Below are 131,222 nucleotides of genomic sequence, written 5' to 3' on the forward strand. Positions count from 1 at the left end.
GTACCCAGGCTGATGGGCAGCATGTGGGGGCTCGCCCTGGGCACAGAGGGGACCACAGAGCTGGTCTCCTCCTGTGGCTCTCAGGGAGCAGCTGACCCCATCCTGACCCCGGACACCCTTGTGCCGAGAGCCCTGGTATCCTGCCACGGCAGCGGCAGTGTCTGGCAGGTTCCCAGCCCTCTCCTCTGCTCTCCAAGGCCTAATTTACTCTCATCTGCTATAGATTTCTGATTCTAAGGATGCTGTGCTTACAGTGTGGTGTGGTGAGTGTATTCCTGCAGGAAATTCTAGAAGTCAGTCCTCAGGGTGAGGAAGGTGGTAGGCTGGGTACCCCCTGCCTCTTGGTAACTGTGCCTGTACCTGGAGAACCTGACCTCAGTCCTGGACTGCCAGGAGCCAAGATCAACAGTAATTAATACAAATTTGAGAAGCCTGGTCAGAAGGCTGAACGGGGCTTTGATATTCACAGGGCTGGAGAGCTGCATTATATTACCTGCTGCTGACTCAATAGCCGAAGGCAACTCCCCAAACCTGATGATCTCTTTGCTGTTTACCAAACATCACCTTTGATATGTCTGTTTGCATTCCTAAAAGGCAATGGTGTATTCTAGTAAACAAAAAGCAGATGGGAACAAGACTCAGTGGAAGTGAGTGATGAAAAAGCTCTGGAATGAGATCGTAGTGATGGCTGCACACTTGTACCAAGCTCACAACTGGCTTCCCCCATAATTTCCAAATTTATATTTCTTGTCTTGTATATTAATTTGCATGTCTGCCCTTTCTCCAAGTCTTTGAACCCGAGGCCACACAGGCCGTGGCTTCACACTGGACACCTAGTACGAGAGGCTTTGGGGTACCAGGTTAGGGGGCATGAGAGCTGGGAGCCCAGGACCATGGTTCATCCCCTCATCTTCCAAGAAAGAACCGAAGGCGAGAGGCAGGAACCTGGCCAGATCCTCGGGGCTGGGCAGTCGGCCTTGAATCCAAGCCCCTAGCTCCCGCTCCTGGGAAATTGTACAAGAGGACTTCAAATTCCCACGTTTTAAGAATCATCTCTCTGAGAAACCAAGATGGCGGCATAGGTAAGCACCTAAACTGCTGCCTCGCACAACAATTCCAAAACTACAACTAAAAGACAGAACAGACACCATCCAGAACCACAGGAAAGCTGGCTGAGTGAAAATTCTACAACTAGAAGGAAAGAGAAAAGCTCACAGAGAATTGGAGGTACGGCAAAGGGTCTTTGTGTGCGCAGAGAGGAAGGGCGGCTGAGAGCCTGGCTGACTTTCTCTGGCGGAAGGGGGAAGGAAGCCCCCGACCGCACTGAACCCCAGTTCTGACTGCACTGAACCCCAGTTCCAGGCGAGCCCCTGGGGACCCACACTCTTACGGGGGGAGTCTGGACTCTCGGGCGGAGACTCGGGAGCCGGGGAAGGCGGAGGACTGAAAGCGCGCACGCGCCAGTGTGCACAAAGGCTGCAGAGGTTGCCACAGGCTTTCCCTAGTGGAAGGGAGTCAGAGGCTCCTGAATGCACTGAGCCCCAGTTCTGACTGCAGTGAACCCCAGTTCCAGGCGAGCCCCTGGGGACCCACGCTCTTGTGGGGGGAGTCTGGACTCTCGGGCGGAGACTCCGGAGCCGGGGTAGGCAGAGGACTGAAAGCGCGCGCGCGCACGCCAGTGCGCACAAAGGCTGCGGAGGTTGCCACAGGCTTTCCCTACTGGAAGGGAGTCAGAGGTTCCTGACTCCACTGGACCCCAGTTCTGACTGCACTGAACCCCGGTTCCAGGCGAGCCCCTGGCGACCCACGCTCTTGTGGGGGGAGTCTGGACTCTCGGGCGGAGACTCCGGAGCCGGGGTAGGCAGAGGACTGAAAGCGCGCGCGCGCACGCCAGTGCGCACAAAGGCTGCGGAGGTTGCCACAGGCTTTCCCTACTGGAAGGGAGTCAGAGGTTCCTGACTCCACTGGACCCCAGTTCTGACTGCACTGAACCCCGGTTCCAGGCGAGCCCCTGGCGACCCACGCTCTTGTGGGGGGAGTCTGGACTCTCGGGCAGAGACTCAGGAGCCAGGGAAGGTAGAGGTCTGAAGGCGCGCACGTGCGCGCAAGGGTAAGGCTGACAGGAAGCCAAGACTGAGACTCCACCCCATCCAAGCTGAGCACAGAGGCTATTGCAATTTGGCAAGTCTAATCCTATAAGGCTGTCTCCAGCACTGAACTTCTCCCAGCATAGACACAGCTGATCCTTACAGCCAACTGGCCTGGAGGTCAATTCTTCCCAGTGATACCAACAACAATCAAGACTTAATTACAACAAGGCTGTACACACAGTCCACAAAGGGTGCACCAAGAGTGTCCACCTCAGGTTAACTGGGGAGGCAGACCCACTGGGCCATATTGGAAACCTAGCACACAAATCTACCTTACCAACTCAGGGAAGCAATGAAAATGCGGCGTCAAAGAATCAGATCACAAACGTAAGAAATGGAGGAAAACAAACGACTGGATATAGAATTCAAAACCACGGTTATAAGGCTTTTTAAGAATATCCTAGAAAAGGCCGATAAATATAACGAGACCCTCGAAGATATGAAAAAGGACCAACTAGAAATTAAACATACACTGACTGAAATAAAAAATATTATACAGAGATCCAAAAACAGACAAGAGGAACACAAAAATCAAGTCAAAGAATTGAAACACAAAGAAGCAAAAAACACTCAACCGAAAAAGCAAAAAGCAAAAAAAAAAAAAATCCAAAAAGTTGAAGATAGTGTAAGAAGACTCTGGGACAACTTCAAGCGTACCAACATCAGAATTATGGGGGTGCCAGAAGAAGAGAGAGAGCAAGATACTGAAAACCTATTTGAAGAAATAATGACTGAAAACTTCCCCCACCTGGTGAAAGAAATAGACTTACAAGTCCAGGAAGCCCACAGAACCCCAAACAAAAGGAATCCAAAGAGGACCACACCAAGACACATTATAATTAAAATGCCAAGAGCAAAAGACAAAGAGAGAATATTAAAAGCAGCAAGAGAAAAACAGTTAATTACCTACAAGGGAGCACCCATACGACTGTCTGCTGATTTCTCAACAGAAACTATGCAGGCCAGACGGGAGTGGCAAGAAATTTTCAATGTGATGAATAGCAAGAACCTACAACCAAGATTACTCTACCCAGCAAAGCTATCATTCAGAATTGAAGGGAAGATAAAGAGCTTCACAGATAAGAAAAAGCTAAAGGAGTTCATCACCACCAAACCAGTATTATATGAAATGCTGAAAGGTATTCTTAAAGAAGAGGAAGAAGAAAAAAGTAAAGAGAAAAATTATGAACAACAAATACATATCTATCAACAAGTGAACCTAAAAATCAAGTGAATTAAAAACCTGAGGAACAGAATAATCTGGGGAATATAATAGAATCAGGGGCATAGAAAGGGAGTGGACTGATAATTCTCAGGGGGAAAGGGGTATGGGGGGGTTCATGAAGTGACTGGACAAAAATCATACACCTATGGATGAGGACAGTGGGGGGGAGGTAAGGGCAGAAGGTGGGGTGGAAACTGGGTGGAGGGGAGCTATGGGGGGAAAAAGGAGAAATAATTGTAATCTGAATTAAGATTTAAAATTAAAAAAAAAAAGAATCATCTCTCTGACTCTTAAGTATCTGGGCACACAGTTCCTTGGTTGTCTTATCTTCTTTCTGTGTCATGCCTGACTTGCTTGATCTCTATAAATTCTATTCTTTCTGGCATGAACGCAGCCAGGGCAGCCTCCGTAACTCCCCACGTGCCAGCCCTGTCTGCGACCCCTTCCTTTTCCACCTCCGGTCTTGCTGAAGACGTGCCCTGGAAGCTCCCACCTGCCCTGAGGGGCATCTCTTTGGTTGCAGGGGGATGCAGACAGAAGCCTCATCAGGGCCCCTTCCAGGCAGGGCCCCCAGCCGCCTGGTCCCGGCCCTATAAGCGTGGCCCCACCACAGTCTCTTATTCCTCCGCAGTCTCATTTTGTCAACAGGAGGCGATAGCAGAATGGAGGGTAACACCTGTTACCTTGTGTGACCCCACAACAGTGTGATGGGGATGGCCAGAGATCCCACTTGTGGGTGATGAGACAGCCTTGGTGGGCCTGATGGGGCCGGGACACTCGACTGGAGAGGAAAGAGGTTGCTTAAACTTTTGTAATAGCATCTTACTGACCTTGTGTGTTAGTTCTGTTTCTCAGCCAGTTCTCTTGGGCATTTGGAGTTAGCAGGGATCCAGCCTGCAGCAATGACTCATCCCTCATTTGTCCTGGCTGGTGGCATCACTGCAACTCCTGGCCTATGTCTGACCCGGACGCGCTCCGTGGCAGTTTTACTGTTGGCTGTGATGCGGGCCAACGGCTCACGGTGGATTTTCACACTGTCTTAAAGGGTGTCTCTCATGCCTAATTCTCTAAGATTTTTTTTTTTTATACAGAATTAAATTACCAGGACAGGGAGTCTCTTTATTAGGGGATGATCACCAGAACGAGCCCTTTATTTGCACAAATGTGAAATTGGTACCACTGAGTTTTTTGGAGGGAACTGTAAAATCACCCTTGGGCTGACTGTGGGTGTTTTGTGCCAGGGGGCTCACATTCCCAGCACTGCGCCCGCCTGGCCATTCCATGCCCTCAGTGTTGATGCCAGGTGAGCAGGACAGAGGGTCCCCTGCTCTCTGCAGCATTGCAAGAAAGTGGCGAGGCTGCTTGGAGAGAGTGTATTTCTTGGAAAACATCACAGCAAAGATCTGTTTGCTATTGCAGAGTTTGCAAATATCATAGAATAATTGGAGATTATCCTGGCCTGGAAAAAATTTCACACAACTGATCCACTAGCTAAAAAATTTTCGGAGAGAGAAGACAGAGTGAAGTCCAGACCATGTTCGTCCAAAGCTCCCCACACCCCTGAGGAAGATATTGTTTCATTTCCTTCAGTTTGAAAACCCCGGTGCCTCTGGGCCCCAGTGCCTGGCGGAGCCATGGCCCCCATCCTCCTGACCCTGCTGCCTCAATCCCTGAGTCAGTCAAGGTGGGCTGGGTCGCACTCCAACTCGCTCCCTGCCTGCATGGCTGGCCAGGGACGCACGCCAGGCCCCGGTGGCCAGAGCACGACCACCTGACACATGCGGGCAGCAGAAAGAACCAGAAGGAACCGGGGCCCTCATGCCCCTGCCCAGAAGTGACACTTCCGTCCCCTCATTTCATCCACAAAGAGATGCCAGAGACCAGGCGGGTGGGCCACCAGAGACCTCCCAACAGAAGTCTGCTAACACCCCTCTTATGGGCTGAGCTGTGTTCCCCAAAATCCTATGTGGAAACCCTAGGCCCCAGCACCTCAGAACGTGACTATATTTGGACACAGTCTTTACAGAGGTGATTAAGGCAAAATGCGGTCTTTGGGGTGAGACCTGATCCAATCTGACTGGTGTCCTTAGGAGGAGAGATCAGAACACAGACACACACAGAAGGACAACCGCATGAGGACACAGGGAGAAGACGTGCCTACACCCCAGGGAGAGGCCTCAGGGGGAACCAGCCCTGCTGACACCTGGATCTTAGACGTCCAGCCTCCAGACTGGGAGACAATAGCCGTCTGCTGTGAAGACCCAGTCTGCATGCCTGGTCTGTGGTATCTGTTACAGCCACCTGCACCGATGAAGACAGCCTTGAACTCTGGCAAAAGGCAGACAAAAAGAGCCGAGGAGCCCAATTCTCTTCTTTTTTTAAAAATATATTTTATTGATTTTTTACAGAGAGGGAGAGGGAGAGATAGTTAGAAACATCGATGAGAGAGAAACATTGATCAGCTGCCTCTTGCACACCTCCCACTGGGGATGTGCCCACACCAAGGTAAATGCCCTTGACCAGAATCGAATCTGGGACCCTTCAGTCCGCAGGCCGACGCTCTATCCACTGAGCCAAACCAATTAGGGCCCTGATTCTCTTCTTAATAAACAGAAAGAACGCGGGGTTGCTGTATCTTACACCATTTAGCCATCTGGGAATTTGGGGACAGCTGGGCAGCACCACAGACCCTGGCCCGGCTGTGCCATCCTCCGCACACTCAGAGCTCCTACATCACCTTTAGTAGCTCCCGTCGCCTAAGAGAGCCTGTGTGCCCATAAGCCAAAGGCGTCTCCAAGAAGCACCCACTTTCGTACAAAACAGCACTCAAGCTGCTCACCCCATCCCTGTTCCCAAGCCCTCCCCACCGGCAGGAGGGGCCGCCAGCACAGGGAGCCGATGCAGGACCTAGAACCAGGCTTCATGGCGTGGGCCTCCTCTCTCTCTCCAGCTTCCCAGGCCTGGTCTGCTTGGCCCCTCCCTGCAGGCCCAGTGGCCCTGGGTCCCAGGGCACCAGGGTGGTGCACGGCAGAAGCGAGGTGACTGCAGCGAGCAGAGGCCAGCAGTTCCCTGATGGCCCCAGCCCTGTGCAGGGAATGAGGGTGCTGATGGGTCCTGCAGGGAATGAGGGGTCAAATGGCCCTCCACCCCATGGGCTAGGCCAGGCTGAGGGGACTGCCTGTCCTCAGGGAGCAGATGACCCCAGGGTTGCCAGGGGGGTTCCTGGGCTGAGGGGAAGGGCAGGGAGGGGACAGTCAGCACCGGGGGTAGCGCAGGGACAGCTCACTCAGCCGCCTGCAGCAGTGCCGCCTCAGTCCTCACACCCCAGCAAAGCTGCAAGCACAGACTAAAAATAAAGGTGTTTCTCCTGGAGGCGCCACGCTTGCGATGCCGCCCCCACCGTGGCCAGCTGCTGGGCTACACAGGGCCTGTGCCCAAAGGGGCTTCAGGGACCATGTGACCCACAGAGAGGGAACCCAGAGTGCCACTGGAGGCTGAGAGACCGCCACAGGCCCCGGCCCAGCAGCTCTGGCATCGCCCCTTCCGGGCCCACAGTCACCTCCCCCAGGAGTGCGACTTGGGTGCGTTTCCCTCCCCTCCCCTGGCTTAGGAGGCTTCAAATGCAACTGCACGTGAGTCTCACTGGGAAGAGGGGTTCAAATCTGGATTCCAGTCCCCACCCAAGCCCCAGGGGATCAGGACGTCAGGGCCCCGACCACCAGAGCTAGGGCCTTGGACAGAGGCCAGGTGAGTGTGGGACTCAAAGGCCAGGAGGGGGTGGGGGTACAGGCTGATGCCAGCACTGGCACCAGGCAGCAGCCCCTCACTGACTTTCTCCCCGGACACGGAGGTCCTCTCAGCCTGGGGTTCAGTGTAGAGCACAGCGGTTTGCAGGACCTTCCAGGACCCTTCACTCATCCCTCCCCATGGCTGCCACCTGGGCCCACACAGGAGAAGGTCCCGGGAAAGCTGGGCCAGGCTCTGCTTCCATGGCTGGCTTCTAGCTGCCAAGGGCTGCAGCCTCAGCAGACAGACCCGGGGCCAAAGCAGAGCAGGCCTGCTGGTCAGAACTGTGGCTCATGTGCAAAACGAGCAAAGGTCAATGCCGAGAAGAGGCAAAGCTGTGTGTGGGCCGAGCCTCCTGTCTCCCCAGCGGGGCTGAAAGTTAAAAAAAATCCATTTTCCTAAAGAATGTTTGTCCTAGGTGCATCCTGACAGGGCTCAGGCATCATCCTCCTCTGGGAGGCCACCAGCAAGGCAAGGTCCAGGGAGGAGGCCACAGTCCCATCTGAGGAGCAAGGCGCCCTGGCCCTGCAGCCTGGCCCGTGCTGGAGGGACTGTGGAGGCAGAGGCCCCTCTGAGCAGGAGCAGGTCCTGCCTGTCCTCTGGTCTCCATGTGGCCCCAGCTCTGCCCCAGGCCACCTCTTTCCAGATGTCAGCTCGGTTCCTGCTCGTCCTTCCTCTAGCCCCAGGGGACAGGCTGGTGGAGCCGAGAAGGGATCAGGCCTCATACACCTGCTCCTGGCCTGGCCGCAGTTAGGCCCCAGCCCAGGCAGCAGCATTGAGTCTGCCGCTGACGTTCGCAGGGCCTTTGCATGTGCAGAGCTGCCAAGCCCAGGCCCCGGTCACCGAGGCGGCCGCCGGCTGTCCTAGGTGTGGCAGCCGGCAGCTTCTTGTTTACCTTCCTCTTCTGAAAGACGGGCTGTTCCTGCTGCTTCCGGAAATTGTTATTTGGATCCTGGAAACACCATCTGATTCAACAGGCTCAGCCCGGCCTGCCAGTCAGAGGCTGTGGGCGCCCCGGGGCCTGCGGCAGAAGGAGAGGCCACTATGCTCTAACCTCCCTCCCGGCTGAGACAGGGCTGTCGACAGGGAGAGGGAGGAACTGGGGAGTCTCTCAGAGAAAATACCCCCCGGGACTTACCCGCCATCAACCTGCTGCAGACGCTTACTCTGTAGGTCATCCCCCTTAAGCAAATGAGCGCCCAGAGTGCAGGAGTTCAAGTTCAAAAACAAGAGAGGCCTGCCTTGGCCGGGTGGCCCAGTTGGTTGGGATGTCGTCCAGTACATGAAAAGATTGCAGGTTCATACCAAGGTTTCGGGGCGCATACAGGAGGCAACTGATTGATGTTTCTCTCCCCCATCCTCTCTAAAAATAAAAAAACTCACAAAAAACCTGAGTCCCATTTGCACATACTTGCATATATGCACACAGATACACATGTGCATACAAGGGGCATATTTATGCATTGTGTGCACACCCACATGCAAACAGTGCATATGTTGGGACATACATACACATGTATGCATACAGGCATATGCATGTGGGACTGTCTCGGCACTGTAGTGCACTTATAGAAAAACTAGAGTCCCAGTGCACGAATTCGTGCACCAGTGGGGTCTCTCTATCTGGCCTTCGGGATGGGGCCGAAACCGGCTCTCCAACATCTCCTGAGGAGTGCAAGAAGGCACAGGCCAGGTCGAGGGACCCCACTGGTGCACGATTGGGCTGGGGAGGGACTCGGGAGGTTGGCCAGCTGGGGAGGGACCGCAGGAGGGCTCCAGGGCATGTCCGGCCCGTCTCGCTCAGTCCTGATTGGCCAGACCACAGCAGCAAGCTAACCTACTGGTCAGAGCGTCTGCCCCCTGGTGGCCAGTGCACATCATAGTAACTGGTTGACCAGTAGACTGTTTGCTCCCTGGTGGTCAGTGCACATCATAGTGAGCAGTTGAGAGACCTTAGGATATCATTAGCATATTATATTTTGATTGAACAGCCTACCAGTTGACTGGACACTTAGTATATTAGGCTTTTATTATATAAGACTAGAGGCCCTGTGCACAAAATTTGTGCATGGGGTGTGTGTCCCTCAGCCCAGCCTGAACCCTCTCCAATCTGGGACCCCTCGAGGGATGTTCGACTGCCCGTTTAGGCCTGATCCGTAGGGACTATCCAGGACTGCTGGCTCCCAACTGCTCACCTGCCTGCCTTCCTGATTGCCCCTAACCGCTTCTGCCTGCCAGCCTGATCACCCCCTAATCACTCCCCTGCCAGCCTGATTGATGCCAAAATGCTCCCCTGCCAGCCTGTTTGCCCCTAACTACCCTCCCCTGAAGGCCTGGCCCCCCCTAACTGCCCTCCCTTGCAGGCCTGGTCCCTCCCAACTGTCCTCCCCTGCTGGCCTGATCGCCCACAACTGCCCTCCCTTGCAGGCCTGGTCCCTCCCAACTGCCCTCCCCTGCTGGCCATCTTGTGGCAGCCATCTTGTGTCCACATGGCGGCAGTCATCTTTGACCACATGGGGGCAGCCATCTTGTGTGTTGGAGTGGCGGTCAATTTGCATATTATTCTTTTATTAGATAGGATAGAGGCCTGGTGCATGGGTGGGGGCTGGCTGGTTTGCTCTGAAGGTTGGGGGTTCCCTTGGGGCATGGGGTGGCCTGGGCGAGGGGCCTGTGGTGGTTTGCAGGCAGGCCACGCCTCCCCGCTGACCCAAGCGGAGGCCCTGGTATCTGGGATTTATCTTCTATAATTAAAACTTTGTAGCCTTGAGCGGAGACAAGCCTCCTGCTTGCTCCGTGGCCTCAGCCATTTTTGTTGGGATTTATTTATCTTCTATAATTGAAACTTTGTAGCCTTAAGCAGAAGCCAAGGCAGGCCAGGGCTGTCTCCAGCTCCGTGGCTGCCGCCATTTTTGTTGGGATTTATTTATCTTCTGTAATTGAAACTTTGTAGCCTTGAGTGGAGGCCTAGGCCCGCCAGGTGGAAAGCTTGGCTTCCTCCATTGCCGGGGAAACCCAAGCCTCCTGCTCTCTCCGTGGCCGCAGCCATCTTGGTTGGGTTAATTTGCATACTCACTCCTGACTGGCTGGTGGGTGTGGCCTGTGGGTGTAGCAGAGGTACAATCAATTTGCATATTACTCTTTTATTAGATAGGATTGGCTAAACGCCTAATAAATAATTGGGCAGAAATATAACTTGTTAATAAAGCCTCATAAACAGAAATCATGTTTAGAATGCATGGGAATGTAGGCTACATTGGCAAACAACTCCCCCATCACTGACCCACAATGCTTGACAGCTGTCCCCAAACATTCCTTCTCCTCTCCAGGTGCCCCAGCCCCCAACCTACAGCCCACAGCCTCGGGGACACAGGCCAAGACCACAGCCACCTCGCTCAGGCAGGAAGGGCTCCTTGGGAGGGAGCAGGTCTCCCCAGGGCCAGTCATGATCTGGCCAAGGCTCACATAGGACCTGCGTCATTGCTGCATGGGAGGGACTGCACTAGGAGGTGGGGGTAATGGGGCAGGCCACCAGGCTCCCTGTGCCTCAGTTTCCTCATCTATAACATGCAGCAGTAATGACACCCACTCTGTGAGGCCTACAGGGTTCTGAGATAGTCAAGATCCCGGCACCCACTTATCACTCTTATTGACACCGGTTAACGTCCCGGACTGTACTCCACCTCTTCTCAGTCCCACGGTGAGCAGTGACTCCAGTGGCCTTTGGAGCTTGGGGCGCGTGGAGTTAGGTCTTGAATGACAGCAGAGATGCCGTGAGGCTCCTGGAATGTGACACTCACTAGGCTGAGGTCGAGCTCACATTTTTCTAGGTGCGCATAGTGGAAACAGAACCAAAATATTATCACAAGGCTAAGTTGTGTGTTACAGTCATCATTAATACATGACAGTCTTGTTTTAGTTTCATCTAAACACTTTCCCTGCACTCCGGGCAGCTGCTGGTCTCGCCGCTCAAGTCTCTTGAGCTGGACACAGGCAAAGGATGGCGGTGCTCAGGGCCATTTGCTCAGCTAGGAGAGGAGCCACAAGCACAGACACGGGGTTCCCCAACCAATGTTGCCCCAAAAATGCTGGAGAGAGACCCCTGCTTTCTCCTGAGGGGGAGGGGGAGTGGTGCTTACTGAGCAAGTTCTGTTCTTGGTGTTGGGAGGACAGAAGGGGCCTTGCTTCCTTCAGTGTGGGGGTCCCTGTGCTTTTGGAGCTGCTGGGTAGCCTACGGATTCTCGAGATGTCTATTGTCAGCTCTCTTGGACAGAACAGAGAAGATGGGGTCCCAGGACTCACCTTGGCATGGCTGTCTCGGGCACTCTTGGGCACCAGCCCACCCCTCCCCCGCACCTTACCCCCACCCCAGCTGGCCCTGGATGCAGGTGCACAGGGAACCCTCCTGGTCCACAGCCCCACTGCGGCCCCTCAGGCATCCATATGCTCAGACATCAGAGCCTCCGGCTCTCTGCCCACACCACTAGGAGACCACTTGGCCATAAGAAACGACCCCTTTGAGCAGCGTAGGCCCTTGACCCCCACCCCCACCCCGCTTTCTGCCAACCCTTCTCCTTGGTAGAAATGGTGCCCACTGTCTGCCTTCTCCCAGCATCACCGAGTGGAGCAGAGTGCTCCTGGCCAGCGAATCAGTGTCAGGGGAAGGCCTACGACGTTCCTCCCAGCAACACAATGAATGCTGTACGACTAGGAATGACATTTGTAGAACCCGTCACTACCCCCGTGTTCGGGGGCTGGGTGAGGCACAGAGGGGTTGCCTGGCTGCAAGGGACAGACTGGACTGTGGTCCTCCGGCCCCAGGGCTGGTCCCGGCAAAGCAAGGACCACTTTCCTCACAGCCCCCAGACAGAAAAATAAGGTCACAAGATTCCTTGACAGGCAACTCCCAGGGGCCATTAGGTCTTGGCTTGATGGATTCTAAGTTCTACTGTTTTCCTCTTTGCCAAACCAGCCACTTCTCTCATTTTCCACCCACATCTTCCTCCTGCTTCCTTGGGCTGCAGGCTTTATCTCATTTTTCTTCTCCGCAGTCTGGGAGTGAGTGCTTAGCTCATGTACTATTTATGCTCACTTGTACATAGTGAAAACATCTGCGATGTAAGGTCCCTCCTGAAGGCTCACTGGCCAGCGGGTTCTGTACTAGTGTTTCCTGGACGGGCTGTCGCGGTGTTTCCTCCGCTTGGACCACTGTCACCTGGAAGCATGTTCCTCTCCCAAGCTGCCTGCTGGCCTCAGGGAGGCTGGGTGTCACATCCGGCTCCACCAGGAGTGGCAGCGAATCGTCCTTTGTGCAGCGGGGCCGTGTCTGCCCATGCACACGGCTCCTGCAAGCAAGGGCTGTCTCTGAGCTGCCTCCGTAGAGGACAGCAGAGAACAGCATGTGCCAGGCCAGGGTGGGAACCACAGCGGAGGCCTGACTTACTGTTTCTTCCAGAAAGTTCTTGTTTCTCAGTCCTCTGACCTGACTTGCTGATGGCACCTCCCCTGCCCTCAGAATGGATAGAGTGACTATTCCTCCATCTCAGTGGGAACCAGAGGGGATGTGTCTCCATCCCCACGTGCTGGGATGTGCTGCCGTAACAAACACTACCACACGGCTGATGTTGACTTCTCGCTGGCTGAGAGGTGGCTGGCAAGCCAAGCGGTCTGAGCGGTCCTCATACCAGGGCCCAGGGCAGGCCACCGTGTGAAGCATTGCTGGTCACCACACAAGCACGGGGCATCATGTGCTGACTCAGGAAGCTTCCCCAAAGTGTCACATGTCACATACATACACTTGTGTGGGCAGGTCAAGTACAAGGCTGTGCCTGAGTCCAGGTGGAGCAGAGGGCACAGGCCGCCCTGAGCCCAGGAATGCCAAGCCGATTGGCACCACCACTCCCCAGCCCCCGCCTCCCCTGGGCTCAACGTCTCTTCTTAATAAAAGTGCTTTATATTTAGGCTTCATTCCTATTCAGACAGAGCACCCACCTTCCTACTACCTGTTTGGGTTGGCCCCTGAAAACACACACACACGTGCATGAAACACGTGTGCACACAATGGGAGCCTATACAACCACACATGGGTACCCTTAGGTGTGCACATATACACGTACACATACGCACATTCGGGAGCACACACAACCACACCCACGTACCCATGTGTGGTTGCACGTACATACATGCGTGCTCACACACACACACACACACAACAGCTATGTTTCCAGGTTGGTATCACGGAACACAGCCCACTCATCTAAACCAGGGGTCTCTGCATGCAGGAGCAGTGAGGGAGTTGGCTGTATGGCCACAGTGGGGTACCTGATCCCCTCAGGGCAGCCATCAGCTTCTCCACAGGAGCCACCCTTCCCAGGGAGCTGTCTTCCCTCCCCCCGACCCTCCCTCCCTTCCTCCACATTCTCCCTCATTTAATCCCAATACATTCTTTTCCAACATTGCTGATTGGGATTGGGCTGCCCAGGATCCCCGAGGGGCTGGTATAAGGATGTGAGGTTGCCTGGGCACCAGGAGTGGGGACATGGCGCTGGACATTGCAGGGTGTCCAGTACCACTCACCCAAGTCTTGTATCCAACAGTGGTATTTTTTTTTTTCATCTACACAAACCAAGGATCCAGTGCCCAAGCAACTGACCAGGCCCCTCAGATGGGGCATTGGGTGGACCCTGGTTTCTCTGGCCCCCAACCCACAGCCTGCCATCCTTATCCAGTGAGGAGGGTGACCCCAGGCTTCGGAAGCAAACCTAGACACCCTCTATAGGTGCAACAAGAGCTGTTTTCAAATGGGAACTCCCCCAGAATAGGACAAAACCACGATTCCTAACTGTCCAGCACTGCTATTAGAGAGGTTTGCATTACATTTTGTAGGCTCATTATTCTGATACATGCAACACTTTACATAATTATAGAACAAAATTAAATGTTTGAGAAGCAATCCCTAAAAATCAAATGAGACAAAGAAAGCCAGCTGATCGATGGCAGGCGGAGTCAGGTGCTCCGAGGGACTTGAACATGGCGAAGTGACCCCAACAACGGCCAAGCAATGGGACACTCACAAGACGTGGAGGCAGAAGACCGACAATAAGACACTGTTGTTCGTGTTGTCTGGTTTAACACGGGGCCTGTGGTCACTCTTAGGAGCCTGCCTTCTGAGATGCCTGGAAACATTCCAGTGGCTGAGGAATGCCTGGGTCTCCTCGGTGGGGCCTGGGGTTGGACCTGGAGGTTTTACACGCAGGACCGCCTTAAACTCCTCTCTGGTTTCTATGTGCCTAACACCTATACAACAAAGAGCTAAAAGACACCACTCAGACTGTATTTTGAGGAGCAAAGGACTATTTTTGGAAAAGACGTCCATATGGGTAAAGGGCAGGCTTTCTGGGGAGCCTGTGGATCAGGTGCTCTGGGCTCGGTCTAAAGGCTGCCAGGGGGATGCAGAGCTGACCCCACATACTGACCCTCCCCAAACTGGGTAGGGGAGTGGGGAGCAGGGCATACCTCTGTGCTATAGTGTCTTCTCATCAAGCAAAAGACATGAACAGGCAGCACGTGATCCTGGAGCCCCTGAGGCCCGTTAGGAGGCCCAGCTCCGGGCTGACCCTGGCCCCAGGGCTGGGACCCAAAATACACTTGGATAGAACCCGGGTCTCTCTGAATGAATGAGATGGAATTGAAGATGGGTCCTGCCAGGTGACAGGCCAGAAGACGAGGGGCACATTAGCTGGTGGGGAGAGGGGAGGCACCTGCAAGAGGCAGAGGGAAGGCTGCGGCTGGTCCTGAGGGAGCCCGACAGCCAGAGGGCTGATGGGTACTGGGTTCTCTAATTAAACATTGTGATGTAATTAGAATCTGCTCCCCAGCCCAGGAGAGACGCCGAGGTGGGAGTTATCACCGCTGTGCTAGAAGCCCAGGCACGAGCGCAGGGAGGAGGCACTCCTCAGGCACCCCGAGCTCTGTGCTGACCTAAACTGAGGGCAGAGCTCAAGTGTGTAACGGCGGTCAAGGGGCATCAGGAAGCTCTGAGGACGGCGTTGGGAAAAGCACCGAAGCTCCCAGAGCCCGGCCACCACTCAACCTGTCACGGGGGGGAGAGGCCTCCCCCTCTCTGCGCCTCAGTTTCCCCTCTGGAGAGAAGGTCCTAGCCAGTGCCCAGCCCACCTGGCTCCCAGGGCCAGCCCTTGGGTACAGGGTACAAGTAGGGATCAGGCTCCAGGCCTGTCGTGAGGCCCCTCGAAGACTCCATGGTCCAAGGCCTCTGGTACCAGGAAAAACACTTGGGTTCAGAAACACAAGTAATCACTGTTTTTGTACCAAGAATCTTACGAGTAAGATGTCTCCAATCTTAAGAAAAACTTAAGAAACACAGGCCAACATCAGGAATATGCATGTAATTGTCATTTTAACCAACATTATTTGAACATCTTTAGAAGAAAACCGTTTGGCCGAGTCTCTCTGACTTGAAATTAAGAGGCTTCTTTCTTCATGCAGACCTGTTGTCTCAGGTCCAGGAGCAGGGGACCAGCTGCCCTAGGAATACATCAGAGAAAGGCCCGGAAGGCCGGCGTCCTGCTATCTCCGCCAGCCAGCTGGCTCTCCCGATATCCTGGAAGCAGGCACCCTGGAAAACCCGAGTCATCGGGCGAGAACCCATGGAAGCATGGAGGGGCTGGGCCCCACGTCTCAGCACAATGACCTCAGCCCAGACTGCCGGCACCAGCTTTATCGCTGCACAAGGAACATTCCAGAAGCAGCACAGCCGCCGTTTGTACAAGAACTGGCTTCAAGCAGCACAGGACCTTGAGGTGTGCAGTTGCTGGGCCTGACTCACCCCACTGGCTGATGTTACATGGGCTCCATGCACCCTCTCTGTCCAGGACAAACCTGGAGAAAGCCAGTGCGTAGAGCACACATGGGGTCTGAGTCCCTCTGAGGGCTGGCACATGATGCGTCAGGCATGGTGGATGCTGGGAAGGTGGCCACACACAACCCCGAGGCAGCCATCAGTCCAATCATCCAGCCGTCTGAGGGTGGGACCCACACACCAGCCAAGGCTCCGAGGCAATTCCAGCAACCAGTGACCAGGGACCTCGAGCAGAGGACCCAGGGCCCACCCTCCTGAGCCACACATCGTCCACTGCCCCTGAGGTCGTGGTCAGCTGGTCCCCGCACAGCACAAACCCCATCTCATTCCTGAAGGTCTGAGAAAGGTACCCACCCCCTTCCACATCCTCAGATTGAAGGTTTAAGTCAGTGTTTCTACAGCCCAACCTTCAAACCCAGGACTTGTAACAATAACTGTCTTGCTCACGGACAGCCAAGGCACAGAAGGAAGCGCGGTCCCACTGCCCGAGTTCATGCGGCGTTTATTCACCCTCCAGAGGGGGCAGGAGGGTCTGCCCCACCGGCCCTAACAAGAGCCAAGGAGGCTGCCTCCAGGATCCAGGTGATAATGGCGAGGAGTCGGCCCTCTCTGGCACCTCATGTGCATCCTTGGAGCTCACGGAGCACCCCAGGCCAGGTCAGAGCGGGCCACCGCCGTCCAGCTGCAGCTGCCTGGCCAGCTGCTGCCCGATGGTCTGCAGGGGGCTGGCTCTGTAGGCGGGACTGGCCAGTAGGTCCCGGAAGCGGGTCCTTTCTTCCTCACTGAAAAATTGAGGTTGGAGGTCAGCAGACTCCATGCCCCTGGGGCAGTGGGATGAGTATTCAGCACCCAGGACCCACCTCAGCTGGGCCACCCACACCCAGGCACCGCAGGGCAGGCTGAACCCTGGATTAGACAGGCGAGGCCGAATCACCACAGGGGGACGGGGGGTGGGACACGGACACTAGCAAAGGGCTGGGCGCAGGGTGGGGACTAAGGAAGGCAGCCTGAGCTTCTTGAGGGGGCAGGTCAGGCCAAGGGGACTAAGGGCTGAGCAGGGCTTTGGGTAGGAGAGGAGAAGCTGCCCTGGGCCTCCTCGTGGTCACATAGTGACCCTGGAGCCACTGGGCCCACCCATGGGGTTGGGGTGCTAGCATCCCTGCCCCTTCCCCAGGGAGGGGATTCCAGGCTCGTCCCCAACCTTGACAAGCAGCTGCTATTAAAAGAGAAAGGCTGCCAAATGCAGGGAGGCAGCAGCCTGCACACACCATGCGGACACACAGCCTTACATAAGAGGCGCCCTCCCTCCAGCGCTGCCAAAATAGACGCGGCCACTGCAGGAACCAAGGGCCAGGAGTTCTATGTGCCCACAGCCCCAGGCGGCACCGCCGCCTGAGAAGGGAGGTGATCCTCTCCTCCTGCAGGAGCCCTGAGCCTGAGTCCACAGTGCAGGCTGCTTTCCCTACATGCCTGTCTCTGAACCCAGCCGACCACTGGGCGCACGCGCGGTCATGCCGCCTCCTGGAAGCGCTGGGGCAGCTCGAGTTCTGCAGGCCCTGAAGCCCAGCCATGGTCCCTGCTGCCCTGGCTAGGTGTTCCTGGGGGACAACACCTCTACCCCCGAAACAGAGGTGACCCAGCCAGAAACCTCAGGTGGCAGCTCCAGGACAAGTTCACATGGGCCTGCTGTGGTGGGAATGACCTGTGTGTGTGTGTGGCGGGGGGGGGGGGGGGGGGGGGGAGACGGACAGCCTGTGCTCTGCCCTGCATGTGTGACTGTGGGCAAGGCCACACCATGCCAGGCCCCAGCTTTCCTGGTTGTTAACAGGAGAACTTGAACCCCATTGGACAAGTAATTACCTGAGCCAGGTGACAATATCTGGGACACCCTCCCCACCCCAAACCCAGGACTGGGGCCCGAGGGCAGCCCCCAAGAGCCAGCAGCTGCTCCCCTCCCCACTCAGGGGGAGGGGCTTCCTGACCTCCCCCTGGAAACAGGCTACTTCACGCCAACCAAGCTGTGCCTCAGAGGTGGCCGGGCTGAGCTGTCCATGGCACCCAAGGAGACTGAGGTTGGGGGCCCTGGCCAGAGCCTCACTGCGGTGGGGGGCGGTACTCACAGGAGCTGGAGCCTCTGCGCCGCGCTCATCCGGCTGAGCTCCGCTGGCCGGGGCTTGCTGCTTGTTCTGTGGACAGAGAACCGAGTCAGGGCCACGCCCAGTTCACCTGGAATGTCTGCCAGAGCGCATCTCTGAGGCTGCAGCCCACAGAAAGGCTTTGGGATGGTGCTGGGACCAGCTCCCTCCCCTAAGGAAGACTCTGGGAGCACGAGAGGCTTCGCAGAGAAGGACCCAGAAGAGGGGGGAGGGAAAGGAAAAATGCCCAGTCCTGGCTAACTCAGCTCCAGGTCAGAGGCCCTCATCTTTAATTGGGATTTTTTTTTAAGTAGGAATGAAAAAAATTTCTGGCCCACCCAGGGCAGCACCTGTACCACATGCTCCTGTCACCCTGGCTCAGCCCAACTTGGTCCCAACTCTGCCTGTCCAGGATATTGCTCTGCTCTTCCAGCCACTGACCCAGTCCCTGTGTACCCCAGGGTGTGAGTCCCTTGCTGACCACCCACAGCTGTCCCAGGCCTGCATGTGCAGAACTGGGGTCAGGGCTTCCTTCCCCCAGCCAGAGCCCCCAGAAGGTGGCCATGCGCTGGGAGGTCCAGAAAACAGGGTCTAGCATAGCCCTACTGGCCGGAGGCCTACGGCCCTGGATCTCCACCCCCCGTTACTAAGGCAGAATGGGAGGTGGGCTGAGGCCTCCCACAGTTCCTCCCAGCCCCAACGTGGTATAGGCAAATCCAGGAGTCTCGTCAGTGAGAGGCAAGAGGGAGCAGGACCCTCCCCCAGCCTCAGGGCCTGGTAGGCAGCTCCCAAGACAGGCATGACTTCCTCCCCAACGGGCTTCCCATGAGTTAAGGACACTGCAGACAAAGCCAGGCGGGTAAATCCCTCACTCCGTAGCATGGGCAGGGCTTTCACCCACGGTGCCAGCCCCAGTCCTGCCCCGTGGTCCTGTCAGGTCTGGGCTTCGGCCCTTGGACATTTTTCCAGCGGAGAACCCCTGGCTGGGCTAACTCCCTCGAAGCCGAGCCATCGCAGCTTGGAGCTCTCCAGGTAGCAAAGATGGAACTCACCTTCGGGTGTGTGGCCGCCGGGCGCCAGCTTCCAGCTCCAGCAGCTCGGGGAGGGCGTCCCGGAGGGGCTGCAGGTCCCCCACCACCACCGTGGCCCGCCGCCTCCGCTCCGCCTTGAGTTTCTGCTCAGCCAGCTTTATGGCTTCGATTTCTGAGGAAGGGAAACAAGGAGTTAGCGAGGGAGCAGAAGGCTGAGGAGCCCAGCCATATGAGCCCAAGTCTGGGCTGCTCCCTTCCTGCCCACAGCAGGCCCCTAGTTTCTGGCTGGCTGGCACCTCCAAGCCGCCCTGGGAATTGGGGGGGCAATCTGGCTCCGAGCTATTCCTCCCCTAATCAGAGAGGTGTGCTTTTAAATTACAGGGTTGATGATGAGACACGGAGGACTTTTCCTCTTGAAAAGGGACTTGGTCACAGGGCCTAGGCTCTTAGTGGCTGCGGAGAGCCACACAGTCACAGAGAGGTTGGTGGGCGCATCCCATTCTTGCTCGCTCCCCAAGCGCCTCCTGGGGATGCACTTGAAGGGAGAGTCCCCATGGGAAGAGGTGACAGTTTGGGGAGAGGGGAGCCAGCTTCCTAACACTGAAATGGGCGAGGGGCCGAGTGCTGCGGGTCTCACAGCCCTGGGAAGGAGGCAGCGGGACAGAGAAGGTGGCGGGCAGAGCAGAGTATAGAAGAGCTTGAGGAATCTGAACCAAGATGGTGGCATAGGTAAATACCTAAACTGCTGCCTTGCACAACAATTTCAAAACTACAACTAAAAGACAAAACGTCTATCACCCAGAACCATGGGAAAGCTGGCTGAGTGGAAGTTCTACAACTAGAAGGAAAGAGAAAAGAGCATTGAGACGTGCACAAGTGCTGAAAAGCTGAGGTACAGAGGCACGCGATCCAGGCTGGCGGCAGGCGCTGCTTTTTTCAACCCGAAGGGAGACAAGCTCCCGATTACTCTGAACTCCAGTCTCTGGGGAGACGCTGGGGACCCAAACTCCTACGGGGAGAAGCTGGACTGTCTGCCATCGGGTCGGAAAGTGAGGGTGGCTTTCTTGCAGAGGTGCGCAGAGGAATCATTGTTTACTGCGCTGGGGCACGGGACGCGGGGACTTGGAAACACGGAGACACAGAGACGGCTGATGGGCAGCCATCGCTGTTTGCCACGCCCTAGCCGAGTGACTCCCTGAGATCCCGCCCCACACAATCTACAAACCCACCCAAGCTCCACGCAGCGGCTTTTGCATATAAATGGTCTGCCCTATCGCAGCTTAACCTAACAAACTGCAGCTCTGGTCAGACAGCTTCAAAACCTCCAAACCCCAAGCAAAGAGAAAACTGTAGTTCTCGCTGTAGCTCCTGCTGGGTGGCCTCAGACAGTAGCTGACTTGCACCCATTTGGAGATCCAGAAGCTAGTGTATCTAGTGGTCATTGTGAGACGACACCAGATTTCAACTACTCACATCCATAAGTGACACATTCAAGAGGCAGACTCAGTGAGCACCAAAGCCCCACTGAAGCAAGTCCTGCCCCATAAGGGTGTCTCCAGCACAGCAATTCTTCCATTATAGACACAGCGGGTCCTCACAGCCAATTGGCCTGGAGGTCAATTCCTCCCAGTGTACCGACAGCAATCAAGGCTTAACTACACCAAGACTTTGCACTCAGCCCACAAAGGGGTGCACCAAGAGTGTCCACCTCAGGTGATAGGCTGAACCACTGGTCACCTACCACAGAAAACCACTCCATCAACACAGGGAAGCAGCAAAATGCGAAGACAAAGAAACATGTCATGAATGAAAGAAACGGAGGAAAGCAAACTACTGGACATAGAGTTCAAAACCACATTTATAAGGTTACTCAAGAATCTTCTAAAAACCACCGAGAAACTTGATGAGACCTCGGAGGAGCTTAGACCTTCAAGGACCTTAATGAGAATGCCAAAAAAATGGAAAAGGACCAGCCAGAAATTAAGCATACACTGTCTGAAATAAAGAATATACAGAAATTCAACTGTAGATCAAAGGACCCCAAGAATCAAACCAAAGATCTGAAATATGAGGAAACAAAAAACACCCAACCAGAAAAACAAAAGAAAAAAGAATCCAAAAATATGAAGATAGTGTAAGGAGCCTCTGGGACAACTTTAAGCATACCAATATCCAAATTATTGGGGTGCCAGAAGAAGAGAGAGAGCAAAATATTGAAAACCTATTAGAAGAAATAATGACAGAAAACTTTCCCTACCTGGTGAAAGAAATAGACTTAGAAGTCCAGGAAGCGCAGAGAACCCCAAACAAGAGAAATCCAAAGAGGACCACACCAAGACACATCATAATTAAAATGCCAAGAGCAAAAGACAAAGAAAGAATCTTGAAAGCAGCAAGAGAAAAACAGTTAGTTACCTACAAGGGAACACCCATACGACTGTCAGCTGATTTCTCAACAGAAACTATGCAGGTCAGAAGGGAGTGGCAAGAAATATTCAAAGTGATGAATAGCAAGAACCTACAACCAAGATTATTCTACCCAGCAAAGCTATCATTCAGAATTGAAGATCCGATAAAGAGCTTCACAGACAAGAAAAAGAAAGCTAAAGGAGTTCATCACCACCAAACCAGGATTATATGAAATGCTGAAGGGTATTCTTTAAGAAGAGGAAGAAGAAGAAAAAGGTAAAGGTAGAAATTATGAACAACAAAGTGACAACAAATACATACCTACCAACAAGTGAATCTAAAAATCAAGTGAATAAAAAACCTGATGAACAGAATGGACTGATGAATATAATAGAATCAGGGACATAGAAAGGGAGTGGACTGACAATTCTCGGGGGGAAGTGGGTGTGAGGGGTGCAGGAAGAGATTGGACAAAAATCTTACACCTATGGATGAAGACAGTGGCGGGGGGTAAGGGCATGGGGTGGGGTGGGGAATCAGGTGGAGGAGAGCTATGGGGTGGGGGGGAGAGGAACACCTGTAATAATCTGAACAATAAAGATTTATTTAAAAAAATAATAATAATAAATAAATAAGAAGAGCTAGAGGGTGAGGCTGAGGTCAGTGGCATGCAGCGGCCTGTGCCCTAGAAAGAGGTTTGGGCAGGGCTTGAACAGAGCATGGCCTTGCAATTTAATTTCCATTAAAAATATATATTTATTTCAAAATTGTTAATAAAATACATGCTAAAAATTGCTAATAAAAAACATGTGATTTCCAGTGTGGCTTGTGGAGAATGCTGGCTCGCTGGTGGGCATGTGGATCTTGCACAAAGGCCCTCCATTCCCCAGTGATGCAGGGGCCAGGTCCCCCAATTGGCAGCCTAGATGGGCCTGGGGAGGGCCAGAGGCCGCTCTGCTAACTGAACCAGTTCTAACTGATCTTTAACTGGCTCTGCACCAGATTTTATAAAAAAAAAAAAAAAAAAAGGCTCTGCTACTACAAACGCTTGGAAATGAGGACAGTGATGGGCTTGGGGTGAGACCTGAGCTTGACACTCATCTCACCCTGGTTTGTTGGGCTATAAATAACAGGGTGCAGACTCTGAATCACATCTAACTGGGAACTAAAACCCCCTTCCTGACAAAGGACTAGGACAATTCACAGCCAGCTCCTCACAGAGCACAAGGTGCCCCTGGAGGAGAGGCAGCCAGTGCCCAGGGAAGGGACGGCCTGCTCCCCCTGTGCATTCCTGTGACTCCATGGCCAGGGCGTCAGAGCGCTGTGGCCGCCGTCAGCCCCGCAGGGCGGATGCAGGAGGCCTCCGGCAAAACAGTGATGGCCACCAGGTACAGCACAGGGTCCTGGCTGGGAAACCCCATGCATAAGGACAGACTCAGGACAGCCCAAAGATCAGTGCAGAGGAAGTGTGCACGGCACAGGGCCCCCGGCAAGAGTGTGAAAGTGAGGACCCGAACAGGCGTTTTCAAGAGGCGACTTTCCAGAAACTGACACTACTCATCTACCAGGGAGAAGTGCCTGGCAGGCCTCCCAAAGGCCAGCTCCTCTCCCAGCCTGCAGCCGAGGCAGCACTGACCGCCCGAGAGCCCCAGGATGGCCAGAACAAGCTCTGGAAGGCCCACCCTGACCGAGCCCAATCAGGCCCTCCCCGCCCCCCGAAGGGCCCTGTGGAGAGGGTTGTTCTCCTGGCCCCAAATAGCTGAGTCCAGGGGACAGACTATCCACCCTCCCGGGTCCTTGTGCACCAAGCCCCATACCATCCCTCAGAGCCCGGAGTTATTAGGGCTCATGAGGTGACAATTCAGGTGTTCCCATCCTTCCCGGTCAAGGGCAAACTGTTTGCCCAGCACCTTGTCACACCAGATGCCTCTTCCCAGAGAGCTCAAGCACCCTGGGGGCCGGGGGGGGGGAGCATGGGGGGAACCTTAGGGTCTCAGGGTGGTGACCTCAGGCAGGAGAAGGAGATGGGAAGGAGACAGGAGGGGGGTGCCCTGGACCACAGGCAGGGCACCAACGCCAAACCAGGACCAAGCAGAGCCCGTGGCTCTCAGAAGGACGGAAGCAAACACTAAACCAATGAAAGCCAAAGCTTTTTAAATTAATGTGTGGTGCCCAACTGGGGAGTGTCTGAGGCAGGCAAGTCTGACTGGCCTGGGGACAGCTGCCAGGCAGTCCACTGCAGCGGCTGCTTCAGAGGGGAAGGCCATCAGTCACCACGAGAGCCAAAAAGAACCCGGCAGAACTATTGCCACTCATAATGACAATGACAAACCACAGATGAGGAACTGCCTGAATCTGACACAGATGACCTCCCAGACAGGCCGGTAGTAAATATCACCCGTGTTGGCGAAACACTAGCCACACTCATCACGCAGCAGAGCAAGGAAAGGAGACTGTGACTCCGTGCCAGTCCCGGCAGTCGGTGCGGTCCCAGGGAGGGGGTGGACGGCAGGCCTCCGCCTGAGGACACACCAGCTGCCGCGACAGCCTGCAGGGCCAGCTCCGCCGCCCACCAACCCCAAGTCTGACACGTCAGCCAGAGCCCACAGGAGTCTTACCCAACCAGGGACACTAGTTCTACATCTGATTTTTTAAAAAGACCAAATGCATAATAGCCAAAACAGTTTTAGAAAAAAACAAGCAACGACACCAGAGTGGGCCTACTGGATATTACAGCAGATTATGAAAGGACAGAAAGTCAAACAGACCACATGCCAGAGGGCCTGCCAGGGAGACAAGGACTGAAGCAGTGCTTCAGACGACCACTTGACCAGCCCCCTCCTGGCGGAAAAGTGACTCCCTCCCTCCCTTCTGCTGCTCCTGAAAATTAAGTATACAAGAACCAATCATAACAAATCAAAGATAAATCAAAGGCCAAAAACCACAGAAAGAGCGGCTCAACTCCACTTGAAATCAAGGAAAATGATGATGGTGAATGCCATCTGTCACCCGTCAGAGTGGCAGATTTTACAGCCTAACAATACCACAGGAGGGGTCTGGGTACAGTGGGGGGTGGAGCCTAAACACTGGAGAACAACTGGGTAAGGGCAGTCAGGTGAGCATTGTGCACAGCCACCCAGCCTCCCGGACCCACAGGGCACCCCGAGTGCCCTGAGGGTTGGGCTGTCTGAGATCCTGCCTCACTGCTCTGGGTGCTGGGGAAGCATGTGAACAGGAGGAAGGGGACTGGAGGCAGAGAGAGCGGGGTGGGCATTCTGTAGAGTGGAGGACTGGCAGGGACCCCAGCCCTGGGCAGGAGCTGCCTGTGGCAAGGTGCAAGAGGGTAGACCCACGGGCAACAGGCACAGCTTCGACACATGCTGACTAGAAAGGCACAGCGAGGGAAAATACATGCACACGCACACGCACACATACATTTCTAAAGCCCCACGCCCCAGCACAAGTGCACAAGCACTCTGTCCTCAGATGTGGATGTCATTCCATCCCAGCCTGGAAGTTGGGTGCCAAAGGTGGCAAGAACAGTGAATTTAAGGGGTGTCAGTTCCGTCCCTCTCCCTCCTCTGCCCTGTGCCCCAGAGCCACCCCCCTCCGCGGCCCCAACCCCTTTCTGGACAGAGATAGTAGTGGAGGGCAGAAGGAGGGAACACTCAGGCACTTACTGCCCCTGCCCCCCAACTGCCCCCGCCTTCCTGGCTTGGCTGTGTCCTCTGCCAGACCCTGCCAACCCCTCTTCTGGGGAGGGGGACTCCTCCCTTTGGCCTTGCACACCAAGCTGGTACTGGTTTCCCAGGGCCTTGGGGCCTCATCACCTCACTGGCTCCCTCCACACCTCTGTACCTAATCCATGCATAGCCCCTCCATTAATTTCTCTCTAGGAAACCTCTTTGAGGGTGCCGGACTGAACGGACCCATGTGCTGATGTTTGTCCCCCCAGAGCAGGATTTCATGGCCAGCCCACTCGAGAGCAAAGGGGGACAAGAAAAATTCCCTCCTGTCAACTTTGTGGTCTAAAGCAGCAAGATCTGAAGCAATGACAGTTGGGGAGCCTCTGCAGGGGCTTGGCTGGGGGCACGGGAGGCTGTGTCCTGCCCCTACATTCTCTCCCCGAAGACGGTGCAGGAAGGTTCCCACTGACTGACAAAGCTGTTCATCCTAAGAGGTTTAATTTAAAACTAGCTGGAGGTGCAAAGAAGAAAGCTTAACAGGGCCCTGGTCAGTGTGGTTCAGTGGTTAGAGTGTCAGCCCACGCACCGAAGGGTCGCGGATTCGATTCCCGGACAAGGGCTTGAACCTGGGTTGGAGGTTCCATCCCAGGCCCTGGCCAGGGGAGTCAACCAATTGTTGTGTCTTCCATATGTATGTTTCTCTCTGTCTCTCTCTCTTTCTCCCCCTTTTCTCCCTCCCTCCCTTCCACTCTCTCTAAAAATCAATGGAAAAACTACCCTCAGGTAAGGATTAACCAAAAAAAAAAAAGGGGGGGGGAAGCAAACATATGCAAATCAGGTCTCTAAAACCAACCACACTGGCTCTGTTGAACATGGAAAATTTTTATGGGCTGAAACCTGCATTTCGATATGGTGCCCAGGATGGCTGGCACCAGCTCCCTGAAAGCCCAGCCATGCCCATAACAGAATTCCGAAGACAGGCGACAACGTCCCTGTCATTCCTCCTGACTCCCCAGCCCATGTTTGCTAATTTACAAATAACTGAAGGGAAGTTCCATGTAAATAGGGCCTGAAACAAAGCACTTGACTTCAAGTTGCCTCATGCAACACGTGCCTGTGATTCCTCCTCCTGAGCAAAGCAGGCTGGTAGGACACCAGCATGGCCTCAGCCCCTGGCCCCCAAGACCAGGAACAAACCTCACGGCTTTTATCACTGCACCAAAGGTGTGAGTCACTGCAGTCAGGACAAGAAGACTCTGAAACAAAGCTTGGAAGGAAGATATAAAACTGTCTCTATTTTAAGTCACATGAGTATTAGTGTAGGAAATTCTAAAGAAGCTACTACCAGAACTAATATGATTTTAGCAAGGTCAAAGGATACAAGATTAGTATGAAAAAATAGTTTTACGTACTAACCAAAAACTGGAAAATGTAGATTCCATTTATAATAGCTTTAAAATTGTAAAACAGCAAAAAACTTATATTAAAAAACAAAACAAAACATGTGAGATCTTTACCTATATAACACTGATGACAGAAACTAAAGAAAAATCTCAGTAACTGGGGAGATATACCATGTCCATGGACTCAAAGAGTCAATACTGTTATGACAAAAATTCTCCCAAAGTTGACCTATAGATTTAAAGCAATCTCAGTCATAATACCAACTAGATTTTTGTTGGGGATGGTGGTTTTTGAAACTGACTAGCCGATGCTAAGATTTATACGGAAATGCCAAAGACCTGGAGTATTCAAAGCAATCTTAAGACAGAAGGACTTCCATATCTGAGTCCAAGACTTACTCTGAGGTACAGCCGTCCAGATTGCCCAGGACCTGCTAAGTACAAGCAGCAGGAGGCCATTTGGTGTCACAAATACACCAAAGCAATTGAATATCCACATTGGAGGGGGTGAGGGGGGGTGTCAACAACAGACAAACATCCAAGATGGATCAGAAACCTAAATATAAAAGCCAAAATGATGAAGTTTTTCTCACGGTTAGAGAGAAAATTACTTGCAAAACACAGTGACCAAGGACTGGTGTGCAGGACATCAGGATCCTTAGAGCTCAATAATAAAAAGGCAAAGAGCCCCAGGAAACACTCGAGGGAAAAGGATGCACAAACGGGCAGCTAAGACATGAAGAGGCTGGTTCTTGGCAATGAACATGAATCCCACTATGAGCTACCACTCTGTGCTGAGCAGACGCCACCACCACATGCAGGCAAAGCCATGCCACAGCCAGAGCTCCCAACGTCGTTGGTAGAAGTGTAAATGCACAACCACTTTAGAGAAACATCTGGTAGTTGCTTGTAAAACTAAACATACAACTACCCTATGACCCAGCGTTCCATTCCCAAGTATTTACCCAAGAGAAATGAAAACATATGTCCACAAAAAGACTTGTAAAGAATGTTCATAGCAGCCTTAGTCATAGCAGCTAAGAGAGAAAAAAGACCAGGTGTCCATCAACAGGAAAGTGGGCACCGAATACTATGTCCATATAAAGAAACGCTTCTCAGCAACAGACCAGCATGGACCACAGCCACATGCAGCACGGATGAATTTTAAAAACACAGAAAGAGCACATCCTACATGACTCCATTCACAGGAAGTCCGGAGCAGTGAACCTAAACTGCGACCCAGAAAGAGCCGCAGTGGTCACCCCTGGGCAGTCATGGGATTTCATAATGGGGTGGGGAGGTTCTGAAGTGGAAGAGATTATGGCCAAACAGGTGTGTACAATTGTCATAAATCTCTCAATGGCACACTTAAGATCTGCATTTAATTGTATGTAAATTTTATCTAAAAATAAAAAATAACCATAAACAAATACTGAATTCTAGCCAAACTATTTGGGAGAAAGTGTACTGATATCTGTACTTACTTAGGAATGCAAAGATAAAACATGGATTGGAAGATGGATAGGCAGACATGACTGAACAGATGAACAGATACGTGACAAAGAGTTTTAAAAATTACAGCACATACAACTGCGTACAGTACTTAATACCTGATCACGATAACAAACAACTATGTTACTACATTATGCATTTACTACATTATTTTATTGTTTTGTTTTTAATCCTCACCCATGGATATTTTTCCATTGATTTTCAGAGAAAGTGGAAGAGAGAGGGAAAGACAGAGAGAAATACCGATGTGAGAGAAACACATCGATTGGTTGCCTCCTGCATGTGCCCTGACCAGGGCCTGGGCCTGGAAGGAGCCTGCAACCGAGGCACGTGCCCTTGACCGGAATAAAACCCAGGACCCTTTGGTCTGCAGGCCAACACTCTCTCCACCGAGCCAAACCAGCTAGGGCTACTACATTACTTTAGAGTATCCTCTTTCTACTTAAAAAAATAAATAAATGAAAGTGTGTTCAGTGGCTAGAATATCAGCACAGGCACCAGAGGGTCTTGGGTTCAATTTCTGGTTGCAGGTTTGATCCCCGGCCCCAGTTCGGGTGCGTGCAGGAGGCAACCAATCAATCAATGTGTCTCTCTCATATTGATGTTTCTCTTTCTCTCCCTCCCTTCCACTCTCTCTAAAAAAAGATAAATGGAAAAAATTTCCCTGGGTGAAGATTAACAACAACAAGTTTCCTGTAAAGCAGTAGCTGTGTCACACTGCAGCCTCATACATGAGCTGTTTATCTCATCGCTTGACTACGTCATCTCTCCTGTGCTTGATTTAACCTAGTTTTGTACAGTAATCTCCTATACAGGCTTGCAGCCCAGGAGCAAGAGGCTGTACCATACAGCCTAGGTGTGTAGTATAGGCTGCGCCATCAGGTGTGTATAATTGCCTCTGTGATGTTCTCCCTAATGAGGCCTTTCTCTGACCTGTCCCCATCAAGCGGCATGTGACTGTATTTTCAATCAGGGTGGGTTGAATCAAAGGATGCAGAACCCGGATACAGAAAGTCAGCAGAATCACACTAAAAACAGTAAGGAAGAAAATTACAAAACAATCTTCACAAGAAAGTATTTAGAAAAACATTAGCAAATACTCAGCATCGTGAAAAATAACTACTATATTTCCCAAAACAAAATTAGTGGGAAGAGTGGCATTCGACCTGTCACAAGACGTTTAGCCAGCAATGCATGAAGGAAACCCACCATGAGAGACAGGTACTTGGAGAGAAAGGCCCCGCTGACCCCCAGAAGACCCGGGACCCAGGAGTCCTGGGAACACGCAGAACACCCCGCCCAGATGCCCTGAGCGAGTGCGTGCCTGGAGGTCTGAAAGGACACTCGCCAAAGGGACATGACTCCATCTACCACTTTAGACAGTTCTGTGTCCTAAGGACTCACAACCAGCATGTGTCCTTTTGTAATTACAAACTCATCATAGAACCAAAAGCAATCATTTTTACATGCAAGAAGCTGGTGCAGCACCTTCTTGAGACCATTTTCTTAGGGAGAAAAACCAAGGCTTTGCAGAAACTCATACAGAGCCACCTCCTCCGGGGCCATCTGCCTGTCACATCACAGGCCATCGCAGGCATGCTGCCGAGGCCCCAGTCCCCCCACCAGCCACGGTGGGGCCTTGAAAGGGGTTCCAAGCCAGCCGTTGAGCATGAGCCCCAACCCCAGTCCTCGAAAGGTGCAGAGGTCGAGGAAGCCTGTGCCCTCCTGGCTATGAGTGAGCCATGGCACCGCCAGGAGACAGGGGATGCACTTACTCTGCAGCCACCGCTCACGCCTCAGCTTCAGTTTCTCCTTCTTGGGCAAAATCGTCTTCGCCTCGGCACCTGAGGACAGAGCACACGTGCAGTGAGTGGAGCGTCCCCGTTCCCGCAGGACAAAGTCTTAAGGTCCCCACCCACAAAGCCTGGGAACAGAACTGGGCAGGTTCTGACAGTGCCAGGCACACTGCTCCCCCATGGGTCACCGTGCCCACAGCAGCCGGGCTGCACCTAGGGACGAGGCCAGCCCCAGCCTCTCACAGTCCCCAGGGAAAGATGGAGCAGCAGCTCCTGCAGTGCTGGGAACACGACACTGCACGTCAGCACAATGTCAGGAGGGTGCCCTAAGCACAGGGGTCCCTCTGAGGCAACAGCCTGGCACTTACCACGGGGCTGCCCCAGGATGCCAGGCAGGCCTTCACCTACCATCCTTGCCACCCCAAACCCAGGATGACCTTCAGGAGGGCTGCTGCATAAGCATGCTGACAAGAGAGGGCCACACAACTCAAGGAGGAGCCACAGGCTATGGAAAACGGGTGAGCACCTTAGAGCACCAAGGCTCCCCTTCTGCTGAGCCCGGGACCTGAGCACACTGGGCTAGGCTCACAGTCCCCGACTGCTTGGAATTCCTCTGCATAGGTGCTGCCGGAAGCCAAGAGGACGCAGGTGAACCCAGTCTAAGCAAGTGGTGGTCCCACATCTTGTCACTGAATCAACCAGGATAATAAAACCACTCCCTTCAGACGTGCCTTCTCCCAGAGCCCTCTGTCCACTCTCGCCTGCCATGTGGGGATGTCCCCAGCCTCACCTCCAGCATGTGTGGGGTACAACACACACCTTCTCCTTTGTTCCCAGCTCTGTCGTTAAACACTGGCCACCTAGCTGACCCTCCCACTCCCCACCCTACTCCTCTCAGCTCCTGCCCCATCCCCCAGCGCTGTCTGCTCTTACTTTGTCGTGACTTCAAGTGCCCAGGCCTCTCCTTCCTTCATGACCCTGTCCTCACCACCCATGGCTGTCTGCACATCTCTACTGTTATGGGCTGAACTGTGTTCCCCAAATTCCAGTGTGGAAGACCTCATCCCAGTACCCCAGAACATGGCGGGGTTGGGGGAGAGGGTCTTTAATGAGGTAATTAAGTTGAAATGAGGTCACATGGGTGGGCTTCTAATCCAGTAAGACTGGTGTCCCTATAGCAAGAGCAGATTAGAACACAGACATGCACAGAGCGATGACCATGTGTGGACACAGGAAGAAGATGGCTGTCTCTATACACCAAGGAGAGAGGAACCAGCCCTCCTGGTGTGTGAGCCACCTGGGCTACAGTGCTTTGTTATGGCCACCTGAGCTAACTAAGATACCCATCTTCTCTTCAATAACTCGGAGCACTGTGCTTCCTGCATTCAGGCTGGCCCGAGCTTCCCCTCCCCTCCCCTCCCCTCCCCTCCCCTCCCCTCCCCTCCCCTCCCCTCCCCTCCCCTCCCCTCCCCTCCCCTCCCCTCCCCTCCCCTCCCCTCCCTGTAAGCAGCCACCTGTGACCCTCATCTGCCCACTCCCCACGAGAAAATGCAGCAATCAGTTACCAGGCGCCAAGACCCGTCACACTCACTAGCATCTGACATGGCTAACTACCTGGAGAAACCTGATGACCGTTAGGAGCACTGAGCACATTTATGCCAGTGACCCCATGACTAGTCCCATTTTACAGATGAGAAAAGCAAAGCTTAGAGGGGGGCCAGGTCATGGGGAACTGCTGTGGCTCAGGCCTGGAATAGAGTGTGAGGTGGGCCCACAGCCATCAGGCCTCCGCAGCACCATGTCCTTGGCTGGACCCCGCTGAAGCTTCACCAGCACCCCTGGGACCAGGCCACTGGAGGGGTACTGGGGACATGGGATTTGGGGGTTTATTCCCCCAAAGAAACTATGAACCAAGGAGTGTACATAGGTGCAGCTCCTCAGAGCACCCAGATAATGCACATGGCCCCAACTGCAGGACACGGAGTGTCTCGGGTCTGCCTCGCTGGTCCCCAGACTGCCATCTCCTCCCTGGCAGGCAGGGGGTGGGGAGTGAGATACAGAACCCTTTCCCCAACAGGCAAATTCGGGGTGGGAGACCCACCAACATGCAGCACGGTGCCCGCTGCACCGGGTGCGAGCCACTGCCTCATGCTGGCCAGACCTGAGTCCCAGCTGAACAAAGATAGTCAGTGTGTCTGAAGTCGTGGGGCCCAAGAAAGCTCAATAGTGCCAGCTGGCATGTCAGGTGGCACTGGATTCCATTTGGACAGGCTGGAGCACCCAGACAGAGTCTCCCCACCCCCACCCCACCTGGGGGACTGTGCACTAGGGGGAGCGGACGGTGCCAGGCTGGCAGGTGCACCACTCTTGGAGCACAAAGACGATGCAGTCCAACGACTTTCTCCCCGACGTCAGGGCTGTGGCATGAGGGCATGCACATGGAAGGGCGGTAGGTCAGAGACGCTGGACCTACTGACAGCTTCTCTGCTTCCAGCTCTAAAAATGGAGCAAACTCCAGGCTGCTGCACTTCCTTGGCCTTAACTGGGTCCCCAGCGATAAGGTGGCTTAAGCCCAGGACGTTCTATATGAGATGCACGTCCTGACATCTTTACTGCCCGCAGATGTGCTTGGCTGTTACAACAGATCCATGACATCTAAGAAAAAACAACGAAGGAACAAGTTCTGTCGAGAGCCAGGTGGAATCCTGCTCATGAATAAGCCTGGGGCACATGACTTCGCGGGAATTACAGCCCTTTTCCAGGAGTGAGGCTCTACGTGTCAGGCCCCATGCTACCTTCTGGACACGCTCCAAGTCGATACTGGCCACGGGGGAGGAGGAACGAGGCATCAGAATGACGAAGTGAGAGTGACTCCACACTCTGGGGCAGGTCAACCCAGCCTGAGGGCTCAACCTGAACCTGGGCAGGTACCAGGAATGCCTAGTCCAGGACCGGCCTGGCCAACCTGGAGTGTCCATGTGACCCAGTGAGCAGTTTGTTCTTATCTTAAAGATGAGTAACATTCTCCAGAACCTAAGATAAAAACATTTAAAACAATCAACCAAACAAGCTGAGCACAGGCAGGGAGGGTGGGGCTGGCCACCCTGGGCCTCCTGCTCAGCACAGCAGGCTTCTCCCAGTGCCTGAGCCTGCCCTAAGCCCGCCCTGAGGTGCCTCTATGGCCTTTGGGGGCAGCAGTAACCCTGGGTGTGGACCCAAAAGGCACCCAGCAGCCCACAGAGAAGGCCAGGTGCAAACTCAGGCACAGGCTGCTTTCACAAGAAAAGTAGAAGGTAAGACGCTGCTGTAATATAACAAAACAGTGAACTTTGGAGCTTTGATTGTAGAGACACAACTTGGACAGCTATATGAGCCTCAGTCTTCTCATCCAGAAAACGGAAGTGCACCTGCAGCAGTGTTGATGAGGTCAGTAACCCTCTGTTCTGTTCTCATAAAGGAGCCTCGAGGAACAAAACGCAAAGTTCAAGCAAGAAGATGCCCATCTGCCTGCCCCAGTGCCACCCCTGTACCCGGGAGGCCCACCCCTACTCCCAGTCCTTGTCCAGTCACCACAGCTGCCACCAGTGGGGATAGTCAGAGGACAGGATATGGTTTCACAGGTGTTGCATTTCGGGAGGATATGGTTAACGGGATATCACGTGAGTACATTCTAATGGAACAATAAGGAAAATCAGTTTGTAATCAGCCTTTCTATCAACGACATCAACAACGCTGAAAGGACCTGGGCACAGGCAATGAGAGACAACTACAGGTTACAGCTGATGTGACCCAAGTCATAAAATACAAAGGCATCTGTGATACCACGGTCTCCTCACCACAACGGTAAACACAACCTAAGACACAGGTTTGGGAGGAAAATAAAGCAGGAATCATTTACCTCCCTCTGTAAGGTCCCAATAGATTAATATGTAAATAAAAAAATAAAGCCACAAAAGTACTACAAAAAACACAGATTTGGCTACACACGATTTTTTTTTAATATATACGTATTTTTATTGAGTTCAGAGAGGAAAGGAGAGGGAGAGAGAGATTGAAACATCAGTGATAAGAGAGAATCATTGACTGGCTGCCTCCGACAAGCCCCCCACTGGGGATGGAGCCACAACCTGGGCATATAACCAGGAATTGAACCATGACCTCCTGGTTCATAGGTCGATGCTCAATCACTGAGCCACACCACCTGGGTAACCACATGCAAATTTAAAACCTCTGCAGAGAAAAAAAATTATGTGAACAAATTCAAAAAATTATGTGCACTACCAATGAGGTGTGGGGGGGTGGGGAGACAAACATCTGCAGATAACAAACAGGTTTTTCCTATAGCTCTTCCAAACCAGTAAGAAAAGGCCTAGACGAAAACTAGGAAAAGGACATAAATAGACCCTTTACAGAGAAACACAGCTAATGAAAACTCGTACTAGCCCCTAGCCAGTTTAGCTCAGTGGATGAAGCGTCAGCCTATGGACTGAAGGGTCCCGGGTTCAATTCTGGTCAAGGACATGTGCAGGCTCGATCCCTGGCCCTGGCCGGGGCGAGTACAGGAGGCCACCAATTGGTGTGTCTCTCTCACATCGATGTTTCTCCCCATCCCTTCCACTCTCTCTAAAAATCAATGGAAAAATATCCTTGGGTGAGGATTAACAACTCATTCTACCAGTAAGAGCACATTTTACAAAACAGACCCCACTGTCCACCCTTCATATGGCAGAGAACCGAGTGTGGAACTGGCTGGCACAAACCAGTAGCAGACTTGTGAGCACTGGGTAGAAGCTCCATGGGCAGCGCCTTCACAAGGCAAACTGGCACCGACTACTGGCATTTTCAATGGCCACCCATTTGCCTCAGCAATTCCACCCCTATGGTTTTATCTGCAATGTATTCACTTGTGTTGACAGATGTGTGGTCCCGTCATCCAACAAACATCAACACCTGGAAAAGGAACAAGGCCACTGTGTGCTGACCATCGCCAAGCCTATGTATGGGGACATGAGGGTGGGGCCTGCCCGTGTACAGGGAGAGGGGCAGAGACGGAGACGTTTATGGTGGTGAAGGCTGCCCCAAGGCCTTACGCCGAGTTTTCATGCTAATGTGGGCCATATCCCATTTTACTAACAAGAAGGCAGTGGTATGAGTATCAGCTCAGGAGCCATTGGTGGGTGAGCTCCACAGGGAAACCCCGGGGCGAGAGGACGGCCCAGCACCAGGAAGCCAGAGAAGCAGCCGGAACACAGGAGGGCACAGCATTACCTGCTATGGGCATGGCCGGACACAGGTGATCACCAGCAGAGGGTGCAGGTGTACAGACTGTGTTCCCTTCGTTTTTCTGTTTTCCAAGTTGTCTTCATTATTTATACTGCACACTGACCTCCCAAAGCCCTGACGCAGATACGCCAGGATACAGGCCCCCTCCACCACCACGGAGGAGGCAGGGACCCTCAGGCCCAGCCCCACAGCCATTCATCCTGCTCCAACGCCTTCTCTCAAAATGCCCAGGCAGAGTCCTCCCGGGGTTCTTTCCTTGCCCTTGCCCTTTCCTGCTTTCTCTGTGTTAAAAAGAACAGGCTCCATGCAGACCAGGTGAGAGCAACCCAGCAGCAGGGCCCCTCCCTACTTCCCGCTATGCCACTGCAGGGTCAGAGCCACAGCAGGTCCTCGCCTCTGGTCCTGCACTCGGCCAAGCACACAGGCCTTCAGGCCCTGCTGGCCAGGATGGCCTTGGAGACAGTGGATGACCTCCCCAGAGCCTACTCCCCAAAGCAGAAGCCAGAGCCCAGGAGACATGCAAGAGCTCAAAGCCAGCAGCTGCAACCATAGAGGATGTAGCCCTCTCCGACAGCTAGCAGCACAAACATGGCAGGAACAGGCTCCCAAATGCCACCCGCTCGACACCTATCCACTGTCCTCGGGGGACCCACACACGCTACAAACAACACCAGGTGGTCTGTCCAGAAACTGGCTCCTCTGAGGCAGTCATTCCTTCTCCATAGCCCCTCTTTGTTGGTTCCCCTTTTACAGCTGGCGGTGGGGTGGAGGCAAGGAAGGGAAGTGGTCTAAGGGTCTGTACTACCCGATTGCAAGGCTGGAGTAAAGGTAGAAAACTCCTGAACAACCCCTGGAAAGCCTGAGAGTTCCCTGTGCGCTGGGCCGGGCCTTCCCCAGCTCCTCTCCAGGGCAGGGCCAGCCGCTCCAACCTGAGCTTGGCTGTAGAGAGGATGCAGCTTTGCCGCCCTCTGCAGAGCAGCCCTGGGCCTGCATCTGCTTCGGACTCCGGTTTCAGAGAGAACCCCTGCCGTGGGTCAGAGGCACAGCGGGAAGCTCGGCGTGTGCACAGGGAAAATGCAGGCGCAGCACTGTGGTCTGCATGGCCACTGTGGTCTGCATGGCCGTGAGGCCCAGAGCTCTCTCTGATAGGGGACATAGGGATCTCAGCAGCAGTCCTGGAGACACAGAAGGCGGGTGCACACACTCCAGGTGTCCCTGCAACAAGGTCCCTCCACTGTGGCTTCCTTGTCCACTCACCACTGCCACTTCCCCAAGCTCTCCCGCCACAGAGCCCAGCAGACATGCTTCCACCGCCGCCCCTTGGTGGCCTCCAAGTTGTCCAGCGTACTGCCCACCCAGCATGGTGGCAACGCTGAGGCTCTCCTCCCACACTTCTGCTCCTGCCTCCCTAACCAGGCCTATCCTCCTCCAGTCCCACCCCACCCTGCCCACCTCTCTGGGCGTAAGTCTGGGACTAGTGATGCCCAGTTGAGGCCACAGATGGAGTGCTGGCCCAATACCCCAGGTGCTTGTCTGAGAACAGAATGGGCTTATTCTCTGCAACCTTCCAGCATAAATGAATATAGGACTAGAAGAAGACGGGCAGAGCAGCAATCTGTGTTGGGGAGGAACGCACAGCCACACGTCCCCACATAGGAGAGGACACAGAGGAGCGAGGAATCTGCTTCACAATGCGGGTGGTGCATGAGCCCAGGGACCCTGACTCTCAGGGCAAAGCCAAGCTGGCTGGTGGTGGAAGGGGGAGCTGGGTGGTGGTGGAAGGGGGAGCTGGGTGGTGGTGGATGGGGTCCGTCTGCAGGGAGAGCTGGGTGGTGGTGGATGGGGTCATTTGCAGGGGGAGCTGGGTGGGAGACAGCCTCTAGCTTAGTGGTTCCCCCTCAAGAAGTATGGAGCCCCTGCCTGCAAGGGGGATCAAAGGGAAAGTGGGGGCAGACTGGGCTCCAAAGGCCGCAGGGCTCCAAGGGCTCTGTGCAGAAACCCTGGCACAATGCCACCTGCAAAGCAGGTCCACCAGGTCCTAAGGCTGCAGGGAGAGCACATCTGTGAGAGCACATCTGCCAGAAGGAGAGGAACACACACAAGCACATGGGAGCCGCACAACAGACATTCATCCATCAGGGTGATGGACCCATAACCAGGCCAGGCTCCCGAGTGGGCTCAGCCTCTTCCAGTCCATACCGGCTACAAGGCAGTGGCACAGCAGCCGAAACACAGGCATAGTTCTATTTGTGACTCAGCCCAAGGCAAAGATGCAAAGGAAGGGCGCCTCTGAGCTAATCCAGGCAGACAGGTGACCTCACCTTCACAGCCCAGCAGGCCACTGAGCAGCCAGTGTATGAGTCATCGATACCACTTTCCACATGACCTGTCCCAGGCCACCAGCCCAGCTCAGGCCTGGAGTACAAGACCCATTGTTCCCCTGTAGGACCCAGGCACTGGCCAATAAGGAGGAAGCAAGACTGAGAACAACCTAAATCGGAAGAGATGCTGAAGAGGGAGGCTCGGGTGGGGGAGAGGCTGAGATAATCAGTCACCTGCCACCAGGAACCTGGGCATCTTGACTCCTTGGGGGCTCCATCGGGAGCTGCAACAGCTGTGACAATGTCTCACAGAGAACCATCCAGCAGTGCTGGAGGGAGGGCCATCAGGACCCCCATTCCCAGATGGGCTTCAAAGCTCTGAGCTCAGCAAAGGGAAGGGCTGGCACCTACAATGGGGCTTGCCCTACCCCTGTACCGCATCCTTGTCTGTGAAAGGGGACAGAGTGGGCCAGCCCCTCATTGACATGGGAGTACCGCTGGGATGACCCAGCCACCACCAGCCCAGCTGCCCCTGGAGATGACCCCCAGCTACCACCAGTAGTGGGCATGACTGAAGGCCAGTAGGACTTCCAGGCAGGTCCATGAAGCACATTGCCCAGCAGATGCCATGCTCATTTGATGCATGAGGAATGAACAGTCCTGGGAAGCTACACAGATGCCCAAATCCAACGGCCAATGAAGCAGAGCACCGGGACCTCAGCTTGGCTCCTGTGACCAAGCTAATGCTTTGTCCCCTCCACTCCCTCCAAACTGCTCGGGGATACCGGCTGTAGCACAGATGGCTTCTCCTCCAGGGTGTATGCACCACCAACAGGCAGGGCAGCATGCCAACCTGGACCAAGAAGGCAGAGCCCGTTCTATGGACAGAAAGCAAACTTGGCCCCACAACCAAGGAGAGAAAGGTCGCAGAGGTGACAGGCAGAAAGCGCGAGAGTAGCCGCCATAGGGAACTGTCAGAAAACAGCATTTGTCAGCTCTCTAGGGGAATAACTTCCTCAGCAATTTTCAAAATCCTAGAAGAGTTTTTTGTATGAAATGACAAATAGCTAACCTCTATAATAGGTAAAGCACTCACCCAAGGTTAAGAAAGGTGATCAGAACTGCCCCCAAATACACAGACAAGCCGTAAGAGAATCAGTGAACATACAAAACCGTTGATGAAATTGGTCACCAAAGAAATTTCTGAACGGGCTGGAGAGGGTCAATGAGGGGAAAAAAGAGACGTATGTAATACTTTCAACAATAAAGAATTATTTTTTAAAAAAAGAAAGAAAGAAACTTCTGAAAAACGAGGACTACTAGGAATTCCCTCTCGGAGAAAACTTTGTGATTGTAAAGGTGAGGGAAGGTCGCAGCCAAGATGGACCCTCACAAACACCTTCCTCCATTCGTTCCCCCATGATTTACCTTCCCACGGTTTGCGCCCTGCAAGGCTATAAACATACCGTTTGTTGCTAGGATGCTATAGAAGCCAAGTTCTCACCACCCCTTTCAGTTTCTCATCACTCCCGTATCTCCTGGGTGGAGTGTACTGCACACATTAATAAACTGCATTTCTCTTGATCTGTCTTTAGTGAATCTAATTTGCAGGATCCCTAGGAGGGGAGGGGGGAAGTGTTTGCTCCCTGCAGTTTCAATGTACAAAGAATGACAAGGAGAAGAAGGTGTATCTCCCGTGACATAAAAATACCCAGAGCAACGATGCAAACAACATAACCCCACAGAAGATGCTTGATATAAGTCAGACCTGTGAAATAATCACATCTTACAACGCTGAGCTGTTTACAAACTACAGACAGAAACCTGGGAAATGATACTAAAAACCTGGATGCTGCTGAATCCTCCAACAAGAAATAATTAAGAAAAATCTGTACATCAATTCACTAGAAAGCCCCAGGAACACAAAGACTGTTAAAGCAGTAAGACAAAAAGGACAGCTACTTACAACTTTAAAGATGAGAACGTATAGTCAATTAAACCAATGGAAGTCGATGTGCAGGTAAAGTACAGTAGGATTACAGAGACGGAGACCAACAGCCCTGCCCCGGAGGCCTGAGTGCTCTTAACAAGGTCACACGCCTCTCTTATTTCAAATGCTCAGCTGCGTATGTGCAGCTCACACCTACGCAGCATTGAGGTTTCTCTCCAGACACGGTGGTGGTGCACCCACCGGGCCTTGGGAGCTCACTCCACCTCCAGGGCAATGTGACGGGGAGCAGAGCTGCTCTCCTCTTCCAGGGAAGCTCAGCCAAAAAGCTCTGGCCACGAACTGGGCTGGATCAGAGAAACATGGTAAAGACACCAGGAGAAGGCAACCAGCAAAATCCAAAATGGGGGAAGTGCAGTCAGAAAAATGCCCTCATAAAAACATGAGGGAAAAGCTTGGGAGCGGGCTGCAACACAGCAAGGGCACTTGTTTGCACCCTGATCTTTACAAAAAACTTGATGAGGCAATCAAAAAGGGGTGAACACTGCATGTACATTTGATAAGAAATTACTGCTAATTTGTTTAGATGTGATAACGGCACTGTAGGTATGCTATTTAAGGAAGTGCCCTTAGAAATAGATACTATAGAATTCATGAGAGAAACCATTTGCTTCAAAATAATGCAGTATGTGTGTATTGAAGATGGGTGCTGGGCACAGGGAATTTCTTTATACCATTCTTTCTATTATAGTATATTTTAAAGTTTTCCATTAGTAAAAACCTTTTAAAATTATACAGTTAGCCCTAGCCGGTTTGGCTGAGTGGATAGAGCATCGGCCTGCGGACCAAAGGTTCCCGGGTTCGATTCCCGTCAAGGACGTGTACCTTGGTTGCAGGCTCCTCCCTGGCTCAGGCCCTGGTCAGGCTCATGCAGGAGGCAACCAATCGATGTTTTCTCTCACATCGATATTTCTCTCTGTCTTTCCCTCTCTCTTCCACTCTCCCTAAAAATCAATGGAAAAATATCCTCGAGTGAGGATTAAAAAAATGTAGTTAACTGAAATTTGCTCTTCCCTATGCATTTGAACAACTCAAAGCCAGCCAGGCACTGCAAATCGTAAGGTCCGCCTCGCTCCCTCTCACCTCTCCTGATGGAAGCAACACTCCTTGTGTCCAAGTCCAGCTTCTGCACCAAGGCACTGGGGTCTATCTTGGTCCTGGCAAAGATGTCAGTGTTCACAAAAGCCCACTCCTAAGAAGGAAAGAAAGAAGACCATGTAAGACTTGCTCCATGGCTTTGTGGTGAAATGCAAGGCCCGTCACACGGCAGGGAGACCCTTGGGTGAGAGCCTCAAGATGCACTAGGACTGACTATCACGGAGGAGGACCTGGAGAAACCAGCCTCACTCCCCAGCGAGGAAGCCCCAGGACCCCCGGGAGCTCAGACTCCAGAGCCCTACAGCAGCTCCTCCCTGCCCGCCTCGAATCACCAGGTGGACCGTGCTCCTGGTTTAAGAACCATCTTAGACCAGATCCAGGATCTCCTTCCAAACCTCACATCTTCTTACTTGTACAGCCCTCTCCTGTGTCACATCCCCTCCTGCACCTCAGCACTGTCTCTCCTAGGTCCGTTTCTGAACTGCATTCATCCCTACATCGAAGTTTTAAAACCATCCATGTCACTCTACCCACCGCACCGTGCTCACCCAGAACCCACTCCCCGTGCCCATCTGGCTCATTCCAGGGCCAATGTCCAGGACAGGGGCCTCGGGAGGGACCTCAGCATCCACTCCCAGGGGAGTCACACACCAATGGACAGAATGGGGATGATGCAGAAACTCGTCTAAGCGCCAAGAAGGTGTTGGGCTGAGTGCGCCCACCTAACACCTGACAAAGCAGCTCTGGCTGGCTCTTCAGGACCGCCCAGGAGCAGTAAATAAGAGACCTCAGAGAACCCAACAGGGGGCAGTGCTGGAGCATGGGGGACGCAGGGCGGGCGAGGAAGGCCATATCAGCTGACACCTCCCAGCAAAGGGGAGCCCAGGTCACATACATAATCTGTACACATTGATGCTCAACTTCTCTCTACTCTGTCACTTGGACATTTTCTGCAGTGGTAATTTCTCTCATAACTTCACATTTTGGAGCTTAATATAGAAGGTATTGATGACACACTGACTGTTTTCCATGAATAACAATGTCATTATGTGACTAGAAATCAGAATTGTTTGTCTATTCCATGTTAAAGTTCAATGACCATACCCCCTTGCCCTCCACCCCCACCCCACCTTCCAAGAAGGTGAGGGCAGAAAACCAGGACTTCCTTCCCCTGCCCCCCTTATTAATACAAGGTCTATGTATTGCTTTTATTGCTGGTCTTGTTCTCCTTTCTCCTATTTGGTTCCTTTATGTCTTTCCTATTTCAGGCACATCGATTTTGTAGTCTCTAACAATTCCATTTTCTGACTTCACAGCAGTCTGATTTTGATGCTTGCACTGCCTGCTGACTCTCACTTATGGTGGGTCGTTTCCTTATGATGTCAGCTGCAGTCTGAGTCTGGCAGGATTTTATCTGCTGAGGGAATCCCAGCTGACCTGGCCAACACAGGGAATACAAGCTGGGGCTGTAGAGGAACCCATGTAGATAACGACAGAGTGAGGATGTGGCAGACCATCTCCCCAAAAACCATTTAACTGAAGAAAATGTTAAGTCTCATTAATGACAGAAAGAATTTACAGCATATCAGAAACTACCAAAGAAGTTTTATCCCTTCCCCCAGCTCCCAGTCCATGGCTATGGTTTCACCGGGGTCAGGGGAGAGGGGCAGGGAGGCAGGCTGCCAGCAAGTTCCCCCCACCCCCACCCCACCTCACCTTCCAAGAAGGTGAGGGCAGAAAACCAGGACTTCCTTCCCCTGCGCCCCAACCCCTTTTGTTGGGCAGACACTCCACCCTGGGCAGGGTCAAGCATGTCAAACTCAAAGGCTAACACAGGCCAAATGAACAAGGCTTAAGTTTATGTGTGCCGCAAAAAAACAAAAGCTTCAATTTTCATAGGTTTATTTCGATAGAGACATGCTGAATACAAAGGACTGAAATAAATGAGTAATCGTTAACATAAAATAATAGAACATTTTAATAAAAATTAATATTTTTTTCTTGAATGTTAACTTACCAGACACTGAATAACTGCACAAATTAATAAACTTAACGCAAATAAATCTATTTTTCTTGTTCTCTGAAAGCGAAATATTTCCTGTTTGTGCACACCAAACAAGTCAGTTCAAGACTAATGACGTGGCAATCGGCTGCTAACATATTCGCTGCTAGTATTAGTGGAGAGAAATGGTGCGCCTGCGGGTAAGGCACGTGAGGGAAGTGAATGCAACACGATTATAGTAATCAGTCATTAGCGAAAGTTGTAGTTCATTATTAATAATCATGTATAACAGGATATTGTAAAAATTAAGTTACGAAATTTTTATTAAAACGTTTCTTACATGCCATTATATTGGCTGGGCCGCATGCAGCCCGTGGGCAATGAGTTTGACATGCTTGATCTAGAATACTGGGTCCTGACCCAGCTCTGCAGGGTGGAGCTACTTAAAAGCCAAGGAGATTAGGGGCCACCCTCCAGCTGCACTCATGGAGGGGCTGTCACCAGGGAGAAGCTGAATTGTCCCTGCCCCCTTCTCTAGTGTGGGCACAAAGGACCTGCCCAGGGGAGGGACAGGCTCCAAGGAGGACACTGACTCTATCAGGACAGAATGAGAAGCCCATGCCTAAGGGTGTTGTGGGTGTGGGAACCATGCCAGGTCCCGGGATAGTCAAGGCCGGTGGGAGCACAGAGGCCTTGTTATCAGTACACCTAAATGACCAAAGGCCGCTCTGGGCATGTGCCTACACAGAATGTTCAAGGACTCTGAGCCTGGGAATCCTAATCAGGCCAAGATACCATGATGGGTGTAATGGTACACTGTGCCCTTCAGTAGCCAGTATGATTGATGTAACTATTGGCACGAAGCCTTCTTTGTCTGAATAGTGTAAAAGTAGGTTACTGACCAGTCAGCTGAGGCAGGAGTGAGAAGTCTGCTGGAGTATGGAGGAGAGCAGCTAGAATGCAGTGTGTGAAGAAGTCTGCTAGAGAGAGCAGCTGGGCAGGAGAGACAGGAGGAGCTGCTGAGCCGGAGAGCTCAGATACCGCTCTGATGTTAGGCAGTGAGTCTAGGAGGTAGCATGTGGCTGCTCAGGTAGCTGTGGGTACAGAGACTGATGCTGCTTTACGGGAAAGATACATATTCACTAGCCGGGGTCTGGCTGCCTACCTGTATGGACTTTGCTGTGAGGACTGTTCTTGTCTGATAGCTATATGGCCACTGGCTTCAGCAATAAAGACTCATTCTTATATACCCACAACCTCTCATGGCTTCTCCATCTACGACCCGGCGTCCTAAGAGGTCCAGCCCCAGGCAGAGGGGCTCAGACCTAACACCTGTTACTAGTGAGCAGAGGATAAAGGAGGAACTTGGACTAAGTTCCCAATAGTTAGCACAGTGGGCAGGGTTTGAGAAGAACCAGCCCTGGCATAGTTGGGTAGGAGAATTTAGAAGAATACATGGACTCACAGCCACTCAGAACGACGCAGAGCACCGTGCAGGGCTCTGGCTGTGCCCTGACAGTGGGACACTAGGGATCTGTGCAGGCTGTGCAGCTCACAGTGCCACAATACTGGCAGCAACCAGCTACATGTCAGAGAAAGCATAGTGTAACAATGAGAACACCGCAAAGACAGCCAAGAGCCCTCCTGGGATCAGAGTCAACCCTGGGGTCCAGGCTGCACCCCCTCAGGAGCAATCTACTGAGAGCCCTTGCCCATCACAACCACCTCTGGATGGGCACAATGGAAAGCATGCCCCAAGCAAACACAATGCAGGGCGGAAGGCCCGAGCATAAGGGCTTAGGCACAGCTCTGAGCTAGCACTGGCTGAAGGTCACCTGCTCTAGCCCAGGAGCGGCCCCAGGAGTGCATCCATGGCAGTCTGCAGGCCAAAGGGCTCTAGGCCATGATGGTTCAGGACCGATCAGAGGGAAACTCAAAGCTGCTAGTCCCTGACTGAAGATGAGTCAAAAATGTAAACTCCCAAAGGTAATAGTAGCCTAGGGGCCCCACGCACATCCAGTGGAGAGGGGCCAAAACCTAATGAGACCAAAAGGGCTTTTCACACAATCTGACTAGTAAGTGATTTATGCTGATCCAGATAGCCAGGCAAAAAGATTAAAACTATATATATCTCTACGCTAATAAAAGAGAAAGATGCAAATTGGTCATACCTTCACGATGCCCATCAGCCAATCAGGAGTGAGTATGCAAATTAACCCAACAAAGATGGCGGGTTAATTTGCATACACAGGCGCCAAGCGGCCGGGGGCGGGACGCTTGTGCCATTGCCATGGCGACGACACAGGCGTTCTGCACTGCCCCAGCCGCTCCGGACCTCTGGGTAGCGTGGGAAGGCAGAAAGGTGGCTCCAGGCCGGAGCAGAGCGAAGGCAGAAAGGCAGCTCCGGGCCGGAGCAAAGGCAGTCCTGGCAGCCAGGGGAAGGAAGGCCCATTCTTGCATGAATCTTCGTGCATCGGGCCTCTAGTGTGTGTGTGTGTGTGTGTGTGTGTGTGTGTGTGTGTGTGTGTGCAAGGAGATCCAAGGCTGCACACCAGAGGGAGAGTAGAATAGCTAGGCCAATGTAAACATTAACCCTCTGGGGTGCTATGATGCACTTCCCAAACGTCCTGTTTTGCACAACTAAGTATGATACATGCGGAGAAAAGTGTGATCTAGGTAACTGCAGCTGCAGTGAGGAGCCACATGTTGGACTTAAGACTTCAAAGCAGCCATTGCAAATAAGGCCACAGAACTGAAAGAGACCATGCCTACAGAACTACAGGAGAGTACAATGACATCTCATCAAACAGACTACCAGGAAGTGAGAGAAACTATCTCACAGCCTCACAAGATGACTGCCTATGACCAGGCCAGCAGGGGGGTTAGTGAGGGACGACCAAATGACTAAAGAAGCAGGCTGTGTGTGGCAACCAGGCCGGCAGGGAGGTTAGTGAGGGATGACCAAACGACTGAACAGCAGGCTGTGTAGGGCGACCAGGCCGGCAGGGGGGCTGTGAGGGGAGACCAGGCCAGCAGGGGAGGCAATTGGGGGCGACCAGGGCAGCAGAGGGGGTCAGTTGGGGGTGACCAGGCCGGCAGGGGGGATAGTTGGGAGTGACCAGGCCGGCAGGGAGGGGGCAGTTGGGTGCGACCTGGCCAGCAGCGGGGAGCAGTTAGGGGCAACCAGGCCGGCAGAGGGGGCAGTTAGGGGCAATCAGGCTGGCACGCAGAGGCAGTGAGGGGCGATCAGGTCGGCGGGGGGTGGGGGGAAGAGTTAGGGGCGACCAGGCAGGCAGGCAGGTGAGCGATTAGGAGCCAGCAATCCAGGATTGTGAGAGGGATGTCCGACTGCCGGTTTAGGCCCGATCCCCGGACATCCCCCAAGGGGTCCCAGATTGGAGATGGTGCAGGCTGGGCTGAGGGGACCAACCCCCCTCACACCGTGCACAAATTTCATGCACTGGGCCTCTAGTTAAAACATAAAATAAAATCCTGGAGTCAAAAATTAGTGATCAAAATGAATAATTTCACTCGAGAGATTGAAAACTAGATTTGAGCTGGCAGAGGAAAGGATCAGCAAATTTAAAGAAAGATTGATAGAGATGATGCCATCTGAAGAAAAAAGAGGAAAAGAACAGAGCATGACAGAGAAATCAATAGAAATAAATTTATAGAATAGGTTTGCAAAAGTGAAAACAAAGGAAAACCTGACTGAAATGGAGTGACCAGGCCAGGAGGCGAGATCCAGCCAGTACCCACCTGACATCAATTACAGGAAAATAGTCAATTAGAGACTCCAACCGAAGAATCCTCCACAGGAAGGAATCACCAATTACAGGCCCAACAAGAAACACTGCTGTACACTGCACCTCCTACAACAGGGTTGGGGAACCTTTTTTTCTGTCAAGGGTCATTTGGATATTTATAACATCAAAATTATCAACTTAAAAATTAGCCTGTTAATTAAAAACATTTAATTAACTCACTCCTAGTGCCTTGGCAGGGGGAGACTGGCTGGACTTTCCCCATCCCTGTCCTTCAAGAAATTGACTCCCCAGCATCTCAGACTATAAGAAACATCACCTCCCAGAACTCTCCCTTTTCTCTAATGGCCTTTCATTCAAAACAACCCTTCTAGCTTTCTCCTTTTTCTCCATAAGACAACTCTTCTACTTTGTTAGACTTGCCTGCAATTTTTGCTGTAGCTGGCTTTCCCAAATTGCAATTCTTTGCTATTCCCAAATTAAACCATTTTTGCCAGAAAGATAACTTTTATATTTAAGGGCAATGTGGAAAAATGAATGGCTTCTTAGAGTACCTTTAAGCATGCCAATATAAGTAATGGAAGTATCAGATGAAGAGACAGAGAGGGAGATAAAATATTCATAGAAACAATGGTGGAAAACTTGCCAAAATTGACGGAGAACACTAACCTACACATCCAAGAAGCTCAAAAAACTCCAAAGGGATAACAAACTCCAGACAGAATAAACACAAAGAGATCTACTAGTACATCAAGGCACATTACAGTCAAAATACTTCAAGGCAAAGAGATAACCTTGAAAGCAATACACACACACACACACACACACACACACACACACACAAAGATGATTCATCACAATGGAGTGCACCACCATATGATTAACAGCCAACTCCTCATCAGGAACAACAGAGGTCAGGAGGCAGTGGTATGGCATATGCAAAGCATTCAAACTATCTTTCAAGAATGAAAGTAACGAGAAACCAAGATGGCGGCATAGGTAAACACCTGAACTGCTGCCTTGCACAACAATTTCAAAACTACAACTAAAAGACAAAACGGACATCATCCAGAACCACAGGAAGGCTGGCTGAGTGGAAATTCTACAACTAGAAGGAAAGAGAAAAGCACACTGAGACTCACAGGAGCTGCGGAAGGCAGAGGTACGGAGGCGGCCGTGCAGAGAGGGCTGGCAACTGAGTATGCAGCTGGCTTTCTCAATCGGTAGGGAGATAAAAGCTCCCAACTGCTCTGAACTCCAGTTCCGGGCGAGAATCTGGGGACCCAGACTCATACGGGGAGAAACTGGACTGTCTGGCAGCGGGTGAAACTCAAGGGCGACTTTCTCTCAGAGGTGCTTGCAGCGATTACCGAGGGACACTGAGACCCAGAGGCCTCTTAGGGCAGGGCTGACGGGAAGCCATTGCGGTTTGCTCCGCCCTGAGATCCCGCCCCACGAAGCCATTGCTGTTTGCTCCACCCTGAGACTCCGCCACATCCAAGCTGTGCGCAGAGGCTTTTGCATATGAATGGCCTGGTCCTTTGAATTCTAAACTTACCTAACAAACTGCAGCTGAGTCAGTGAGACCCAGAAGATCCAAAAGAGGGCCCAAGGCCCCACAGCAGCTTGCGCTGCTTCAGAGCTGGGCCTCATCTGGGCACCTCCAAAACCCAAACAAAGAAGAGGAATCTGCAGATCTCTCCATAGCTCCTGCTGGGTGGCCTCAGGCAGAGGCTAAATTAGCACCTCTTTGGAGATCCAAGAGCCAGTGTACCCAGGGGTCAGAGTAGGACCATCCAGATACAACTCCTCAGATCCATAAGGGACACACTCAGGGGGCAGACTCAGTGAGCACCAAGTCTTGTCTCATAAGGGTGTCTCCAGCACAGAAGTTCTCCCATCGTAGACACAGCTGATCCTCACAGCCAATTGGCCTGGAGGTCAATTCCTCCCAGTGATACCAACAACAATCAAGACTTAACTACAACAAGACTGTGCACACAGCCCACAAAGGGGTGCACCAAGAGTGTCCACCTCAGGTAACTGGGGAGGCTGAGACACTGGGCCCTATAAGACACCTAGCACACAAAGCTACCCTACCAACTCAGGGAAGCAGTGAAAATGCGGAGAGAAAGACACAGATCACAAATGAAAGAAATGGAGGAAAGCAAATGACTGAATATAGAGTTCAAAACCATGGTTATAAGGTTTTTCAAGAATTTTCTAGAAAAGGCTGATAAATTTAGTGAGACCCTCGAGGATATGAAAAAGGACCAACTAGAAATTAAGCATACACTGACTGAAATAAAAAATATTATACAGCCGAAACCTGTTTGGCTCAGTGGATAGAGCGTCGGCCTGCCGACTGAAGGGTCCCGGGTTCGATTCCGGTCAGGGGCATGTGCCTTGGTTGCGGGCACATCCCCAGTGGGAGGTGTGCAGGAGGCAGCTGATCGATGTTTCTCTCTCATCGATGTTTCTAGCTCTCTATCCCTCTCCCTTCCTCTCTGTAAAATATCAATAAAATATATTTTAAAATATATATATATTATACAGAGATCTAACAGAAGACTAGAGGATCGCAAGAATCAAGTCAAAGATTTGAAATACAAAGAAGCAAAAAACACACAACGGGAAAAGCAAAAAGAAAAAAGAATCCAAAAATATGAAGATAGTGTAAGGAGCCTCTGGGACAACTTCAAGCGTACCAACATCCGAATTATGGGAGTGCCAGAAGAAGAGAGAGAGCAAGATACTGAAAACCTATTAGAAGAAATAATGACCGAAAACTTCCCCCACCTGGTGAAAGAAATAGACTTACAAGCCCAGGAAGTGCACAGAACCCCAAACAAAAGGAATCCAAGGAGGACCACACCAAGACACATCATAATTAAAATGCCAAGAGCAAAAGACAAAGAGAGAATATTAAAAGCAGCAAGAGAAAAACAGTTAGTTACCTACAAGGGAGCACCCATACGATTGTCAGCTGATTTCTCAACAGAAACTATGCAGGCCAGACGGGAGTGGCAAGAAATATTCAAAGTGATGAATAGCAAGAACCTACAACCAAGATTACTCTACCCAGCAAAGCTATCATTCAGAATTGAAGGGCAGATAAAGAGCTTCACAGATAAGAAAAAACTAAAGGAGTTCATCACCGCCAAACCAGTATTATATGAAATGCTGAAAGGTATTCTTTAAGAAGAGGAAGAAGAAAAAGGTAAAGATAAAAATTATGAACAACAAATACATATCTATCAACAAGTGAATCTAAAAATCAAGTGAATAAAAAATCTGATGAACAGAATAAACTGGTGAATATAATAGAACCAGGGACATAGAAAGGGAGTGGACTGACAATTCTCGGGGGGAAACGGGTGTGGGGGGTGCGGGAAGAGACTGGACAAAAATCGTATACCTATGGATGAGGACACTGAGGGTAGGGGGGGTAAGGGTAGAGGGTGGGGTGGGAACCGGGGGGAGGGGAGCTATGAGGGGGAAAAAGAGGAAATACTAAGGACGTTTTTTAGGCTGAAAGTAAATGATATCAAACAGTTCAAATCCACAAAAACAAAACAGGGAGTCTAGAAAAGGTAAACATGTAGGTAATTATAAAGAATAATCATAACAACTTCAGGCTGGGCTGTAACATATAGAGAAGTGGGCACAAGTAGGTTAAATTGCCAGGAATCACAAGTAAGGATACAAAGTAAAATCAAGAAGACAAATAATACAAATAAATAATACAATAATTAATAAATAATACAAGAATAACTGTGTTCCCTGTACTCACCACTGTAAACCTACTTTTGTCCACCCGTGTATAGATACAATTTGCATTACAATATAGCAGGACAAGGGGTGACAGGGAATGGAGCTGTACAGATTCTATCTTTTACTGGAATTAAGACGTAAATACTGAAATATATCGAGGGCCCTACATCAGCCCCTAAAGGATAACTAACCATTGTCAAAGAGTCTCTCCATGACCAAACACTGCTCAAGCTCCCCTGCGATTTCCTCAACTTTTCATAACACCAAAAGCACAAGCAACAAAAGAAAACAAGATAAATGAGACCTCATCAAAATTAAACCTTTGTGCCAAAACCGGTTTGGCTCAGTGGATAGAGCGTCGGCCTGCGGACTGAAGGGTCCCGGGTTCGATTCCGGTCAAGGGCATGTACCTTGGTTGCGGGCATATCCCCAGTAGGGGGTGTGCAGGAGGCAGCTGATTGATGTTTCTCTCTCATTGATGTTTCTAACTCTCTATCCCTCTTCCTTCCTCTCTGTAAAATATCAATAAAATATATTTTAAAAAAAAATTAAACCTTTGTGCTTCCAAGGACAATATCAAGAAAGTAAAAAGACAACTCACAAAATTCAAAAAAATATTTGCAAACCATACACATCTGATAAGGGCTTGCCATCCAGAATACATAAAGAACGGTTAAAACTCAACAAAAAGACAAACACAATTAAAAAATAGGCAAAGGACATGAACACACATTTCTCTAAAGAAATACAAATAACCAACAAGCTCATGAAAAGATATTCAACATCAAATGCAAATCAATGAAATACCACGTCACACCCACTAGGATGGCTATAATAAAAAAAGACAATAACAAGAGTTGGTGAGGATTTGGAAGAATTGGAACCATCATGTATTGCTGGTGGAAATGTAAAGCGGTGCAGTCACTGTGGGAAAAAGTCAAGCAATTCTTTTAAAAGTAAAACTCAGCATTCTGTACCACCCAGCAATTCCACTCCATAAATCCACTGGAAACTCTGTACAGGAATGTTCACTGCATTACTCCCAATATCCAAAAATTAGAAACAACCTAAGTATCCATCAACTTATGAATAGACAAACAAAATGTGGTGGGTATGGTACACTACACCCATACAATGGAATGTTTTTCAGCCGTTAAAAAAAAAAAAAAAAAAAAAAAAAGCCAAATAAATGAATGCTACAAAAATAATACTACAAGGAACCTCAAAAGTATGCTAAGTGAAAGAACCCAGATATAAAAGGCCACATATTGTATATTCCATTTATATAAAATGTGCAGAACAGGTAATCTATTGAGACAGAAAGTAGAAACGTGGTTGCCTCAATTATTGATAATAGGGATTGCTTTTTAGGGTGATGAAAATGTTCTGAAATTTGTAGTGATTTTTACACAACTCTGTGAATATACCAAAAAATATCCAGTGAATTGTCCACTTTAAATGGGTGACTTTTATGACATGTTAATTATATATCAATAGTTTTTATAAAAGCCAGAACACTGGTACCAGACCCTAGGTTCAAACATCAGATCCTTCATCAGCAGCTGAGTGTCCTTGTTAGTTTAAACTCTCAGCTTTTTCATCTGCACAACAAGGGTTAGGGCAGTGGGGAAGATATAAAGTGACTGGCACCTAAGTGCTCAATAAACATGACTGGTCTCATTAGCATTACTGAGCCAAAGTCTTGGTCCACCTGGTCTTGTCACTTCCCCCCTGCTAGCCCCTTGGTTGCACACTAAATATTTCCATGGCAGCCCCTGGGTCAGCCACTGATAAACAAAATGTACTCTACCCATACCATAGAGGGCCATCCTGCCATGAAAAGGAATGATGCACTCATATACACAAGGTACAATCTGGATGAATGCTGAAAACAAGACAAGTCCAAGAACCCAAACACAAAGACCACAACGTCGATGACTCCATCCATGTGAAATGTTCACAAGAGACAGAAAGTAGATCAGTGGCTGCTCCGGACAGAGCAGGAGGGGAGGGGTGACTGCTACACGGCAAAGGGTCTCTTTCAGTCCCCTCCTCACTTTTTCATTAACTTTGGAAATTTCCTTCCTATTCCTAGCTCAGTAGGGACTTTAAAAAAAAAAAAGTTCTGCCATATTTGTGCGGCATTTATGTTGTGGTGGTGTTACTGGGAAGTGGCCTGGCCCTGAGCAGGTCTGCCTAAGGCCAACCTGTAGTGTGTGGGTTCTTAACTTCATGCAGGAAAAGCTTCACAAGTACAGGTGAATTTTAGAAGACGTTTATTAAAGCTGTGGACAATGAAACAAAGGAAGGACTGGGGAAATGAGCCCAGGCTGGTCTGCTTTGGCTTACTAAGAAGTCAGAGAAAGGGGGCCATGGGGACAGGTTCAGGGGGTTTGCCTGGGATGAACTGCCACTGCCCATTGCTGCCCTGGTTGTAAGCCTCATGGGGTCCCTTAGAGTTTAAGAGATGCACGCCTGTGGGGAAAAAGGGGGGAGGCACAGTTATGTTCCTGAGAGGGAAAGTACGGCATTGGGACCTTTGCTTTGAGGAGTTTTTAAGACTGGGCATTTAGGGATGGTCTTAGGGGAGGATTTCAATAGAATATTTATCAGTTTTATGCTGATATACCAAAATGAGGTTTATTCTTAACTTCATCTGTCCTTAGGTATGGTTGGCATTAATGGCACTAACTGGATTTCTGTTACCTGTCTCCTTGAGTTAGGTGATTTAAGCTATTTACCTTCTGCTTGGGGAAAAGTGCAAACCATCCTATCCTATATAATAAAAGGCTAATATGCAAATCGACCAAATGGTGGAATGACTGGTTCCTATGACGCACAGTGACCACCAGGGGGCAGACGCTCATTGCAGAAGCCGCTCAGCCAGAAGCCCGCAGCGCGCTAAGGATATCCAACTGCTGGCTTAGGCCAGCTCCCGTGGGGAGCGGACCCAGCCATCAGTAGGCCATCCCCTGAGGGCTCCCGGACTGCAAGAGCATGCAGGCCGGGCTGAGGGACCCCCCCCCCCAAGTGCACGATTTTCATGCACTTGGGCCTTTAGTCCCATATAATAAAAGCCTAATATGCAAATTGTCCCCTGGAGGGGGAGTTGAGAGGGAGTTCACCAGGCTGGGCTGGTAGGCCAACCTCAGGAAGGGAGGTCCCAGCCGGCAGCCGACAGCTGGCAGCTGCTAGGGTCCCTACCCATGCACGACTTTCGTACACTGGGCCTCTAGTTTACTCCTAAGTGTCCTGGTTTAGGGAAGACAGAATTTACTAGATAGCTGAAACTGCTTGGCATCTTGATTTTCTAGGTGGCTGCAAAATGCTGTCTCCGTTTCCCTGATCCACTTGTCCTGGCTTACTGGCCTATCTCAGTGGGAGGTGTCTGGTTCTCGCACACCTCCAAGGCATGGTGCGGCAAGTCAACCCTACCAGCCATCTCAACGTGGCAAGAGCCTGGAGGCCCCCACACCTCGCCGACGGAGAAGGTGCGCAGGTCGCACAGCAAACACCGCGAGGGCAGTACCCGGGTCGCAGGAGACCCGCCTGGGGAACCACAGGGCCGAAGCCAGCACAGGACCCCCAAAGCTGCACAGTGCGGCGCCCCAACCAACCCCCGCCGACCCTACCCCCACCCCAACCGTCCAGGGCCGCCTCCTGGCTCCTAGTTTACCTTTCTCCCAACTCCGCCAGCCGAGGTCTGCGGAGGGGCCCCCTCCTGGGCCCGAGGCGCGAGGCTGGGCGTGGACTCCGCCGTGATCCTCACGGCAGCCTGGTGCACGCGGGCCCGCAGCCCCCTCACTTTCCCCATGTCTCTGGTTGAGACCCACAGTGGACCGGAAGCCGCGGGGCGCAGGAGACGGAGCCTGCAAGAAGAGGCCCGGGCGGAAACTGGAGCCCGGGCAGTTGGGTTCCGATATCCTCCCTGCAGCGGCTGCGCAGTCTCTCGGGAGGGGCGGGGCCGCGGAAAGGTGTGGCCGGGGAGGGGCAGGGGCTTGTGTCCTAGTCCCGCCCGGTCCCCGCTCCGGGAACGCCCCGCCTCCCAGGCAGATGCGGTCTAAATGCTGGAATTCAGGCAGCCTCATTGTGATTTGGGGATGATGAATATGGAGCTGGATGGAGCAAGCTTATTGGAAACACGAGTGCCTTTCATACAGTCTCTGAGGGGAAAAAAGAATCAGAGGCCTGGGTGGGGGCCTGCATATTGTGAGAAGTGGTGACCTGTCTGCAATGGGAGATCTGAGACTGCATGAACACCGTTGAATCTAAGAGGACCCCCAGTAACCCTTGCCTGAGCGAGTCCATTTGTTTATTAACTGTGACTGAACCTTTACTTCATGTCCATCTTTTTTTTACAGCATTTCATTTATTCCTCAAAACAATTCCTGGAAATGGGGTGTAACTCGTCTGTTTAAACTGGAAACTACATGATAGACTAACTTGTTGCCACACACACAAGTCACGTGCTAGGAAACTCCTGGACCAGGCCCTGAGTGAGCCCTGCAGTTCACTTTCAGTCTCCTGTGCATCCAGCCCTGAGGGGAAACAAGCTGGTGTGGGTGTGACTTTCATCCTCAAAGAGCCCCTTGTTCTGTTAGGTCCACACAGGAGTTCAGGCTCAGCCAGGAGAGAGGACACGCCGCCCCGTCCCCACACAAGGGAGGCCTTGGGTGCCAGCACACAGGATTCCACCCTGTCTAGGAGCCCAGCCGAAACTCAGATACAGAAAATGGGCTTTGGAGAAGAATAGTTGGCCCCACACAGAGCCCCAAAAAGGATGAAAAGGTGCTTGCCCTGGTCTGTGGTCCCCCCACTGCAGGCAAGTAAATGCTCTATTTTGGTTGTTACAGGTCTGTTCAGGGTGTGCAGGACCTGACCTGTCCAGATCTAGAATGTCCAACAGGGATGGGGACATTTGTAGATGACCAAGGCCCCTGGATACACCAGGCTGAACGTAAAGGAGCAAAGTCACAGCATGGATCCACGCTGAGGCCAGAGAGAAATGTCCCTGGAAGAACTTCAGAGGCCAGCTCCTGGGTGGCCATCCCGCTCCTCGGTATGAGTACCTGGCTGTCAGTGCTTTTCCAGGCTCCAGGGCACCTTCCCAGCACCTCGCAGACCAGGAGGTTGAAAGGACAGCCCAGCCTTCTTTGGTGAGCCTCTAGCTGGGCTGAGAGCTAGACTGGAGGAACCTCTGGGAAGTGAGAGTTTTGGCCCAGCAAGTAGGTTTTCTGGAGTGTGGAGAAGGCCATGCCCACCCCAAGTCGGGTCCCCACCAATCCCATGGAACCTATGGCTTCTTTAAGGGGGTGCCATCAGAAGTGAAAGAAGCCTAGTTCCAACCAGTTATCTGCAGAAATATTCCGAGTCCCCAACTGCGCCATGATAGAACAAGAATGCAGAGGTAATTTCTGCTAATGAAAGTCATGCAGGGGCGAGCTACGGGCACAGCACACAGACTCAGAGACAAAGCCCAGCAGCATCGAGGACTGTCCTCTTGGCACCCCTCGCAGGGACACTAGGGGACACCCCAGAAGCAGCTCCATTGGCCCAGCATCACTGACCTGACCTTTAACACACTCTGCATCCAACCAGCCTCATTTCCCGAGTTGTCCGAAGCAGGGAGACTCCATCTTGGCTCCTGGCAGGTGACCCAGTCCCCAGCCTGACCCAGGCAGTGATGTAGACACCTAAGCAGCTCCAGAGGCCTGCAGACGGCTCAGTTTCAGGCTTCCCTTTTTGCTCCCTGTGTAATCCATGCTGTCCCGGTAAGAGGAAATGAATGTGAACTGCTCCAAAATAGATCTATCAAAAATCCTGGGGCCCTGATTTCCTGTCTTTCTTCTCATCTCTCTTGTGACTGCCTGTCCAGGGAACTCCATGCCAGAAGGGTACCCAGGCCATGATCTCCCTGGAAAGGAACGCCTGACTTTGGCCTCCACGGGAACCCCCCACCCCACCCACCCCCCAGCCATTCTGCCCTTCCAGGCTCTCAGCCCCATCTTGATTTGTCCCTTGTGCTTCAGTCTCCCGGCCTCGGTGGTCCCTTATTCCAACGCCTGGCTGGAGTCGAGCGAGGTAATTCTTTTTTCTCTCTGATTCAATCTTTTGTCGCTGGAGGGCGCTCACGGACCAAGGAAGGCACACTCTTTGCTATTCCGCAGAGGTGAGGGCAAGGGTGCAGACTCAGGGTGCCCAGAGGATCCCAGCTTTAGGTGGGGCGCGGGGGGGGGGGGGGACTGGCAGGGGGGGCGCCGCTTCTCTCCGCCACCAAGGCCCTCCAGTCCCCGCAGGACGCGGACCACGCAGGAGCCATAGAAAGAGCTCCCGACACTGGGGCCTGGGGTCCTTCCCAGTAGTGGAAGGATGGTTTCTGGAACGTGCAGTGAAAACACCCCCGCTGCGCATCATTGTCCTCTGGGTCCTGGGACCCTGCGCCAGCACGTCCTACTGAAGCGCCAGGGTCTGCTGAGGAGCTTCCCAAGCCCCAGGCTAAGTTTAGAGCAGAGATGACCTGACCTGCGAACAGCGAGCAGCGGAGTTGCTTCTCCCAGCAAGACCAGTGACAGTACTGGGACCTGAAGCTCAGGACCCACTGCATCCCAGCCTTGCCTGACCCTGGTCCAATGCTTAACCACAGGTGCCCGTGAGCTCAGTGTCAGGCCATCCTTCCTGGTCTGGTCATGGGGGCTGGCCACCAGCGTCCTGGGTGCAGTGCCCAGCCCAGCCAGGTTAACCTGGCTCCAAATGAACCTTCCTCCACCAGGGGCAACGGTTTTATCAGCCGCTCTTCCCACTGAATCCTCTCACCCCAACCGCTGCCTGGTCGGAGTCCAACCTCACTTGGGGAGGAGAGGCTCTCTTCATTGCCCCCAGGGAGGCAGCCAGGATTGGAGTTGACTTGGGTAAGGTAGGACCTTCTGAGCCTCAGTCTCCCCATCTCTACAATGGGGATGGTAGGAGTCTTTAAGGATCAACAGCTGTAGGTAGCACATGCTCAGTAGATTCCAGTGACTCCAGAGTAGTTAAGGAGTAAGTGCAGATAGTTCATGTATGAGGTTTGGGGTGGGGCGGAGCCAGTGTAGGCAACAGGCAGGATGCCTGTGGAAGGTGGAGGCTCAGTGCGCTGGACTTAGGGTGCCTGGTCAGGGGCTAAGTCCTGAGTATGCCCCAGCCCTTCCTGCCCACTTGAGCCCCTGGGGCTTTCTCCCCCTCCCACCTTTTTGGGGACCCTCCCTTGCTTCCCCAAGGAATTGGCTCTGGAAAGGAGGCAGTGTGTTCTAGGAGATTCTCTGAGACCTGCCCAAGCCTCAGGTCACAGGGGGCTCCATCCACCGGCTATGGGTTGGGAAGCCAAGTCCGCTGTCCTGCACCAGGCCTCGTTCTGGAAGGGGTGGCCAGGCCCCCCCAGAGCAGCTTCTCCCTTACACAGTGGGCAAGCAGGTGAGCAGCTGCCCATGGCAAGGGGACAGGTGCATGTCACCTGTGCCTCCTGAACATGTGGGACCCTGGACGAATGTGTCTCTCAGTCCCCCTGCCCGAAGGAGGCACCCTGGCCTCTGGGACCTGGTGTGCTGGGTTGCTGGTGGCCACTGACCCCTTGACCTGCAGGCTTTGACTTTGCTTTAGGGACGCCTGGGATTTTAAATGATCCGTTTGGGTCTCTGAGAAACAGTTCGTTGTCTGAGCATCTCCCTAATTGGGCAAATTTCAGGGAATTGCCGCCCCATTGGCTCCTGGGGCAGCAAGGTGGGTGCCCAACCTAGGCACCTCTACCCACAGAGCCTGTGACCTGGAGCTCCAGGTCCGGCTGCATCCCAGCAATGCAACAGGAAGTTAGACGTAAACCATTCCGATTCTGAGGCTGTGGAATTCCAGCATTTGGAACCTCCTGGGGTAAAATACTGTGCCGGACTCGGACTCACCGTGGGATCGCTGGGGTGATTCAGGGAAGTGGGTGGGGTAGGAGGAAGAGGCCTGGGAGGAGGTTGCCCAAGCCACGATTTCGACAAGTGGTAGCTCTGCAGCCCCACCAGGGTAAGGCGTGGCCCTGGTGGCTTATCCCCTCATTGCCCTCGAGAATCGAGGTGTGGCCCCAAAGCCTCCCTCCCACCCACCCACCTGACCCCCCCCCCCCCCCCATCCTTCAGCTGCATTTGTTTCTGCTCCTTCCAAACCTCTCCTAGCTCCTTACATGTGGGGCTTGGGTCCCCTTGGTTTTGTCCTGTGTCTGATTAACTTTTTATAGTAACATCCTTTTCTGATTATAAAACTAATATGTGGCCTTCATAGACAACTTGGAAAAGATAGGACCCTATTTTATTTTTTAAATAAATTTTTTATTGATTTTAGAGAGGAAGGGAGAGGGAGAGAGAGATAGAAACACCAATGATGAGAGAGAATCATTGATTGGCTGCCTCCTGCACACCCGAGCCCACAACCCAGGCATGTGCCCTTGACCGGAATCGAACCTGGGACCCTCCAGTCCGCAGACAGGCGCTCTATCCACTGAGCCAAACGGACTAGGGCAGACCCTACTTTAAATGCTAAAGCCCCTTGGATCCCGTTGCTCAGAGATGGCAGCGGGGCGTATGGGTGGGCAGTGCCTAGGGACCAGCCCCTCCCAGCATCTGTGCTTTCTCTCCCTGGGTCAGGCAGTCTGTTTAACTTGGAATTTTCATTGTTGCTAAAGTGTGGAAAGATTAGGTCTTCCTAGTGACCACCCAGCACACCGCCCACAGTCTCAGCTCTATCTGCCCAGCCTGGCCCCCGATGCGTGGGTGACCTTCAGCGGGTCATTTCCTGCATGGATGAGGTCACACCCAGATAAGGACAAGTGCGCCTTCCCCCGCTGAGCTTCCGCTTCACCCCTGCTAAGTCAGCATCAGGGTGAAATCTCCCCTCTCCTCCCCCTCTGCCCTGCTTGATCCCTGCTGGGCTGGCCCCAGGCACTTAGTCCTGCCCCCTGCCCCGCCCTGGCCCCTGCCACATTTCCCTGTCCGCTGAGAGCCCCACATACCTCATCTCAGTGCCCTGAGAGGCAGACCCCTCACCCCCATTTTACATGTAGAAAAAGATACCTATCCGTAGCTATCCCGTGGGTGCCCAATGGGTGCCCAGAACTTCAGTCCAGGCTTCCCAGAGCCCAGCCACATGGGCCACCGCTGCTCACAGGCCCAGCTCCTTTGTGTGCCAGAAACAAGAGGGCCCACGGGCCCCATGCTGAGAGAGAAAACATGGGGGAGAGGACGATAGAAGACAGCCCCCACCCCCACCCCAGGCAGAGGTGGAGCACTCCACCTGTAGGAGGGAAGAGGCCCTGCCCGGCCCCCATGTCTGCAGGCTCTGGAGCAGCCACCCTTGAGGATTCTGTGGGAACAGGGGACTCATGAGGTGTTTCAGTCCACTCTGGGGAGGAGGAGGTGTCCTGGAAACTGGCAGAAGCGGGCAGGAGAGAAGGTTTAGAAGAGAGGGAAGAGGCCCTTGGGGTTCCCTTCAGTGTCTCGAGGTCTCTGTTCTGCTCCCTGCCTCTCACGTTCTCCTCTTATTCCTCCCCAGCCCAAGTGCCTTCTATATGCAGGCCCCATGGGGCCCGACTCGGTGTCCCTGGGCTGATGATCAGACCACCCAGAGTGTGTTCGTTAAACAGACATCAGGGCCAACCTGCCATCTGGATCCAGCGGGTTGGACATGGACCAGTGGATCGGATCTGAGTTTCTGACAAGAGCCAGGCCCGGACTTCCAGTTTCACACGCGTAGCTCCCTGTCCCCTCACACTATCCTCACTCCCCAGAGAATCACGGTCCAGGGCAGGGTTCAATGTTCTACCACCCACAGGCTGGCCCTCCACCTTATTTGTAAATAAAGTTTTATTGGAGCACAGCTATGTTCATTCATTCACAGGGGTCTGTGGCTGCTCTGGTGCCACAGCAGCAGAGCTGAGTAATTGTGGCAAGAGCCCTATGGCCAGGAAAACCAAAGTCATGGGCATTCTGCCCTTTCCGGGAAAAGTCTTCACTCTGCCCTAGTGGAGTCATCACAGCCCACGTGTGCTGAGTGTTTTCTCTGTGCCAGGTGGTGTGTGTGTGCTTATCTGCTCATAACCTTACCCACAGCGACGTGCTCATCGCTCCCATTGGCCGGTGAGGGGACTGAGTTCCAATGGGGCTGGATGTCACCATGCCCTTCACCTCTGCACAACTGACATGCCTCGTGGGTGTCAGATGTCACCCAGGGGCCAGAAGAAGGGACAGGTCCTTACAAGTTAGGGATACAGCAGGGTAAGGGAGGCCCGGGGAGACAGCATTTGGGCTGGACCCTTCAGGAGGAGAAATGGGGGCCCCAGGGAGGGCTTCAGAGCCCATTGTTGGGTGAAACAGCACAGGTGTGCTCAGGGATGAGGCAGGTGATGAGATGTGGCTCAAGCAAAGGGTTCCCAGTAGGAGGGAGGTTGAAAGTGCGCTTTCTCTGTACACCTTCGCAGGGATCCAGGTGGGGAGTAATGCAAGAAAGAATTCCTCAGGCCCTAGCCGGTTTGGCTCAGTGGATATAGAAGAATCCTGGGTTCGATTCCGGTCAAGGGCACATGCCCGGGTTGCAGGCTTGATCCCCAGTAGGGTCGTGCAGGGGGAAGCTGATCAATGAATCTCTTTCATCATTGATGTTTCTATCTCTCTCTCCCTCTCCCTTCCTCTCTAAAAAAAAAAAAAAATATATATATATATATATATATATATATATATATATATATATATATATTCTTCAGACGTTCCTCCAAAATATCAACCTGCCCCAAACCCACATTCTCCTGGGGTGGGCAGAGACAGGTCTCCCACCCCCCCTCCTTTACCTCCTTACCCCGGGGAAGCCTTGGATGCCAGGCCTTGCTCTACCTCCTTCCTACTGCACGTTCTCAATGCTCAGAGGTCAGGGTCACAAGCACTGTGTCTCCTGGAAGGAATGGGGGAAAGAATTTGATTCCTATCTATGACATGCAAAGAACCCAATGCAGGCAAACAAAATTGTTCCCCCAGGTTCAAAAGTTAAAAGGTAGAAGCAGAAAATTCAATGAGAAGAAATTTCTCTGTAAGTCCAGATATAGACCCTCCCCTAAAAAAAAACATATGTTGTGCTCAACTGGTGTGGCTCAGTGATTGATCATTGACCTATGAACCAGGTGGTCACAATTCCATTCTTGGTCAGAACACATGCCCGGTGTGGGGCATGCAGGAGGCAGCCGATCAATGATTCTATCTCATCATTGATGTTTCTATCTCTCTCTCCCTCTCCCTTCCTCTCTGAAATCAATAAAAGTATATTTTAAAAACACACATATGCTGTGATTTTATCCAAAGCTCCATGATCTCTGTGACCATGGCTCATTCTCTTTTTTATTATTTACTAGGGGCTCAGTGCACAAATTCATGCACCTTGAAAGGAACTGTGAGCTGCGAGGCTGCGGTGGGCACAGGGGCAGGTCTCGACCCATCCTCTGCGCCCCTGTGGGGACAGTCCCACCGTGACCCCCAGTCCCTTATCTGCTGGCAGCCCTGCTCCTGCCACCACTGCTCCCACATGCTGATGGCGCTGGCCCTGCTTGCACCCACTGACAGCATGGAGCTATTGGGGCCAGCACCAGCAGCGAGTGTGAGCGGGAGCTGGCGCCATCAGTGGGTGCAAGCAGGGCCATCACTGGCAGTGGGTGAGAGAGGCGGCTGCTGTCCCTGATCGTCCCTCAGGAGCAGGGGGAGGTGGAGAAGCCCTGAGGGTCCACTGGGGCCAGCAGCCGCTCGCACCCACTGATGGCACCAAGCGATCGGGGCCGGTGCCAGGTGCCGGCAGCGGGTGCGAGAGGGGCAGGTGTCAGCAGCAGGTGCAAGTGCTGGGTGGGACCTCGGTGTGCGGGAGCAAAGAATTTTCAGTAACCACCAGAGGCTCACCCCAATGACAGCAACTGGCGCCCCCCCGCCCTTGGTCTGGCGCCCCCACTCACCTGCTCCACCATGCGCGGCCAACACCCGCCATGTTCTGTGCATGCCCCCTGGTGGTCAGCGCACATCATAGTGACCAGTTGTTGGGTTGTTCAGTTGTTCTGCTGTTTGGTCTATTTGCATATTAGACTTTTATATATACTAGAGGCCCGGTGCACGAAATTTGTGCATGGGGTGGGGTGTCTCCTCAGCCCAGCCTGGACCCTCTCCAATCTGGGACCCCTTGGGGGATGTCCGACTGCCAGTTTCGGCCTGATCCCTGGGCAGTCAGACATCCCTCTCACAATCCTGGACCGCTGGCTCTTAACTGCTCACCTGCCTGCCTGCCTGATCACCCCTAACTGCCCCCCCCCCTGCCAGCATGATCACCCTAACCACCTCTGCCTGCCAGCCTGATTGCCCCCAAATGCCCCTCCCCCCCGCCAGCCTGGTTTCCCCCAACTGCCCTCCCTGACGACCTGGTCATCCCTCACTGCCCCTGCCCCTGCTGACCTGGTCGCCCCACGCAGCCTGCTGGTCAGTCGTTTGGTCGTCCCTCGCTAACCACCCTGCCGGCCTTGTCGACCCACACAGCCTGCTGTTTGGTTGTTACTGTGAAGGCGTCATGACCAATTTGCATATTACCCTTTTATTAGTATAAATAGGTGTCTTTACATTTCTTGGCATCTGCTGTGTGCCAGGCCCTTTGCAGGACCCTTTCACCACATGTTCCCACAACATGGTGGGGGGGGGGGAGTGGCTAGGGGAGCATGAGGGGTGAGGGAAACTGAAGCCCAGAGAAGGAAAGGGACCCAGTGTCCTCAGGGTGCCACCACTACTGGTGGGCCCAGCCCTTGGATCTCAAGAGCAAGCTCTGTCTCTAACTTCAGCCTCCACCTCTCTCAGCCAAGCCCCTGGGGCAAGAGGAGCTTAGAAAGCACCTGTGGAAACCGAGTCCCTTAATCCAGGGTCAGAAGGGACAAACCTGTTTGACAAAGGCAGCCAGACGTTAAGTGGGCACCCATCCCCAAGGACGTCCTTAATGGCTCTGTTCAGCATTGGTGGAAACCACAGACTGAGAGGGAAATGACAGTTTGATGAGTTCCAGGGTGGAGAGGAGTGACCTGAGCCTGGGTTAGTGCTCGTTGGCCCCTCTGACCTATGGAGCCCACAGGTCAGCCTGGCCTTCACATTGAAGGGAGGAATTCGATTCACGGGTGGGAAGGATTATGAGCTTCCTGTTCTGGTCGATGGGGATTCGCTCCTCAACACCCACCCATCCCCTTCCTCTCCGGGCAGCTGTATGATGGTTTGTTGTGGGTTTCTTTAAAGTATTTTTTTATTGATTTTTAAAGAGAGGAAGGGAGAGGGATAGAGAGATGGAAACATCAATGAGAGAGAAACATCGATCTGCTGCCCCCTACGGGGGATCGTGCCTGCAACCCGGGCATGTGCCCTGACCGGGAATCGAAGCATGACCTCCTGGTTCATGGGCCGACCCTCAACCACTGAGCCACACCGGCTGGGTAATATTTTGGTTTTTAATCTGTGCTCATTGCTTTCCTTATTCTAACCGTGTAAATGTTGTGCATCACCGAGCAAGGTGGACATACTCTAATTACATTTTCTTCCTTCTACAACTTTCTGGTTTCTTCCCAGAGTTGGTAATTGCTTAAATTTTCAGCCAGGCTCAGGGCATCCTCAGTGATACCCTAATCTCTTTGCCCTGACAGATCTGTAATACACTTTTCAGTGTGATTTCCAACATGGTCACGCCTGTCAGTAAATCTCTGCATTCTTATGAGGATTGGGGACCCTCTACTCAGGACAAAGCTTAGCCCCCCATCCCACTCCAACTTTCCTGGCTGCTCTGACACCTTCCTTTGGGTGACTTAGGGAAGCAGGAACGCCACCTCTTCAGCTTCCTCCCACGGAGGGAGGAAGCCAGAAAGAGGAAGACTAAGGAGAAGTCTGCTTAGTGGGGGTGGGGACTGGGTGGGAGGTGGGCTGAGGTGTCCAGGCCAGTGTTCAGGACAGTAGGTGGCTGGAAAATCCCGGCCTCTGGCATCTCTTCTCTCCTTTCGAAGTCACCTGGCTGCCCCCTGTGTCTACATGGCCCAGATTACACTCGGGGATTTACTGGATTACTTACTGCCTGTTTCTGTGGGTCTGTAGGGGATGGAGTGAAATAGAACTATTTGGAGCTCTTACCACAGGACACACTGTTTCCTGCTCTGCACCCCCACCCCCAGGGAGTGTGCCTGCCTTCCCCTGCTCCCCCACAGCTGCTTCTGGCAGCTCCTCCCACCCTCTGCCTCTGCAAAGTGGCAAAGGGTGCAACAATCAAATTCACATTGCAGGAGGAAGTTACTAGTGGGAAGAAACTTTTAAAAAAAAGCGACGATGGGGGAGGTTCTGAGAAAGAGGAGGGTTGGGTGGCTGGGAGAATTTGCAGGCCAGCTGGGAGGGAAGCTGGCACAGAGGCCCAAGAGTGAAGGTGTGAGAGGGAGGAGCTGAGAGCTGGGAAAGGGCTGCCAGCAGCCTCCCTTCACCTGAATGCCCTCAATCACCCCAGGTGAGATGGCTTTCTGCCTTTTGGGTGATGGCGGATGGGGGGTGGGGGACGGGGGAGGGTGGAGCTGGACGCCAGGCCCAACACCGGTTCTCCCAACTCACTCAGTCCACCAACACAGCATTATGGGCTACAGGGTCTGACTCTCTCCAACCTTCCTCCCAGCATTGGCTGGTGCCAATCCCCCACCCGGAGAATCTCTCTGAAGTGAGCCTGGGTCCCCTTGCTTCACATTCTCCATTATGGAAATACTTCTAACCTTCCATCCATCACCAAGGAGTCCCTTCCCAGGCTTTCAGGCTGTGTGTTGCGGACACATGGCTGGGTGGGCAGTAGGACCGAGGTGCCCAGGCCTGTGTTCAGCAAGGAGATGAAAACAGCCTGCCTCTCTCTGAGCTGCCCTCCTGGCTGCCCCCTGCCCCCACCACACCTGGATTACTCTCCGGGGGACCCCCTCCATTCTGCCTGGATCAGGCTGGCCGGGACACGCTTGTCTCCTGACTAGGCCGTGATGTTCTGAGGGCTTGGGCTGTGGGTGAAAGATGAAACAGAGGCCTGAGAACCTGGATGCCAGGATACAGGCTTTATTGGAGAGAAGACCCCTGCTGGGTCCCTTCCAGAGGGAAAAAAAGAGCGTGCTGGGGGTGAAAGCGCCTTTTGAGGGGAGGAAAGGAGGGGACGGGGCTTAGGGTACTCAGCACACGCTGATTGGTGGTTTCATGTAAGGTACATGATTAGGGACCTAGGGACTTAGGAATCAGGGGCTTAGGGTATTTGGCAGGTGCTGATTGGTGGTTCAATGTACAGTCCATATAAGGTGCCTGGTTAGGTGCTCAGGAATGTCCAGGCCGCAGGTGCAGTTTACGTCATTCTCCGTCCATCAGTTGGGGGAAGGGAGGATCTATCATTGGGCCCTCCGGGGATCCAGCTCAGTGTCGGCCAGGCTCAGGGCATCCTCAGTGATACCTGGAGAAATACAGTGCGTGTTCTGGAAGACCTAAGTGAAAGTGACAGCAAAGGGAATTTCCTGGCACTTGGCTGACTTGGGGAAAAAGGTTATTCCAGAGTCCTGCCCCAAATCTCACCCATTCCTGGCTTTGATATGCAAGCTTTGTCCCTGAAATCTCTCCCCAGCCTGTGGTGTCTCTTTTAGCAGGTTGCCTAATAAATAGCATTTCGTACACTTCCTTTTTCTTTTTAATTTTGATAAAATATGCATAAAATTAATTTAATCATCTTTACCATTTTTAAGCGCACAATCAGTATTAAGTATATTCACACTTTGTGCAAGCAATCTCTAGAACTTTTTCATCTTGCAAAACTAAACAACTTTATACTTCTTTTTAAAGTTATTTTCCAGCCCAGCTGGTGTGGCTCAGTGGTTGAGCAATGACCTATAAACCAGGAGATCATGGTTTTATTCCTGGTCAGGGCATATGCCGGGTAGCGGGCTCCATCCCCCGTAGGGGGCGTGCAGGAAGCAACCAATCAATGACTCTCTCTCATCATTGATGTTTCTTTCTATCTCTCTCTCCCTCTCCCTTCCTCTCCAAAATCAATAAAATACATAAAGTTCTTTTTTAAATTTACTACAGAAAATTTCACACATATAGAAAAGTGGACAGAATAGTTTATATATGCCCTGAATGCCCCCAACATCTGCTTTAATAAAGATCAACTCATGGCCTATCTTGTTTCATTTATACCCCTCCCCACTGTCCCCCATTCCTCCCAATTCGATTATTTGGAAGCAAATTAAAAAACGTCATATCATATCATCTGGGATATTTCAACATGTAACTCTAAACTTTAGAGTCTAAAGCAGCCGTGGGCAAACTACGGCCCGCGGGCCGGATCCGGCTGTTCTATCCGGTTCTCTTGCTCTCCCCTCCGCTCCTTTACTTTGAATTTATATTAGTTCACACAAACACTCCATCCATGCTTTTGTTCCGGCCCTCCGGTCCAGTTTAAGAACCCATTGTGGCCCTCGAGTCAAAAAGTTTGCCCACCCCTGGAAAGGATGGGGACGCTTTTATATAATCACAAAACCTTTGTTACACCTGAAAATCTACGGGACCTTCACCATGTCTTTCTCTCGTTCCCTCTCCCTCTCCCCGCTACCAGCCCCCTCACGCTGTACAATTTCCTTGCTATCTTTGATGTTCTGTGACAGCCTCGGGATAAACCTAGTGACAAGACCTTCTTCCTCCCTCCCTGGGGCCTGCAGAGACTCTTAATATGGCGTCCTCTCCTAGCTCTGGCTCTCTTTTTGTTGTTGTCTGAGCATCTCCTCCTCTCTGTTCCCTCTTCTTTCCCCTGCACTCCGGTGGCCACATGGACTTTGGGCATCCACAGACAGAGGGATGTGCCTCCCTCTTCCCATCTCCTGTGCCCCTGAGCTGGTCTCTCATCCTGCTCTCTGATTCGCTCTCCAGCCTTTGCCCTTCTGTTCTTTGGTTCGTGTAAACCTTTTTTATTTCCATGAGCAAGTGTTTTTCCCCAACACCCCTGTTTGCTTCTTCTCTGATGGATGTACTCTCCTCTCTGGGTGCTCAGTCTGCAGGCCCCCCTCTCCTAGGCACTTCCTCTGTGGTTCTCTGTTCCCTGGAGGGCACAGCCACCTCCTCTGCATGTGGCCAAGTCCCTCCGTGCCACCAGGGGCCCTCTCCCCAGTAACTGTGCCTCCTTTCCTCCTCTCTGCTTCTCACCATGACTTGCACAATGAATGGCACGTCCCATCATCTGGCTTGTAAGGGCTGTCCTCTGACATCCCCCCTTGGGAGCCCGTGTAGAGCGGAGGGGCTGGGTTTCAGGGGCCACATGTGGTGCAATCACCCACATGTAACTACTTCCTCCCTATTGCTGCTTTAGAAGAGGAAGCCTTGTGCCTTCAACATCCAAGTCTTGGCTGGCCAGTGTCCTCCCAGACGTGCCACAAAACCAGCCTGGTAAAGAGCGGGCAGAAGCCCCTGCCAGCCCACCGGACGCCCTGCCACATCTCCAGGACATCAAGCAGGGTGAGTGAACAGGGCTTCTGTGTCCAGGCTGGTCTTTCTAATGCTGGTCTTTCTGTGGTTCTTCCCTGGAGAGTGGCCATAGTCTTTCCCGAGGGAAGCAGCTCCAGGTGGACCAGCCCTGGAGGGGCCCTGGCAGCCTTGCTCCCTGTTGCCTGCCCTGGGATCATCCACCCCAGGCCTCCTGTCACTGAGATCCAGTGAGGGGGAGCTGTGCCCACCGCAGGCAGAGCTATGCGGACGATGGGAACGTCTGTGACTGAAGAGGATGGGACCCAGCATGCGAGAGGACCGGCACAGACCCCAGTCCTTGGCATCTGGGTCTAGGGTCTTCCAACAGCCACAGATACTTGCTGAGCCCCAAAGTTAGGGCTGGGAGGCTGGCAGAGCCAGAAGGAGGTGGGGGACAGGGAAGACCCCCTCCCCCCGCCTGGTGGGTGCAGCCCTAGGCAAGGCTGGGCTGTGTGAAAGGGGAGTGGGGCCTCACCAGCTGTGCCTTCCTCTTCCTGCCTGAGTCAGTCCCCCTCCTCTCCTCCCGCCTCCACGCTGCCTGGGCTGGGCTGTGCCCAGCAGAGTCTGTGTATGTGTCTGAGTGTGAGTGTGTATGTTTGGTGTGTGTGTACACGAGGGGGAATGTGAATTTGTGGTGTGTGTATGAGTGAGTATAGGTACATGTGAAGGAGTGTGTTATTGTGAGTGGTGTGAGTGTGTGTGTCTAACTGTGGATGTATAAGGGCATGGGGGTATGCGGGAGCATGTATTATGAGTGTATATGAGTGTGTAAATATGTGTGAGGTGTGTTTGTGTACGTGGCGCATTTTCTTGGTGATGGGTCTGTCACTTCTCTTGGATTCTCGAAGTTTCACAAGCTCGGTCCTGAGGATGTGAAAGTGCTGGGTGACAGTGAGTTTTAGGGAGACAGGCATTAGGTGTGTGATGCCTAAACCAGTCTCCTGGAGGCCTTTCCCAAGGTCTCCTAGCAGTGGGGGTATCAGAGCCTGGGGTCCACTGAGACCCTCCACACAATGCTAGCCTCCTCAGTCCCCCCTCCCCATCCCCCTGGCATCCAATCCCTATTCTCTTTCTCTGACCGTGAACAAGTGTGTGTGTGTGGGGGGGGGCGCACACACGCACAGATGCTGAGATCCCTACTGCTGTCCCCAGCTCACCTCCCTGCACCTGAGCTCTCCTCCTTTGAGGGTCCCTGGGACCACAGGGTGGAAGAGGAGCGGCCGCCATGACGGGGAGGGGAGAGCAAGCTCTCCTCTGGCCCAGGGTCTTTGCATGCAATGAGGAAGCCAGATCCTGAGGAGCTTCAGGAAGGGATGAGTGCCCCAGCCGCTCTGTAATACAGGGGCCCCCACCCCACCCAGTGTCTGCCCTTCAGGATCCAGGACAGTGTCCCCAGAGCTGAGGGAGTCCCTCTACCGCAGGGTCCTAGCATGACGATGGCCGAGCCACACCGCTGTACCGCATCCTGAGCAGAGCCACAGGCCTTCCTCTGTGGGTGGCTGATCCCAGGTGACGTGGGACGAGTGACCAAGGGCTGGGCCGGCCAGGCCATGTGGGGTTTCTGTGAGGTTAAGTTCCAGGTCTGGGACATGTCAGTGGGGTGTCACTGCAGCTCAGGCAGGTGCAGTGAGCGAGTTGAAGAGCAATTGGCCAAGGTGCCTGTGCACAAGCGTGGGCAGAGGGCACTCAGGGCTGCCTCAGTGCTTTGCCTGAAGGAGAAAATCGAGGCACTTCCCAAGGGGCCAGCTGGGCAGCCAAACACCTCTCCACTGGCCTGGGTCTCTCAGCTGAATCTGGGTGGCTTCCCTGCCCTGTAACTGTCAGCTTGCCCCATGCACTGTAGGCCTGGGACAAGGGGCAGTTACAACCTGGGGATTTTGTGGGGGAAGAAGAGGCAGCCCAGTGTCTTGCCGAAGTTCTGCAGAAGAGGCAGCCGCTGTCCAGGGGATGGGAAGAGCCCGTTTGCACCCGGGGAGAGTGTGACATGAGCAGGCCGCTTGGCCTCCCATCTGTGAAATGGGAGGGCTGGGCTGGGCCAGCCTGTAGTTTAAACTCCAACTGACTCTATGATCAAATGTCGCTTCTGAGCACATGTGGGGGACATGTGGACAAGAGGTTCCTGTGTCCTGAGGGGTCTGGCAGGTTCAGCTTAGGCCCAGGCCGAGCTCCACAGCGGATAGGGTTGCGAACAGGTACTTGCCCATGGATGGGGCAGCACCAAGCCCGTGGTGATGTCATGTGACTCGGGCCCCGCCAGCTCTGTGGAACACGTCTGAAGGGCTCACCTTTCTGCTCACCTCTGTCACTTTGTGAGTGTCCCACAGTCCCACCTGAGGCAGTGTCATGGGCAGCTGGCTCCATTTTGCAGATAAGGACACTGCCTACAAGGCGCTGATAACACTTGTGTTCACCCAGAGGATGGGGAGCCTGGCCATGCTGAGAACCCTCACTTCAGAGGCCTTTCTGCCCATCGCTGGGCAATCTTTTGGTGATGTCTGGGTGGCGTCCACCAGGCAGACCCGGTCAGGGGCTCACTGTCTGTTTTCCTTTGCACAAACTGTACCTAAAACGAAAATGTTGAATTTGTCGTCATCTCACCCCAGACCCTGCCTGTGACCGTGGGGCTGGGACCCTGTTCAAGAGCATCTGCCTAAACACTCTCAACCAGGGAGGGGTCCTCAAACTTTTTATTTTTTTAAATACATTTTATTGATTTTTCAGAGAGGAAGGGAGAGGGATAGAGAGTTAGAAACATCGATGAGAGAGAAACATCGATCAGCTGCCTCCTGCACACCCCCTACTGGGGACGTGCCCGCAACCAAGGTATATGCCCTTGACCAGAATAGAACCTGGGACCTTTCAGTCCACAGGCTGACTCTCTATCCACTGAGCCAAACCGGTTTCGGCTCCTCAAACTTTTTAAACGGTGGGCCAGTTCACTGTCCCTCAGACGGTTGGAGGGCCGGACTATAGTTAAAAAAAAACCAACAAACTATGAACAAATTCCTATGCGCACTGCGGGCCCGGGACGAGTCGGCTGCTAAGCAGGACAGGCAGCAGCACCCGGCGGGCCGTATAAACGTCCTCGGCGGGCCGCATGTGGCCCGCGGGCTGTAGTTTGAGGACCCCTGCTCAACACACCAAAGGGAACCAAGCATCTGGGCGGGGACGGGCCCCTAAGTCTCAGCGGGCCCTGTGATCTGGAGACCCCACTCGCTTGTACAACACAGGCCGCCTGTCACCTGCACTGGCTGCGAGGCCTGGGCCTCCTCCCTCCACGTGGGCTTCCCACAAAGCTGGGCTTGCAGGATTCTGCATTCAGCTATGGCAGCTGGACCAGAAGGTGAGAGGGGTGCTGTTCTGTGCTTGGAGAAGCAGGAAAGAGCCCCCCAGCACCTTTTCTCAGGACAGGGAGGGCTGTGGGTGGAGCAGGAGTCCTTGACAGGGTTGGTGGTTTCCATTCGCTTCTATTATTGGCTGGTGGACGCCTTGGTGACATGGTGCAGGGAGGAGAGGCCTGGCAGACACCGCCAGGTCCTGGAGCTGCCCAGTCTGTGACCTGGGCAGGCCCTTCCTGTTTTGGCCCAGGGCTCCCTCCTCTGAAAGCTGAAGGTGTCTAGGCCACTCACCCTCCCAGCAGCCAGGTAGCAAGGCCCAGGGGAGTTAGGGAGTAGGCAGACCCCAGCTCCCCAGGTCTGAGAAGGGTGTCACGTGGGGTCCCCTCAGCTTTGGGGGAGCTGTGATGCCACAGCCCACAGCTCTGATGAGGGGGGAAGAGAAAGGGGCTCAGAAGTGCCCTCATAGCCTCCGGAACCTGCGGAACAGGAAACCACGGTGCAGCTGGCTTACCTCAGCTCCGCGGCTGTTAAAAACGCCTCTAGCAGGTTTTTCTAAAACTGGACATATATCTTGGGATCTGTAGCAGTCAGGGTTCTGTAGAGAAACAGCATCAATAGGACGAACGTGTGTGTGTGTGTGTGTGTGTGTGCAGAGAGAGATTTATTTTCAGGAATGGGCTCAATGCAGTTGAGAGACCTCGCAAGTCAAAACTCTACAGGGCAGGCCAGAAACCTAAGAAACAGGTGAAGTTGCAACTCAAGTTGGAAAGCCTTCTGCAGGCAAAATTCCCTCTTCCTCCAGAGACCTCGAGGTCTTCGGTTCTCTTTAACAAGGGAGGAAACTGAGGCTGAGAGGGCTGAGAGGGCCCGTCCACAGTCTCTCAGCTGCTGAGTGTACGTTTGAGAGTGTCAACCCTGGGGTCAGGCTGACGTGGCTTTGTAGCTTGGGGAAGGGACTGGCCCTCTTGAATCCCCTGTGTGGAATGGGGAGCAGGCACAGTTTACACCCTGGTAGATGCAGCCCGGGGTGCAATGCTCCCGGGTGATCTCCTCTCCAGAAGCTTCCAGTGCAGTGGAGTCAGACTACGTTGGCCGAATGTAGCCAGCAGGGTGGTGCTGTGGGCAATGCCCCGTCTTGTTTCTGTAAGATCCACAGTCCTGAGTGGCTATCTGGGCAAGAACCACTGCCCACTGGCAGAAGCTTCCCTACAGACTGGCCGTGTCTGCTGTGATCCCCATCCCTGCATGCCAGGCCTCCCACAGCCACTGCCCTTCACCCAGGAGATGTCACAGAGCGAGTCACAGCCTCTTTCCCTTTGGCAGGAGATGTGGGATTGGGGTGTGATTCGGGCCTTTGGGATGCTCAGATCCAGCCAGTCTGAGATGCAGTGGCCTCTGTGCCCATGTAGTCTGACTCCACTGCACTGGAAGCTTCCAGAGAGAGTGTCATCTGGGAGCATTGCACCCTGGGCTGCAGCTAGAAGTAGTCTTGTTATCGGTGGAAGTGGAGTTCTTGGGGTGCTGCGAGGAAAAGAATTTCCTGAGGCCCCCACGAGAGGATGGGGTTTTGCGGAAAGCTTTATTGATGACGGAAAATTAAGGGGGTTCCCCTCCAAGGTCCCATCTCTGTTTGTCTCGCTATGGAAATTTTCTCTTCAGCAGGGCCAGAATTAAGGCCACGGCCCAGAGTTCCTGTTCCATATGAAAACACAGTTCAATCCAGCATCTGGCTAGCTCAGCTTGTGTTCCCAGCTGCAATCCATTGCATGTGGGGCCCCCATGGCCAGGGGCCTTGGAGTTACTTACGGCCACGTGGCTATGAAAAAGAAACAGGTGAGCACACTGGTGAGTGTGGATCAGGGAGCAAGAGAGAGAGCACTCTTTGGGGATTTTAACTCCAAGATTTCATGCACTTCTGATGGGGCCCATCCCCTAGCCACTCCATTGTTCCCCAGGCTAGACTGGCAGGCAAGTACGCCCCCTGCTCCACCTTGACTTCTACTGTGCATGTACCCATCGCCCCTTTCCCCCTAAAATCCAGTGCCGGATGGGGGAAGGCAGGGGCGTTAGCCTCTTGGAGGAACAGTGCTGTGTGAGGCTGTCACTTCCTGGTGACGCTGCCCAGGTGACCATGCCCTCAGTGTCTCACTTCCCTTTACGTTCTTTCCTTCATTGAAACTAACTAGCTAATTACGAGGATAACAGTCTGAAGGGTTTTCTGGTGGCTGAGGAGCTAAGGCAGGGTCTAAGGCCAGCCTCAGTGACATCAAGACCTCACCAAGCCAAGGCTCCTGCCGTGGGGACAGCAGGCTACTCTGGTGCCTCTGCGAGCATTGGGCCACCTGGGAGAACCCCATTGGACCACCTGGAAGAACCCCAAGCAGGGGCCCCAGGGGCCCGGATTCTGTCCCAGTGCCTCTGGGGCTGGGGGCACTTGCAGAGTCAGCCCATGGGAGCAGCATTTCAGACAGTATGGATGCGGCTGTGCTTCAGCTTTAGGAGTGCAGAGGTTTTCGAGTGTGATGGAAATTCAGTGGGCATGTGGGGATGGGATGTTTTTGAGGTCTCAGCAGAGATCAGAATTCCAGAATCTGGGAGGCAGTGTTGGAAAAGAGACCAGCAAGCATTTGTTCAGAGAATGAATGAGCGAGTGAATGAATGAACCATGTACGAGCCTGTGTCCCAGCAGGGAGGGCCTGACGTCAGCATCTCAGTTCTTCCCACCACCAGGGAGTAACCGTCCTCAGAAGTGTTGGCAGTAGGAACAGAAACTTCAGGACAATTCCTCCGCCACCATAGTTTGGATTTTCTTAGATGAATGAATATTTTTTAAACCATTATAAATGTTGACTGTAGAAAGTTTGGAAAATGCGAGCAGGCATAATGAAGAAAATGGAAAATACTTATAATTGCACCCCCCAGAGACAGAAACCTGGACAGTTCCTGCGAATTTACTTTTGCTGGTTTCCCACAGACAGTTCTTACCGTGAAAACCAAGTCATTCACACATTCTAATTGCTGCACAGGTTCCGCTGGGTGAGTGTCAGAAATGTTAAACACATTTGCCATTTGATAGCGAGATAAGAAATCTCATTACCTGACCAGTAAGCAGCATGACTTTCAACCAGTTACTGACCAGGTGCATTTCCTTGAGGGACTATGGGGTATTGGCCCTTTTGTCATTAATTTCTAAGACCTCCTTGGAGAGGAAGATTACCACTCATTTTGTTGTTGTTAATTCTTACCCGAGGATATTATTTCCATTGCTTTTTAGAGAGAGTGGAAATATCAATGTGAGAGAGACACATTGACCAGTTGCCACTCACCTGTACCCCGACTGGGCAGGGATGAACCTGCAACCCAGGTACATGCCCTTGACCGGGAATCAAACACGAGACCCTTAGGTGCACAGGTTGACACCCTAACCACTGAGCAACACCAGGCAGGACACCATTTACTTTTTTTTAATCCTCATCCGAGGATATGTGTTTGATTTATTTATTTATTTATTTGTTTGTTTGTTTGTTTGTTTATTTTAGAGAGAGAGAGAGAGAAATGAGAAAGAAACATTGATCGGTTACCTTCCTCACATATCCTGATCAGGGGTCGAACCCACAACCTAGGTATGTGCCTTGACCAGGAATGAAACCCACAACCTTTTGGTGTACAGGATGACTCTCCAACCGATGGAGCCACCAGGTCAGGGCACCATTCACCTTTTGCATTAGATAGTAATTAAGTATTTTTTAAAATATATTTTATTGATTTTTTTTTTTTTAAGTGGCAGATCCAGGCCTGGAAGTTGGAGGTGCTCACTCTTTTTTTTTTTTTTAATATATTTTATTGATTTTTCACAGAGAGGAAGGGAGAGGGATAGAGAGTTAGAAACATCGATGAGATAAATATCAATCAGCTGCCTCCTGCACACCCACTACTGGAGATGTGCCCACAATCAAGGTACGTGCCCTTGACTGGAATCGAACCTGGGACCCTTCGGTCCGCAGGCCAACGCTCTATCCACTGAGCCAAACCAGTTAGGGCTATTTTATTGATTTTTTACAGAGAGGAAGGGAGAGGAATAGAGAGTTAGAAACATCGATTAGAGAGAAACATCGATCAGCTGCCTCCTGCATACCCCCCACTGGGGATGTGCCTGCAACCAAGGTACATACCCTTGACCGGAATCGAACCTGGGACCCTTCAGTCCGCAGGCCAATGTTCAATCCACTGAGCCAAACCGGCTAGGGCATAATTAAATATTGTCATCCATTCAAATTTTTAATGTACCAATTTGTTGTTTTAGAGTTATCTATCTTCTTGACCTTTTTTCCCTTAAGTTTTAAGCTGAGGCTTCCTTACTGTAAGATACACATTCATTCATTTATTTCTTCTATCACTTTATTTCCTGAAATGGAATTAACATGCCTGTGTTGAGAGGGGCTCTGAGCAGGCGTGTTCTTGACAGTCGCCTGGCTCTGGGTGTGTGGTGCTCGGTGAGCAGCCTGCCTAGGGGCTGGTGTGTTCATGCTCAGCGCCTGCGAAGGCTCCCTCTTAAGCCTGCAGGGCCACACACCTTAACCAGGATCACCCAGACTCCATTCCCAAAGCTTCTTAGTGCGTTTATTACCCAGTAAACAACACTCTCCATTGGCCTGCCTCTCCCTTTCAAAGTTCCTCGGCTGTTGCCCTTCCAGGTGACCCATTTTATTGCTTTTCCCCAGGAAATGGGTTTCAATGTGACTATCAGTTTTTGCCTTTGTGTTTGATTTCTGATTCACCCATTTCCATCCTTATCTGTGTGTTTCCTGCCTCCATTCCATAGCTCTGTTGCTCTTTCTCTCACTTCTGGATCCTCTGGCCCTGGAAGTGAACTTTCCTTCCTTCATGTTCACAATTAGGGAATCGAGGACATCAGCTTCACGTCCCCAAGGGGCACAGAGGGCATCACCGCCCTGCACAGAGGATGTGTGCGTCACCTCCTTGTCTACAGTATCTGTAAATATGTTTGATTTCCTCCTTAAAACAGCCATTTTCAGTCAGTGTACTGCAGCACACTTGCAAGAAAAACCTTGCAATACCTGACTATTTAGTCAGGGGCTATGACCTCATTCCCTTAGATTGTCAAATTCAAATGACAACAGCCAACACAACAATAACCACCTGGTGTGAATGAGTCAAATTTATACCTTTTTTTTTTTTCTGTCAGATCAGCAAAAAAGTATATATATATATTGGTGAGCCACAGAATGTTAGTAATTAGTTTATGTGCGCCATGAGATAAAAAAAATAAAAGGTGAGAAATTGCTGACTTAAGAAATAGTCAGCAGCATTTTAAAATTTCTAATTAATGTGTGTTAGGGAGGGGGGTCTTGTTTATTCCATTAGGTTAGAAACTGTGTTCCTTCAAATTCCTGCTCTCGTACATCACCAATGGTGAAATTAATAGCTGTGACAATGTCCTTGCGACTTGGACGATGTCTCCGTGGGGCTGGAGTTTGGGAGGACTGCAGGCTGCATCTGCCTCCATCCTGTGCCCTTTTTGTCCCTGGATCAGTCTGGACCTCTGCGATCCAGGGTTGTGTGTCCCTGCCCCCGCTGGAGGAGAGCCCTGTCCACTCTCTCTTATGTTTATACTAGAGGCCTGGTGCACAAAATCTGTGCACTGAGGGTGGGAGGTCCCTCAGCCTGGCCTGCGCCTTCTCACAGTCTAGGAGCCCTCGGGGGATGTCTGACTGTCGGCTTAGGCCCACTCTCCACGGTAGGACATCCTTAGCACTGCTATGGAGGCAGGAGAGGCTCCCACCACCGCCACTGCGCTCGCCAGCTGTGATCCCGTATCAGGGTTTCTGGCTGAGTGGCACTCCCCCTGGTGGTCAGTGCACATCATAGCAACCGGTCATTCCACTGTTCAGTTGATTTGCATATTAGCCTTTTATTATATAGGATAAAGCAGATAAAACAGATCCCATGCTGACACTCTGTCTTTGATTTTAAAAGGCGGAGGCCTCTTTAAAATCCATTGTGACATTTGCTTTTCTTCTCCATAAAACAGCCCTGACTCATGCACCTGGGCAAAGAGGGACCCCTGCCTTCTCTTCCTTCTCACTCTCCACCCCAGAGCATCATCTCTGCTCATGGCTCCCTGTCACTTGGTTTGTGGTCTCTTGTCAGCCAGCACTCAGGAGGGCTTATTCTCTGACCCCAACAGTCAAGGGCAAGCTCCCATGGCAAGTGCTGACGGTCAGTGTGGCTGTGGCAGCTCGAGTGGCCTCATCTGAGGGTTCATACTTTGGCAAAGCCTTCGTCTTTAATGGGAAGCCTGAACCAACACTAGCTTCTTATCCTGACTCAAATGCAGTGCTTCCCCCTGCTACTTGCCCAAAGTTGTATTTCTCTTCTAATGTTCCCTTTTTCGCCTGTCATTTACCAAATATGGATATTTTTTCATGTGAGTGTGTGTGATTTGGAAGGAGTGTGTGTTCCTTCTGATGCTCCTTCTGCATCTCAGAACCTGACTGGTGCTTGTTTGTGGTGAGGGGGAGGGCTTGTCGTGAGGGGGAGGGCTCTGGGCCCGGGCTCTGGGGAAGCTGGCTGGTACAGAGGACTTGGGGACACCACCTCCTACAGTTTCCCTTGATTGTGCTATTTCTCCCCTGGTGGACAGGGTCTAAGTCCTCACGGGCCAGTGGGGCCTGGAGTTTCTCAAAACGCCTAACTTAGGGTTTTGCACCTTGAGTCTTGGTGAGGGGTGCTTCCTGGATCCAGGGAGATTGCGGCCTGGCTGGTGGGAGGGCACTCAGGCCTCTGGCAGAGAAGGGTGGCAAGAAGCCGCCCGTCAGAGGACCACCTCTGGCATGAGCTGTGCAGGCCTAGGCTCAGGTGGCCTGGCTGGAACCTGCACCCTCTCTCCTGGGCTCAGCCTGGGCCTCCCACTCACCTGTTCATTTTCCCACCAGCTGTCCTTGCGAGTCCAGGGCCCTTGGGTGCCAGGTGCTGAGGCCGCTCTACACATGATCACTAACCAAGCCTGTCCTCTCCCGTCACACAGAGGAAACTGAGGCAGAGTGAGCGCTGAGGCAGGCCTGCCACCCAGGCTCAGGCACTGCACCGTGCTGAGGCAGCCTCAGAACAATGCCCGGAGGAGGGCTTGGTCTCTTTGTGTCCACAACCCGGATTTAGGCAAGGCCTTGGCCTCTGACGTCTGGTTCTGGCTGCCATGCACAGCTCGTGTGGGCCTGTGCCCCGAGGTCCCGTGAGGAGAGTCCTGCCTGGCCCAGCTTGCCCACCGCTGAGAGGAGGGCTGGCTCCTGGACTCCACAATCTGCCTCTCTCCCTCCGTCTGCCCTCTGAACTCCCAGAGCCACCATGTGCCGGGTGTCCTGCCCCCACTCGCCTGTGGGTTGGGGTGGGGCATCCGCAGTGGCCGTCCCTGTGCTGCAGGGAATTAGAAGTAACGCTGGGGAGAGGGCAGCCCCCCTACCAACCCCTGCCCAGCTTCCTGTGGTCAAGGTCAGGACTTTGTGGCCTGTGGGCCCGGCCCTAACCGAGGTGCACTCCCCTCGCTGTGGGAGGAAGTGCACTGAGCATAATCGTGCCCAGGTCCTGCTGCTGCTCGGGCCTCAGTTTCCCTGTGTGAGACCTGGGGAGGATACAAGCTGGTGGTGGTGAATATTTGGGGGTTCGGGTCTGTGGCCACAGGAGGGAGGGCAGAGCTGCGTTTGCAGGTCCCGCCCCAGACCTGGGGGGATCCATTCACCTCACGAGACCACAGCATGGATGGGACACTTGGGGAGCGGACTCACTGTCCTCTGCTTGGAGCTGCCTCAGCCTCAGAAGTGGGGTGCTATCCTGGGGTCGACTGGACCTTGCACCCTGGGGCAGTGCACATCAGCTGAGCGTTCAGTGGGCACAATCAGGCACCAGTCCAGCCGCCAAACTTTGGGGTGCCCAGATGGAGAGCTGAGACCAGCCTTGGCCTGAGCCCCATGGCCCATGATTGGGAGTCCACAAATGGGGGACCAGAGTGAACCGAAACGGCTTCCCAGGCTGGCTGCTGCTGTGGCCCAGGAACCGGAGAAGCAGGAGTTCTGCTTTCAACCCGTTCTGGAAGAATCTAGGGTTCTGCTTTGACATTTCTGGGTCCTGAGTATAATCTTGGTGGGGAGCCTCCAAAAAGACAGGAACCTGGGGCAGGGTGGGAGAGGAGTGGGGAGGACAGAATCCACCCACAGGGTGCACCCCGAGACCCACGGCAGGGACCACGTGCTCCCAGAGCCCTACAGGCCACGGCAGGAGCCACACAGGCCCCAGAACAGGCAGGTGGGCTCTGGGTTGGGCCTCTGCCAGCCTGGGTAGACCCACACCGACTGGGGGCTCTGAGGCCTCCCTGGAGGCCCACCGCCATGGCAGGGTGTTGGCGGCAGGGCGCCCCAGGAACCTCAGAGGCCCACCCCGCCCCGGGGAGAGCATCTGGCATTTGCGTTACCTTCAGGGTGGGCTGTGTTGATGTTTGCTTCTGATAAAGAATGGCTCCTTCCTGCCTGCCACCTCCCGGTTGGCGGCTTCTCAGCACCTTCTCCGCTTCCTTGGTGTCAGATAAAAGGTCACAGTCAGCTGCAGGGTTCTCAGACCTGGAGGCCACCCACCCAGGAAGCCCAGCCTCCCCTCCCTGGTGTTCTGAAGGATCAGTGCTGCTTTGTGCCCAGCCTGGGTCTGCAGCCCCCGCGACGTCCCCTTTCTGGGCCCTGCCTGGTGGGCGGTGGGTGAGAAGGCCCTGCCTCTGCCTCCAAGAACCAGAACAGAACTAGAACGCTAGGCCTCTGACCCCGCAGCCACATCGCCTCTGGGAGCATCAACAGTGACCACTGCATGAGCCACTTTCCTCGATGCCCTGTCCACGCCTTCCCCCTGGCACTGGGTTTGTAAAGACAACAGGTGTACATCAAGGAAAGCAAAATAACGGCCAGCTAGCTACAGCTAGTGCCTTGGACAGGCAGGTCGCGGCTCTGCATAGCCCTCCCTCACTCCTTAGTGCAGGAGCGCCCAGGTGCAGAGCGCCTTCTCTGCTGCCGCCGCCTGCCCGAGGCTGGGCCTCCCGAGTCTCTGCTCCGAGCTCAGTGCTCAGGGAGAACAAAGGGCCAACGGCCCTGACCCAGGGTGTGTGGCATCAAGTGTGTGTGTGGTAGGTATGCATTTGTTTGTGATGTGTGTGGTGTGTGCCCACATGTATGCATGTGTGTGGTGTGTGGCTCATAAGTGTGTTCTCTGTGTGAACATGCATATGATTGTGTGATGGGTATGGGGGTTTGTACGTGCTTGTGTGCAACTGTGTGCACTTGTGTGGTGTGGGTATGTGGCTGTGGGTGTGCAAGTGCAAGTGGACCCATGTGTGCTACTGGCATGAGGCCCCCTCTGCTCATCCTTGGAGGCCCGGCAGGTCAGGCGTATGATAGCTGCCTTGCAGGGCAGTCACGAAGACTGGCCTGTGCTGGCCTCATCCAGATGCCAAACGCCTCCAGCAGCAGGGACAGGGCCTCCTGGCTCTGCATCTCCAGGCTCATGTGGGAGGGCTCCGTGGGCGGTCAGCCCCAGACTCTGGGGTGTGAGGGCCTGTCACTGAGACCCTTCCCTCCACAGGCAATGCTGCGTCAGCACTCCCTGCTGCTCACCCTGTGGGCTCTGCTCTCCCTCGGGTCTGGTGAGTTCTGTGGGACATTCCTAGTCAGGAATGGTGGGTTCTGCCCGCCAACCCTCCAGGAGGCCCCTCCCTGGATCCTGGCAGACACACGCCCCTGGTTGGTCCCATCCTTCCTGGTCCTTCTGCTATCCCTCCTTCTCCTTCCACACCCTGCTAGCGGGTTGGTCATTTGTCCGCCCCGTCCATGATGGCAGCCCCTTGTGCCAACTGGCTTTCGCACAGGGTCAGCAGCCCTGCTCACAGAGCCGGTCTCATCTCACCCCCAGTCCTCTGCCAGGAGTGCACCAAATACAAGGTCAACACTTGCCGGGACTGCATCGAGTCGGGGCCCGGCTGCGCCTGGTGCCAGAAGCTGGTAAGAGCTTCCTTCCCGGCTAGTCCTGCCACCTCCCGGGCTGGACCCCTTCTCTCAGCCTCTGAAACTGCGGGCACCCAGGACCATCCCCAGGCCCTTTCCTCGTGGGTCAGGAGCAGAACAGGTCTCTGGGTTGCTGACTCACAGGGAGACAGACAGACAGGCCGGACCCCTGTCCTAGGGCAGCTTAGAGGCTGACCAGAGAGTGAGGTTGTGCCAGGTCAGGACAGGCCCCGTGTGGCCTGCTGCTGAAGGCAGTGGCAGAATGACTGCCCCACACTCTGGTGTGGTCTGGGAGCCTCATGGAGAAGCTATCTGAGATGGGTGTCTCCCTGGGGACTGTCCAGCTCCCCACCTCATCCCCATATCATCGGGATGCTTGTCTTGCGGGCCAGAGCAGATGAGGAGGGTCAGCCTCTTCCAGTGACCCTGCAGGTCAGCCTCACACAACTCCCACAGCATGGGCCCCCCATATTTCTCCTCCTTCTTCGTGACTCCCCTCCCAGAACTTCTCCAGGCCAGGGGAGCCCGACTCCGTTCGCTGTGACACGAGGACACAGCTGCTATCTAAGGGCTGTGCAGCCGATGACATCATGGACCCCAGAAGCCTCGCTGAGACCAAGGAGAACCAGCAGGGGGGCCAGAAGCAGCTGTTCCCACAGAAAGTGACGCTCTACCTGAGACCAGGTAGGCTTGGTTCTGACTGGGGTTCTGTGGCTGGGGACCCGGGTGTCTTTCAGCCCTGTGTTCTTTGTAAAAAGGAGGAAAAAATCACCTAGAAAACACCCTTCTATTCCTCTCTCAGAAGGCCAGGTACTCCTGGCAGAGTAAAGGTTCTGATAAGTCCCGCAGCCAGCAACCCGAGTAACCATTTAAACCAGCTTTGCCCAAACCGACTTGCCCCTCACTCTCTCCCATCTCCACGGCAGGTCAGGAGGCTGTGTTCAATGTGACCTTCCGGCGCGCCAAGGGCTACCCCATCGACTTGTACTACCTGATGGACCTGTCCTACTCCATGCTCGATGACCTCATCAATGTCAAGAAGCTGGGGGGGGACCTCCTCCGGGCCCTCAACGAAATCACCGAGTCTGGCCGCATTGGTGAGGTCAATGCACCGAGTACTGCCTAGAATCTCAGCTGGCCCTGCTGCCCACACACCTCCTCCCACCCATGTCCTGAGGGACAGGGTGCTGGGGGTTCATGCGTGTCCCTATTTGCATCCTCACCAAGGCCATACCAGGGGCTGGCTCTCCTGACACTGCCTCTCCCTCCCTCTCCTCTCCCTCTGTCTCCTTTTGTTTGTTTTCAATATGTTTGAAAGACAATAGTCCTACAGTGCTGGTTATTAAAAAATTAAAGATCACAAGCGTATATAGACTGCAGAGAAATCACAGCGTTAATGAAATAACCACACACACACACACACACACACACACACACACACACACGCACAGCCCTGACCTCCAGGCCAAGGGGCCTCAGCTCTAGACAAGCAGGGACTCATTTACAAAGTGCATGTGTGTGAGGGAAATGGAGCATCCCACCCTCATCTCTGCCTCCCTCCGGGCGGTTGTCTCCACGTATGGGGACACACACACACACACACACACACACACACACACTCACATACATACCTAATTACACATGTGCACACACTTGGACACACACACCCCATGGGCGATCTTACCTTCTCCCCCGCTCTGTATCAAGTAGGGAAACTGAGGCTCTTCCACCCTCATCGCCCCCCCTTCCATCCTCCCCCCTCCCCCCGCAGGCTTGTGTCCCTGCCCTCCCACCACCTGGTGCCACCTCTGCCTCCCACACTTACCCTTGCTGTCCCTCAGGCTTCGGGTCCTTTGTGGACAAGACAGTGCTCCCCTTTGTCAACACGCACCCCGAGAAGCTCCGGAACCCGTGCCCCAACAAGGAGAAGGAGTGCCAGCCCCCATTTGCCTTCAAGCATGTGCTGAAGCTCACGGACAACTCCAACCAGTTCCAGACAGAGGTCGGGAAGCAGCTGATCTCTGGGAACCTGGACGCCCCTGAGGGCGGACTGGATGCCATGATGCAGGTCGCAGCCTGCCTGGTAAGGCCCTGTCCCTGCTCCGTCCCTGGATCTCCCCGATGGGGACCTCAGTCCCGCAGCCTCAGGTGCCACCTTCACCTTGAACACCCTTAGGTGTCACCCAGAAATGTCACTATCAGTTTGTGGTGTGGGGAACATCTTCTCAAGCCTAATTATGAGCAAAGGATCTTGTAAGACCACCGAGCAGTCAGATCCTGGCGGTTCCTGGAGCAGAATCACTCCCAACCTCATTGCCCCTTGGGAAATAAGGGGCGTCCTCTGAGGTTCTACCACGTTGTGTGGCTTAGGCGGCCATGTCTGGCCTATCCCTCCCCCACTGGCCTCCCTGCCCCTGGCTGCCCGCTGGCCTGCGGAGTCCTGCCTTGTCAGCCCACTCACTGGATTTATGATGTAAATAGTACAATACCACCGGCCCCATATTTTTAACCACTCAGTCCCGATCCTTTGCAAACTGGCTTCCAATCCTCCAGCTTCTCTGCGGATTGTCCCTGCGTCGCAGGCACACACTTCATTTGTGTGCGATGTCACAGTGATGACATGCGTGTTATGAATGTGCCTGACTCATCTCCCATTTCGGGGCCCCTTGAGTTCTTTGCTCTTTGTGTCTGCAGTGTTTTTACGTTTCTTTCCTTCTTTGGGAATAGTTCCTTCGGATTTAGGCTCAGGTCTGCACTGATTGGGCCTCAGAGGACTACGTGTTTTCATATAAACAGGCTTTGCAGCTCCCCTCAGTGTCCCACACATTCGCTGGGCATTTGGGAACTTGTCATTGTAAAGACGTACCTCCAGCCCCAGGCACTGGAGCCTGGACCCGAGTCAAGAAGCTGGTCCCGGCCTGGGTCCTGTCTCTGCGTTGTCCCGCCTGGAAGCCCCCCGGGGGTGGGAGAGGGAGAGGGGCACAGCACTTTGTCAACTCTCCTTTGTGAGGTTCCCCATGGAGGAAACCGAGGCAGGTAACCCCACCTTCTTCTCAGGAGGAAATTGGCTGGCGCAATGTCACGCGGCTGCTGGTGTTCGCCACGGACGATGGCTTCCACTTTGCAGGCGATGGGAAGCTGGGAGCCATCCTCACCCCCAACGATGGCCACTGCCACCTGGAGGACAGCATGTACAAAAGAAGCAATGAGTTTGTGAGTGGCCCTCCCCGGGGTCCTCATTGGGAGGGGACATAGCACAAGGGACTGCAGAGGAAACACTGGCCGAAAGGGGAAGTCCAGGGGTGTCTGTAGTTCTGTCCAGGGAGACCGGAGACGTCACTCCAGGCCAGCTGAGGGAGCACATCTGGAGGGTCAGAGGGGTGGGGAAGTGGGGTGCAGCCGCGGGCCTGAGCCACCACCTTTTACCTGGCCTGCTGTGAACGATGCTCTGCACCCTGACATCGTAAACTCTGGGTGCTGCGAAGCAATCAGGCGATCCCCACCCAGAGCCTATAGACTGCAGGGGAGGGTGTTGGTGGGTAGAGTTCAGGGGTCCACAACTTGGACAGGAAAGAGATACCACCTGAAGTTCTGGTGAACCTCTGCCTGAAACTGAGACTGTCCTCATTTATGAGAATAAGGTGCCCGGTGCTGGGGGTGGCTGTGAGGCTTTGCCCCTGATAGAAGTCAGAGGAATCCCCAGCACCACACAAGCACAGAGACTCCAAAGTTATGTTCACTCTCATCTCTACTTTGCACGTCGCGGAATGGTGACTGGCCGTTAGGTTTCTTCTTTAGGGCACTGATACAGAGCACGCCACCTGTTTAACATTTTCTTGTCAACGGATGGCTGTCGGTGCCAGTTCCATGCCAACGGGAATCACCACGTGCAAACAGCTCAATTATGATAAAGCATGACTGTGAGGTTGCCCGGGGTGGCCCCTCAGCCCTGGTGTTGCGGCTTGGCCCCCCTCGGGCTAGACAGCGCTGCTCTGCTCCAGTCCACAGTGGTCCAGTCTGCTGAGTGGCTCCGCTCTGCTCAAGTGTTAACAGGGAAACACAGTCTTTGGTGGAAAGGGAAAATGCCACCCCAACCAGGCTAGATGGGAGCTGACTTATATAGAGAGAAGTCCCTGCCCCTGATCACTGATTGGCTCCTTCTCAGGCAAATGAGCATTCCAAATCCTCACTGTTTGATTGGTCCAACAAGCACTACCCCGACTGATCAGAATGGAGCCACTCTGATTGGTCAGGGAAGATGCTGATGAGGATCTAACTGTGTAGTGCCAATTGGACCTGGAAAGTCTCAGTCCAACTAGTTGAAATAAAATTCCAGGAACTTCTTTGTAAGAACTGCCTCCGATGGCAGGAGCGTAGTGCAGGCAAGTGGGAGCCGGGAGGAGGGGGTCAGTGGGGGAAAAAGAGGATCATCTGTAATATTTTCAACAATAAAGATTAATTTTTTTACAAAACTGAGGCAGGCAGTTTAGTGCAGGCTTCTCCCTGAAGTGTGTCATGCATGAGAGGCCCCTGTTCAGTAATGGCTTCTAGGTTCTCTTTTTAAATTTGAGCCCAGTTACACTAAGAGCCCTTCTTGCAAGTTATCGTTCTGCTCAGTGTCAACATTCTTAACTGTGTTTTAATATTACTGGTTTCCCTCTTAATCCTACTACTTTATGCATTTGTCAGTATCATTCGGAAGGGCTCCACGGACAGCACGTGGAAGGGCTCAGCCTCTGGGCCCCGCGTAGCCACCTCTGCTGTGTGGTGTGGGTGGCTGGCCTGGGCAGCTTGCCTGGCCTTGGGCTATCTGATTGGGTGTCTCCTCTTCAGGACTACCCGTCGGTGGGCCAGCTGGCACATAAACTGGCTGAAAACAACATCCAGCCCATCTTTGCTGTAACCAAGAAAATGGTGAAAACCTATGAAGTAAGTGGCCTTGAGGTCTGGAGCAATAGGGCAGGACACAGACATTTCAGCGTTACCACAGGCTGAGTTCTGCTTCTGCGTGCTGGGCGTCTGGGGCAGGAGGCCACACGGGGCCACGCGGGGTCAGAACACAATTCTGCACTCAGAACTTAGGACCTCCGGTTTAGGAGCATAAACACTGTTGTTAGGGAGTCCGAGGCCTCTTTCTGCCACATGATATTTCTGTGTGGATGAAAGAGGATGGTTTCCCTGGAAATTTAGCATATTTGTGGCGTACATCTTGGCATTGGTTCTGACATTTTCATTTTGCTTCAACATAGCAAGTGTTGTGGATTAGTCCCGCTTTGTCAAACCACAGCAGAGACCCACAGCTGGGGGGGAGGGAGTGGGTGGTGGAGGCTGGAGGGGGTTGGTGGCCAGGCTGTAACAGCCCTCGTGAGCTCCACGGAGGTGACTGAACTCCACTCTGGGGAGTCACAGCAGGCCTTTGAGGAAATTGACCCAACCATCAATTCTGTAAGAGAAAGTGTTGGAGTCATCATCCATGAGTGATGGTGAGACCCTTGAACCAGGCTAAGGTGAGTATGTGGGAGGAAGTGGCCAAAGGTTCCCTGGAGGCTGGCCTCAGGTCTGTCTGCATTAGAGGTGCTCGGGCCTGCTAACCCACGGACATAGTCGAACCAGCTGACCCTGGCCTGCTAGAGCAGATGATCACATTGTCTCTAACACGATCACTATTAAAATTGAATTACATCAACTCATTGAAATGCTCCAAACTTACCCCTTCCCACTGCTTTGGCATATTTCCTATAACCTATGCTCTGATTGTTTGTGCCACTCATATCTGTGTAGTGGGAACACTGTCTAACCGTGGCAAGCCACATCTCTCCATAGCTCTATGTTCAGTGATATCAGTAGTGTGAAATCCACCCAGGTGGAGTATTTACACCAAGGAAATTGGCAAACGCTACAACTCAGGGTTTTTCCCCCTGAGAACCCGATGTTAACAATTTACCAGCACACCACTGACCAGGCACTGTCTTAAAGACTATAAGAAATCGTGTGGAGGGGGTGATAGTTTGAATCATCTTACAGGCAAGAGGGAACCCTCTGGGGTGTTACCAACCGGTAGATGCTGAGGTTTCCATGGCCCCAGAGTTCCACCTGTGACCCACCTGGTCTTCTTGCCTTGTAGAAGCTCACTGAGATTATCCCCAAATCGGCGGTTGGGGAGCTGTCAGACGACTCCAGCAACGTGGTCCAGCTCATTAAGGACGCCTACAATGTGAGTCCCTAGGTGCTTTGCTGCGGGCCAGACACTCAGCACAGATGCCAGCCCCTGCAGGTCAATAAAAGGGTGGCCTGGACAGGAGTGCATTGTATGCAACACCCTTGGGCCTTGTGAACAAACTGACCCTGGGCTTCCCACAGGGCAGCTGCGTCCTGTCGTGTTGATGGCGTGGTATGTGCCACATCTGACCCTCACCAGTGTCTTCTCTGAAACATGGACCCCAGGTTCATGGCCAAAGGTCCTGATGGCTTCACCGAGCCAAGCTCTCTGGGAGCACCCGATAAACACTGAAGCCATTGCCTTTAGTTAGAGCCCCATTGAGGAGGTTCTGATGGCTCCTTGTATGCTCTTGGAGCCCTGTACCCCCAAAATGGGCCCTCCTGAACCCCAGCTGCTGCCTGTGGATGTTCCCATCTTTTCTGAAATGGTGCTCATTCACCATCTTTCTGCCCACCCCCCCCCCCCGACTCTGTCTTTCTTTTTCTCTATTCCTCTCTGGTCTCTCCCACTTTTTTGTCTCTCTGACTGTCTTTCGGTCTCATTCTCTCTGTCTCTGTCTCCCATGCACCTAAATAGTTTTCCACTTCTACCTGTGACAGGCACTGGGAATTCAGTGGTGAGTGGGATGGCCAAGCCCCCATTCTCATGGGGTTGTGATCAGTCTCCATGTTGGTCCTCTCACTGGCCTGTCTTGAGGGCAGGGCCGTGGTGTTGGTAACCCCAACACTTGCTGCACGGACACAGGACCAAGCACCTACCCAGCTCTCAGCGTGCCTGTGGGCGAAGGGAGAGGGATGCGAAATGGGAAGGTGTGCAAAAGCCATCGCCTGGAAAGGCCTGGGGATAGCAGAATGATCCTCCTTAATCAGCAGCCACTCTTTGCCCACAGAAACTCTCCTCCAGAGTCTTTCTGGATCATAACACCCTCCCCGACACCCTGAAAGTCACCTACGACTCCTTCTGCAGTAACGGAGTTTCGCAAGTGAACCAGCCTAAAGGGGACTGTGATGGTGTACAGATCAACGTTCCGGTGAGGTTCCATCCCAACATTCCCCCAGTGACAGCTAGAAGGAAGTGCACCCAGGTAAAAGGGAAGGGCGTAGGAACAAGTCAGGGGCAGGAGCCCCAGGTCCACCAGAGGTTCAGTTCCCTTCCTTTAAAATCCCCTCAGAGGCGATATGGTGTAAGTTTATATCTTACCTGTTAAGAGGGAGCAGATGGTGCACTTAGCACCGTCCTTGGCAGGAGCATCCTAGTTATCAACACCGAAGACTTCCCTAGTATAGCCCTAATGACCGCGAGGTCTGCAGCGCCCCCTGGGAGCAGACGATGGAACAGCGTGTCCCCTCAGAGAAGGGCATTCTTTTCACATACTATGCATCTGGGTTGGTTTTCCTGATTTATGGTTTTGTTTGTTTGCTGAAAACATTAAAGCATGGGTCAAGCAGATGAATAGAAATAAGCACTGACTTATTTCCCTAGTATTTTAAATTTATTATGACCATAACAATTAAATTTTTCTTTCACTGGCTGTGAACTAGTATTTAGCAAAATAGTTGCTTATATTACATTTTACAACATAACATTACGATTCCTTCAAACATGTTACTTACTAAATGTTACATGTGAATTTTTTGCCAAAATATCTCCTTCTTGCCCTACATGATTCACACGGGAATTTATTCAATCCTGTGGTTGACTGCTTGCTTCTTATACACACATTTTTCCTGACATTTCTGCTTGTTGTTAATGTACCATTTGGGAATTCATTAAAATTGATTTGGGGGTGCCTTTGCTCTCTTTTTAAAAATATATTTTTATTGATTTCAGAGAGGAATGGAGAGGGAGAGAAAGATAGAAACACCAATGATGAGAGAGAGTCATTGATTGGCTGCCTCCTGCATGCATTGAGCCCACAACTGGGGCATGTGCCCAACCATGAATCGAATCGTGACCTTCGGGTTCATGGTCGACAATCAACCACTGAACCACGGCTGGGCAGGGGGTGCCTTGCTCTCCACAGGCCAGCGCTCCCTGAAGCTCAGTGCTGGTGACCACTTCAAGTGTGCCTGTGGCTGGTGGGGACTGTGCTCCGTCCCAACTCTGTCCTCTCAGGCATGATCTTGACCCTTTATTCAAGGTCAGAACACAATTCTGCACTCAGAACTTAGGCCCTCCGGTGGGATTCAGGCACCTTAGCATGCTGGACTTAGGGACAAAGTATATGTTCTTTACAAAGTCACTTTAAAATCCTTTAGAACACTTGTGCCATAGAAAGTATTCTAAGAACCATCTCCCAGCCCAAGTCCCAGCCAGAAACGGTGGGTCGGTGGGTCGGTGGGTCGGTGGGTCAGTGGGTCAGGGAGCCCCATGCGCCTGCTACCGCCATGTTCCAGTATCTCACCGTTTTCTCATCTCCAGTCCCAAGTTCCAGAGAAACGCTGAGCATTCTGTGTCTCCCCCTGCCCCAACCCCCATCGACTCCCTCTTGGGACCCTGAGGCCTGCATCCTTCATGCCTGGAAGCAGGGTCCTGACCTCTCCTGAGCCCTGTTGTTCCCCACACAGGTCACCTTCCAGGTGAAGGTCACAGCCACAGAGTGTGTCCAGGAGCAGTCATTTGTCATTCGGGCACTGGGCTTCACAGACACGGTGACCGTGAGCATACATCCCCAGTGCGAGTGCCAGTGCAGGGACCGGAGCCAGGACCGCAGCATCTGTGGTGGCAAGGGCTCCGTGGAGTGTGGCATCTGCAAGTGAGCCCTCCCCCCGCCCCCCCCCCCCCACCTTCTGGGGTAGGAGCCACACACAGCAGCAGAAGCCCTGGGGGAGGAGCCCTGAGCCGTGTCCCTCCCATTCCAGGTGCGATGCTGGCTACCTGGGGAAGAACTGTGAGTGCCAGACTCAGGGCCGGAGCAGCCAGGATCTGGAAGGAAGCTGCCGGAAAGACAACAGCTCCATCATTTGCTCGGGGCTGGGGGACTGCATCTGTGGGCAGTGCGTGTGCCACACGAGCGACGTGCCCAACAAGAAGATCTTTGGGCATTTCTGCGAGTGTGACAACGTCAACTGCGAGCGCTACAATGGCAAAATCTGCGGGGGCCCCGGTGAGTTCTCTGTGGTGGTGCTGGGGGGCTCCGGTGAGTTCTCTGTGGTGGTGCTGGGGGGCTCCGGTGAGTTCTCTGTGGTGGTGCTGGGGAGAGAGGGACAAACAGATCCGCAGGAGCAGGTCCTGGGTGTGGGCCCTGGTGAGTGGAAGGCTGGGCGGGGGTGACTCTGCGGTGGCCCCGCTGTCTCCCAGATCGTGGGGAATGCCGCTGCGGCAAGTGCCTCTGCAAACCGGACTTCGAGGGCTCGGCCTGCCAGTGCCACAAGTCCACAGAAGGCTGCCGAGACGCAAAGGGGTCCGTCTGCAGTGGCCGCGGCCAGTGCCTCTGCAACGTGTGCCAGTGCGACAAGCACTACCAGCTGCCCTTTTGTGAGGAGTGCCTGGGATGCTCGTCGCTCTGCAGCGAGAACGTGTAAGTGCTCCCTCCACTGGACCGGTGCCCGTGCCAGCTCCCAGCAGAAACCCACGGCCCGGCTGAGGCCCCAGGGGGCAGTGGGGGCCTTCCTCACCTGCTGCTGTCCTTCAGCTCCGGTCGCTGCCCATCTTGGGCCCCATCTGTCAGGCTTCCAGGTCCCAGGGGCTCTGCCCACCTCCCTCCCCAGAGCACCACCTCCTCCCCAGGCACACAGGCACCAGTGTCAGCCCCACAGCACCCAGGCCCAGCCCCACCTGCCACCCTGGTGCCCAGACTCTGGCCCTCTCTCATGCTTCACACCCTGGCACATGCTCTCACACCATCTCACTCCCGGTTGTACGCATGCTCACTCAGTGGCTCTTCCACAGCTCCTGTGCCGAGTGCCTGAAATTTGACAAGGGCCCCTTCATGAAGAACTGCAGTGTGGCGTGTCAGAGCCTGAAACTGCTGAGCGTGCCCCATGAGCCGGGTTGGTCCAAGAACCCCAAGCTGACCCGGAAGTGCAAGGAGCGGGACTCAGAGGGCTGCTGGCTGACCTACACCCTGTGGCAGTTGGAGGGGAGGGGCCAATATCACATCCACGTGGACGAGATTCGAGGTGAGGCCCTGCCAGGTGGGACATGGGGGCCGTAACTCTGGCTGCTGTGCAGGGCCCTCTCCTTGTGGGAAGGCAGACTGGCGGGGTCAGGAGGGGGTCCCGGACTGTGGTCCACCTGCCCCAGACCCTCTCCCCGTCTCTGACCTCACCTCCTGGTGCATGACAGGCAGTGGATGGATTGTGCCCTTGGCTCAAGGGGACAGGACACCGCTGGAGGGAATTCATGACCCAAGCTAGTGGTCACCCACGGACACTGACCCAGTCCTGGAGCCCCGTCCAGGGACAGCTATGTGGCCTGTGGTGGACAATTTGCATGCTCAGAGCTCAGCCCTGGAGTGGGGGTCCAGGGGCCCTGAGCGACCAGGTGCTGCATTTCCCAAGCGCTGCTCACTGTCCGCTTACTCAGCTCGGGGTCAGTACCAGGCCCCAAAAATGGTGAAGGATATGGAAACACCAATCCTGTCATCACGGGTTTCATGTGCAATGGGTTTGGACCCCCTCAACCAACACCTCAGAACACTGGTGCCACGATGGGGGGCCTCCGGCTGGGGACCCAAGGTGCAAAGGCCATATCAGTGGATCTTCCTGAGATCAGAGGTTAACAGGTCTCTCTGAGGAGGACACATTGCAGCTCAGAGCAGAGGATGAGAGCATCCAGACACGGGGGATAGAGGGTGTGCCGTCAGAGGCCTGTCACTCGAGGGCCCTGTGAGTCCTGGGAGGCCTTCGGGTCTCTTTTCAAACATAGTAGGGAGCCCTTAGCAGAATTTCAGGAGAGTGAGGGACACATCTGAACTGTGTTTTCAAAAACCAGACGCAGACCCGTCGGGGAGGAGGGGCGGGGAGAGTGAACATAGGACTTTGAGGGGCCAGGTGGACACAGACCTGGATGGGCTGCTTGAGGTCAGGTTGCTAAATTTGAAGATGGATGGGGTGGGTTGGGCTGGGTCCTGGAGTACTGAGATCAGAGGAGGGACCTGCCCATAGATGGAACATGGGGACCTAACCAGGAGAAATGAGGGGCAGGTGCAGGATCCACAGGCCATGACAGGTGGTGGGTTAGGTCAGTGGTCGGCAAACTGCGGCTCGCGAGCCACATGGGTTAGGTTAATTTCCAGGAGGTACATGGAGTAACAATGACAGAGCATATGTGGGATGCTGGGACTTACGGTAAACAGATTCCCATGGGATGGTTTAAGGGCTTTAGACAAGCAGCATGGGGAGCCCACAAACTCTCAGCACCCCCACCCTGTTCCCTCTCAAAGAGGCTGAGGGGGCACAGAGCTGGGATGCCTGGCCGCTCATATGACTGCACATGGACCAGCAGTGCACCGTGGCCCTTGCTAGACTGAGACCTGCTCTCAGCTCCCTTCCCTACAATGAGCCCTCGTGTGGCCTGGAGAGCACAGCCTGTTCACAACCCGTGTCCCACCCATGCTCTGCCCTGGTTGGCTGGTAACCTGGGCCCTCTTTCTTGGTAAACAAGAGTCCTCACAGTTGCATTTGGAACTGCATGGCCTGGCCTTGTCCCCAGCCTTGCCCTGACCCAGAGTGGGTCAGACTGTTCGCTCAACTACCAGTGGCTGCAAGCTCTGTCCACCTGAGCACTGTGCGGTGACCTGCGGTGGGGCATGCACGAGGCCTGGTAGTTGGGGAGGGCCTGACACTCCGTGTGCATGTGCTTCCTCCTCACCTTAGAGTGTCCAAAAGGTCCCAATGTAGGCGCCATCGTGGGTGGCACTCTGGCAGGAGTCGTGCTGATTGGCGTCCTCCTGCTGGTCGTCTGGAAAGCTCTGACCCACCTGACTGACCTCAGGGAGTACAAGCGCTTTGAGAAGGAGAAGCTCAAGTCTCAGTGGAACAACGTGAGTGGCTATCCCTGGGGGCCCGAGGCAGCTGGTCCCGCATGGAGGGTCTCACCCTCTGGTCCCTATGTAACCCCCACACGTGGCTACCGCCTGTCCCCCATCCTCAGAGCTGCTGAGTGCAAGCCCTGCCAATGGGACTAGCTAGAACCTGCAGGAAGGTCACCCCGATCTAAGCTTTTCCCTTCCCTGTGCTCACAAGTCTCATTTGCTTTTCTCACCAGGATAACCCCCTTTTCAAGAGTGCCACCACAACAGTCATGAACCCCAAGTTTGCTGAGAGTTAGGGGCACTGGTGAAGATAAGGTCGTCTGAGCCGACCAGATGGAATCACCTCCAGACCACGTCTCCTCCATCAGGCTGACTGTGACCCTGCTCCATGGATGTGGCTTGCAACGCCTGACAATTTCATCTATTAACTAGAAATCCACTATTATTTTCTGCCCTCAGAATGACAGCTATGCCCTGGCTGGTTTTCCTTAGTCGTTAGAGCGTTGGCCCACGCACCCAAGGGTCATGGGTTCAGTTTCCGATCATGGGCACATACCTTGCTTGCAGGTTTCCCAGCCCCAGTAGGGGCCCATGCAGGAGGCAACCAATTGATGTCTCTCTCACACATCAATGTTTCCCTCTCTCTCTCTCTCTCTCTCTCTCTCTCTCTCTCTCTCTCTCTCTCTCCCCCTCCTCCCTCCCTTCCACTCTCCCTGGAAATCATTGGAAAAGATAGCCTCAGGTGAGGATTAAAAAAAAAAGAGACAGATATGACAGAGTGATTATACGGACTCCTCAGGAGACGCAGTTCCCCCTTCTGACTGGTACGACCTTCTGATAGAGACTTGGAAAAGGGATTGCTGGAGTCTTATGAGGTTCGATCCATGTTTTCCTGTGTAAAAATGAGGATGGTGGTCTGATGAAAGGTGGTAAAAACATATTTATATTTGCACTTATCAGGGTATAAAATCACACCCATTGATTCCACTGTTCCCCAATCATGTGTATAGAAAACATTAATAAATTTTCCTAGAATCTCTCCATGGGAGCTTGCTCTGCAGGCTATGTCCTCCCTCCCCCACCCCACTCTCAACACGCTTAAAGGGTTCATGTCAACTTCAATCCCTGGCCCAGGGCTCAGCTTTCCTGTCTCCTTCCTCACCTGTTGGCCATGCATGCAAGGCCTCTCTTAGTCCCAGTCCCTGCCCCCCATGTAAGCAGATTTCAGAAGACATGGGGCCCCACCAAATAGGGTCCCTACGGAGCCTGAACAGGGGGGAGAAAGCCCAGAAATGAGCATCCCTTACCTCCTCTCCAGGTCTTACCTGCTCTTGGAGGAAAGGGGTATGGGAAGCAAGTGAGTTTAAGGTGAGTGGTTTTCCCCTAACCATCTCCTAGGGGTACCTGGAAGTCATGGCTGATCAGTGCCATTTGGCCAAGTGAACCAGCCAAACCTGTGTACTTACCGTCATGGCCTTATCCCAGAGTGAGAACCAGACACGGGGGCACCTGCCAGTTGGCACCGTGTCAGCAGGGTCTGGGTGTAGCCAGTGAGAGCCCATCAGGGTGGGGAATCCAGGGGTCCCAGGAAAGGGCCAGGGTCTCTAGGACTTTAACACCCTCTGCACCCACCTTAGCGTTTCGTGTCACTCATCTCCATGCCGCACAGACAGGAGAGATGATGGATGTGGACACAGGGTTGTGAATTGTGAGTCCACATTCTCATACATAAACATACTGTCAGATAATGTTAGTCCTTACTTTCTTCTCTGGAAACATATAGTTCTTTATTACAATCCCAGCATAACTCTTGATTTTAAAACATCCATTTGTTCATAAAGCACTAATGGAGCATGGCTAAGTGCCTGTCACCGTGAAGGAAACATGGACAAACACGGATACATTCCTGCCCTCATGGAGATGCATGTAACACATAGCCAGTACAAAGTTACAAATGACATGTGCTGGGAAGGAAAGCACGTGACAGACTTAGAGCAAGATCAAAGGAAGCAGAGGATCCAAGACGGCAGCAGAGTAGGTGGAAGTTACATTCACCTCCTCCCAGGACCAAACTGGAATTACACCTAAAGTATAGAACAATCAACCTGAATAAGCAGCTGAGGACCAGCGGAGCAAAAGTCTTATAACCAAGGATTTACAGGAGAAGCCCCTTGGCAACTGGTAGGAAGGGTAGAGACATAAAAAGAGCTGGCCCCCTCCCCACATGCAGCAGCTGAGAATCTGGAGGGTCGTCTCAGCTGTAAAGGTAGCCCCTAAGGAGCTTGGTGTCTCAACCCCACACCAGGATCCCCAGCTCAGAACACCAGATGCGGGAAGAGGCGCTCACATAACAGCTGGCTGTATAAATCAGTGGGAATTCTGTCTGCCAGGGGAAGACAGAGAGTCTGCTAGAGACCCAGTGACTACTCACCTTGACCATGACTTAGAGATTGGTGATCAGTTCATCCTGTGAGGTTACTTCCCATTACTGATTTAATACAGAGCCCCTTTTTCCTTCATGGGAGTGTGGTGGGGGTGTGACTGGAGAGGGGATGGAGGTGTGTGGGTGAATGGTCAGGGATGAGGGTGCCTAGAGCAGGGCTCTAGAGGATTTGTGGGGGGTTCAGTGATGAATGGCCCGCTAGTGAGGACAGCAGAGGGTTGGGGGGCGTCTTTCTTCCAGGCGGGATTCTGGCCAAGTATTTGCTCTGAGTGGCCCTCAGAATCAAGCTAGGGGAGGCTGTGGCACAGTCAGTTCCTGGGGACACCTTCCAGGACTTCTTCACCTTTTTAGGGTCAAGGCTGCGGCACACCCCCTACTCTTCCAAATACCATTCACAACCGTGCAGGCAAATTAAAAGACAGTGGCCCTAGCCCGCCCAGTGTGGTTCAGTGGTTGAGCACTGACCTATAAACCAGAAGGTCAGTTCAATTCCCAGTCTGGGCACATGCCCAAGTTGCAGGCTCCATCTCCAGTAGAGGGCGTGTGGGAGCAGCCAATCAATGATTCTCAACATTGATGTTTCTCTCTCTCTCTCTCTCTCTCTCTCTCTCCCTCCCGCTTCCTCTCTGAAATCAATAAAAATATATTTAAAAAAAAAGACAAGGACCCTAGCACCGACCATACCTTTCAGCCGCGCAGGGGCACTGACCCACAGGGGGCGCTCCTCGGCAGTCCCCGCCTTTTCGCTGCGCAGGCGCACTGAGCCCCGTCGCGTCAAGCTGGGAGGCGGGAGCACCTCCGCAAGGGGTGGGCTCGAGGGCGAGGGGCGGGGCGAGTTGGGCTCGCGGCTGCGCACTCGCTAGTGCCGCCCGCCCCGCCCACTTCCGGCGCGAGTCTTTTCCTGGTCGAGGCTGCTGGGCTTACCACCGACCCGCCGACCAGCTGGGCCATTAACACCATGGGCTCCGGCGGGGCTTGCGGGCGGACAGTGCGCTGGGGGCTGCCCCTCGGCGGTGCCACGCTGCTCCTGCTGCTCCTCCAGGCGGCCGCGGTGCAGGAGTCGCCCGGATCAGGTGAGGACCTCGGAGGGGGCTCGGGTCCTAAGGTGGGGCGGGGCCGCAGAGGGGGTGCGGGGTACTGGGTCGGGCGGGAAGGTAAGGGAGGCGCGGGGTTCTGGTTCAGGCAGGGGGCGTGGAGGCATAGGGGTTCTGGGACGCGGGGTCACAGCTACGAGGGGTCGCGGCTCCACCTCCGGGCCGCAGTCTGCGGGGGTGGCCACCCGAGTGTCCGGTCACGCGGGTCTAGCCGCAGCTGGGGCCCCTGGAGGGGGCTGGCCATCTCTTTGTCTTGGTTCAGCCGCTGCCACCGCTCCGCGGGGTGTGGGAGGTGGTCCAGGTCCGCGGCACTGCCCCACTCGAGGAGGGGTACTCGGAGTTATCAGGGGCATTAGGGTGAGGCAGGAATGCATGCACAGCGCCACTTTGAGTCGGGCTGATTCCCTGCCACACTCCGAACTGCGGAGGGCCTTCTTCCTTGGTTTATCCCACCTGTTATTAACCACCTGTGCGTGCCGGGTGCTGGGAACACGGTGGTGATCCAGAGTTCCTGTCTGTGCCTGAGAAGCTGAGTTTCTGGGGAGACTGACCACGAAACAAGCTATCAGGGTGCTGAGGGTGGGGAGGGGTGTAGGTGAGCGAGTGTTAGTGGAGCAAATTGCATGACCTGAGGACCAAAGAGTTGCAGACACGGAGTACTGTATTGCTGGAGTTGCAGGTGAGGGGGCCACAGCCCCCAGGGCCAGGTGGAAAATGAGGAAGTGTGTGAGCTGAGACTGGAGTGTCCATCTGTTTCGGAAATGTTTCAAGCTGGCTGCTGTGTATGGAGTTTACCCATGCGATCACTAGTTGTGGGAAGTGGAGCCAGGGGTGGGCCTCTTAAGTCTCCGTTTCAAGATCTTTACAAGTGGAATTGAGGTAGGCCCAGCCTGAGGCCAGTGTATTTCTCAACTCATGTTAGCCCAGGCTTTATCAATGTCTGTTTAGCGCAGTGAACACCTTTCCTCTTTGTGACCTTATTGCATACTTACTCCATTGCAGGACTGTTGGAGTTTCTTCTGATCTGCTTCTGAGATTAACTGTGTGTGTGTGTGTTTGCGACATTGGTTAACAGAGCAGTCCAGTTGCAATGTAGAGGGAACTTTTGGTCTAAGTTGGTTTCTCAGCAGAAATTGGGAATGAACACTTTTTAGGAAACAGAATGCCTATCTGGCAAAAGAATCTTAATTGCGCAAGAATCTTCTCAATGGCTGAGGGTGCCTGTCAGGAAATGCCCTGAAGTGTTTGGGAATTAAACTAAAACTATCCTAATATTTTTTGGTAAAAAGCAGCTCCTTCTCTAGCCACAACGTGTACACTTGCTGTCAGTCCTTTGGAAGCTGCTCTCATTTGCTTTAGCTCACAGGATCCCACTGTTGTCTCCTAGAGGTGCCCAGAGTCCTGAGTCGGTGGTGGGTGAACTGTGGTTTCTCTCATCAGCAACACGGTCAGATGGGAGCAATGGTGTCGTATTGTTATGGTGTTTGCTATCCAGGTGCCCTTGGGGTCTGCAGTCCTCTTTAATTAGAGAGGGGGCACTGTTAGAGCACTGAGGCTCCCCCTTCCCACAGAGTGTGTACTTAGTGTGATATTTTTTTCTGCTTGCAGTTCTGTAGGAATGTGAGCACACTATTTAAAACATTGTGTCTTCCTTGTAAGGAGATGAGTGTTCTCCAGAACCAGCATAGCTGTAGCGAAAGAGAGTTATTTGAGGGATTGGTTCACATGACTGGAGACTGAGCAGTCCCGAGATCTGCCGTCCACAAGCTGGAGGCCCAGAAAAGCGGGTGGTGTAGCTCAGTCCGAATCAGAGGGCCTGAGAACTGGGAAGCCGGTGGTGTAAGTTGCAGCCTAGTCTGAAGGCCCCGCAGCCAGGAGCACAGATGTCCCAGGGCAGGAGAAGATAGAAGTCCTAGCTCCAGCAAGTAGACAACACTCAGAAGTAAGGTTTTACCAGCCCCCTAGGCATCCCTTAGCCCAGTCAAGGTGATACATAAAATTAACCCTCCCACATACGTCATGCCCATCCCAAACGAACAATTTCCACTGTCTTCTTGTGTGCTTTGCTGGCGGGAGACGGGCGGAACCCACCAGGCACTGAAGATCTTGAGGGCAATTTCATTACATTGAAGAAACCTTCCCGTGCTTTTGGCCCCCCCTTGTATTGTGCATGGGTCAGACTCCAATCTAGTTTCATCTGTACATCTCAGGGAGAGACGACACTTCAAAGGACCTTAGGCTGGTGTCTTAAACAGAGGGACCCCAAGGAGCTCCCTAGAGCCTGACTGCTCCTGATAGCAGCAGCTGGGTTTGCAGGGGTCTGCAGCCTCCTTCCCACGGCCCACCGAGAACTGGGGCTTTCTCCGCAGGTAGTGTAGGTGTTCTCAGTAGGTTCTGTACACGTGGTCCACGGTGTTATGTACTACCGTCTTTACTCTTTTCTACAGGGATAGGAAGATGACCAGGGCTTCTTTGTCTAAGAGAATTTTCCGCCCTCATTTCTCACGTGAAATGGACAGTGTCAGCTCTGTCATGCGCAGTGTGGGCACAAAGCCCGAATAAGGGGCTTGTTCCACTGCCTAAGGGCTCAGCAGCCACAGCCCTTTGGCCTCTCGTATGACATATGGACCATAAATAATATACCTGTTTCCTTATTTTTAAAAAACATTACCTCTTTACACATGCTAGCGGATGTCAGTTGACTCACCTGAGGAGAACTGGAAAGTGGGTCATGGTTTAGTGTATCCTACGGAAGAACAATCCAGAGTGAGTGAGACCTAAAGTTCTTTAATTGTTAATAAATAGAATCTAAGTTGAAGATTTTATCGGTCATCAGATTTCAGAAGTCAGACAGGACATTCACATTCAGCAGTAGACTTAGGAGACAGTGCTGGTGTGACCTATGAACCAGGAGATCACCTTTCAATTCTCAGTCAGGGCACATGCCCAGGTTGCGGTTGCGGGCTTGATCCCTAGTAGGGGTGTGCAGGAGCAAGTCGATCAATGATTTTCTCTCATCATTGATGTTTCTCTCTCTCTCTCCCTTCCTTACTCTCTGAAATAAAAAAAATATATATATTTTAAAAAAAGAAAGAAACCATGTTGTTGCTGTTTTTGCTTTCTCCGGCTTTGAGCACATGGTTTTCTGTATCCTGTGATGAGATGAGATGCATTGAAGGAAAACTCCCCATCCTTGAAGCGGTAGCAAATGGTTAATGCATTGTCTTTGCTTACCATGCGGGAGGATGGGGGTGTTTTAGAACAGGATGACCTCCCAGCTCTGAACGTGTTTAACAGGGCTGTTTCTGCCTGTGTTGAAAACCGGCCCTGTTCCTGGCTGTGCTGGTGCAGGAGGAGGGCTGGGCAGTTCGCTTGGCTTCCGCCTCCCATGCTTCTTTGTTGACTCATACTGGCCCGTAATCAGAGGCCCTGGGGTGGATGAAGTTTATGGTGTATGCTTTGGACCATAGTTCTTTTAGTTCACGCAAGACCAGTTCACAAAGACTTGAAAAATGAAAAGCCCCGTGAAAAAATTTCCTGTCCCACATCACCCCTGCTCCCCTGAGGAGTTAAGTGCGTCCTTCCTTGTAGAAGTTTTCAAAAAGGACTCGAGGGTGGATGTGTTAGGTGGTATACAGATCCCCCCCGCCTCATCCCCCCGTACCTCCCCTGCCTAACTCTTTATTTAGAAAAAGTTCAGAGCCACAGATAAGTTGAAGAAATAACTAGAACAATGAGTTCCGAATCCCTTTCTGTTCCCACAGCATTTGCCACGTCTGCTTTGCCACTCCTCCTTGTCTGCTTGTTAGTTTTAACCAAACTATTTGAGAGTCAGTTGTGATGTGACCCGTTACCCCTAAATTCTTGGGCGTGTGTCTCCTGAGAATGAGGATTCTTTTACGTAACGGGAATCTAAGACCAAAATCTGGAAAATCACCAGTGATAATGATACTGGAATACTTGATTTAACATAGGCATCCTTGTACCCAGTTTCCCAGTAATGCCCTATGTCCCCATCCCGTCCTCTGGCCTCATCCAGGCTCACATGATACATGTAGTGACGTCTCAATATCTGTTCCTCTGGAATAGCTCCTCAGCCTCCGGTGTGTTCAGAGAGCTGCTTTGTGAAGACCCTCAGTTTGGTCTTGTGTGGGTTTTCTTTGATTTGATTCCAATGCATTTTAACAGGATTCAACCACTCAGTGACTGTCCTTCTCCCTTACCCTCTGGGAGCACCTGCTGTCACTTTGTCCCATTGTCATGTGGTCACCGGTGATACTGGTGATACTTTGATCACTTTTCAGGTGCCGTTTCTCATGATTAAGTGATGATTAACATGGGAAGGCACCCCCAATGGGCACAATGGTCTCGGCGCCCCTGTTTACTGTGATGTTTGCAAAATGGAAATGCTTTCACCTTTGCTAATTGCCTTCTCTCTATATTTATTTCATGTCAGTATGAAACCATGGACAATTCAAGAGGTCAGAGTCCATTGCTGTCATCCACTTGGTTGTTTAAACGGTCCCAGTTTAACAAGGAGGACCCCCCCCCCCCCCCGCCCGACACACACACACAATCTGCTTCTGGATCCTTTTATCATTTACCCATCAACTTGTGCCACTTTCTGGCACAGCAAGCTGCCCAGGGCTGATCTTGTTCTTCCTCTCTGCCAATTCTGCAATCTGCTGTTTCTCTAAGGAGCCCTGGTTTCTCTTACTGGGGAACAGCGTCTAGAAACCAAGACCTGGGCACCACACATGCCCCTTGCTACTGGGTCCTTTCTAGGACCTTGAGTGGACAGAGCTAGGAATCGAGTTTTTCAGAGTTCATCATCATCCTGACACCACAGGGGTCTTTGCTTCTCCCTTCTCCCAGTGCCAGCGCATTGGGACCTCTGAAATGGTGGTGCCTGTTATCAAAATGCCACTGTCACCCTGTCTCTCTTAGTAGTGTTTTGAGAAATCGAGGCATTTCAGGGGCTGTCAATCTTTACTTTCCTGAAGCTAAATGAAATCTGTTGTTCTGAGTACTTAAAATAGTTTAAAAATAAGCTTCAACATAAACCCAGTAGCACACCATTAAAGACGCTGAAAAGAGTAGTATTTGATAATGATTGCTGCAGAATAATACATGAAAGAATCGGCTTATATTTCATTTAAAATAAAATAGGATTTTATTTAGAGAAATGGAATGTAGAAGAACTACACTATGGAATAGACGAACCAATTATTTTAGAGTAAGTCCCCCTTAACAAATACAGTGAATAAAAAATGTAACTAGAAGCTAAAGCTCTTTCCCTACATTTTATTATGAAAATCTTCATACAGCAAAATTGAAAGAATAGTATAGTCAACACTCATATACCCAACAAACTCAGCTTTTATCCTTCATCTTGTGCTGTGTCGTCTCTGTACAAGTGTCCCTCCCTCAACCCATCCTTCCGTGAAGGCATTTTGAAGTAAGGTACAGATATCCTACACTTCCCCCCAGTACTTCACTGCCTGTCATTAACTAGAGTTCAGCTTTTTATTTTTCTTTAAGATATCTTGTACATATAGTGAAATGCAGGAACAGTAGTATGCCACTGGATGAGTTGTAAGATCATGCTAACCTAAAAATAAAAGGCCTTTCCAAGTGAGAGGCAGCAGCATTTAGCTGAGATCAATAAGAATAGTTATTCTAGATATACTAATTCAGGCAGAAACCAGATCTTGTCCCAGTTAGGGGACAGAAGCAATGGATATTTATGAAAAAGGTAAGGGGAACAATTATATCAGTAGAAGGAAGGCTGTTGGTGCAGATAACATAATATAGTGACATTAATTCTAAACAGTGTGTGTGTGTGTGTGTGTGTGTGTGTGTGTGTGTGTTTATCCTCACCCGAGGATATTTTTTCCATTTTTTTTTTTTTTAAAGAGAGAGTGGAAGGGGGGCAGGGGCGAGAGAGAACATCAATTGGTTGTGATGTTCTAACCACTGAACCAAACCAGCCAGGGCTAAATAGTATTTTTAATTTTCAATCCAGTAGTTATATAAGTATGTGCTTCCTTGTTGTCTTTACAAATAGTTTTTTGAGAAACAAGATTGCTCAGGCCCAGTTCAAAGGTTATTTTGCCTTGTTCTAACGTTCCAAAGATTTGGGAATGAAAACATGCCAGGCAGTTCCTTTGGCATGGCAGCTCCAGCTCCAGCTCCATGGTCAAGTGGCTCCATTTAGATGGGTGTTTACAGATCCATTCGTGTTTTTGTGTATATAGTGTACTACTTTTTGTGGCTGAATAGTGTTCCATTGTATGACTGCGTTTGTCTGTCCATCATTCTATACCTGGACATCTGGGCTGTTTTCAGCTTTTGGCATATTAAAAATAAAGTTGCTATGAACACTCCTATACAAGTCTTCCTGTGGACATAGGTTCTAATTTTTCCTGGATGAAATATCTGAGTGGAATTGCTGAGTCATAGGGTAGACATATATGTTTGTTTTATGAGGAAGTGCCAGTCTGTTTTTCAAGTGGTAGAACCAATTTGTACTCCCAGTATGAGAGTCCCCACTTGCTCTGCAGCCTCGCCAACATTTAGGATTGGCAGTCTTTACTTTTAGCCATTCTGATGGTAATGAAGTGGTATATTATCACGACTTTAGGTTGCAGTTCCTGGTGATTAATTAGTTTGTGCAGAGCTCTTTTCAAAGTGTGTGTTTGTTTTAAGGGATAGGGTGGGGTAATAGCTGCCTGATGTCATATTGGAAATGTTTCACTTATCACACGTTCTTGGTGTGGGGTTTGACCCCTCCCTGGAGCAACAGTGCTGGGAGGGTCCCCAGCACGCCTCCCAGGGATTGCAGCCAGCTTCTCCCCTGTGTGCCCAGAACACATCCCTCTCTGAGGGTCTGGTGGGGCTGGCCAGGGGTCAGAGCCCTGGCGTTAGTCAAGTGGGCCTGGCATTGCTGGTCTTAGCTTCCACAGAGAGTGTCTGCTGCTGAGCTGGTGGCCTCAGCTGGCTAGTGGTCCATGGTATCTGACCCCGTGGCTCACCTCCTGAGGGTATGCTCAGTCACCTTTCCTGAAAGACGCCCGTGGGTACAACCGTGTGATGTTTTCATATACCTCTTGGTGCCCTGCTGCAGCGGGGCTCAGTAACTACTCTGTCCCTGGAGGCTTGGTACCCAGAGAGGACCCTGCGCATCACTCACTAGCACCCTCCCTGCCCTCCTGGCTGATATGTTGTTTTTTCCCCTCACAGCTTGTTCCCAGAACACAAACAAGACCTGTCAAGAGTGCCTGAAAAATGTCTCCGTAAGTAGCACGTGACTGGAAGCAGGCCCACTTTTGCTAATGGGGGTGTCCCTGGTGTGTGCTAAGGGCTCAGATATTGGGGATGTGGGAGATTTTCGTGATGGATATTAAATATTATTTTAGCCCTTCTCAGGCATCTCAAGCTGTCCCATGAGGCCTGCAGATGCCCCCTGAGCATCATTAATAGGCATATTTAACTCCTGAAACAGGTATGGGGTCATAAAAGGTGTGCACCAGGCCTGTGGTGGGAGTTAAATATGCCTATTAATGATGTGGTGGGGAAGCCTCTGACCCCCCCGGAGGTGGTGGTGAACGTTGGTGCACAGTGCTGTTCAGAACGGGGATTGCGGAGACAGAGGAGCAGATGGGATGAGCGCTGGGCTGAGGGGTCAATCAATGACTGTTAACCTGTGACTAGGGCCTCATGTTGGTGTCATTAGACCATAGAGGCCTGTTGGGGACAGGGGTTATGACTCCATCTGCAGATGGTCCCTGGAGACGCAGCAGGAGTGTACCCAAAGCCCTTGTCATCCACCGCTTGAGGGGTCAGAGGAACGCGAGCCGCCTGTAAACCTCCAGCCAAAGTCCTAGCTCTCTGTGTCCCGTGTCTCCACCAGGGCCGGGGAGATGCTTCTCTCTCAGCTCTTCACACAGGAATGGAGAAGAGAGGCGAGAGCCAGGGGAGACACAGGCTCCAGGTCAATGGGGAAGTTGGGGGCGTCTGGTCCAGCTCACTAGTCAGGAGGTGAGCCTCGCAGCCAGGATGTCCCAATGTCCCTGGTTCTTATAAGTCCCTGTGTGACCTTGAGCAAGAGGGTAGCTGCTCTGGAGTGCAGGCCCAAGGCTCATGTGGGTCACCTCCACAGGGGCCGTCCTGGGATCTAGCACATAGGTGTGTGCAGCAGGCCATCAGGGAGAAGTGGAGAGTTCCATGTGACTCTGGGGAAACCTCCCACCGTATCTGGCCGTCACAGGACTTGCGAGAACAGTGCTGCTTTGTTAGGGTCCAGTTGCCACTCCTCAGGCATTGACTTCCTGGGCAGCACCCGATCCAGCAGCCTGTGAGTCTCTGGCTCCGTTTCACCGCAGCGCTGTGTGGTCAGCACCGAGGACCCGAGAGAAGCTGACCCAGGGAAGGGATGGCTGGGAGAGAAAACACCCTTGTGGGGCCTTGGCCTCGGGCCCTGGGGGAGGCTGCCTCCCCGCTGTGGCCGGGTCTTTGCGTGTGTTGGAACTACACAGCCTATGTTTCTCTTTCCCTCACATTAAGGTTTAATCACCAAGGGCAGGGGTCAGGAAAGATCAGATGATCCCCACTTCAGGACATGGGGCCATGTTTTTACAAAAACATGGGAGGGTTTCGGGTGGGTTATAGGATGTACCGCTGCCAGTTAAACCGGAAAGGAGCGTGTACTGCAGTTTCACGTCTTATCGTTGACAACGCTCAACCAGGACGGGGGGCTCTGGTCCGCAGGGTGGCATTTTCTTTTTTTTTTTTTTTTTAAGTTTGTATATATATTTTTTTATATATTTTATTGATTTTCTACAGAGAGGAAGGGAGAGGGATAGAGAGTTAGAAACATCGATGAGAGAGAAACATCGATCAGCTGCCTCCTGCACACCTCCTACTGGGGATGTGCCCTTGACCGGAATCGAACCTGGGACCTTTCAGTCCGCAGGCTGACGCTCTATCCACTGAGCCAAACCGGTTTCGGCCGGGTGGCATTTTCTTGATGTTGCTTCTTTTCAATGTCTGGGTTTTTCTACTGAAGTCATTTCGGCCATAAAAATGGCTTAGAGTCTATGTGGCTTTGCAGCTCCCAGAGCACCTTTGCAGCACTGTCCTGTTCAACTCTCACCTGTCTGGGAAGGAGATTGGGGAGGTGCAGGTGAGGGACATGTTCAGATCACAGTGGGGTGGGCACTTCATCTGAAGTCCTGACCCCCACTCTGAACCTAGACAGATCAAGTCAGAGCTGCGGGCGCACACGTGCAGGTGGGTGAAAGCGGGTGGGCCGTGGTGTGGGCCCAGCCGAGCACAGGAGTCTCTGAAAGGATGAGCGGTGCCTCGGAGGCCTGAAGAGCGAGCAGGTTAGAGGGAGGCTGAGGGCGCGCTCTGTGTCCTGTTGGTGTCGCTCCGTTGTGTACCATGAACATATTCCCTCACTCATGTAACAAAAACAACCACAACAACCCCACAGAAGAGAACGTACCCTCCTAGTGAACGCCTATGGCTTTTGGTAAAATCATCATAGAAAAATGGAAAATTAGACATTTAAAACTGAAGCTGTTTGAAAATGGAAGATTTACCAAACATTGTTAAACCAGAACAAAACCACTAAAATGCAAGATATTCTCAAACAGCCAAAATAAAAAGGGTTTTTTCCTGCTGTTTGTTAAATATGCTCAACCGTTTTAAACACAATACAGTAAAGTGGATGTTATGTAAGGAGGCCTGGGGAGCCTTTATTCTAATATATTGTGCAGCAGACGTTCATCCTAACCTGGGACCAAAAAAAAAAAAAATAACTGACTTTGTGTCCTATTAAAATCTCAAAGGAAAAAGAACGCCATAAAACTGTTACCTTGACGATCTAAAATAACAAGCCAAGTTCTTCCTGTGCAGGCACGTTCTGCAGCCTGAGCCCCACTTCCTTTGTTGCCAGCGCCACAGTGCCAGCTCCAGACTCCCCCACACACACGCACTGGGTGAAGGCACTGTCCCTGCCCCAGACCGCCTCTCCCCAACACTGTAGGGGCTTAGGGGCATCTATGAGGTTCCAGTAGGTGCCTTGGAGCCTCGGTGGCACTATCTTTAAGACGGCTGGAGGTAATACTCACTCGCTGCTCTTGCAGAGGTCAGAGGTAGGATCTTTACACGGTGGTGATCATGGTCACAGAAGACCACTAACAGATACTGAGCTCCTGCCAAGGGCCAGCCTTGGTCCGCCTGGTCGGGATCCTTCAGTGATGTACATGGATGCCTATCCTCCTGATGATGGGCCACGATAGGCGGCTTGAGTGTGTCAGGAGGCAATGTGACAGCAGGGGCAGAGGTAAGGGGGACAGTTTTAAGTAGGTTGCCCACGTTAGGCCTCATGGAGGAGGTTAGAGAGCCACATGCGTCTGGGAGGAATGTTCCAGGCAGAAGGAACAGGCTATGCAAAGGCCCTGGGCGGGGGGAGCTGCCTGGCATCTTTCATGACAACACAGAGGCTGTGTGGCTATTCAAGGTGCCTAATGGAAGAGGTCTGAGTGACATGGTTCTGGAGGGCAGTTGAGCCTCTGTGTTGGGGTGAGAGCCCAGGCCGTTACCATCCCCCAAGGGTGAGCGGACCAGGTGGCTGATGGTTTAGGACAGTGGTCGGCAAACTGCGGCTCTTTGGCCCCTTGAGTGTGGCTCTTCCACAAAATACCACGGCCTGGGCGAGTCTATTTTGAAGAAGTGGTGTTAGAAGAAGTTTAAGTTTAAAAAATTTGGCTCTCAAGAAATTTCAGTCGTTGTACTGTTGATATTGGGCTCTGTTGACTAATGAGTTTGCCGACCACTCGTTTAGGGAATCAGGCCCTAGACCAGCCTTGGGCAAACTACGGCCTGCGGGCCAGATCCGGCTGTTCTATCCGGTTCTCTTGCTCTCCCCTCCGCTCCTTTACTTTGAATTTATATTAGTTCACACAAACACTCCATCCATGCTTTTGTTCCGGCCCTCCGGTCCAGTTTAAGAACCCATTGTGGCCCTCGAGTCAAAAGTTTGCCCACCCCTGTCCTAGACTGTCTGGTTCTTTGGTGTTTACTTTGAATTTCTAACATTTAATGTTTATCTCTCTCAGTGTCTTTGGTGCAACACGGATAAAACATGCGTGGACTATCCAGTGACAAAAATCTTGCCACCTGCTTCTCTTTGTAAGCTGAGCTCTGCACGCTGGGGCGTTTGTTGGGGTAAGTGGTCATTTTATAAAGTTGGCTTCTTGATTGTGCTCATTAACATAAGCTGCCAGAAAATGTATTCCCAGTAGTTCTTTGATGTTCCCAGTGGGGAGCTGGGGAGCCAGTGAGAGCTTGTGGTGTCTTAACTGGGGGGTCCTTGCAGATCTGGAGGCCCACCTTCAGGCCTCAGCCTTGGCTCTGCACTGGGTCTCCACACCCTTGGGGGGGATGAGTTGAAGGCTGCTTTTTGGATGGCTCAGCACCTTATGTCTTGGTGGTTGGTGTTCGTGGGCCACCTTGATCCCTGTGGTTCCTGTAGGGGCTCTGACTTCCCAAGCAGGGAATCCCTGCTCAGCATGGGCATGTGTCCCATCGTCCGCATATGGTGGTTACAGATATTCTTTCATCAGAAATTAGCCCTTGGTGAGATTCAAATTGTTTTCTAGTTTACTTTTATGTATTTACTTACTTACTTTTTTAGAGCAGGAGAAAGGGAGAGAGATGGGGAGAAACATTAATGTGAGAGAGACACATCCATCAGTTGCCTCCTGTATGCACCCTGACCGGGGATCAAACCTGCAACCTAGGCATGTGCCCCAACCAGGAATCAAACCCACGACCTTCTGGTGCACAGGACGACTCTAACCAACTGAGCCACACCAGTCAGGATCTAGATTGCTTTAAAAAAAAAACACCAAAAATATATATATATATATGTCTTTATTGATTTCAGGGAGAGGGAGAGAGAGAAAAAAACATCAATAAAGAGAGAGAATCATTGATCAACTGCCTCCTGCATACCCCCTACTGGGAATGGAGTTCACAACCACAGCAAGTGTCCTGACCAGGAATTGAATCGTGACCTCCTGGTTCACGGGTCATCGTTCAGCCACTGAGCCATACTGGACGGATTCTAGTTTGCTTTTAAATTAGTTGGTGATATATGTTGCTACACGGAACTCATTTCTATGTGGTTGGATTTATTAATCCTTTCTTTTTATGGCTTCATTTTTGGGGTCAAACAGAGACCACCTTCTATCTATCTATTTACTTATTTACTTTTAAATTGGTTTTAGAGAGAGAGGGAGGGAGAGAAAAAGAAACACCGATGTGAGAGAGAAACATCGATGGGTTGCCTTCTATATGTGCCCTGACAGGGGACTGAATTCACAACCTGTGCCTGTGTCCTGACCAGGAATCAAACCAGCAACCTCTTGGTGCACTGTACACACTCAACCACTGAGCTACACAGGCGACGGCAAGGCCACCTTAAGCTGCATAAAGGAGCTGTTGTTTCCTTAGGGCTGTGGTCGGCAAACTGCGGCTCGTGAGCCACATGCGGCTCTTTGGCCCCTTGAGTGTGGCTCTTCCACTAAATACCACGGCCTGGGCGAGTCTATTTTGAAGAAGTGGCGTTAGAAGAAGTTTAAGTTTAAAAAATTTGGCTCTCAAAAGAAATTTCCACCGTTGTACTGTTGATATTTGGCTCCGTTGACTAATGAGTTTGCCGACCACTGCCTTAGGGCACGTTGGTATTTCACTTGGTGTGCCTGCAGCTTATTGCTTATTTATCTGTCTTTTTTCTAATTGATTTCCATTTTAGAATCCATCAGCCTCCATTAGAAATACTCACTTATAGTGCTGAGGCCCCAGGGAATCCAGGATTGTGTGTGTGTGGTTGAGGGGCCTGCTGTGTGGGCGTACACGTGTGTGCATGTGCCCACGTACCCTTTGTTGACCATTCTCTCTGCTGTTCTTATACCAGAAAGGCTTCACTGGGCCTCACTGCCCTCTGCTTCCGTCCTGTCCGCTGTCTTCTCCATGGAACCTGTCCTTGCTCACTGTTTCACTAAGACCACTCCTGGACCAGGGGACACTGGGACCCTGGGCGTGTTGAGCATGAGCTGTTTAAGTTGAAGTTTAACTTCTGTTGCGGTGCACACTTCTTAAGTCACCCTTTATAGAATACAGTCTACAACATAAACACACATGTATACACACATACATCTATTCAGTAAATGTTTACATGAGTACATAGGTGATTCCCCCCTTAGCAAAATATACAGGCCATTTCCGGCCCCCACAGCGGTTACTGTCAGGACCCCGCGGGTAACTGCTGGACTGACTTCCATCAGCATAGGTTCGTGCTGCCTGTCCCTGCCCTTCACATAAAGGAAGTCCTGTGCTGCCTTCCCTGACTTCATCCCATCGTATGGATGTCTGAGGCCCTTCCTTGTGTGTTGTGTGTGCCGATTTGTCTCTGACTTCGGGCAGTGTTCACAGGTGCGCCTCCATTCTGCTGCTGAAGGGCATTTGGGCTGTTTGCGGTGCTGCTGTGGTCTTGTGTTGAATGTGTGCCAGCGCTCCCTCCCCAGGGCATATATGTAGGCGTAGAATTGCTGCCTCACTACATGTTCGCTCTACAGGGCCGCAGGCATTTTTCCAGAGAGGTGTACCAGCTCATGCTCCTCCAAGCAATGTGGGGCTTCCAGTTGGTCCACGTCCCTGCCAGTGCTTGGGCACTCAGTCATCTTCGGTGTAGTCCATCTGGTGGGTGTGAGTGGCATCTCCCCGTGGTTTTAAGTGCATTTCTCTGAAGGCTAATGATGGTGAGCTCCTTTCCAGGTGGAGGGCAGGTTTGATAATTCTCTTGTGAAATGAAAGTCCCTCCCAAGGGCTTACAGGGAGGGTCAAACCCGACGCTGGATGGACAGGATCCATGGCAGTTTACTCATCACCTGTAGTCACAGCCCTTGGGGAGGGGATACTGGATGAGTTAGGGGCAGTGGGAGGAGGCTTTGCAGTAACAAGAGGGTGTGGTGCCTGGGTCAGAGAGACCATGTGATTGCTTGAGCAATTCCAAGGGCTGACAGGGAAATGACACCTGCACCTGGTTCCTGGAATAAGGAGGGTGGTTTGGCTGGGGGCCTTACCTGTGGGAGTAAGTGGGGAGGGGAGCTTGTTGGACCACTCAAGGCTCTCCTGGTTTCACCAGACATCAGGGTACACTTAACACTAATGTTAGGCCTTACACCACAGGTGGTTTTTTTGTTTCCCCTCCCCCTCTCCAGGGCCACCACAGGTGCTTTTTTGTTTGTTTATCCTCACCCGAGGGTATTTTCTCCATTGCTCTTCAGAGAGAGTAGAAAGAGGAGGAGAGACAGGAAGGGAGAGAGAAACATTGATGTGAGAAGAGACACATTGATTGGTTGCTTCCCGAATGCTCTAACCACTGACCCATGCTAGCCAGCGCACAGGTGCTTTTTATTCTTACAATTTAGAATCCTTTTATCCAGTTTAAGCAAAAATGTTTTGGAGTTTTAACTATAATAACCATAAAAATATAAGTTTGCTTGGAGAAAAATGAGGAATTGGCCATTTTGAACCTTTGCCAAGAAGCAAGATGTCACTCCATCATCTGGGTCACCCGGGGCCATTTCTTACGTCCTCTGGTGGAGTGTCATAGATTTGCCATACAGGATAACTGGGAAAGGGCTCATGGTTTTGCTTCCTATTACGATGTGATTTCTGTTTTTAATTTATGACTTTTTAGCTGCTAAGCAGGGAAGCTATTTTGGGGTAGATATATTTTAGAGCCAGCTATCTAATTGATCTCCGTCATTTTTAAAGTTGATAGTTGTAGAGTTCTTGAGTCAGAAACGACACATTCTGCTAGTGAAGGTCTCTTTCTAGTTTCACTATTGCAACTCCAGTGCTTCTAGAGCAGGTCAAGGAAGGAAAGAACACGGTTATGGCTCAGAAGGATTTGGTCAGATGTCACACTGTTCCTGATTGTAAAATGATTGAGTAACCCATAAGTGAGTGCTCTTCTGCTGGCAGCCAATCTGAATGTGAGGTGGGTTCACACCGGCACAGAACCCTCCACTTGCCTCCCTGTCCCCAAAGCAGAACACTCACGGTCCAAGCCCCAACCCGACCACAAGTGAGATTAAAGATCATCCGCTTCCTGTGGTGGCATTTTAACCTCATTTTCAGAAGCAGCTGGAGCTGGTATGGGTATGCGAAGCCTGGAACCCACTGTTGGCCAGGTGGCTCTTCAAGCCTCTTCAATGGCTGGTGGGGTTTTTTGTTTTAAGATTTTTTTTTTTAATTAATTTGTTTAGAGAGAGAGCGAAACATGGATGTGAGAGTAAAACACCAAAAGACTGCCTCCTGCACGCCCCCTACTGGGGATCGAGCCTGAAACCCTTTGGAGCAAGAGATGACACCCAACCAACTGAGCCACACTGGCCAGGCCTTCAGCGGCTGTTTTAACCGGATAATTAAAAACACATTCACAAAAGAAGTATTAGAGTTCAGATTGAATTAAAAAATAGTGACTGGATTTATAAATCCTTAAGAGAAGCTGAAAAGAATGTAAAACTTGCCTTAAGTTTGTCTTTGTCTCAGAAGTTTGGTCTGGACAGGAAGTCATAAACCCATTGACATGATAGGCAGCCATTTTCAAACCCCTGGGGAAGATCTGGTTGCCGTGGTCAGAATTTAGTTCCTGTGCAAAATAAATGCATTGCTCTTGACTTAGACTTAAGTAATTAAATGAGCTGCATCAGGCTTAAATTTTCTTTTAGGAAAGTCCAAATACACAGCTGAGTATTCTCTTCCTTCCTGGTTTTAACTTTCCTCGGTCTTAAATCTTTTCAATATCTGGTGGTGGACCCCAAAACTTGGATCCACCCTGATTGATGGAGAAATTGTTAGATGGCACAGCTGTGCACTAAGGAAGGCCTGCTCTGCAGGCCTGGGCCTCACTCTGACATAGCTCGCCACCCAGGAGGGGATGCTGCTCCCCGGGGTTTCCTGCTCCAAGCAGCTCTGACTTGGCCCCTTTGCACTTACAGTGAACTTTGAGGCGTTGATTATCGCCATGTCGGTGGTTGGGGGCCTCATCCTCCTGGCGGTTGCCACATGCTGCTGCTACTGCTGCTACTGCAGAAAGAAGAAGAGTCGGAAGCCAGACAAAAGCGAGGAGAAGGCCATGAGGGAGCAAGAAGAGAGGAGAATACGGCAGGAAGAAAGGTGAGGCCACAGACCCATTCCCATGGGGGAGAAGTGCCCTTCAAGGGGACTCAGATCGGGAAAGTGACATTGATAAGTCACAAGTCTTCTCCGTTTTTAAAAGCTACGAATGTGTAAGTGTTTGTGGATTTTTCTAGGTTGTGATACAAAGAGTGAGAACCTAAATATGCAGGGACCTAGCCAGTGGCCACGACCCTCCTTGTCAGAGGCCTGCTGCTTCCCTGTCTGTTTCCTCCAGTCAGTGGCCTCAGGGCTGCAGCTGGAGGTTGCAGCTGGCAGAGCCTTCCTGCTTGCAGTGTCATGGTAGTGGGCTCTCATGCTGCAGGGGCAGGAGCCACTGAAGGCAGTTTTTCAGTCTTCATTTACGAGCAGACCAAGGCTCAGAGAGGGAGGAAAGCCTTTGATCGGGTCCCTTGTCTCAAGCCCCTGGCCGAATTGGGTCTTGTGCCACCAGTGCTGATCAGCAGCACTCTCCGGGTTACAGAGCATTTGACAGGTGTGTGTGATGCAGCCCTTGGTCACTGTCCCTGCCCGATTAGGAACAAGGTGCTGACTTGTCAGGATGGCAGCGATAAGGCCTAAGGCCCCACAGGTCTCCAGGTCATTACCTTGAAGTCATGGGCCTCAAATAAAAACTAGCTTTTGCTTGTTCCTAATCACCTTTAGAACCAGCATAAGGTTTTGGCTGAATGCTACCTTTTCTTTATATAAGAAAACAAATTTTTTTAAATCAGTATTGGACATTTGAATTGCATTTATTGAAATAAAGAATTGAATAGCATGATATTGGAGCAGCTCAGAAGGCTGTGCTCAGCATCACCTTGCCTGTCCCAGTGGGAGTGTGGCCTGATGGCCGAGCTCGGCCACCCTGCTCTCATCCTGGAAAACAAGAACAAACCATAGCTTCTCTGCTGGGGGAAATGAAAGGTGCTTCTTTTAAAGTTACATTGTATGTTGATGCTAAACAAGGTTTTGTTTGTTTTTTAGGAGGGCAGAGATGAAGTCAAGGCATGATGAAATCAGAAAAAAATATGGTAAGAATCGATTGAATCTCTGTTTCAGTTGGTGAGAAATGGATGCCAAGCCATCTTGGCCATTGTTGACGTCTCGTGAGGTCTAACTGTAGGTTATGGGGACAGAAAGATGTCTCTACTATTCCAAGTGGTGCTGTTATGAACTAATTCCATGCAATGTCTTAAAAGATGAATATTTTTATCTCAGCCAAACTTCTCCAGGGATACTTGGCTTATGAAGTGCGGGCCGTCACAGGGGTCTGCTGTAGCCCCTTTCCTGGTCTGCCTTCTTGTTTGCCTTAAAGGTCTGCCGGGGGTTGGGGGGTAGAGGGTGTGAGTCTGGTCTCCTCTGTGCCTTCCCTCCACCCTGGGTTCTCCTGACTCCTGTGTGTGGAGCTGCATTCCTTCTTTAAGCATCAGCCCAAACTGAGGCCGTGCTGTCCTTTCTTTGTTTCTGGGTGTTTTGTCCTGGGTTTGTTTCCGTTTTTGTTTGGAGAGATTGGGGGCGGGTGGAGAGGCTACTTTTTAGTGTTTGAGAACATTAGGTCTGCTCCTGTGTTTAGCTGGTTCACATCCGTGGACAACATGAGTGTTGATACTGCTGCTCAGTGATTGCTCAGCATTTTTGGAAATGATAGAAGTGGACTTGCTTGGCCTGCCCTGAGGCCAGGCCCTCACTGATGACAGCCCTGGGGCCTCTAGCCTTGAGCCACGCTGCCTCTCTTGACCTTGTGACCTGGGGATTCGGTTAAGTGAACCAAGCAGCTGTGCTAAATCCTAAATCCGACCGGGAACATGTCAAAGTCTTACCCGACTAATGCACTTATTTTGAAGCCCTCAGTGTATATAAGGAAAGACTGTGTTGTGGTGGAATATTAGGATCCTACTCACTAAACCTCAAGGCTCAGTTCTCTGACAAGAGCTGCTGGTCCTCTGGGCTGTGCACGCTGGTTCAGCTGGCCCACTGGCTGGACGTCCTTCTCTCAGTCTCTGCAGGCCTCCTGAAGGACACAGGTGTGCGCTGTGCATCCTGCTCGGCCTCAGGCTGGGGTTGACCTTGGTGGCCTCCAAGTGTTGGTTCCAGCCATGAGGCTGCTGGCCCTCCTCTTGTAGCTCGGTCTCCTCTGTTTTAGATGAGCCATCCGGTGGCTGGTAGAGCCTTTTTTTGTGTATTCCCACCCCTTGGCCTCCTCAGAGCACCAATATGTCTTTGCCACCTGGCCACCATGCTCTTCCTGCCCACACCACAAACCCCAGTGTTGGGCCTTGTCCCGGGACAGGTGGTGATGGGCTCCTGTGTGGGTGCAATTCCCTTGTCCAGTGGCATCAGCACACTGCCCACTCTCCCCTGGTGCCTCTGCCTGGGTGCATGCCCATGCCCACCAAACGGCAGTGTACATGCCTGTGACTGGGGACAGCCTGATTTTCCACGAAAGTGAGGAGCCTCAAAAGGAGCTTTGACATCTGGTTAATATTAATGTAAATAGCCCCAGCCGGTTTGGCTCAGTGGCTAGAGTGATGGCCCATGGACCAAAGGGTCCCAGGTTCAATTCCAGTCAAGGACATGTACCTTGGTTACAGGCTTCTCCCCGGCCTGGGCCCTTGTTGGGGCTTGTGCAGGAGGCAACCAATAGATGTGTTTCTCTCACATTGATGTTCTGTCTGTCTTTCCCTCTCTCTTCCATTCTCCCTAAAAAGCAATGGAAAAATATCCTCGAGTGAGGATTAACAAACAAAAATCCTATATAATAAAACCCTAATATGCAAATCAACTGAACGGCAGAACGACTGGTCACTGACACACACTGACCACCGGGGGCAGATGCTCAATGCAGGAGCTGCCCCCTGGTGGTCAGTGCGTTCCCACAGAGGGAGTGCTGCTCAGCTGACGGGTGCCAGACGCTGGGCTCACGGCTGGCGAGCATACCTGTGGCAGCACAAGCCTCTCCCACCTCTGCTGCAGGTGGGTGGTAAGGAGCAAGGGGTCCTGGACTGCGAGAGCCCTGGACTGCGAGAGGGATGTCTGACTGCCAGCTTAGCCCCAATCCCTGGGGCGATTGGGCCTAAGCTGGCAGGCGGACATCCCCCAAGGGGTGCTAGACTGCGAGAGGGTGCAGGCCGGGCTGAGGGGACACCACCACCCTCCCTCCCCCCACCCCCTGCATGAATTTCGTGCACCGGGCCTCTAGTATACATACATTGTAAATAAAAGTCAAGGTGCGTGCCAAGCGCTGTAGCATGGGAAACCTTGCACTTTGTGGTGCCGCTGCTGCTCTTGGTGGGGCAGGGCCTGGTGGGCCAGGGCTCAGGGCTGTCAGTGGAGGTGCCACTTCCTGCACTGATGCACTGTGTTTCTGTCGTTTTTGTGGTTAATTTGACCTTTAATGGTACTGACGAAATTAACTCGGATGCCAGTTTGTATGAAGTCCCTTGAATGTCCTGGACTTTGGAGAGTCCCCTGCCTGGAATAAGTCTCAGGGGTCCTCAGTAGTGAGGGGAAGGGGCATATGAGTGCACTCGGTTCACCAGTGCAGGTCTTGTTTTAGAAGGCGTTTGCTTTCCGTGTCACGGAACAGTTTCCTTCTGAACTAGAAGTAGAGCTGGGAGCTGTTTCTTTTTCAACAGGGCCTTAGACTGCTGGTCCTTGGCATTTGCCATATGATGGTTCTTTATCAAATCTGTCCACTTTCTCCCCAAAGCCTGAGGCTCCCCTTCTCCTCTGACATGAGCACCGTGTTGCATCCCCTGCCTCTTTCTCCGTTCTTATCTCTTCCCCACCCCCGCCCAAAAAACCCTGCAGTAAGTAAGCGTGTTGCAATGGCTCTAGATAATTTCAGTGTATAGTACAGGTCCTCACTGAGAGAGAGAGAGTCTGTGTGTGTTTCCACATGCAAAGAGAAAACTCCTAGTCTGAGTATTTATTTACCACTATAGATTCTACTACTTATGTAAATGCTTGACAGTTTAATTGATGGTGGCCTTATTAGTTCTTTTTACAACCTTAGTTTTAAAAGTTAATCCACATTTATAAGGACATTTAAAGGAACGTGCTCTGTTTTTTTTTTCCTGTATAATATTAGCTAACCGCTAATCTGGGGGAAGAAATATTGGCTTTAAATTTCTTTTCTTTTTTCTATATGTGTGCTCCAGTTTTCTCATCTTTATTTTTAAATTTATTTATTGTTTCTTTTTATTTAATTTATTCTTTTCCCTGGCTTTAAATTTCTTAACTTCTCTTTGAGCAAGTAAGTCTTTATTTCTTGGGATCTGTTTTTCTTAAAATTACTGGTTTGGGCACATTTTATGTCAGTGTTAAAGTCCTGTACTTGGACTTTCAGAAAAGGTTTAGCGTAGTATTTGGACCTGCTTAGGATCCCCGTTTTCCTATTGGCCTCAGTCAATCTCCATAGAAAGCTTAGTTGTATTGCTGTCTGGAATTTTGGTGTTGGCTAGATGCACTTGTAACCAAGTCCATTTTGTTTGCAGGTTTGTTTAAAGAGGAAAACCCATACGCTCGATTTGAAAACTAAAACACACTCCTGCCGTGTCAAGTCCCAAAGGCGCTCCTAGGGACAGCAGTCTGCAGGCCTGGCCGCCCCCATCCTGCCTGCTGACCTTGATGAAGTGAGCGTGATGCAGCTGCCCTGAATGCTGTCCGTTCTTGTGAGCTTCTGTGCCCTTTCCTGTTTCTGTATTTAGTCACTTGAGATACTAAGCCTGTGGAGGTGGGGTAAGGTTGCTTTTGTTTTTGTTGTTAATTTGAGGAGGAATCATGCACATTCCACGTCTCAGTTCGTAAGCTGATTGCACACCGACAGCCGCAACACTAACGCCATCCTCCTGCTGCAGCGCCGCAGACCTTCTTCCCATCCACCCACTAACAGCTCCACACAGCAGCCAGGGAGAGTCATCCCTGCGTGTGACGTGGGAGGATCGGCCAGTTCCTCGTCGTTTCCCCCTGAAGTCACAGGTGCGGGCCTCGCGTCCCTGTTGCCCCGTCTCCCAAATGTCAATTCTGGTGGTTTTCCGCATCCAGGACACAGTGTCAGTGGCCCTACTTCCTAGGCTGTGGTTGCAGTGAAGAACATGGAATCGTGAACTCATTGGAAACCTTTTTAAAAATCCTAGATTTATTTCCCCACCTAAAAGATTTCACCAGAAAACTTCACTATCAGTGTTCAGACCATGTATTGTATGACATTTTAATTTGTATCTTTAGCAGACCATGAAGCTTGTTATCCAGTGAAAACCTCTATTATAAATGAAGTTTTGAAACAACCTCCCTAAGGCAGAAGATGGGTGCTCCCATGCGCCTGCTCGCTGTTCTAGCCCCAGTGACACAGGTGTCAGTGCAGTGTGTGAGGCGCTCTGAGCTCTCCCTGCCGTTGGGCTGTGTGCCAGCCCTGAGGAGGAAGGGCTCTGTGCCCTGGGAAGTGGGGTGTCCAGGGCCAGCTGAGGGAATCTCCACACACGACACAGAAACAATGGTGATTGTCCTGCTTCTGAGATGACCCTGGCTCTGAGCGCACTCCTTTGACTCAGGCGTGTCATGAGACTTCCCTTTAGAGGTGGGTTCTCTCAAGGTCATTGGTGGCCTCCGGGTGCCCTGTGGCACCGTGTATGATGGTTCCATTTCTTTCAGCGCAAGAAATGTGGCTTCAGTAATAGACTGAACTCATGGCAGGGACAGCAGCAGACAATGAAGTGACAGTGGAATCAGCCTCTCTTAAATCTGAACATACTTCCCAGTGCCAGATTGCTTTGAATTAAAAAAACATTCAGCTTCGGGAAAGTAGGCCAACAGGCACACAAAAGAAGCCATGCATTCAGTCTTCACACTCCCGCTGCTCACCATCACATAAAGTTCACAATGCAGACCAGGATGATCAAAACAGCATGACACGCCTTGAACCATGGAGACCGGTGCTGGGAATTAACGATTCTACAAAACTGAGAAACTAACCTTTAACAAAGTCTAGTCTTATTTCTCTGACTTGGGCATTTGACAGCAATTTACAGTGTTACGAAACATTCCTTAATATTTTAAAGCAGCCTGATAATTTTTACTTTCTGCTGTTTATTCATCAGAGAAACTTTGTAATCGACTTCAATGAACTTTGTATTAATACAGTAGTTAGTATGTATGTAAAGTCACTCAATGTAGGTTGCTGAGCTGACAGTAGAGCTAGGGATTGTTAAATACAGTGAGTACAGTGTATTTAATCCTCTCACGAGACATGGAGCCCTCACCAGGGCGTCTGAAAGGCCACCCCAGTCCACATGCTTTTCTCTGAAATAGTTCTAAAAGCAACCAAAAATTATAACCTCAAGAAACCATAACGTTTGGAGTGCCTTAATTTTTAACCAGTTTCCAATAAATGGTTTAATACATGCTATTGCTGAACACTCTGTGTTCCTTGTTTCATTTCTCAGTGGTATTGATAAGGCTATAGATTCTCCTCAACTGACGATGGGTTACATCCTGATAAACCCATTCGTCCTAAGTTGAAAATGCGTGTGATATGCCCACCTAACCGACCCAGCATCAGAGCTCAGCCAAGTTCGCAATGACGTGCTGTCAACAGCTCACCTGAGCTTGCAGTTGGGCAGAGCCGTTTGACAGGGAAGACAGACATGTAGAGTGTCAGTTGTTTTGATCCCTGTGATCACATGGCTGACAGGCAGCTGCAGATCACCCGCTGCCCAGCATCACAAGAGGATCACACCGCATGTACTACCCCAGGAAAAGACCAGAATTCAAAATCCAAAGTACAGTTTCTGCTGAATTTGTATTGCTTTTGCATCATTGTTAAGTTGAAAAACCATAAGTCAGAACCATCATAAGTTGGGGACTGTCTGAACTTGGAGAGTGAGGGCAGTTAGACTTCCTAGATACAGATAGACTTCTGAACCCATCGCGTGATGCGTGAGCACTCAGCTTTAATACCCTGGCTGACGGGGAATGACCATGCTGTGCCCTGAAACTCCCTGTGCTCTTGCCCTCAGCCCCCGCCCAGCCAGTTGTTAGCTCTCTAGTCAGTGCAGCACCCACCCCCCTGCCACACACACACCCCTAACCCAGGTTTCCCTACTACTTAGCTGGAATCAGATACAGAGAACCCCAGGAGAAAGCAGTTCTGCCTTTGAGCTTTGCTCCTTGGCTCCCATTCAAAACACATAAATATCAACACTCAGACTCCACCCCTCTCTTTTGGGGGTTCTTAAATGCCTGGTTCATGGAGAGCAGCCCAGCCCTCTCTGAGTTGCTGCTGAGCCATTTTTACCATTGCGTCAGTCATTGGGACTCTGGGACTTGCTTTGTGTTGAGTTTGTGTCTGGAGATAGTCGTCAGTCCTGTGGGAAGTGTGAGCATGCCCCACTGGACCCAGCTGTACTCTACCACTTCCAGGTGAAAGGACACAGGTAGGTCAACTCCAGCTCCTTCGCTCTGAAATGTCTAGAGGTTACCGGCCTCCATCTAGAATGTGGGAGGCAGGAGGCCGTGTTTCTATCCCCAGGTGTGGTCACAGGGTGGCCTTGGGCCTGGCGAGTCCTTAGGGTCTCCAGACTGCGTGGGAAGCTCACATCAACCCTGGCCTCATTTAAGAAGTTGGATGGTAGCCTGACTGGTTTGGCTCAGTGGATAGAGCGTCGGCCTGCAGACTGAAGGGTCCCGGGTTCGATTCCGGTCAAGGGCATGTACCTTGGTTGCGGGCACATCCCCAGTGGGGGGCGTGCAGGAGGCAGCTGATCGATGTTTCTCTCTCATCGATGTTTCCAACTCTCTATCCCTCTCCCTCCCTCTCTGTAAAATATCAATAAAATATATTTAAAAAAAAAAAAAAAGAAGAAGAAGTTGGATGGTAGCCCTAGCCGGCTTGGCTCAGTGGATAGAGCATTGGCCTGCGGACTGAAGGGTCCCAGGTTCGATTCCAGCCAAGGGCACATGCCTGGGTTGCGGGCTCGATCCCCAGTGGGGGGCGTGCAAGAAGCAGCCAATCAATGATTCTCTCTCATCATTGATGTTTCTATCTCTCTCTCATCCCTTCCTCTCTGAAATCAATAAAGAATTAAAAAAAAAAAAAAAAAGAAGTTGGATGGTGGTGAGACCTGTTTGGAAAGATAAAGACAGTGAGTGAAATGCTTCGTGCCTGCTCTTCAGGAAAAATCACTGCCAGTGAAAAGGTGAAAAGTTGGATGGGGAGACAGTGGCCGTGTCCCCATCACCTGGTTCTGGGCATCCTTCCAGAGCTGGTCCGTGTTGCAGGGCTCCATCGTGTGCATGCATCCGTGCACGTGGCCACTGCCTCCCGGGTGGCCTTGCAGTGCCCGTTCCGTCCCCATTGGGGGCCCTGTGTCCCGAGCCAAGTCTGTTCGTGCTGCTTTGGCATGGGATGTGAGTGAACCGTGGGGTCAGTTCCTAGAAGTAGAATTCTGGATCCAAGTGTCCATGGTGTTTATTTTAAGTGTTGGTAGAATTCTGCCAAAGTGCCCACCTCGCTTGAAGGGGTCTGTAACGCTTTGCAAGATGGGTGGAGGTAAGTAGCCCCAAACCAGAGCCTCATCTGGAAGTCAGTTCTCTGGGTAGATGGGAGCACAGGCCCTGCATGTGTGCGTGTGTTTTTGGTACAGTTGACAGTACAGGCAGATGCTGGCCTAGGGCATCATTAAGAGCCCTAGGACCATGGCGGCTGAGAGAAGCAGGCCCGGCTGCCTGTGGGAGAGGCAGGGAGAGCAGGCACAGCCATCCAGGGAAACCTGAGTGTCAGGACTCCATCCTGTCAGCACTTCGGCAAGGTAGTGCTATCTGTTTCTGAGAAGTGAGACCAGGAAGGAGGCAGGACAAGCCCTGGGCCTGCCACTGTGGGTGGTCCCGAGGCTCCCCAATCTCCCCGCTCTCCATTCTAGGCCCCCTCTCTGCAGCACCCCTACTGATCCAGCTGCTACCCGCAGTGCTGTGCAGGTCACAAGGACCACGCCCTGGCCAGGCAGTGGCTGATTCAGTGGTCATCCGTGCTCACTCTACCAGGAGGCACAGCAGCTGGCCCCTGAGTCCCCAGACAGACTCGCCGCGGCCTGATACTTAGCAGAAACCCACATGCCTCACGGTCAGCATTGCCACTACTGAACTTTCTCTGGCCACATGTCCATTTGGAGGAGCTGAAGGACCCAGCATCAGTCACCACTTTGGGGAATGGAGACCTTACTATGTCTCCTGGTACAGGTGCCCAGTCAAGCCTGAGAGGGCATCGGAGGCTACAACTCCCTGGGGGGGCCACTGGGAGGGGCTGAGTGGGCAGTCCTGCTGCCACCCCTTGTCCCTGGTCCCATGTATTCTGCTGGGGACATAGCCCCAAAACGGCCTTTGTGAGTGAAAGGAGCCACACGTTGAAGGTTAGAAGTTCTTCACACATTCTGGACTACCTGGACTTGTTACCCATGGCTGCTGAATCGGACAGACATCAGCATTCTGGTGGCTCAGCCCGGAGGCATTTCTCATGGGTGGCAGCTTTCCTCCCCGAGGTCTTGGGGCTGGGTGTCCACTGGGCTCTTCAAGTCCTGTGTCCCCAGCCAGCAGGTGGGGAGGACAGTGGGGAAGTGACAGTCACCTCCACTGGATTCCATTGGCAGGAGTGCACTGCTGGCTGGGAGCAGCCACCTGCCTCACCAGGGTCTCATCAGGAGCACGTCTAGCTGTCGGGGACTGAGTCCACTTGAGATGGTTCCATTCTACCAGCACCCCCACTTCCTCGGTAAAGCTGGTTACAGAGGCCCCAGTGTGTGTCCTTTCCTGCACAGAGAGGCCGACTGGCCATTTCAGTGGAGACTTGTGGGAACCCTTTTCACATCCTGCGTGGTTCAGGGTTCAGGTTCAGGGTTCGGGTTCTGAAGGAGGCTGCACACAAATGAAAGAGACTAGAAAAGTATTAATTTGGGAATTGGGGGTCAGGTGGAAGCCCAAGAGAGGACTACACCCCGCTCTGGCCTTGCTATCTCTTTTATTAAGATTATGGGATACACCCATAGCCTTTAGACAGGCAATTCCAATAATAGCCAATCAGCAAGAATTTACATAAGACTAACAGGTGGAGGCTGCTTCAGCTACCAATGTCTCAACTAAACAGTGAGTGATTAGCTCTGACCTTTCAGAGCTTCCAAGGTTAACCAGCTTTCCGGGTTCCTTGTCCACACCTTTCTGCTAGTGGGACAATGATCGGTTTCCAACAGAGACTGACTTGGCTTGATGGGTTTTCTCTCCAGAGCTGAAGAGCATCATTAATCCACAGTTGGTTCGAAAGCCTGAATACTAAGAATAATTCCTAACTTCAGATAAATCACCAAATACAGTCCACATAACATTCTTGAGTAATTCCACAAATTCTAGTTCTCTAAGCTTAGGGGGTGGGGCACTGAGTCCACAAAATGAATTTTCTTTGATAGTGGGAGTTGACTTGGAGTGAACTTGGGGTGCTGGCCTGGCAAGAAGCCTTACCCTTTTACTAATGTTTCCAAGAGAATGCTGTTTACCAGCGTCTCATGATGACAGATGGGTGGTGAGCCCTGTCCCTGCCCCTGTCCTCTGCTCCCTGCTGGCCCCTGGAGCACGGTGAGCCCTGTCCCTCTCCGAGGATCCCCACCAGCTGGCTGGCCTTCCTCGACACTAATTGTCAGCCATCACTAACGCTGTCTCCGGCACTGCCCCTCTCAGGACCTAGCCTTAAGCCTGTGTTTTGTATGTGTTCGTTCCTCTTGTCTACTTTACCAGTGATCACATTAGGCCAGTTAAGTTGATGAGTATGTCAGACAGGGTGACGTGTGCCATTTTCTTCCTGCCTCATGATTTCCAACTGTGTGTCCCAAGTAACAGCGTTGCTGTTTTTGTTTTTTCAGCATTTTTACAAAATCACAAAACCACTTCTAGGTACTCAGTCTCAGGGACTCAGGTTCAGAGGTCACAGCAGGGAGGGTGCGGCCCCTGTGTCAGCTCAAGAGTCAGGGGCTCCCGGCCAGAGCAACACCGATTTCTCCGATTGAAACCTAAGCTGAAGAGTCGTTAACTCGGCGTAAAGAGTCGTTAACTCAGTCAATATAAACAGTAGTTAACCCAGTATAAAGAATTGTTAACTAGGCATAATGAATAGTTAACTTGTATAAAGAATATTTAACTAGGTAATAAAATAGTTAACCAGGCATAAAGAATAGTTAGCCAGCCCAGCTGGCCTAGTTCAGTGGTTGAGCATCGACCTATGAACCAGGAGATCACGGTTCGATTCCCAGTCAGGGCACACGCCAGGATTGCGGGCTTAATCCCCAGTAGGGAGCATACAGGAGGCAGCCAGTCAATGATTCTCTCTCATCATTGATGTTTCTATCTCTCCCTCTCCCTTCCTCCCTGAACTCAATAAAAATATATTAACGGAAAAAAAAAAAAAAGAAGAATAGCCTGCTTGCCACAGAGGGTTGCTAACTGGGAGACTGATGGGCGGTGGGCATGCAGAGGCAAGCTGGCACTTGGGAGGAGGTTGGATGATTCACACTCAGGACCTGAGTGGTGGGGCTGGCCCCAAGCAGGAGGCACCGCTGTCCTGATCTTGCCTAGAAGCCTTACATCCCGCTCCCCCCAGAATGAGTTCGGAGAGGAAACCAGTGGGTGGGAGCATGCAGCTTGCTCAGGAGATCTGAGCCCAAGTCCCAAGAAGGTTGCCAGGGTGTGCCCTTCCCCAGGTGGGCACTGACCAAGGGAGGAAGGGAGGGCAGGGAGAGGTGGAGCCAGCCCATGAGAAGCCTGCATGCTCAGCCACAGACAGGGCAGGGACAGGCAACTAAATTCCAAGTGTTCAGACGCCAAAATCAGAGGACACTGGGAGCTCGTGCTGTGCTCTGAAAACGTGCTGTCAGTTCTAGGATCAGAGCCAGCAGGCCTGGGACTGTCGGGGGCTGCAGGTGGCCCACGCCCTCACCCTCCTCTCTTCCCTGGCCCGGGCTCCCAGATGACCGTGACTCCACACTCCTCCACCAAACCTCTCCCTGATCCCATAGGACTCTCACCATGACCAGTCCAAGCCAGACCCTGTCACCGAGCCCTACTGTCTGCAGAGCACTGTAGCATCCCCGCACTGCCCTGCCCAGGTCCACACCATATCCTTCTGCTCCACGGGGGCACGGCTGGCACCTGCAGACTCTTCTCCTCCCTGGTCTGAGGGACCCCTTTAAACTACAAATATGATTGTGGGGACCCACTCAACACCCACCCCACCCCTGCCATGATTTTCACAGCACTTAGAAAAAGGCCCGAGCTCTCTGAAAGCTTAGAAGGCCCCTTGCTCTCCTCCACCTACATCTTTCTCTCCTCCTGCAGCATTGTTCTCTCCTCCTTCAGCACACCAGCAGCCTTATGCCTGGAACACTCCAAGGCCCTCACCTGGAGCACCTTTCCAGGCATCCTGGCAGCTCCTGACTTCACTCACTCCATTTCAGGTGTGTGAACTTTTCCTGGCCACCTACCTGAAGAGCCCTCCTTTGCTACGATCTGTTCTCTAACTCAGATCTACTATTCGATTCTTCTGGCCACCTAATGTAGGTTTAAGCACAGAAGCAGAACCAGCAGGATATCTGTCTGTCCATCCGTCCACCCACTACCCCCAACCCATCCGTCCATCCATCTATCCATTCATCCACCAATCAGTCCATCCATCTTCTATGGATCTATTACAGGTGTTGGAGAGTGGGAATTTTTGAGCATGCTTACTACTACCATTCCAGAGAGGCTGTGGACTATGCCCCAGATAGAGTTGTCAGTGCTGACACCAGGCTAGGCCTTGAGATACAGTCTCATGGCCCCTTCCCAGCACGCAGGCCTTCTTTCATAGAACACTGTCAGCTTTCTGAAGAACAGGATGACCCTGTGAATAACATGGTCGTCAATGGCATGATCCTGACGTTGCTTAGGAAAAACTGTTTTGTCTTAAATTGCTTGCTCTGCAAAAACAGGATGTGGTTAATGTGCTTAAAAGTGGTCCTGCACAAAGGGTCGGGGCTGCTCTCTGGACTTCCTGTGTGGAGAATGGCAGAGCAGTCGCCCGGCCGGCTAATAAAGGCTTCCTAAATTTTAATTTGGTCTGGACTCCAGTGGTCGTTCACTCGCGCTCGCTCCACAACACAAGGAATTGACTTCCACAATCATAGGGTTGTATGTCTGATACCATCCCTGTAAGGCTCTCTGACCATCTGATGCTGAGACTTACACTCCACAGGGTGGGCAGACAGGAAGGGAGGATCATGAGCAGCAGGACCTCTCAAGGAAGCACTGAGCTCCAGGACAGCACCAGCACCTGCTACAAGCACAGCAAGCACCTGTGAAATGGATTAATAGATGGGATGGGTGTATGAGTACATGGTTGACTGGGTGGATAATGGATGGTTGGGTTAACAGATGAATGGTTGGGGTGATGGATGGTTGGGTGAATGAGTAGGTGGGTGGATGGGTGCATGGATGGATGGATGGATGGGTGGGAGGATGAATGGGTGAAGGGGTGAATAGGTGGGTGGGTAAATGGGTGGATGGATGTTCAGAAGACATTATTGTTGTTGTTTTACTGAGTCCGTATTTATTTAGATTTACTTACATATGTATGCTCTTTATTGTATTTCCGTGCTTCATTCCCTCTTGCGTATCTTTTTTTTTTCTTTTTTTTTTTTCTTTTTTTTTGCAGCACAAGCTTTAATTCAATGGCCAGAGAATGGAGAAATGGGAGTTAAACTCAGATCAACTTCTCATTCTAGAGAAGCCTCTCATTATGGGGACAACATAATGAGAGGGAGTCATATGCATTAGTTTTCCAGGAATAGGCAGGTCTCTTCCCAGAACTGGGGCACCATCCCTTTTTTTCCCTTATGGTCCAAGTTGTATCTGTCATGGCACATGCTATTTGTGTCAGATAGCATGCTGATGTATTATAATTAGGGTATAAAGAGGTTCAGGTCTCCTGGAGGTCAGATTCAACCTCATCTTGGTTCAGGCTGGCTCTGATCAGTTTTTTGTTATTCTAGTCCTCTTCCTTCTTTTGTGTTCCAATAAAAATCAACCAACACAGGTGAAACATGATGGTACAAGTACAAGTCAGGAGGGTTGGATTGTGTGGTTGCTGACAGTCTGGTGAGAAGCAGGATAGGAACTGGTATCATGTTGATTAGATTACAACATAAATTGTAATTATATCTTGGCATTTATCTGGTTTGTTAATCATAATGTTCATATATGCACACACCAGGAACTCAGCAATATTCTCAGTATAGTCAGCCTTTTGTATTAACAGTATCTGCATCTATAGGTTCAACCAACTTTTGAAGTGATATACAAGCAAACTGGCAAGAAGAAGCACTCATTACTTAATACCAAAAACTTAAAAACAATCTTAAATATACTGTTGCTGGGTCAGTAAACCTCTTGTATTTCTATTCTTCCATCTGGGATCAATTTACCTCTGCAGAAGATATTCTTTTAGTATTTCCCTTACTGCATGCTTTCTGGCAATGAATTCTTGATGATTTGCTTTATTTCACTTTTATACAAAATTTTAATTGTTATAAAACTTTATGTAGGTAGTTATTTTCTTTCAGCATTTTGTAGATGTTATTCCATTGTCACTTGGCTTCCATGTCTCTATTGCAAAGTCTGATGTAAGTCTTTTTGTTTCTCCTTTAAATATCCGGCTGACATTCTCTTTGTCTTTGGTTTTCAGCAACCTTACTATCATTTATGCAGGTGTAGTTTTCCTTATATATATATTCTGATTTGGGTTAGTAGTTTCTCTGTAATCTGTGGTGTGTTATTGGTGAATTTTTAAAAATCCTCTTTTATTATCTTTTCAAATATTGCTTCTGTTATATTCTTTTCAATCCTGGGATTCTATTTTACAAGTATGTTTGACCTTTTATTATCTTCCATACTTCTTTCCCTCTTTGCTTCTGTCTGAATATTTTCTTTTGACATATCTTCCAGTTTATAATCTTCTCTTTCATTGTGTCTAATCTGTTGTTAAACCCATCTACTGCCATCTTTTTATAATTTCAGTGATTGTATTTTTGTTTTCAAATTTATATTTGATTCTCTTTTATAGATTCCACTTCTCTGCTGAAAATTTGTATCAAATAATCTATTTCCTAGAATACATTATTTAAAGTGACTTTCAAGTCTGTGTCTGTTAATGCCTATTCTTCTGTGGGTTTTAGATATATATTTAATATATAAGTATATTTCTTGATTTTGGATCATTTGTCTTCGGTTTTCTTTGTAAACTTTTATTCAATTCTGGATACTGTGTATGACAATATTTTAGTTAATTTGAGGCCCTGGCTGATACCATTTTCCTCCAGAGAATTTCCTTTTGCTTCAGGCTGGTAATGGGAAGGAGAGCAAATCAGCTTAACCCAATTTGGGAGTGAGCTGCCTGGATGCTGGGGTTTCAGTCTTTGTGAGGACTGATCTATTTACAACTCAGCCTTACTTCTTTATTGTAGGCCTCAGTGCTTTAGCTCAAGGTTCAGGTTATTTATCAGAGCCATCCCCCCACCCACTCCCCCTCAATTTATCTTGCTGTTGGCCATGCCTAATTATTGTCTCCTCCATTCTATGAGACTCAAAAGCTGTGCTCAGTGTCTTAATTTCTTGTCCATTGCATACATTATGGGCTGCCTTATATGTATCTCTCTCCCCCTCCCTCCTTCCTTTCTTTCTCTCTTACTCCCCCTCTCTCCATGCACACACAGGAAAGGACACATGGAGGCCGTGGCCATCTGCAGGCCAAAGAGAGGCTTCACCTGAAATCAACCCTGCTGGTACATTGATCTCAGACTTCCAGCCTCCAGAATTGTGAGAACAAAAGTGACTGTTATTTAAGTAACTTAGTCTGTGGTGTTTTGTCATGGCAGCCTGAGCTGAATAATACACCATACTAATCACCAGATGTCTCAAAGGTAAAAATCACTTCCCTTCTTTGTGGGATTGTTGCCCCTCAGAGAAATTTTTCTCTGTTTTGGTAGCTATCTGATTTCTTCAGATTTTCAAAGTATTTCATACAGATTTTCTGGTTGTTCAAAAACCACAATAGGTTTTTTTCTTTTTTAAAAAAATATTTTATTGATTTATAGAGAAAGAGGAAGGGAGAGGGAGAGAGAAACATTGATGTGATAATGCAACATCGATTGGCTGCCTCCTGTATGTTCCCTACTGGGGATAGAGCCCAGAACCTGGGCATGTGCGCTGACCAGGAATCGAACAGGCAACCTTTCAGTGCACAGGACGATGCCCAACCAACTGAGCCACACCGGTCAGGGCCACAGTAGTTTTATAATTTGCTTTAAAAAACTTATCATCATATGAGCATCTTTTCCTGTTATCAACTATTCTTTGTGTTTTTTTTTTACATATTTAAAATATGTACATAACCTTTCATTACATGTGTGGGCCGTAGTATAATTTCTTATTGTAACACATTTAGATACTATATCAATTCTAAATTATATATTTTTCACACATTAAGTCTAAAACCAGGATGTCTCTTCCATCCATAATAGTTCAATGTTTATGTAGCACATATGATGTTATATTTTGTAATTGATACTGTCTTAGAGTTGTTGATGGATCCGGACACTGCTACCCAAAGTCACACCATAGCCAACAATTTGGGGCTTGATTCCCATTGTCCATCTGTCTTGGAAGGGGCTGATTCCTGAAGGCTCCCCTCTGCCGGAAGCACAGCTTGAGTCGGCCATTCTACCTAGGGATCCTCTGGCAGAGGAGGGCCACAGTCCAGATTCCAGGGTAAAAGGGACCAAATCCTTGGACCTGGCTGAGAGGGGACCTTTCACGGAGAGACTTGTCAACCTGTGACATGACAACTCCATTTTGAGGAGCTCCCTTCCCCTCTCTTAAATGTATCTCTGGCCAAGAAATTGAATTTTTAAGAGTCAAGGTGGTTTGTGAAGTTAGAGACCATGAAAACTTGGCTCTATGGCTTAGAGACGTTAACAGGAAATGAGTGGAACCCAGTTGGCTCGGTCTTAAGCTGGAAATGGTTCTGTCACTTAAATTCAAATCCAGGCCCTGCTATTTCCTAGCTGCCTGATCCTGTGCAGTCCACCCTCTCACTAAACCTTAGTTTCCTAATTGACAAAATAGGGATCATTGCTTCAATTTTCTGAGGCTTTAATGGGATGATGCAAGCTTGATACCATGCTTGGCACACTCTGATAAATGTTGGCCATCACTGGTCCATTTCTCCTGAGAGCATCAGGATTACAGGCAGGGAGGAGAGGAAGAGCCAGGGCTTTCTAAGAATGTGCATCTCAAAGTACTGAAAAGGACCTCCTGACTGTGGCCCCTCTTCTCCAGCACATTTCTAGTGCCCACCTGAGCACCCACGTGGTCCATCTTGGCGGGGGGTCTAACCCTGGGTTTGCCCTGATTGGTGTAAGGCACACTGGTCAATCTCAATGACCAACGGTCTGCTTTCAAATCCCAGTCGTGTACTACTTACTAACTCTGGGGCCTCAGGTATGGAATTTAACCTCTGAGCACCTCAATTTCCTCACCTGTGAAATGGGTTGCTGTGAGGATTAGGTGCAGAGTACTAGCATCTGGTGCAGGGTGTACACTCCAGAAATGTTAGCAAAATAGTCACAAGAGGATCTCCTTCACCCATCCCACCATCTCCCCCAGGTGATCAGCTTTCGCTTGCCAGGTTCAGTACCTCAAATGGGGACTAGATACAAGGAGAAGAGGTAGCCTCAGAGGGAAGCCTGGCTAAGGTCAGAGTGAGCAGTGGACAGAGAAAGACACTCTACATCCCCAATCCTTGCTTATGCCTCTGTCCACCTGCAGCTCAGGGTGAAGGTCAGACTTGAGTGTGGGTGGGCTTCACAATGAACAAATGCAGTGTCCTTGGTGGATAGAGCCTATGGGAGGGTCAGCCTTGGCCCGCCCTCTTGGTTCC

The 131,222-nt window shown here is 51.8% G+C and overlaps 3 protein-coding genes across 4 annotated transcripts; 2 read left to right on the forward strand and 1 right to left on the reverse strand.

Annotated features, from left to right (window-relative positions):
- Positions 1-15,470: 15,470 nt before the first annotated feature.
- On the reverse strand, positions 15,471-54,193 carry SLX9 (SLX9 ribosome biogenesis factor). Its single transcript, XM_080654376.1, has 6 exons — positions 53,935-54,193; positions 40,704-40,812; positions 29,988-30,056; positions 19,224-19,374; positions 18,157-18,222; positions 15,471-16,818 (listed from the first exon to the last, which is right to left on the reverse strand). Exons 1-6 carry the CDS (start codon positions 54,070-54,072, stop codon positions 16,695-16,697), a joined length of 657 nt encoding a protein of 218 aa, XP_080510502.1. The 5' UTR covers positions 54,073-54,193; the 3' UTR covers positions 15,471-16,694.
- A 10,474-nt stretch (positions 54,194-64,667) lies between these two features.
- ITGB2 (integrin subunit beta 2) lies at positions 64,668-94,457 on the forward strand. 2 transcript variants are annotated; one of them, XM_080655449.1, is made up of 18 exons: positions 64,682-64,805; positions 67,674-67,819; positions 72,829-72,999; positions 80,803-80,863; positions 81,130-81,218; positions 81,725-81,905; positions 82,148-82,318; positions 83,063-83,304; positions 84,279-84,434; positions 86,055-86,150; positions 87,346-87,435; positions 88,331-88,471; positions 90,009-90,196; positions 90,303-90,547; positions 90,742-90,961; positions 91,333-91,562; positions 93,261-93,427; positions 93,652-94,457. In XM_080655449.1, exons 3-18 carry the CDS (start codon positions 72,946-72,948, stop codon positions 93,712-93,714), a joined length of 2,394 nt encoding a protein of 797 aa, XP_080511575.1. In that variant the 5' UTR covers positions 64,682-64,805; positions 67,674-67,819; positions 72,829-72,945; the 3' UTR covers positions 93,715-94,457. The 2 variants fall into 2 exon arrangements, with proteins under 2 accessions (XP_080511574.1, XP_080511575.1); XM_080655448.1 differs by lacking the exon at positions 72,829-72,999 and having other exon boundaries at positions 64,668-64,805.
- A 2,290-nt stretch (positions 94,458-96,747) lies between these two features.
- On the forward strand, positions 96,748-119,630 carry PTTG1IP (PTTG1 interacting protein). Its single transcript, XM_080654086.1, has 6 exons — positions 96,748-96,934; positions 104,198-104,250; positions 108,082-108,190; positions 113,038-113,215; positions 114,203-114,249; positions 117,715-119,630. Exons 1-6 carry the CDS (start codon positions 96,820-96,822, stop codon positions 117,756-117,758), a joined length of 546 nt encoding a protein of 181 aa, XP_080510212.1. The 5' UTR covers positions 96,748-96,819; the 3' UTR covers positions 117,759-119,630.
- The last annotated feature ends 11,592 nt before the right edge of the window (positions 119,631-131,222 follow it).

This window comes from Plecotus auritus (assembly GCF_963455305.1).
Source record: "Plecotus auritus genome assembly, chromosome: 2".
Taxonomy (NCBI): Eukaryota; Metazoa; Chordata; class Mammalia; order Chiroptera; family Vespertilionidae; genus Plecotus; species Plecotus auritus.

Coding starts and splice junctions, on each gene's coding strand:
- ITGB2 (XM_080655448.1), top strand. Junction 80,864..81,129: donor TCTGCTCTCCCTCGGGTCTG/GTGAGTTCTGTG, acceptor TCTCACCCCCAG/TCCTCTGCCAGGAGTGCACC. Junction 87,436..88,330: donor TCATTAAGGACGCCTACAAT/GTGAGTCCCTAG, acceptor CTTTGCCCACAG/AAACTCTCCTCCAGAGTCTT.
- SLX9 (XM_080654376.1), bottom strand. CDS start 54,072: ATGGGGAAAGTGAGGGGGCTGCGGGCCCGCGTGCACCAGGCTGCCGTG. Junction 18,223..19,223: donor CGGCGGCCACACACCCGAAG/GTGAGTTCCATC, acceptor CTCTGTCCACAG/AACAAGCAGCAAGCCCCGGC. Junction 16,819..18,156: donor GCGCAGAGGCTCCAGCTCCT/GTGAGTACCGCC, acceptor TCAATTTTTCAG/TGAGGAAGAAAGGACCCGCT.
- PTTG1IP (XM_080654086.1), top strand. CDS start 96,820: ATGGGCTCCGGCGGGGCTTGCGGGCGGACAGTGCGCTGGGGGCTGCCC. Junction 104,251..108,081: donor AGTGCCTGAAAAATGTCTCC/GTAAGTAGCACG, acceptor TATCTCTCTCAG/TGTCTTTGGTGCAACACGGA. Junction 113,216..114,202: donor AGAATACGGCAGGAAGAAAG/GTGAGGCCACAG, acceptor TTTGTTTTTTAG/GAGGGCAGAGATGAAGTCAA.